The sequence below is a fragment of the Meles meles genome, chromosome 13 (assembly GCF_922984935.1).
Source record: "Meles meles chromosome 13, mMelMel3.1 paternal haplotype, whole genome shotgun sequence".
Taxonomy (NCBI): Eukaryota; Metazoa; Chordata; class Mammalia; order Carnivora; family Mustelidae; genus Meles; species Meles meles.
The window spans coordinates 2409439-2553617 of NC_060078.1; the positions used below are offsets into that span (position 1 = coordinate 2409439).

General features: G+C 41.8%; 1 protein-coding gene and 1 non-coding gene across 4 annotated transcripts; both read right to left on the reverse strand.

The window, feature by feature from the left end:
* Positions 1 to 1151: 1151 nt before the first annotated feature.
* On the reverse strand, positions 1152 to 60279 carry EGLN1 (egl-9 family hypoxia inducible factor 1). Of its 3 annotated transcripts, XM_046026748.1 has the most exons (5): positions 58923 to 60273; positions 10496 to 10615; positions 7327 to 7463; positions 4616 to 4683; positions 1152 to 3488 (listed from the first exon to the last, which is right to left on the reverse strand). In XM_046026748.1, the coding sequence occupies exons 1-5, from the start codon at positions 59817 to 59819 to the stop codon at positions 3424 to 3426; spliced, it is 1287 nt and encodes a 428-aa protein (XP_045882704.1). In that variant the 5' UTR covers positions 59820 to 60273; the 3' UTR covers positions 1152 to 3423. The 3 variants fall into 3 exon arrangements, with proteins under 3 accessions (XP_045882704.1, XP_045882706.1, XP_045882705.1); XM_046026750.1 differs by lacking the exon at positions 7327 to 7463 and having other exon boundaries at positions 58923 to 60279; XM_046026749.1 differs by lacking the exon at positions 4616 to 4683 and having other exon boundaries at positions 58923 to 60277.
* On the reverse strand, positions 24403 to 24487 carry LOC123955888. The gene has a single exon (XR_006821426.1). It is a non-coding gene; the product is annotated as a small nucleolar RNA SNORD35 (small nucleolar RNA).
* Positions 60280 to 144179: the final 83900 nt, after the last annotated feature.

Below are 144179 nucleotides of genomic sequence, written 5' to 3' on the forward strand. Positions count from 1 at the left end.
CTTCATACGGTTGTCCAGCGGTTCATCCTTGGGCGCTTGCCAAGTTCGAGTGAAACTTACTTGCTGGCGAAGAGGGAAAGAATCTGCATTCCAATCAACAGCAGCAGGGCGGGGAGTGGACTCCTGACCTTGGACGTCCCAAGACTGATCCTGAAGCAGTGGAGTCTGGGCATTTCCTCGTGAGTGTAGGTGAATTAAAACCACCTGCACACAAGGACATGGTTAAACATACGGTACATATCGACCACGGTGGCCTCTGGCCACCGCGGAGCCCTCATGCTTGGGCCACGCGCACCTTGGAAACAGTCCGTACTTCATTTAGCTGTGGCTCCAATGGTCAGCTAATTAAGTGCCTGGACCAGAGCTAGACAGATGTGTCAGTCCTGTGCTCTCTTTACACCACCACCTCATCTAATGGGTCTTCATCTCTGACTCATCTGCCCTGGCCTTTAATCCACCCCATTATATTTCAGTCCCTTTTCCCACACGCCCCACGATAGGCCAGAACACAAGAAACCAACACACCAAAAGTCCTTTAGCTAAGAGATCAATGAACAAGTACACTGATCTCACACTGTAAGAGCTCTCACGTTTTAGGCTCTGACCACGACACCACGTGAATTAGACTTCCGTGCACACACACAGGCCACCTCCGGCAACTGCAGATCTATGCGTCACGCCCCTTCCTGCTTGCTGCAGAGGGTGACACAGAGGGACCCGACAGCGCTGGTGCAGTTTTTAAAAGTCCGATTCCAGGGGCAATAATCCAGATGCTGAGAATCCAAACAAAGAGCTCATGGACCCGTGGACAGGCCGCTTACCCCCAGGATGTTTCTAAAATTGTTCAGACTCCTATGTTGACTGCTCTCTCTCTCCCCGGTTATCATTTATAAAAAGCAACGGCAAACGTTCTGGACTGCGCCAGAGATGCGGGACAGTAAGGGATCTGGTCTGATGGAAGGGCCCGGGGAGAAAGTCAGTGTATGAGAAAGGATTAAAAAAAAAGGGAAAATGGAAATAATCACCATAGTTTTTCAAGATCATTTATACGTCTTTTTAATTAGATTAGCTTTACAAGCGACTTAAGAGCTCCTTCATAATGAAACACCGCTTTTCAAATTACATGACTTCACCATCTGTCTGTGTATGAATCCTGAAGTTCCTTGCCTGCTGTTGATAAAGGTCTGTGCTTTACAGCTGGTTAATGTGTTGAAAAACAGCATTAGAAGCTTCATCTTTAACCAGGATTAAACACGCAGAGGCCACAAGTAGTTTTAAATAGAGTCCTGCTTGGTGACAAGTTAACGGTCCCACTGCCATGAAATGAACAGATTTTAAGTGGATACTAAAGAAATGGCTATACTGGATTTCTTGATCCTTTCACAATGATCTCCAAGACACTAGATACAATTTTCTGAAAGATACCGATTTCAGTACCCGCCTGGAAAGCACGTGCAGAGAGCAGAATCTGACACTTCGCCCAACTGCAGAGATACACACACGAATGACCCCGGGGCTCCCAGATGGCAAGGCTGCTGCAGGACCACCGTGACGACCACACGAACCCCCTCAACAGGACACAATCTCTACTGGACCTAAAAACGACGGCGCTTCCGACTGGCAGCCTAGCGCCGCGCCGCAGCCCGGTCCGGCCGGCAGAGGCACTTACTGCGGACATGTCATGGCATGATCCGGAACACAGAGAGGAAGGGGACAAAACCGAACATGGGCAAGGAAACCAACAATAAACTCATTTTCTCCCGCACATTCCTAAGTGGGTGCACAACACTGAAAGCTTTCTTCCCGCCCGCAGTCTAGACTGCCAGAGTCACTGAACAACTTTTCTTCACATTTTACATGAACGATAGCAATCTTTTAATAAAAGTTACTGCGCTTTCCATAGAAAAGGTCTCTAATTGAATACAAACTATACAGATGCTAAAACTGTCATGAGTTGAAATATACAGAAGTATTTCTGTGCACACATTTTGGCAAAGACCAGGGTAGACATAGAAAACTGAAGGGGGCAAGGTCTAGACCCGTAATTCATGTCAAATATGGATCCCACCCTTCGGGCTCTGCTAAAGATCGGCCCAGAACATGAAGTCTCGGATGTCCATCCCAGTTCATCCATCAAAAAACAGAAGTCTGGGAGGCCTTGTGTGTTTTTGTAACAGTCCCTTTTTTTTTCTGAAAAGTCAAGTCACAAAACGGAATAATAAAATTACCTGGTTTTCCACTTCTTTTGTATTTTTAAGCTAAACATCCAGCTACTGACAAAGAGGCGAGCATAACGTCACGCCTGGGGAATGCCTGCCTTGGTTCGGGGCGGAGGATTCGCTACCATCTGGTCTGCGCTAACACCGCTCCGCCCCGGCGCTCCGTCTCCCCTGATGCTGGCCAAAAGAAGCCAAGTTCTCCACCGCAGATCACGTGCGTCGCAGGAGTGGGAAGAAAATGTTAACAGCAAAATTGGAAGTCCGATCAACTTGACGGGAAGCAAAAGGAAAAGTCTTAGGAAGGGGACGTCACCTATTACATCTTCAGGATAGACCTGAAAGCATGAGAGAGCCCTTTGTCTTGGGAACTTGATGCTGAGGACAAACTCAAGTTCATTTAGTGCCAGTCACTTTAGTCTTTTAAAAATACTAACTTAAAAGAATAAAACCTGGGTATTTTTCCGTATAAAACATGAACTGAAAGTTATTGGTAGTAAACAGTGATGGTTTTACTGTTAACGTTTCGTTACGAACAATGTCAAAAACACAACAGCAGCAATCTTTTAAGAGCTCAAATTAGTGTAAAAGACAGGACTACAAAACAATCTGAGTTTTCAGTTGGCGATTAAAGTGCTCCTTTTCTTACGGTAAGTAAAAAGGAAAGGAAAGGAATCATCAGTCACTGGCAACAATCATGATAAGAGGTCTTTTTTAGGGCAAAATTTAATAGTACGAAGAAGTTTACAAAAATAGAGCGATGCTATTTGGGGGAGTAATACTGTACTTTTTTCTCAATTCAGTTTTGATGTATTGTACCTGATCATACAAAAATTACTTCAAATTCAAACTTGACTATATAAAAAAGGGAGAGATGAAATGAACTCATCTAGATGACAGATCTGGCAAAATATAAGAATGAAAAACTTCTACCTAGGGCACTTATTCCACGTCCAGATGTCACCCCCATTTTCAGCCGGTAGCTTGTATCCTTCCCATGAGCAATCACAGGTTTGGAAAGTCATGCAGTACAAAGTCACAGTCACAATCTTCTTTCTGAGGCAACACGACCAAGTTGTTTCTGTTTCCTCATTAAAATGCCAACTGGTTGTCTATTTTTCTTTATCCCATTTATTCATATTCACAAGTTAACAAAGAGCGTCAACAATTCTTGTAGGTGCAGTGGGGTATTGCTGGACCGGAGGCTCTATAAGACGTCTTTACTGATGGAATCGGAAGGCTTATTGAGTTCAACCCTCACACCTTTTTCACCTGCGAGGTTTAAAAAAAAAAAAAAAAAGTCATTCCTTCATTCATTCAGCACCAGACAGCTTCTGTTACTCTGTTACTGCTCCCCACTGAGCTCCTACCAGCGCGCACAACGCCACAGCTTTGCACTCATACATCATCTGAAAGCTATCCGACTCGCTACCCCGCGGCATTGTTACGATGAACGCGTTACTCTGAACTGGTAAACCCTCACAGGGGAAAGCCATTCTCTACAGAGATAGTAATTTTATCTCCTCTTTACTTAAAAAGAAATTTGAATTGCTATAAAAAAGTGTGTTCGGCGTCACTGAAAGCACACCACTAGGGTTCTGCCTCAAATAATAACTTTAAAAATACACAGAAAAAGCAATGCACACCCAATTTTATAGTTTTACAGAAAGATGACGTGGGATTACCAAGGCTCGTGAAAATACAGCGCATCAGTCATGTGAGGACGGAGCAGACTTTTGGAGACATAAGATAGGGTTAAAGAAAAGAGGGAAGTGGTCCATCTGATGGGAAACTAAGAACCCCTGCTCTCAGGAGACAGTTGGTGGTGGGAGTTGGGGGGGTGGGGCCGGCATCCTGAAGGATCTTCAGATTTGGTTCGAGCGTGTTGATCTACGGACACCGGCTGGCAGGGACGGCCTTGATGTGCTTGCCTGCCTCACTGATTTCGGCATTTGAATTCGTCTTTGTGTTCACTTTCTTCACGTCCACATTCAACGTGAAGACCCGGATATTCTCTAGAGAGCGTACGTTTAACAGGGAAAGGGTATTTACTGACTTCCTTCTAACGGGAGAGTGAGAGGAAGTCAGATGGCATGACCACGAGCTGGGCAGCCGGTGACTGGGTAGGGTAACCACAGAAAAACTCAGCTTGTACTTGAATCATTTTCTCAGGTTTCCTGCCTCAAACTTTCCTCATCTTCGGACAGTGTTGGTTAAAGAGGACAAGGAAGATGACTTGAGAGAAGTCTCCCTTTTACATCAGGGAACTAAGGAATATGACAAAAACAAGGGGCAAGCCTTTGTGGAGTTAATAAAGACCACGCGTGCGCTCCGGGACAGCACCGTGGGACTGTGGGCTGCCCGCCTTACGGTTGACCCTGGCCCCAAATAACGTTTACCTGTTAGATATTTTACTTTAGCTCGTGCTCTCTCATCTGCATCAAAATACCAAACAGTTATTGCGTACCTAAAAGAAAATTCAGAATAGGGTAAGAATGATCACACTGGGGAGAAAAAAAGAGTGGTATGCTCTTGCAATGGTCAATGACAACGTGTAACGCCAAAATAATGCCTCGACTGAAAGGTGTCAGAGGAACACGGAGCTCAGTGACGACCCACCTCTCCAGGAACCTCGCCGCTCAAGAGCGCAGCGGAGAACCGGGAGCAGCTAAAATGGATGTTGCGAAGCTGAGTTTTGGGGATCTTCTTACTACCTGCTTAAGCTACTTGATTATTATTGCGAGCCCACAGCAGATCAGAAACAGACAGGAGGAAGGGAGAAGAATGGCCCCAACAGGAAAAGCACAGGATCACTAGTGAAAGTTCTCAAAAAAGAGAAGAGAGGCAGAAGAGGAGTCAAGGCCTGGGGCCCTGCGGCAGAAGGGACGGCTCACAGTTCCAGCAGCTTTTGAGGACACCTCCGTAGGACAGCAAAGACTAACAGTGGCTGCTTATCATTTCATAAGCTGGTGTCATCAAGAAAGAAGTAAATTATGCTACGCGTTTTGGGGATTTTAAATCAAAGTAATTTCACACTGTACTTTGACATGTGAAGTTTATTTAGCTAAAATTAATTCCTCTGAAAATGTCACTTGTTTGGAACGGCTCGTTCGCCAAATAAAGGAAGACTCTCTGGTTTATTAAATACTACAACGCACACTGTGAACCTCCTGGTCCCAATAATGGGGACGGTGTTCGCACACTATAGGAAGCAGAAACGCACTACACGTGGGGACTGCTCAGCAGAACACATCAGTCACAGTATCGTAACTACGGCCGGGGTGGGGGCTCCGGGGGGCAACACGGATCGAATGAAGAGCCCGTGCGTGCACCACACCTGCACCACGTCACGTATCTGAAGGAGGAGGCAAACACAGACTGGAGGCAGAGTCTGGGAGTCCGGACCAATGGGGAGAGTCAGGCCTGCAGATCACTCAGCTGCTGAGTGACCAGGCTGAGGTCCGAGTACGGCGTCCCGACGTCCAGATTCTGCTCCCTCCAAGTAGCCTCTACTATGCTCCCAGGTGGCCTTGGGAAGGGAAAGGGGCACAGACTGATAATTTTCTCTCTTTTGCCCGTGCCCCAAACTTCCAGTTACTTAGTAATTCGAGTCTGGAACAACCTTGACCTTTGTCCCAGGGCTTCCCTAACACTGTCATACGCCTCGCTTCTGGTCATTCTGGGCCCAGCTGAGCTCCTGTCTTCAAGGTGACGCCTGGGCCATCTACTCCATCTCTTCCAATTAACACCATTTTCTCCCTCCTCCGAGTCCTGAGGTGTGTATCCTCCACAACTGTCTGACATTTACTACTTAAAAATGTTTGTCATTTCTTCATTTAGAAATGATACAGGCAGACCATACTCAAGACTCCTTAAAAGGGAAGGTTCGTGGAGCAGCTTCTAGGTCAAAAAGGGTTTTAGGAAGCAGCACAGGCAGAGATGGGCGCTGGGAAGCCAGGAGAGATGGGGGATTTAGGGCTGCACATCGGGTGATGGGACAGGACGCTCCCCTGGTTTCCACTCATGGCTTCTTAGGGTCTCCAGCCACAGATTACTCAGCTTGTTGCTCACTATGTGAATTAAGGTTAGGGCAACACAGCTCAGACGGAGGCAAGTTAAAAAGGAGCGCCTGGCTGGTTCAGCTGGTGGAGTGTGCCACTCTTCATCTTGGGGGTCATGAGTTTGAGCCCCATGTTGGGTGGAAGGAAGGGAAAGAAGGAGAAAAGAAAGAAAAGGAAAGAAAAGAGAAGGAAAGGGAAGGGAAACAGGAGGGAAAGGGAAAGGAAAGGAAGGAAAAGAAGCAGCAAGAAAAAAGAGGTGATCAAGTTTTGGAATTGGAACCTCATTAGGCTGGCCCACGCCTGACAGCGCGAGAAAAAGCCAGCTCTTCTCCCCGTGTGACTACAGCCAGGCCCCTTCTCACCCGACCTAACCACTACTGGCCAGTAACTCACAAGATTCAAAGTCCCTTCTATAATGAAAAACAGGTATTTGCAAGATAGTGCAATTTTTCTACAAATATTTGTAACAACGTCTGCAACTGCATCTTCTATTTTAAGAGTCTTAACATTTCAAAGTAGAAAGTGTCAAAAAGTATAATAAGGCTCATAGATACTTATTATTAAAGCTACTGGGTTACTTTTCTCACATGAACTCCCACACATGGCAACCTTTCTTTTCCTCTCATTTCTACTCTCCAGGTGCCTCTTATTTTTCTGCTTTATTTTTTCAACATGATCCCTCTCATTTTCCTCCCTTTGAAAAGCTGTCCTTTTCTTTCTCTATCGAGCCTTTCTGTCCCCCAAGTGAGTCCTCTCACAGAATGCGAACAGATTATAGGTAGAGATGCACAGAATAATGGGACAGGGTGGAGAGAGGGGAGGGCCTGCACTTCCATTTCTTAGCCCAAATGGAAGTTGTTACCCAAAGAAAGTCACAAACATTAAGCACTAACTGAGCAAAAACAGTAAATAAAATCATTCAACTTTAAAAAGTCACGACTGAATAAAGACCAGAAGATGCTCACTAGAGAACTCTCAAGTACGTCCTATCCATCCCCTCCTCTCCTACCACAGTCTTTGCCAGTTTCTTCTTAAAAGGAGTACTCCACCTTGTAGCATATGCTGGTCGTACTTCATGAGGGTTGCGACGGTCAGACCAGAAGAACAGCAGTCTATCAAACTTGGGTTCAATGTCAGCAAACTGGGCTTTGCCTTCTGGAAAAATTCGAAGTATACCTCCACTTACCTACGGAAAAGAGCCCAGTATGTAAATCTCAGAGCAAGAACGCTACAAAATGAAATTTAGGGAGGGGGAGAAAAAGACCATTTCAGAATCAAAACTCTTAGCTGGATTATTCGCAAAATAAAAGGTATGAAGAGAAGCTGAGATTCCAAGTGCACTCACTGATAAAATTCAATTCTTGTTATGGGGATTTCTGTAAATACCGATGAAACAGATGAGTATTATCTGAATTCAAAAGGCTTAAAATGACCCTGGAATCAAGTTTTGAAAACTAGCACATGTCTCTTATGTAGCTTTATGATGTGCTTAATTAGCCTATTCTTTTAAAATGTGTCCATTTCAAATGATCTTGAAGTGGCGATGTCAACTCAACAGTTTATTGGGTTTTAGGGTTCAACAGTACTAAGACAGCAACAAGTTTAGTGCCTCTTATTTAAAGAATTCAACCAGGCACGCGTGCACACCTGGCTGGCTCAGTCAGTTAAGCATCTGCCTTCGGCTCAGGTCACGATCCCAGGGTCCCGGGACTGAGTCCCGCATCGGGCTCCCTGCTCCGGACGGCGGGGGGGGGGGGGGGGGGGCGGCGCCTTGCTTCTCCTTTTCCCGCTGACCCTCTCTCTGACTCTCATGAATAAACAAATATTTTTAGAAGATAAGGAATCCAACTACATCAGTAGAAGGTGTCACTTATTGTCACCACATCGTCACTGTGGTCATCACCACAGATCACAGGGCTCCCTTTCTAGCCTGAGCCTGACACACTGATGGCCACCTGTGTACAGAACGGGATTCCATCCAGAAAGGATAATTACTATTTACCCGAATACGCATCCGTCTCTCTCTGGGATTAGATGGACTCACCTATCCACTCCAACACCGACTGAGTGTTCTGGGACCTGAGGCGGCCCCGGGTACAGAGTGGGGGTAATGTGCCAGATGTCACCCTCCTGGTAATTACAGTCCAGGGGCACTTAGAGCGAGGCGCGACCCACCTGCAACTGAGGAGCTCTTTACCCTTGAAGAATAAACTCCTAAGCAGGTAGATGCTCGAACTGAAAGGAACTTTCACACTTAGGACACCACGGACGCTGAGCCTAGAATGTCTCGCCAGACAAGCTGTTCATCAGGCCCATCCTTTAGTTAAATTCAAGCTACCTGTACCCTTGCCCGCCTTCCTCAGGTTCTGTTCAGACTGATTCCCACGGCACTCATGCAAACATCTAAAGAATCTCTAGACTGTGACCAAGAACACATCCTTTTCTTCCTCCTGACCGCGGACTGCAGGCACTGGGACTATCACAGGTGATCTGCTGCAAATGTTTAAAGAGATAATTAAAGCTTCCAATCTTCCTCTGACCCCTGAAGCAGATGTTCTCTTCCCCCGCCCCCCCCCCCCCCCAAATGCAGTTGGTCTCACAGCAGTCTGTCCTGCGCTGGGCAGAACCACTTATCAGTCGGTCACTGTTCAGCTACTGCTAGCTTCCCTCTGCTGGATCCCAGGCTCTGTGAAGGCTACTGTATTTCTGCTCTGTCTCCAGCACCCAGAACGGTATCTGGCGCACTGCACACATTCCTGTAATCTTGCAAAGAAGTTTTCAGTTCTACCTACAAAAATACTGAGGAGTTTTCTCAGCTCAGGCACTAATTTAAAAACTATATATTAATGACCTTGGCTAGGTCAGATCAAAACTAGAAAGAACCTAACAAAATACAGAAGTTAGGAGTTGCTCAAATATTTTTAGCTTTCAAGATACTCACAAAATTGGGGGAAAAAACAAATTTTCAAGTTTTAACCAGTTACACCAATCTGTTTTGTCTATTGGGCTCAAGGTGAATGACCAGATCTATGTTTCTATTTTAAACTTTGAAAACTAGAACGGAAAAACCATGCTTGTTGACAGAATGCCTCAAAATTTACGTAATCTACTTAGCAATAAAACTTACCTCCCTTTTCAACTGGACTGAGGAGAATCTTTAAATCTGTATGACACAGAAGGAGTACTGAGCCCTCTGAGCATATCCTACGTTTTAGGACAGGACTAGGTTTTTACATAGTTAAGACTTGGTGGTTTTCCCTCCTGTGTATATGTGTGTGTGTTGGGGGGAAGTGTTTTAAAGGTTACTTGATTTTTAGAACGTGCCCTGGCTACCCAGGTACGTTCATGCTGTGAAAATTCACTGAGCTATACATTGTGTTCACTTTTCTATTTGAATTTCTTGCTCCAATAAAAGTAAATAAGGATTTCTAAAAATCAACCAAACAGTAGTTTAGACAAACTCCAAAGTAATAAAAAAGCATGACATACTTCTGAAGTTTCAATCATTTAAACTCAAGTGAAACTCAGGCCAATATTAAGGAAATAAACATTTAAAACAAGAGAAAATTAAATGGATACTCTAATTGGTTTTAAAGGATTTGTCAGTATTGATAAACTTGAAGTCTTTTTCCACCGTCAGAAAAAGAAGGAATCCTGCCTCCAATATTCGACTCCGTAATGCAATGCCAGATAAGATCTTTGCAAGAGGAGTAAGCAGGAAATAATCCACAACAGTTGTTTATATATAATCTCTCTCAGAAGCCATTATAAAACAGTTATTCTCAGCGGAGTTTTTTGTAAAAGCTACTAAAAGGTATATATTTTAATGAAATCCACTGTGGTAACAGTTAAATTCTGGGGAGCACCTGGCTGGCTCAGTCGGTGGAACGTGTGACTCTTGATCTCGGAGTCATGAGTTCGAGCCCCACGCTGGGCGTAGAGCTTACTTAAAAACAAAACAAAACAAAACAAAATAGCAACAAACAAAAAAAGTTAAATTTTGGATGCATGTTTCAGTATCTGAAAAATAAGGGAATCTACTTTTTGAGATAACATTATGTTTCAAGTTATAAAGATCCACTCCTAGTACCCAAAAGTGAAACAAATCTAAGAAGATTCCAACTATTCCATGTGTTAAAGTAAAGACAGTCTCCCTAAGAGGAGTATGAGTCTTAATAGCTACGGGAAAAAACACAAATGGTCAATGAAGTTGCATACCTTGGCATCCCAGTCTTGATTAAGATAATATATACACGTCACACATCTTCCGTCTCCATTTGGATTATCAACATGACGCACATAACCCGTTCCATTGCCTGGGTAACAAGCAACCATGGCCTGTAATAATAATGATGGGGATTTTACAAGTCTATACATTTATGACTAAAAAGGCAAAACACCTTATAAAAGAAATCTCTGACTTTTGGCTACTCTTACACTTAAATTCTTCTAAATAAAGATCAGATTTTGTAGATAAGAAGGGGCAAAGATAGCCTATGTTGAAACTTATGAAGAACACACAGGTAGGCTGGTAAATAATCCACGGCCTGGTGAGGTCCGCTTCACAGTGACGGGAAAAACCGACAGGAGAGGGAACTGGAGGCCAGAAGGATAGCAGGACACACTTGCAGGATCTTTGTTCATACTGATGATCAGGATCAAGTGAGTTTTTGTTCTCCTCCATGGGAGACTTCTATCCTCCCTGGGCTGAGGGCAGACAGAATGCCGGCATGACTGACTGACAGCCGAACACCTCATCTAACAGTCTCTGAATTTTGAAGGTCAACTCCAAACAGTCACTCATTTAATGTCAGTGATTAAAGAAAAGGCCAAGTGACAAATTAGCATGGGACTAACTCCTCTTCAAACCAGAAAGTCATTTTTTGTTCACACTGTAACAAGATGTATTCAGAAGATTGTTGGGTATTAAGCATGATGGCAGAAAAAAGGTCCAAAACAAGCACCAGAACTCACATGTTCTAGGACTGTAGTACATAATAATTGACTGAAATTAGAAAGCATGGTTACACATTAAAAAAAAACCTCGAATTACAAAGAAAACTAAAACAAAGATGATCAAGGTTATCACTTATTCCTGAAATCTTTTATTTCTCCAGTTTCTTCATGTATTGAAGTCAACTGGTCAGTATTGTCCGTGAATTAGTACAAAGCTATCAAACAGAAATGAAATTACATTATTTAACATCAAAGGCAAATGTTAATTTGTAAAACTCATATTCAACTGATTAGTGAATAGGTAACTCGGTGTTCCATCTCTAAGCGACTAGGAAGTGTTTTAAAACTGAAAGCTTAAAAAGACTTACATGCTTTCTCTTGGGACTTAAGGTTGTTAATAATAGGCAGAAGAGCATGGGTTTGTGGATTTAATCATACTCAATAGAAGGTAAACTCAAACAATTTCCCTGTCACCAGCTGCTAATGCTGTAGCACATGCAAGAGACCCTGAACAGGGGGCGCCTGGGTGGCTCAGTGGGTTAAAGCCTCTGCCTTCCGCTCAGGTCATGATCCCAGGGTCCTGGGATGGACCCCCACATCAGTCTCTCTGCTCAGCGGGGAGCCTGCCTCCCCCTTTCTCTCTGCCAACTTGTGAATAAAATCTTTAAAAAAAAAAAAAAAAAAAAAGAGAGAGAAAGACCCTGAATGAGGAACTATAAGATACCTGCTTAACAGTGCAATTAACCCACCTGTGATTAATAAAGACAATTATCATAAATTACATGATATATTCTTATCCACAAGAAGGATGGAAAAACAAACAAACAAAACGAAAACCAAAAAACCCAACCCAAATTCTTTCCTAAAGTGGTCTCATCTCAAAAAAGTTCACTCAAGCCTCTCCAACTATCTGGTAACCTCAGCGTCTCTTGTGCAAAGAACAAGGGGGCAAAATCTTCCTTTGTCCAGCCACCCCACCCATCCCACAGCAAACCCCTCCTGAGCATCAGGTGTGTATCTGAAAGGCCCTGGTGGGAGGAGAGGGGAGCGGGGACTACAGTGATGAACAGAACAGAGTCCCTTGCTTTCATTCATTAGGGAACCTAGTGTGCTGAAGTAAGTAACCAGTCAACAAACGTGTGTAACATACTGTTATCTGTTCATAAAGTTGAAGGATATGGAGAACAGGATGATTTCTAGAACAGCAGTGAAGGAAGACCTATGTGAGGGCTCACATCTGAGCACAGACTTCACTGAAGGGAGTGGCAAGTTGTGTAAATATCCGTGGGGTCAGCATTTCCAGCTGAGGGAAAAGGAGAGCAAAGGCAGAAGTGGCTGGGCTGAGTGGAAACCCCAGCAGGCCAGCGGGCCTAGGGGAGCAAAGGCAGACTCTGGTGGGCTCAGCAAGCCATGGTCAGGACTTTGGATTCTGTTCTAAAAGTGACAGGAAGCCAACGGAAGAGATGACTGATCGATGTTTTAAGAAGGTCAGTTTCAGTTCTGTACGAATAAAAACTAACAAGTGCAATGACTTCCGTATCACCCACTACCTAGTATTTTTCGGATGCTGTTTGGCACACACTATTTTAAGTATCTACGAACTCATCTGGCGCAACCACGTGAGGTAAGTTAGTATCATCACCCCCGTCTTTATTTAACTGATAAGGAAACTGAGGTACTGGGGGGCGCCTGGGGGGCTCAGTTGGTTAAGTGTCTGCCTTTGGCTCAGGTCATGATCTCAGGGTCCTGGGATCCAGTCCCGCATCGGGCTCCCTGCTCAGCGGGGATCCTGTTTCTCTCTCTCCCTCTGCCCACCCACCCAGCCCCTTCGTGTTGTCTCTCTCTCTCAAATAAATAAAATCTTTAAAAAAAAAAAAAAAGGAAACTGAGGCCCAGAAAGACTACTTAGCGTTCTCAGTGTCTAGGACAGAGGAGCAGGTAGGAATGCAGGCAACGTAGCTTCGGAACCCACACAGCTAGCCGCTACTCCAGACTGTGGGCAGGAGGGAGAGAGAGAAGGCGGCTAGCTGGCTACTGCAGCTTCTGGGAGAGAAACCAAAAGGAGGCCAGCCCAGGGTGACAAGGTGGGGTGAATTCCAAAGGCAGAAAACCAATGGGATCCACTAATGGATCAGAAGTGGACAGGAAGAAGAGTCAAGGACGGCTTTGAGGTTCTCTCCCATGGAATGGAACGCATGGAGTTAGTGCCTTCCAGAAATGGAAATACGAGTGGAGGATGGTTTTAATAACATGCATCCTGGAGGAAGGAGTTTCTCAGCAACGCTCGTGACACCCCCGAACAGAACCAAGCGGCAGACATCAGGTTTATGCCTCAACATGGGAGCCGACTATATCGGTCACTTCCAACCTGCCTTCCCTGGAGCCCTTGAGGGTATGGGGGGTACCCGGGGGTGGCAACCGGTGGAGGGCTGCAGTGAAGTAAGAAGAGACCGAACAAGCAGATTCTGCCCCAGCCTCCAACTAGGGCAGCATTTCCCTGCACGCTGGGACACAGCTGAGAAGGCAGCAAGGCAGGAGTAGGAGTCCTAGAACACGGACAGACAAGCCCCTCCAACCGTACAGGAGAGACTACAGGAGGACAGAGCCTAAGCACACACAGAAAAACCAGGCTATCACAGAAAATCTGAGACCCAGGGGGCCGTACTCCTAGAGAGATGATCTGGGGAAGGACAAGCCCTGCAGGAAACGTCCAAAGGTGTGGAAGGGTCATGAATTTATGCAAATAACTGCAGAGCCCAGTAATGACATAGTGGCACTGCCTTTAGTAACTGATGCCTGTACCGAGACACTTCCCCAACGGGACCGCAGCAAACACAAACAGGTGTATCTCTCGGAACGGGGACTAAGGAGTGCACCTGTGATGAGCCCCGGGGGACATATGGAAGTGCTGAGTCACCACTATACAGCACACCTGAGACTGAGGGGCCCTATGTGTTAACGAACTGAAATGAAAATTAAAACTTAGGAAAAAAGAGGCATTTCTCTAAGTCTCATGAAATCTGGCAGCTACGGAGATTACAACCAGTATTCCTACTGAAACAGTTATCCTTAGCTATGACCTGCATCGTCAACATTTAAAGCTCCTTAAATGTAACACAGCTTTTCCAGTTTTCAAATATATTCATGTTCTGTTTCTTGACTGGTTTCTCAACTAGTAATTTTGTTTTCCTGGTGTCTTTTATATATATTGGCATGACGAAGACTGATGTTGCTGTTCTGGTATTGCTTGCTTTTAAAATGCAACTAACATACTCTTATTCACCATACTTTCTGTAAATTCAGTTTATTTCCTATTAATTTCTTGGTAAAGCAACTGATACCACTCATTCTCTACTCGTAAGGTGTGCTCAAACACCTTATTAGTCTAGATGTCACGGACAGCATTAAAAAATATTTATGGCATTGACAGGGACTTAAATAAAAAGTCTCAAAAATGTGGAAAAATATATTTATGGCATACCTACCGTATCACCCTACAACAAGGGCTGTTACGGTATCTATCTGCAAGAACCTAAATGGAAGAGAGAAAAGAGAGGAGAAAAAGAGAAAAGAGGAAAGTGGGAACACACAAACGAATGATGAACTGAGTAGTATAAATAATAAACAAAAAGAATTTGGAAAAATGTTGGATAAAATAAAATAAGGGGACGAGGCTTTGAGGTACATATAAGACCTAATGTTATCTTTAAAGGACAAATGTTATTTGATGCAGGTGAAGAGAAGAAAAGCAGTGTCTGATTACAAATACAGCCGTTAGTGGACAGTGGGGTCGCTTTTAAGAAGGCAGCTTCTTTATTCTAGGATTTGTATGGAAGATATTCTCGAGCGCACTGCTTGGATCTGCATGTGGATGTCCCCCAGATGCACAAGCTGAAATCCTAACCCTCAAGATGATGGCAGCAGGAGGGGCTCTCGGGAGGTGCTAAGGAAGGACAGTGGAGCCCGCAGGACTGAGATGAGTGTCTTGTAAGAGGCTCCGCAGGGATCCCTGCCCCTGCTAACCCTGGAAGACAGTGGGAAGCCGATGGCCATGAACCAGGAAGAAGGCCCTCACCAAAGGTGACCAGCGTGGGGGCCTTGATCTCGGACTTTTCAGCCTCCAGCACCGTGAACAAATAAACTTCTGTGGTTTATGAGCTACCCAATCTGCGGTTTTTGCATTGCTGTTTTAGAAGCAGCCCAAATGGACTAAGACACACCTATAAAAGATAAAACTGTTCCAACAGATTTATGTCAGATGTACTGGTTCTAAGGCTAAGGAAAGGCACTAGTGTCTATCAAGAAAAATTAAAATGAGACTTATTATTAAGGACTGAGGTGATACTCCAGGGCTGTCCTGTCCTTTCTCAGGAGAAGCAGGACGAGGAAGGCTGTACTCCTATAAGGTTTGAGGTGGAGGACAGCGAAGAATCTAGGCATTTGCCTGAGAAAGAAACAATGCAATTGCTCCTTTACAATTCTGCGGGATGTTCCTAATCTGCCATCTCTTTGAGATGCCAGCTTTAACTATTTCAATTTCCCGCTGGGAAAAAGCCCATTTCAACATAAGCAAAACAATTAAATACTATTTTTTCCTTTTTGATATGAAAATATACATGATTGAGGATGTTCTTAAGATAAGAAACACCATAAATTTGTTTTTCACTCTGAGAATAAAAGGAAGGAAGAGGTCTGTGATACCACTCTGGAATCTGAAGACATTTATTTCTGGCATTGGAAGACTTGTATTCAGTGTGAAGCTGAACCAGGAAACTTAAAAAAAAAATTTTCCTTTTTGAACAGAATTATTTTAAAACACTGATTCAAACCTAAAAGAACGAAAATTTTATGGGCTATCAAAGTAGTATTTTCCCTGAATGAGGGGAAATGGTGTACTATCTGAAAATTCATCCTATTAAAATGTACTTCCTAGGGGCGCCTGGGTGGCTCAGTCTAAGTGAAGGGTCAGACTCCTTTTTTTTTTTTTTTTTTTTTTAAAGATTTTATTCATTTATGTGACAGAGAGAGAGATCACAAGTAGGCGGAGAGGCAGGCGGGGGGGGGGGGGGGGTAGCAGGCTCCCCGTCGAGCAAAGAGCCCAATGCGGGGCTCAATCCCAGGACCCTGAGATCATGACCTGAGCTGAAGGCAGAGGCTTTAACCCACTGAGCCACCCAGGCGCCCTGCACCTGACCTTTGAAGCTTCTTCCCCAACTATCTCGAAAGCACACCCACCCACCACTATCGCTGCCTCTGGGTTACATACATCTGTCTCAAATATGAGGAAAAAGAGGTCACCAAAGGAAGTGAACTAAGAATAGGCTGGTATTTACTTTAAGAACAACCAAATTTTAAAACTGCAGACTTCAATTATACTTGTTTAGGTAACTCTCATTTCCAAAAAAATACAATTAAAAACTTTTTTATAAAAAGTCACGTATTTTGTTCATTAGGACGAGAGGGTAATGGAGGAGATCCATCTAGGTGCATCAAAAATTTTACATCTCTTGACTTAGCTGCTAAACTTTAATATTATCAATAAATATCCCACCATAAATGCCTCGGACTGTGTGTTTTGGGAGGTACATTTTTCAAACCCATGTCATGACAAAAATGTAACTCACACTGATAAACAGTGTTCGGCAGTAAGGAGAAGGACAGTTTCTCTCGGTTCGAACCTCTCGTCCACTCGAGGCAACAAAGCCTGTTCAGAGATCAGCACTGCCTGGACGAACTAATTCCAAGTAGAAAGAGAAGACTGAGGAGGCCCTGACAAAGTATCGTGAGATCAGAGCCAAGTGTACGGACGAAGCCGAAGCCGTACCTGAATGAAGTGTAAAGGAAATCTGTAAGCTGGAGAGAGGGTATTTCAAACACAATGAATTATGTAAAGCAAGTTTTAAGCGTGAGAAAATACAGAACCATTTGGTGACGAGGAATATTCAGGTTTACTAAGCAGAGTTCTCAAGAAGGGGGAAGAAAAGTGAAAAGGTGAGAGGGGTCAGCCTGGGGACACACCTGAGTGCCTTCTTCTACAGGGAGAGGAGAGCAAGCATCTGGGGGTAAGGGAGCGACATAATCAGACCTGTGGGTCAGACACAGGACAAGCCCGATGGAAGGCGGCTTTGGGAAAGGGGGCAGGAAAAAACAATACTCGGAAAAGATCAGACAGAACCCAGGTGTTACAGACAAAGGCAGCAGTCTGATGTAGGGGAGGGGCTTTGGGAAGGGTTGGGAAAGAGGGAGCAGGAGCTGAGTGGAATGGGGAGGGGTCATGGCCATGAGATAAGGGAGGGGATTCGGTAAGTACTTTCACAGTCCGGACGGGGGACGTGGCTGAACCGAAGATGGTTTCTGTGAGTCTGTGTCTGGTTGAGAGTAACGGACCATTAACGGAAGTGGGGAGCACGGGCTGGGGGAGGCCAGTTCATTTTTTGGACATTTTGGACATCTGCCATGCTGGTGGACCCTCTGGGTGGAGATGTTCGAGGGCAGTTGGAAACACGAGTCATGGTTAGAGACGCAGACTTCGGAGCCACCTTCACATGGGATAGCGGGAGCCATGTGGCTGCTAGAGACGCCAACCACCAGAGTGTAGGGAGAGAAGAGACCAGAGGATAGGTTCTTAAGGAACAAACTCACTTAGAATAAAAATGGATTAAACTTTGCTTTCTTGATCACTGCAAAAACAGTTAAATAACCAGGCAAAAGCTGACTAATCGTAAATGATAAATACGTAGTCCAAAACCACAGGACCACAAGGGCATTCAGGTTGTTTCTGTAAAATGTTTTAAGAAACTTCTTGACATTATAAATAACACTGCAATCATCAACAGTTCTGTTGATCTGTCACTGTAAACATCCTCAAGGCCTCCCTGAAACTAAATTCCTTCAAGTGGAATTAAAAGTCTTTACAATGTTTTTATTGCCACGATGTCCTCCTGAATGGCTCTATCAGCTGCTGCTCCCGCCAGCTCTGCGGGGGCGGACTGTCCATCCCGCTCACTCGCGGATCCTGGCGGGATTTTATTCTAAAAACTGTGCAGTTTGATAGGTAAAAATCTGTATCACTATTTTAGTTACATCTCAATTTGTGAAAGCAAACTTTTTTGGTATTTTTATTGGCCATTTAGTTCTTGTTAACTGCTTACTCACATCCTTTACTCGCTTTCCTCTTGGGCTGGTCATCCTTTTTCTACCGATTTTTAAGAGCTCCTCAGCTACCAGCCTTCCATCCTGTGACATGACAGCAAGTTCAACATTTTTACTGCACTCCTACAGAGTATTTTAAGACAATATAGTTATTATTTGTGCAGGAAGGCAGAGTATAGCCATATTAATTATTAACATAAACTAAAGTTTTAAAAAGTCCAAGAGACTTTCTGACTATATTCATAGGAATGTGAAAAATGCAGGGAAAAAAAAGCAAAGATAATAAATAGCATTGTTCCAAATTATTCCCCAAGTGGCTCAGGAATGATGGACTGTTTTAACACCACACACACTACCTTCCTTACCGGGCCCTCATTCTAGCCCAAGAGCAATGAACTTCCATATACATTTGAAAATCAACTTGCCTAAGGGCAAAGCTTCCAAGAGGCAGTGTGATCTAGAGATGTATAATGATGCCTTATTAACTCTCTCTTTTAGGAACTGTAGTTACATGCTTTATAAATTAGGAAGCCATCTGGTGAAGCTGTTTCTATTTGAGCTGTCTAAGCCCTGCTGTCAGAATAGAGACCTATAATTTGCTAACCTCGGTTCCAATCTCCCAGCTACACACAACCCTTCCCCCGGCTCCTAAGTGGGGCTCTGTATTTATGCCACTCACCACCCCCCGCCCCCACCCGCCCCCACTAACCACAAACTTGAGGAGGAGGACAGAGCAACCTCTCTCCCTTGAGGAGGCTGGGGATCCCAGGCAGGCCTCAGCTTGATCCCCACCCAGGGAGTGGCGTGATTACATTCGAGCCCATGCCAGGAGGTATCACTGGTAAGACACAAACTCAGACGGCTAGGGTAAACCTGTTATGTCATTAATACAGCTCCCTGGCAGAACATGCAATTTAGCATTAAAAGAGAAACAAAAAGAGAACAAACAAAATACTCAGCTGTTTCACATTACAAACACCTGCTTCAGCACTTCCCTCGGCCTCCTGAGCCGGCACTGCGCTCGGCATGGGGATACAGGGATGCGCAGTTCAACACCTGTTTCGATCCCAGAGTCCAGAAGAGAGGTGTGATTTTAAACTCTTCTTTATACATTCTTTCAGCACAGAATATAATGCATATGTACTTATTTCAAACGGACTGGAGGGCAAAGATCAGAGGTTCCTGACATGCCTCCTGGAGCAGGAGGTTAGCATCTGCAAAACCCCTCCGGAGAGAACACAATCACTGGTTAATGCTGAAGCTGCTGGTAAAAAATCTCACTCCAGGGGTGTCTGGGTGGCTCAGTCAGTTAAGGGTCTGCCTTTGGCTCAGGTCATGATCCTGGCGGCCCCCTGCTCATGCTCTTGCTTGCTCTCTCTCAAATGAAAAACAAGCAAACAAAAATCTTAAGAAACAAAACAAAAAAACAACCCTCACTCCAGTGGGATAAGCCCAGTTTTCTCTGCTCAAATCCAGACGGTATGGTAGCTTGCCTAACAGATACCAGAAATGACTACAGTAGAAAAGAGTGGTGTTCAGGATATGTGGTTTGGCTACAGGTATCACAAAGGGGACCGCTGCTCCTGTGTGAGCACACGTATATACGAGGACTCTAATGAACCCTGGGGCGTATATACTTTGGAATGTACCCCAGGCCTTGGAATTCTTGCTGGTTCTGTGATTAGTTCCCTATCAGGGAATTTTGTTGTCTGATCCCAACAAGGTTAAACTGAATCCTACAACCAGATTAGCGCTTCTGCCTGGAATAAAACTCTCAGAAAAAGTACCTGCTAGAGTTCCTTAAAGAATGGGGAGGAGGACTTTATCCAGTTTAGAAAAGTTTCTAAGACTATGTTTGCACTTACTGGCTAATACGTGTGTGTGTGTCTGTGTGTGTGTGTGGCGCCGCGCCAGCTGAGTTCTGCTTCCACGGTAACGTGCCTTTGAAGACTTTATTTATGTCACAGGGGGAGACACAGCGAGAGAGGAACGCAAGCAGGGGAGTGGGAGAGGGAGAAGCAGGCTTCCCGCTGAGCGGGGAGCCTGATGTGCGCCAGTAATATGCCTTTTTCAAGTCAGGTTTTGGGACAGTAGATCCGTCATCCTCACTTCCCGCTACCTTGCAAACATGCGCAGTATCTCTCAAAAAGAACCTACTACTCAAACAACTGCAAGCTGGGTCATAACGGGTGAAGTCATGCAAAAGCATCCCGGCCAGTGGGGTAAACACAACAGTCGCACTCACACAAGGTACCCAGACAGCCAGGAGGATGATGCTCTCATGGGAACGGGTGTGAGAAAAGACTATGCGGTCAGAGTGACAGAGGAACACGATTCTGAAGGATAAAAGTACAAATTTTCCAGAGTAGGGGAAGATTCCCAGTAAAGGGAACAGAACAGCTGCAAAAAGCAAGAAACATGGCACCCCGAGAGAAATGCCAGTAGGTAAACCGTGTTGGAAGAGGAAGTACGCAGTGCAGAGCAGCTGGAGACAGGGCAGAAAAGACAGGCAGGGCGGGGCAGAAAGGCTCTTACTGACTTGCTGGGAAGCTTTGTTTCATAAGCTCGTGTAACCAAATGTGTTCGGCAAGAATCACTTGGTGATATATGACGCCCAACCCCTCCACCTGAAATCATGTAGTGGTACAGGATGAGACCTGGGATCTCGGAATTTTATTTTATTTATTTGACAGAGAGAGATCACAAGTAGATAGAGAGGCAGGCAGAGAGAGAGAGAGGGAAGCAGGCTCCCTGCTGAGCAGAGAGCCCAATGTGGGACTCTATCCCAGGACCCTGAGATCATGACCTGAGCCGAAGGCAGCAGCTTAACCCACTGAGCCACCCAGGCGCCCCGGATCTCGGAATTTTATACAAACACTCCAAAGATTCAGAGTAGCAGAGGGCCAAACCGAGTATCGGTAGCAAAATAACCCAATTTCAATCTTATCAACGTCACTTGGGCTGCTGGTAGGGAAGAGACGGGACGGCATGGGATCGGGGTTACCCACAGATGAGAGATGAGAGCCTGAATGGAGGGGAGTGGGACTGCTGGGGACAGGGCAGCCGCAGCAAAGTTAAGAATGTGAAAGACAGATTTGGTGGTGGTGAGACAGAAGCCAGAACTCATTAAACAATAAAACAACAATAACAACAACAACCAGGGCACCTGGCTGGCTCGGTCACAAGAGCGGGCCACCCTTGATCTCAGAGTCATGAGTTTGAGCCCCACGCTGGGGGTAGAGTTTACTTAAAAAAATAAAGAAACAACTACCACAACTTAAAATATATCCACTATTGTTCATCGAGCGAATATTTTCCAAGCACGTACTATATGCCAGGCGCTATTCTAGATCTTGGGGATACAACAACGGACAGAACAAAAAAGTGACTGTCTTTAGGCAATACATATTCTAGTAGGAAAATGACAAACTAATAACATCAGCATCGAGTAAATAGTCTGTGAGAAGATCAACACTACGAGCAAAAACCGCAGGAGTGGGGAATGCAAGGCTGGGGCATAATTATCAACAGGGCTGTCAGGTCAACCTCACTGAGAAGTTGGCATCTGAGAAAATGGTAAGAGATGAGGAAGTGAATGTTCCACGTACACCTTGCACCTGACATGACTGAGGAAAAGGAAGGTCAGTGTGGCCAGAGAGGAGAGCAAAGCAGGGGAGACTGGAAGATGAGATCAGAGAGGCAAGGGTTGGGGACACAAATCACATAGGGCTTTAGGGACCACTGTAAAGGCCAAGCAGAAGGGGAAGTCACTGGCGGGTTTTGAGTAGTCAGGCTGCTACGTAGAGCAGAGACCAGCAAAATACAGCCAACTGTCCTTGGAAGTAACACGTTACTCCTTCGTTTACATTTCATACGGCTGTCGGTATGTTACAACAGCAGAACTGAGCGGCCATGATAGAGACTGTGTGGTCCTAAAATGTTTGCCACTCGGCCCTTGGCAAAAAATGTTTGCTGACCCCTGGTGCAGAAACTGGAGAGAAAGTAGCAGGAGTGGAAGACTAGTGAGAAGGCCACTGCACTACATCAGGTGAGGGACAGCGACTGCTTGGGCCATGGTGGTAAGAAGCAACTGGATGAATAAGCGGGACTTCCAGAAAGACTGGCATGGGCTGTGAGAGGTTGACTCTTAAGATTCTGGCTTAAGAAGATGGAAAACTGTAATTACTGTAAACAGATGAGGATGGGGGGATGTGGGAGATCAGAGGTTCGGTTCTGAACATGTTCAGTTAGGGTACGTGTAAAGCACTGTTGTAGGAAAGCAGTCTCTACTTTTAAAAGAACTTACATTCCAGTGGGACAGAAAGGAAAACTAATCATTTCAACACAACTAACAGTAAAAAGGACCGAGGCAAGTACAGGATACCATTCCATTGCAGGCGAAGTTGGGGTCAGAGAAAGTTTCTTAAAAAATGGGCCTTGAAAGAAGAATATGAATTAGCCAGGCAAAAGAGGTCAGGGAGACTGTTCCAAGAAAAGGAAAAGTCACAGACGAAGACAACAGACAGCACGGTGCACATGTGTGCATGTCCCGTGTGTAACTGCGAGCCAGGGGGAGCCCGAAGCACCTGGCAAGGGGTGTGACAGATGATATCCAAGGCCACCCCCCTGGAAGTTTAGTGTCCCCTGATAATCAACTTGGGCTTTATTGCAGGGGTAAGAGGGAGCCACGGAGGAGTTTTGAGCAGGGAAGTGACTTATCAAGTCTAAGTTCTCACTCCCTTGAGCGGGTGACCGTGAGCACGGTGCTGCAGCACAGCCAGAAGTCACGAGCCTGCTTTTCTTCCTGGAGCTGGAAAACCACAGCTATTTCCTTTTGTGGGGGTACTCTCCAAAGGAATGTTTGTGTTTTGTTCTTAATTTGATATTCTTGATGCAGAATCAATGCAACAATAATAAAGAGCGGATTTTTTTAAAATTTCCCAAAATGAACGAACGCAGTCAAATGAAGTGCTTCGAAGTGTCGACTTGGCCCTAGCCCTCCTGCTGGGAGAGAGGTTCAGTAATTGCTAATACGCTTCTTTCAGTTTAGGACTTAAATGGGCACGGATGGGGACTCCTTCTTAGCTGAGAAGACTGGTCATTAAAAACACACAAATCAGGGGCGCCTGGGTGGCTCAGTGGGTTAAGCCTCTGCCTTCGGCTCAGGTCATGATCCCAGGGTCCTAGGATCGAGCCCCACATGGGGCTCTCTGCTCAGCAGGGAGCCTGCTTCCCCCTCTCTCTCTGCCTGCCTCTCTGTCTACTTGTGATCTCTCTATATATACCAAATAAATAAAATCTTTAAAAAAAACACACACACAAATCAGACCCTTAAGAAATCATTAAGTCCAATAATGAACTGAGTTTTTCAATAATAACAGTAACAGTAACGACAATGATAATGATGACAATAATAAGAGCGTAACTCCCTCTGCAGGCAGATAACCAGACCCTTCTGGAACATGTCTGTGGTGTGACCGACAGAGATTCCAGCCACGGCCCTTGTAGGAGCACGTATCTATTTTATGGGACTTTAGTTTACAGAACTTGCTTCTGGGGCAGCTCACTTCAGTCCTGCCACCCCCGCCCCCCCGAGCGATGCGGCGAAGTCCCGTCTCCATTTTACCGGCAGTGCCGAAGCGCACTCTCCGCTGAGCCTTCACACTACTGCACAGACGTACAGTTCCTGCAAGCACCAGATCTGGTCCCAGAAAACAATGATGGCCCTGTTCCAAAGAACACTAACTTCTACTCTGCCTTTACCACTTCGAACGAGTTTAATGTTCACTGCTTTCTGCTGATTACTTATAAATCGTCATAACTAGACACCCTTGTAATATTTATTTTCTGGGTTTCCCCCATCAGATTTTGGACTCCTATAGAACACGAAGCAGATCTTATTAATCTATGGCCAAATACAGGTGCTCATACCTCTACTGAGTCAATCAACTAATGATTAACGGTAGAGAGAAAGGGGAGAGCAACTTCGACAACTTTAATACGATTTATTCCTCTTTCTTCCGCCATCAGCTGTACCAAGTGTCTTGCTCAGCAGTGCCCAGGGTGAGCCCCGAAGACCATCGTGAAAAGACATCACCTGCACTTTAATACAAAATGCAAATTGAGTTTTACCATCTTCTGCTAAAAGCTGACAGCATGACAAAAATAATACACATACACTATGCACATGTGTGAATGTGTACATACGCACAGAGGCATAGTTACTAAATTACACCAACAGACTGGCTTTCATTCAGTACCACATGGCTTTATTCCAGGCCAGGCACAGCTTATCTTTAAGAATGTTCAAGTAGGGGGCACCTGGGGGGCTCAGTGGGTTGGGGCCTCTGCCTTCGCCTCAGTTCATGATCTCAGGGTCCTGGGATCGAGCCCCACATCAGGTTCTCTGCTCAGCGGGGAGCCTGCTCCCCTCTCCCCCGCCTCTCTGCCTACTTGTGATCTCTGTCACATAAACAAATAAAATCTTTAAAAAAAAAAAAAAGAATGTTCAAGTAGGGGAGCGCTTGGCTGGCTCATTCAGTGGAACGCAGGGCTCCTGCTCTCGGGTCAAGAGTTGGAGCCCCATGTGGGGTGTAGGGATTACTTAAATAAATTAATTTTTTAAAATGGCAAAACCGAAAAACTTAAAAAAAAAAAAAGAATGTTCAAGTCGGGGAGCATGGCTGGCTCAGTCAGTAGAGCATGTGACTCTTGATCTCAGGGCTGTCCGTTCAAGTCCCACATGGGGTGCAGAGCCTACTTTAAAAAAGGATGTTCAAGTGTACCTAGCGAATGGTTGAGGAAGAGAATCTAAATAGAATACAAGATTTCCATAACAAGCATTAAGAAGTTGAGGTCTCTAAGCCTTCACACCTATGGACTTGTAGCTATCTTGCAGGAACCAGGAACCTCCCGTGTTTCTCCCAAGCCCCTGTCCCCACGGCCCATCAGAACGAGCGTCCGTACCAGGCTGCTGCTTTTCCCCAGCTCTTCCGAGCCACAGGCTTCTTCGGGCCCCAGTTTTCCGCTGGCCCAGGCTTAGTCTTTACGTCACAATGTTTCCTGAATCCTCTTAATAACTCATCTACCGTGCTCATCTGATCAACATTACGTGTCAGTCCGCTACAGGTCAAGTTCCACAGACTGTCATTCAATATTCTATCTAAACGGGCTGTTTCTTCTTATACTCCGTTAGGCAGCATACAGTACATTAGTAATTCCGATGGTGCTCAATGACTCAGCAGTTGCATACAACACCCAGGGCCCAGCACAGCACGTGCCCCCCTTAATACCCATCACCCAGTTACCCCATCCTCCACCCCCTCCCTTTTGTAACCCTCGGTTTGCCTCCTGAAGCCCAGACGCTCTCATGCTTGGTCTCCCTGATTTCTTCCCACTCTGTTTCCCCTCCCTTCCCGTGGGTCCTCCACGTTATTCCTTCTGTTCCACTCAGGAGTGCAACCATAAGATAACTGTCTTTTTCTGCTTGACTGATTTCACTCAGCATAATAAAATGTGCTGTTGATAGGAGAGGAAGTTGTGTTTTGGCTCTAGGTGGGGCCCAGGGACTCTCTAAGCAGAGTGACTCACCGGCAGTAAGAGAGTAACTGAGGACCGACGCTCTAAGGACAAGAATTTGAAGAGAATGTTGTGAGTCTTAAGTATTAACGGTGAGGCTCCCCTTTTGCATATAATTTGAGAGACTTTTAAGTAAACTAATTATGAAGAACCAACCAGATACATCTGAAAGAGTCTTGAAGAAAAATCCTCCCCTATGTGTGACTGGTAAGATGGTGAGGTGTGAGCTGGGCCAAGTGACCATTCACTTCTTTGAATCCCCGTCCGGCCCGTGTCAGCAGGGAGGAGAGCCTACTCTCTGCAGCCTCTGGCCAATTAAGCTACATTTCTAAAAGATTCTATTTATTTATTTGACACAGAAAGAGAGAGAGATCACAAGTAGGCAGAGCGGCAGGCTGGCGGGGGGGGGGGGGGGAGCAGGCTCCCTGCTGAGCACAGAGCCTGATGCGGGGCTCGATCCCAGGACCCTGAGATCATGACCTGAGCTAAAGGCAGAGGCTTAACCCACTGAGCCACCCAGGCGCCCCTAAGCTACATTTCTAGCAATGATTTGGAATGAATGAGCGTAACTGTTCTGAGGAGGAGAAGTTTAGGTAAGTGCACTTTACGGGAAACCCACCACCAAGGACTGAGGTATTGCTATGTGCCAGTCACCTCACGAAGAACGTTACATTTGTTCTTTCACTTAATTCTCAGAATCCCTGTGAGGCAGGTATTATGCCCACTACGTGGCATAAGCTACAAAGGGGGATAAGATGGTTTAGCAGGAAAGATACCTTAAAAAAAGAAGACAAAACAAAAAACGGAGGCATTCTGGTTGATCCTAAATTTCAACTAGCCACTGGGTTGCTGCTAAAAAGCTCCAGCCCCATCAGGCCACATTAAATAGCAGGGTGAGACTCCGTACTTCCCAGGCCCTATTCGCTTCTGGGGATACATCAGAGAGTATTTTTTTAAAAATGGCCAAAGTGCTGAGGGCAATGTCCAGTAAGGAACAGGACAGGATGTGATAGGTTTAGCCTGGAGAAGACTCATTCCCTGCAGACCATAATCTCCAGAAATCAGGGACCGAGTCACATAAAAATAGCACCACATTGTACGCAGTGCTTTCCAGCTTGCAAAATGGCTTTTACTTTCCCCAAAGGCAGCCTGAAATCAAGGCAGCACACTGAGATTCGGAAGGCTGGGAGGCGAAGCCCGACTGCCTGCACTCAAACTCCGTGCTGCCCCTTCCGGGCTGCGTCACTCGGGACAAACTACTTCACTTTTCTGAGCCCGACTTCCCTTGTCTGTAAAGGGAAAACAACAACGGTATACCCGCATGGGAGCCAACTAGTACACGAAACAGTGCTTAAAGACGCTGCCTGCGCCATAGTTACTGGTAGCTACGACCGACACCTGCGGGGCGTTGGATGAACCCCAGGCCTCCAGAGCTGTGTCCTCTTTCGAAAAATTAGGATTATCACTACCTACTCACAGGGCTATGAATTAAATAATGCAAAAAAGGAAAGTGTTCTGTAAATCTTAATGGCTTTGTTCTTTCATAAACATCTCCATCATCATCTGAGAGCCTACTCCGCACCATGCACTATGCTAAGCATAACCTGTACTATCTCATTTAATCCTTCCCACAGCTATAGGAAATGTCTGCTTCTACTAGCCTCGCTTTACAGACAAGGAAACAGGCCTTGGGGTGACTAGTTTACACGGGGCTGCAGAGCGAAGTGGTCAGCGAGACTGAGGATCCAGGTCTGCTGGACTCTGCAGCCCAGCTTAGAGCCTCTCTCTGTGCTACACGGCTTTCCAAACACATTCCTGCATTTACGCATCTCCGCAGCTGGCAAAATGCCTCACACGTGTAAGCTGTTCAATAATGTTCCTTAGTCAAATAAATGAATGTTAGCCGTCTTCCCCTGGTACCAGCATTGTAAGGAAAGAGGAGCTGTAAAAGGAGCTGGTAAAGCCTTTGTTCCTGCTCCAAGTGCCCACCGCTAAGTGTGCAGAGATCCAGCATCGCCTACCTTGGGCCACGTTTCTTCATTTCTAAGATAAGGACCCTGAACTGTACAGTCCTCCAGTCTGGTTCCAAGACTATATGGTTCCATCTGGCAACACTACCCTTTTAAAAAATATTTTATTTATTTATTTGGGAGAGATTGAGTGAGAGAACACGGGCAGGGGTAGGGACAGAGGGAGAGGGAGAGGGAGAGAGCCTAAAGTGGGGCTCGATCCTGGGACTCCAGGATCATGACCTGAGCCGAAAGCAGATGCTTAACTGACTGAGCCACCCAGGTGCCCCCCATCTGGCAACACTTCTGACATAGCATTCTAAAGACTCTAAAATTTCAAACTGAAAGAGACCATAGGGGTCTGGCCCACACTCTTCAGACATGGGAATCCCCAAAAGACAAAAATCTGGGTTTCCCAATAGATTTCCAAACCTACATTGCTTCTTTCGTAATGACACAGAGTAGACAGTTCAAACAGTTAGATTAAAGGAAATAAACTGGCATCACAAAGTCCAAAAATAATGGGTTCCAAAGTTAAACAATACTTAGTAAATTTTATATTCTAAAAACTCAAACTAGATAAATAAAAACTCGTTTTATTAGTCACTACAAAACACCAGGTTTTATTGCTTAAAATACCACCTCAAAGACACATTAAGATACTATTTTCTAATTTTGTGAATACCCAATTCTGATAAACAGGCAACCTCAGAATAAATTATTTTGATAATAAAAGCCTTGCAGTAGCACTAACTACCTTTTGAAAAAAGTTTTTAAGGATTTTATTTATTTATTTGAGAGAGACCAGAGCACGAGAAGGGGGAGGGTCAGAGGGAGAAACAGACTCCCCAAAGAACAGGGAGCCCAATATGGGGCTCAATTCCAGGACCCTGGGATCATGACCTGAGCTGAAGGCAGATGCTTAACTGACTGAGCAACCCAGGAGCCCCTAAACAGCTTTTTAAAAAAAAATTTTTGAGAGAGAGTGCAAGAGTTGGGGGGGGGGGCAGTGGGGCAGCAGGGAAGGACAGAGGGAGAGGGAGAAAGAGTATCTCAAACCAAATCCCTGCTGCGCAGGAAGCCCAAAGTGGGGTTCATCTACAATCCTGAGATCACATCCCTTTGGGGTGTATACTGTTGTTATGCCCACATAGAGATAATAAGTCCTGTTTGGATTTTAGTTGGAGCCCTTGGTAAAGAGAAGCTCCCTTCCCATGTACATCTCTAGGATATACAGCTAAAGCTATTGAGGCCAACTTGCTGTCACATGAAGAAAGCTTGCAAGAGAAGAACCAACAGAAAAGAAGAGCAGAGAGAGCACGTTTTGATAATGATTTGCGACTTTGGTTCCAACTGTGCCTGAAGGTTGAGCCTCAGAATCTATAATCATGGGTACCAATAATAAATTTCATTTTTGGTTGCTCAAGCCCATTTAAAGGATTTTTCATTTTGTTTTTGACATTTGCATCTGAGATCTAACATGTTTGGTACTAGTCACCCCCCAGAAGCTGGTGATCAAGGATGTAGTAAAAGTTCTTTTTTTTTTTTTAAGATTTTATTTATTTATTTGACAGAGAGAGATCCCAAGTAGGCAGACAGGCAGGCAGAGAGAGAGAGAGGAGGAAGCAGGCTCCCTGCCAAGCAGAGAGCCCGATGCGGGGCTCTATCCCAGGACCCTGAGATCATGACCTGAGCCAAAGGATGTAGTAAGAGTTCTACCATGAAGGGCATGGATTTGAAATCAGCAACATCTGGCTTCTAATCCTAGTTCTACCACTCACTAAACATGTGAACCATGGGCAATCTGTTTAGGCCTACCTCCTCAACTGTGAGGGGGTTTGATACCTGCCTCAAAGGGTCCATTAAGAGGGGTAATGGCTGGGTCGGAAGAGTATGCTACTCTTCATCTCCAGGTCATGGGTTCAAGCCCCATGGCAGATACAGAGATTACTTAAAAATAAAACAAATAAATAGGGGCACCTGGGTAGCTCAGTCCGCTGAGCGTCTGGCTCTTGGTTTCAGTTCAGGACATGATCCCAGGATCCTGGGATCAAGCCCTACGTGGGGTTCTGCACTCAGTGGGAAGTCTACTACTTGAGGATTCTCTCCCTCTTCCTCTGTCCTTCCCCCTACCCCGCTCTCTGAAATAAATGAATAAATCTTTAAATAAATAAATAAACATTAAAAAAGTAAAACAGGTTGATGAAAGGATAAATGTGGCAATGCTTTATAAACTGCTCGGCCTTCCACCTGAAGGGAGTAACACTCAATTAGAAGTTATTATATCACTGATCTCAGGTCAATCTTCATATCTGACATGAGTCCCATGTCTGAATTTCCAGTGTTACCTACACAGTCACCTAAGCTCAAATTTAACGTTGCCAAATCTCCTCTTAACCTATCTCCACACTGCCCCCTCACTCCCCTTGCCCCTCCAAAAAAAACCCTCATTAGAGATCAGTTCTTCACCAATTAATAAGAATGTGTTCCTGGGATCCTAGGAGTCATTCTAGAGACTGATTCTTCTTCCCTGTTAGCCAATCCATGCCTGAGTCCCGCTAAATCTCTGTAGCCTGACAGGAAAGAAAGTTCCTCTTCCTGGTGGATAAGAACAGGGCAGGCTCCCTCCCACTCCCGGATGTACTTTCCCACTGGCTTTTCCAGGAGACCTCCGGTCCTCTTACCCCTCCTAACCCTCACCTTTCTCCTTTTGGCTTCATCTCTTTCCAGATCCAGGACAGAGACCAGCCCTGTGTACATTTTCCTTCACCGCACCCTGAAAACCAGCAAGTTTTAATGAATCCGATCCTTGTAGCTCCTGCACCCAAGCTACCGAGCACCATGCAGGCTGTCTCAGCCGTTATTTCAGTGCCAACATTTTAACTCACTAGATGGAGATGTCCCCTATTTATCTCAGGCACTTAAGGCAAGCAGGTAGAAACTTCTTCAGCTTCTTCCTCCCATGTGTCTCAATGCATCTAAATGTAAAAGCCCCATCATCTCATTTCCCTTCATGCGAATGGCTGGTGTGTACCAGATACACAGTGTGGTGATGGAGTAAGTAGAAGAGGTGTCCTTTCCCCTGTGCAGGGCTGACCCGGCCTCCTACCGTGGTTCTGAAATGTTAACATGCATACACATCACCCGGGGATCTTACTGAAAATACATACTCTGATTCAGGAGGTTAGAAGCTGGGGCCTGACATTCTGCATTTCTCCCAACAAAACAAGGCTGCTGGTCTGAAGCAACATTCAGAAAAGCAGGATCTAGATTCCATCCCGCTTCATTTCCTCAGAGACCGTTTACTCCAAGTCAATACCCTTATCAGCTGCTCCTTGCCCCAGCATATAACATACCTGCCTCTTCTACTTTTTAACAAACCCTCCTCCGCTCCTCTGCTATTAACTGCCATCCAGTATTTTCAACTGCTTGGCTCCATGGTTTCTAGGAAGTACAGTTTATGTCAGTGGTTCTCAAACTATCTTGGTCCACAGAGTAATTAATGTCTCAACAATTTTTTCATGGCACTTGTAAGCCAAAAAAGTATTTATTAGTTCTCTTGATTAAGCAGTACGGGCCAAACCACTTGGCAAGGAGGGAGGTTCTAACGATTTTGCACCTCGGGGGCCCTGTGCAACTTTCCCAACCCTGGAACCAGATTGGACACCACAGCCTCATCTCCTGCCTTGCTGTTATTTTTAGGCAGCACTTACTTTTTTATCAGAATGAGCACTGAAAACCTAGGTTCCAAAGGTTATGACATCAAGCAAAGGAATAGTGATTTAATACTCTACCATCCAAGAGATGCTGCCATATTTCCCTTGAAGTTTAAAAATACTCCGAGGCACCCCTGTGAGTCTGCGGCAGTGCCCTGGGGGGCCCAATGCACAATGAGGGAACTGTGGGTCTGGGCAGTCCTCGGAATAGCAGCGTTCCCACTGCTGGCGAGGCGGCTGGAAATGCATGATCTGGAGACTTCCCCCAGACTCACTGACTCAGGCTACTTCCACAAGATCTCTGAGGGACTGAGACAGCACTCAAGCTTGAGAAGGCTGTCCTAGAGTCCCTGCCACCATCTTCTCACTTCCACCATTCCCACTCAACTCACTGCTTTCTGACCGACATCTCACAACTCCTGTGAAACTGCCACGGGCAAAGTCCCAAATTATAACCTCCCCCGCCTTTTTAATAAAACAGTCTTCCGTTTTCTTCTTTTTCTGCCAGTACTACCTGCCCCCCACCCTCTCCACCGATGATGAAGTTCTGTTTTCCCCTACGGCTTCTGTGATTAGCATTACTCTTGCCCTGTAAAACGCTCCCCTCAGGGGACTGCATTCGATCCTGTGGTTTTAGCTACCATCTATATGCCAACCGCCACAGTCCAGATGGCGCTCCGGAGTCTTAGACCTCTAAAACCAACTTCTCCTTGTATATACAGCCCACAGGCAAAGAAAGCTCAACTATGCCGAAACTCCTTACTTGCCTGTCTTCCCTGGCCTTCAGGTGGCTCTTCTTCATAAGCCCTTTCCTTTCCCTTCTCCATGTCTCTTCCCTGACACAACAGCTCAAACCGAACATCCTTGCTTTGACTCCAACCTGTCTCAATCTCTCCATCTTTGTTACCTCTATCTTAAAAGAGGTCCTTATCATTTGCCTGGGTTCATGTAACAGCCTCCTAACTCGTCTCCCTGACTCCGGGATGGCCAGCTCCTGCTCCAAATTTTTCTCTGTGCCCCACCCAAGTTAGCTTTCTAAAATTAAAATCTGGTGTCACTGCCTTCCTCTAAATCCTTCAATGGCTCCCATGCCTAGCAGCACTGTTCAAACTCTTCCAAGAAACCGCAGGAGAGTTTGCAGATACAGATCTGAGCAGCTCACCACAAGCAAGATACTTCTTGCAAGGCGCAGTTTCCTCTCCAATAGTCCTTTCAATTTTACATTCTAGTCTACAGGTTGCTTACTTATGTTATTCAAAGAATCTCTTAAAATTACTTACCAATTAAAACTACTTAACCTTTTCCATATGTTAAGGAGTAAAACTGACACTCAAGGAAGACACACTGGTTACCTGTGGTTTCAGATATCCTCTGGCACAACGCCACCAGGCCAGGGGTTGGCAAACTACAGTCTGCAAGCCAAGTCTGGCCTCAACTCTTTTTGTAAATAAAATTTTACTGGGACACGGCCAAGTTCAGTCATTTATGTATCATCTATAGCTCTTCTCGAAGTACAACAGCAGAGCTGAGAGATGCAACAGAGACTAAGTAGCCCACAAACCCTAAAATACTTACTATCCGGCCCTTTGGGAAAGTCTACAGATCCCTGTCCTTAAGCTAGGGCTGTGTTTCACTTATCTTTATGCCCCAGCACAGGTCTAGAGAAAGTACTAAAGAAATATTTAATTTGAGGCATTAGAATACTGCCAGGAAGATTTCCAAGGCCCCATAAGGGATGTGCCCACAAAGCTGGCGTAGAATACGTGCAAGCCCTAAGGAAGACACACAGGGCCAGCGGTGTTCCTGCCTCACCCAGGGAACTTGGAAAGGCTGGGATGAGGCAGGGAAAATAGCATCCTACTCTATGGAGGTCGTAACACGTTCAGAAGAAACTGACAGGCCCATAAGACCTAAAGCCGCCTTCCCAAAGAACTTCATACAGTTCCGTATCACTAACACACAAGTCTGGTTGCGTCGAAGAGTTAGGAGCTGTCACTCAGAGCAGCTGCTAGGAGAATAGTCTTTCTGGAGCCTGGGCAACCACATTCTCCAAATGGTGGAAAGCAAAACGCTTAACACCAAAATATTTTAATGAAGGGTAAGAAAGTGGGGCACTAGGAAGACTGTCTATCCTACCTTGCAATCAATATTAAAAAAGAGAATCATCTGAAGAAATACTGTATACAGTGGTCATTACAGAGGGGGGCTTAGAGGGAAAAACAGTAAGGAAGGATGCTTATTCTAGGACCTTGACCAACAAAAGAACCACGAGATGCCCTAAAAAAGCATGGCATGTCCCAGGAACAGGAAGTGGTTCCATTTGCTAAAATAAAGAATGTGGGGTGCCTGGGTGGCTCAGTTGGTTAAGCGTCTGCCTTTGGCTCAGGTCATGATCCCAGGGTCCTGGGATCAAACCCTTCATTGGGCTCTCTGCTCAGTGGGGAGTCTGCTTGTCCCTTTCCCTCTGCCCGCCCCACCCCTGCACGCATGCTCTCTCTCTCTTCAAAAATGATAAATAAAATCTTAAAAAAAAAAAAAAGAATGCATGATGAGTGTACAGAAAAATAAAGCGAAATCAAGGCCACATAACAGCAGATCTTACTCTGTGCTAAGGAATTCACGCTCCGTTTTTCAAGCTACTGAACGCCTGAAGTCATGTAAGCAAGCACAGATAACTATCTGAGCGGTCATTTAGGACAGGAGTCAGCAAACTCTGGCCTGTGGGCCAAATCTCGCCCACCAGCTGTTTTCTAAAATAAAGTTTTATTGAAATACAGCTGCTTTCCCATTAGAACAGCAGAGCTGAACAGTCACAACAAAGAACATATGGATCACAAAGCCTGAAATATCTATTTAGCCCCTCGGGGGGAAATCTGCTGATCTCCCACTCCAGGAACAGGACTCTGACAAGGGAAAAACATCAAAAATAGAGTAGGAAGGACAAAGCATAATGGAGGTGGGGAGATGACATTCGTGGCTACTGGGGGAAAAACTCACAGAAAAGGCAATGAAGGTCTAAATACAGTAGTGAGAACCGCAGGCCAAATACAACAGGCTGCACCTGGTGTAGGTGAGAACAGAACCTACGCCGACAGGAACCAAAGCCAGACTGAACGGCACCACGAACCAACTCAAGGCTTAGTCGTACCGTGACAGGAGGACGTCAAGAACGTGAATTTTAAAATGGAACATAGGGTAGTTTCAGAGGGAAGATTTATTGAGATCAGATATGCAAACTCCACAGTTTCACTACAACCGACAGAAAGCACACCTTCGTGGCGTGAGAAGGAAAGCCAACGAGAGGAACAGCATCAAGGGGCCACAGTTCTGACACCTGAAGAGAAGTCGGTGGGAGCGAGGGGGTGAGACGAGCTCGAGAGAACAGCAGGAGCAACCACAGAGCAGACCCTCTACTGGGCCCCGGGTTCGCGCTCGTCCTCCCAACACTCCTGCAGTGTAGGCAGGAATCAGCCCAGTTTTACAGATCAGACGCTCAAGTGCGGAAAGGATTCAGGTTAAGTTCTGAGGTCTCACGGCTAATACGCGGCACGGGCGTAACCGATAACCGGGTCTACTTGATACCAAAGCCAATGGCCAAGCTCCATAGTTCATGTGAAGAGAAAAATGCTGACACCAATCGGAGGGAAACACCTCCATTTCGTGAGAAGGCAGGCGGCAGAGGCCCGGTTCAAGAGATGACGGAAAGCCAGGCCAGCGCAGCATCAGGTCACGCAGGGTAGGAGAAAAGGAGGCAGGGGGGTGCACAGCAGGCCGCGGGAATGCCGACAGCTCCCTGTGCGCCAGGTGCGATGTGCACACACACCGGCTCCGTTAGTTCTCGCCAAGATCACGACGGAAGCACCACTGCTTCCCGCAGAACGAAAGCGAAAACAAAGCATGTAACTCACCGGCATCACACAACTGGCCGGTGGCAGAGAGAGACTGTGAACCCAGGCATTGTCACTCTGAATCCGACACTAATGCACCACACTACCTCGGGGGTCCAGCTCTCAGAGCCGCTAAGGAGAACAAAGATGGATGGGAGACAGAAACGGACAGGTCCTCTTGTAAGAGCAAAGAGTTGCTTTCACCAGATGGGTTTCAGAACAGCGCCTGAAGACATCCATCATTTTATCAGGGAGGTTACGGAATAAATACCTGAAGAACAAGTAAAGGCAGATGATACCACCTACTTGCAGTAGCCCTGGGGAAAGGTGAGAGAGTATCAATTTATGGGAAGAGAGTATCAATCAAGAAAATGTAGACCAGCTGTTTTCGTTAATTACAGACCTTTTTCTTTGCCAACCTTTTTGCTGTTAAGAGGTGTTTAGAATAGTTATTCAACGAATCTCCTTTGGGTGTCTGATATATCAGACATCACATTTTTAAGATCCCTTATCGATTAAGAGTACGCTCTAAACCAGTTTTCTCAGACCCAAATGGGAATTCGAAGCTCCACGTGAGTTCTAAGGAGTTGTCTGGTCTTCACTCTGGATCAAAATCTGATTCTGAAGCTCTACAGAGGCCCCGCCACTAGGGTCACCGGGAGGACCCTCTGCCCACACTGCCGGCTGGAAGACAGGAGTGTGGTTAAGTGTCTGAGGTTCATATGAACTTACTATCTGATCAATACTCTTTATGTGATTTACGTGAAAAAACCAACTCAAAGAACTGTACACTGTATTTGTATACTACCCAAGGAATGTTCCTTTAAGTGAATGGTTGGTATTCTTCTCGACTGTGAGTGTGCCCGTGTTGAAATTAAACAACATTCTGTGCCTCAGTTTCCTCAACCGAAAAATGAGGAAAACAAGTACCTATACATTAATATGGTTGTTGGGAGAATTAAATGAGATAATCCAGGTAGAAAGAATACTTTTAATTGTGGTGGTACATAAGCATTTGGTAATGTTGGCCATATATATATATATGTATTTATACATATATAAAGGTCTACTCTAACCCAGCAGGTCTACTTCTGAGACTAGCCACAGAGCTAGTTAAATAATTACTGTACAATATTTACTTAGCACAAGGTTTCTGAGATTCCCCCGTGTTGTTGCCCCAGAGAGTACAGGTCATATCATTCTGTGGCTGAACAGGATCCCGCTGCATCATGTTCCACATCTTACCGATCTAGTTACCAGATGACAGAACCTTGGGCTGCTTCCTGTTTTTGCTATAATGAATAATAATACTCAAGTCTTTGTGTGCACAGGTTTTTCTTTCTCGTGGTAGATACAGAGGAGTGAACACTGAGATACTTAGAGCCATATGATGAGTCTATATTTAACTTTTTGAGAAAAGGTCGACCTGTCTTCCAAAGTGGCTGTACCATTTTACATTCCCACAAGTAATGAATGTATCCGTATGAGGATTCCGACTGTACTACATCCTTACCAAAATCTGGTATTGTCAGTATTTAAAATCGAGCCATTTTAGTGTATGTACAGTGACATCTCATTGTACTTTTAACTTTCATATCCCTAACAACCAATAATGCCAAGAATCTTTTCATAAAGTTGGTCATCTACATATATTCTTTTGTGAAATACCCACTCAAATTTTTTCCCTCTTTTCTCTTAGGTTGTTTCACTTATTATTGAGTTGTAAGACATATTCATACCTCTCTCCCTCTCTCACTCGCGCACTCTGAGGGAAGCCAGCTGCCATATTGTGAAATTCTGTCATGTTCCCTACCCTATAAAAGGTCAAGGAAAGGAGAAAGTCCCCCAGCTAACAGTCAGTGAGGAACTCTGGCTTTCAGTCCAACAGTCTTCAAGGAACTGACTGGATCCTACCTACCACCAAGGAGGAAAAAAGAGAGACAGAAACATTTATGGGAGAACAGAAAACAGTATGATTTTCCCTACCAGCTCTTTGCTGCTATGTAAGTGAGCCATCACTGACCTATCTCCATGACTTCAACATCCAATAATCACCCTGACCATTTTCCCTTTAAAAATATTTTCTAATAAAAGATAACAGAAGCTAAGTGACAAAAACTTAAGAGTAAATTATAAAGAAAAAATCAGCCGTAACAGCACAACCCCGAGAGAGAAAAGGAATATCAAGACATTAACAGTGGTTACTTCTTTCCTTTTACCTCCATATATGCAGATTATAATATACATTAATCTAATGATTAATTAGATTAATTAATTAGATTATAATATAGGTTTATATCTAAAAAAATTGTATATTCCAGATACAAGTCCTTTGTCAGATACATGTTTTGTAAGTATTTTTCCCCAAAGAAGATAAAATAACATCTTTTTTTAAATGGTGATTTTCTATAAGCAAAAAACTTTAATGTTTAGAGTTCAATTTGTCAGACTTTTTCTTTTATGGTTCATCTTTTTGTTTTGTCCTAAAAAAATTTCTGCCCATCTCAAGGTCACAAAGATTTTCTCCTATGTTTTCTTTAAAAATTTTTATGACTTTAGGTCTTACATTTAGGTCAGTGATCCATTCTGAACTTAGATTTGTGTATGGAGTGAGGTATGGGTCATGTTTATTTTTCCAGATAGATATCCATGTATTCCAACACCATTTATTAAAATAAAACAAAACAACCCTGTACTGAATTACCTTAGTATCTTTATAAAAAAAAACACAAAAAGTATCAATTGATGTTTCAAATATGGGTCTATTTCTGGACTCTTAATCCTGCCCACTGACCTAGATGTCTACATCTATTTCTTATCTGACTCCTAGATGATTTTGGAATGTGTTGTTAAATTGCCACAGATGTGGGAATCTGCAAGATTTCTATTATTTATCTACCATATAATTCCATTATGGCCCAAGAATATATTCTGAACGATTTTAATCCTTTCAAGTTTATTGAGACGTGTTTTATGGCTAAGTGTACGGTAGATTCCTGTGATGTCCCAGGTGTGCTTGCGAAGAATATGTTTCATTCAGTCATTTCAAAGAGTGTTCAACAGATGTCAGTTGGGTCAAGTTGGCTGACAGTGTTCAAGTCTTCTATACCCTGGGTGCCTGGGTGGCTCAGGTGGCTAAGCGACTGCCTTCAGCTCAGGTCATGAACCTGGAATCCCAGGATTGAGTTCTTCATTGGGCTCCCTGCTCATTAGGGGGTCTCCTTTCCCTCTGATCTTCCCCTTTTCATGCTCTCTCTCTCATTCTCTCTCTCTCAAATAAATAAATAAATAAAATCTTTTAAAAAAAGTCTTCTCTACCCTTACTGACTTTCTTCTACTTGGTTGTAACAATGACTAGAAGGAAGTACTGAAATTGTCACCTGTAATTTTTGTCTATTGCTTTTCTACTTTTTTAAATAAAGATTTTATGTATTTATTTGACAGAGAGAGAGTGCATGAGAGGGGTTAAGGTCAGAGGGAGAAGTAGACTTCCCACTGAGCAGGGAGCCCGAGGTGGGACTCAGTCTCCAAACTCCAGGATCATGACCTGAGCCGAAGGCAGTCACCGAACCAAATGAGCCACCCAGGAACCCCTACTGCTTTTCTATTCTGTCGGTTTCTGCTTCACGTATTTTGAAGCAAAGCAGAATCTGCTTTTCCACATGTAAGATTTTTACAGTTCAGATAAATATGCAATTCCCAAATTGAAAAGATAGCAATCAGGGCACTTGGGTGGCTCAATCAGTAAGTGTCAAGACTCTTGATTTTGGCTCAGATCATGATCTCAGGGTCATGAAATGAAGCCCCACACTGGGCTCCACACTCAGGAGGGAGTCTGCATGAGGATTCTCTCTCCCTCTCCGACACCCCTCTCCATCCTGTCCCCACATGCTCGCATGCATACTAGCACGCACCCTCTCTGTCCCACAAATAAACCAGCAATCACTAAAATTACCAAGTATTTAAACTATATTAAATTATTAAACTATTATATAATTCAAAGCCATTGTTCTTCTATACACTATCTAGATAGGTAATATTTTTATAAGAAAAATTCAAGTTACGGACACATGCAGTTTAACTTCACTTGCCCTTCCATTCCTCCTTTTTTTTAACTAGGCTCCATGCCTAGTGTGGAAGCTCAAGGCATGGCTTGAACTCACAACCCTGAGATCAAGACCTGAGCTGAGATCAAGAATCAGGCACTTAACGGACTGAGCCACCCAGGCACCCTTCCATTCCTTATTTTCAAATAAACTTTATTTTCTTTGTAATGACTAAAATGATCTTATCCAGTGTCAATATAAACAAGCTACATACTGGGGCGCCTGGGTGGCTCAGTTGGTGAAGCCTCTGCCTTCAGCTCAGGTCATGATCCCAGGGTCCTGGGCTTGAGTCCCACACTGGGCAGGCTCCTTGCTCACCAGGGAGTCTGCTTCTCCCTCTGCTTGTGTTCCCCTCCTCTGACAAATGAACAAACAAAATCTTAAAAAAAAAAAAAAAAAAAAAGCTACCTACTATAGTATGTAGAATTCATTTCAATGGTTTCATCTTTCCATTGTTAACAATGTTAAGAACAATCAATTTTAGAAAAAAAGTGTGGAACCTACAAGCAATTTCCTAAATCAAGGGCTACATAGGCTTCTTAAAATACATTTTTCACTATAAGCACAATTATCATGAGTCAAATTCAACAGCACAGACACCAAAGTAATTCTATGAACTGATGATCAACTACAAGATGATGCTATATTAAAGGTAAAGTAAAATTTCAGCCACAAAGCATGGTTAAAAAATAGCCAACCCCAAACCCTACCCCTCATTTTAGGGAAGCAAAAATTAACTTTTAGGACTTTAAAAGCCTCCTATTAAGTTACTGACTATGTGGTAAATAAAAGAAATACCAAGTAATACCAACAAATTATGAAACTATCTAATCTATGTGTACATCAATAAAAACTATAAAGTCAGTATAAACTCATTTGTGTGAAATCAAATCCAATTGTTTTATAGGCACTAGCTTATTTATATGCATGACTGGCTTTCTAAATTAATGTCTAAGAGTTTCAATTTTTTAAAATGCACCTTAAGTAGTTAAATTATTAATAAAATATTCACTGCCATCTGACTTCATTATGCTAAGGGGATATGGAGATGGTGAAGGGGGTGGTGAAAGCAGAATGGGAGTGGGGAAGAGGGGGGCAAGAGAGAAATCCTTTGATCAAGGTATCCCCAGTCTGTTATTTCACGTCCTTATGTAACACAACAATGTGAAATTACGCAAGACGTCTTATCAACTGACCATTTCTTTTTTCACAGTGCCAAAGCTATGTGCCAACTGCTTAATCAGCAACAGATTTGTTTTGATTAAAAATAAGGTTCTGCAAATGCTGTTCGGAAAACCGGACTGCTACCTGCGAAAGAATGAAACTGGACAACTTTCTTACATCATACACAAAAATAAACTCAAATGGATTAAGGATCTAAATGTGAGACCTGAAACCATAAAAATCCCAGAAGAGAGGACAGGGAGTAATTTCTCTGACACTGGCCATAGCAACATTTTTCTACATATGTCCCCTAAAGCAAGGGGAACAAAAGCAAAAATAAACTACTGGGAATACATCAAAATAAAAAGCTTCTGCAAAGCAAAGGAAACAATCAACAAAACTAAAAGACAGCCTGTTGAATGGGAGACAGTATTTGCAAATGACACATCTTATAAAGGGTTAGTATCTAAAATATACAAAGAACTTATGCCACCCAACACCAGAAAGACCCCAAGTAATCCAATTAAAAACTGGCAGAAGATGTGAACAGACACTTCTCCGAAGAAGGCATACAAATGGCCAACAGACGTGTGTGAGAAGATGCCCCACATCACTCACCATAAGGGAAATGCAAATCAAAAACCACAATGAGATATCCCCTCACGCCTGTCAGAACGGCTAAAGCTGAAAACACAAGGAACAACAAGTGTTGGTGAGGATGCACAGAAAAAGGAACCCTCATGCATTGTTGATGGATATGCAAACTGGTGTAGTCAAAACTAAAAACAGAATTACCTTATGATCCAGTAAATTCCACTACTGGGTATTTACCCAAAGAATAAAATAAATACATTAATTAATAAATAAATAATTCAAAAAGATATATGCAACCCTGGGGCATCTGGGTGGCTCAGTCAGTTAAGTGTCTGCCTTAGGCTCAGATCATGACCCCAGGGTCCTGGGATCGAGCACCAAACTGGGCTCCCTGCTCAGCAGGGAGTCTGCTTCTCCCTCTCCCTCTGCAATCTCTCTCACTCTTGCTATCTCTTAAATAAATACATACAATTAAAAAAAAAACAGATATATGCACCCCTCAGGTCACTGGAGCATTACTTACAATAGCCAACTTACGGAAGCAGCCCAAGTGTCCATCGAGAGATAATGGGTAAAAAAGAGGTGGTGTATACATACACACAATGGAATATTACTCAGCCATAAAAAGAATGAAATCTTGTCATTTGCAGGACACGGGTGGAACTAGAGAATGATGCTAAGTGATATAAGTCAGAGAAGACAAATACCATATAATTTCACTCAGGCATGGAATTTAAGAAACAAAACAAATGGGGAAAAAAAAAAAAAGACAAATCCAAAAACTGTAGCTGTAGAGAACAAACTGGTATCACCTGAAAGGGATGAGAAGGGGGATGGGTGAAACAGGTGAAGGGAATTCAAGAGTGTATTTATTAGCCATTTAGAGAATTACTGAATCACTATATTATACATCTGAAACTAAGAGAACATTGTATGTTCACTACACTGGAATTAAAATTAAAATGAAACAAAAATAAATAAATAAAAATAAGGTTCTGATATCCCATTAAAAACAACTCAAGAATTCTGACTCTGAAACTGAACTTTAACTTGTGATGCTAATGTTAACCAACACAACTCCGGGAGAACAAAGCTCTCCTTTTAGGGGCAGCGAACCAAATCCCAACGATTTGATAAGGCACAGCCGAAAGCTCAAAGTATAATCACTTTTAAAAAAGCTTCTTACAGGGGTGCTTGGCTGGCTTAGTCAGCGTAGCATGCAACTCTTGATCTCAGACTTGTGGGTCTGAGCCCCACACTGGGTACAGAGATTACTTAAAATCTTAAGGGGCGCCTGGGTGGCTCAGTCAGTTAAGCATCTGCTTTTGGCTCAGGTCATGATCCCTGGGTCCTGAGATGGAGCCCCGTACCAGGTTCCCTGCTTAGTGGGGAGTCAACCTCTCCCTCTCCCTCTGCTCCTTCTATCACTCATCCTCTCTCTCTCTCTTGCTCACTCTCTCTCAAATAAACTAAAATCTTAAAAAAAAAAAAAGCCTTAAAAATTTTTTTAAATAAATAAAAAGCTTCTTACAATCATCAACTGTTCAATATTTCTCCTGTTAATTAGATCAACATGATTCCCATTTCATAGATGAAGAGACTGGGAGAGATGCTGAGTGACTGGCTCAGTGCTCAGAGAGCCAGAGGACCAGAATCCAGAGCAGAGCAGGGCTATCCCCATTTCTGGCTCCTGTCAAGAATCACCTCCTTTTCCCATTCCTGAGACAACTCTAAGACAAAGAAAAACCTGCAAGAATCTTTAGAGTGCATTAGAGAAATACCTTACTGTTATTTGCCACATCAAAACACAGTTCCTGAAAACTAGCAATGTGAACAAATTATTCTTACATATTTAAAGATATTTCCTACCAAAACTATCAAGAAGTCTTTCAGATCTAACAATTACAGGAACTATTTTTAATATAAATAAAACCAACCAATATGAATTCCAGTTTCATTTTTATAAGAGTACCCCTACTCCTGGGCTCCTGGGGAACTGTTACTAAGGTGTGGTTTTTTTGCTTTTGTTTTTGTTTTTGAGTTTTTGAGAGAGAGCATGAGCTCACAGCGGGAGGAGCAAAGGGAGATGGAGAGAGAGAATCACAGAGACTCCCTACTGAGCAAGGAGCTGGACCTGGGCCTTGATTTCACAACCCTGTGATCAGGACCTGAGCTGAAATCAACAGCTGGGATGCTTAGCCAACTGAGCCACCCAGGTGACCCAAGGTTTTTATTTTTTAAAAAATTTAAATTAATCTTACTGATGCCACACATAAAAAAACAAAACAGAAGCAAAACAAACGAACATATGCAATGGGAGCAGGGAATGAGATAGCATAAAGGGAAGAGAAAAAAAGAGAAAGAATCACAATCCAGTGTTAACCATGAGTGATAAAAGGTTCTCAGTCTTCTGTGGTAGAACTGCATACCTACAATTCTAAAGCAAGGTTTAGCCTAGCAAGATGTGCTTGGAGAGGTACTAAGGTCATGGTTTCGACCTTGGTACATACCAGTTAACTTTGTTTTGTTTTATAACCAGACTGTACAGGCAAACATCTTTCAAAAGTCTGTACACACATACCACCAGTTTTAAATTAAAATGTATATCCCTTAATCTGGATCTCCGTAACATAAAATGACTACTACCAGAGGGGGAAAAAAATCTAAAACATAGTTTTATAGACATGGGGGGAAAAGAGCAACTGAATAAATAAAGAAACCTCACTCTACCATAACCAGATATTAAATGCTTAAAAAATGTTTTCTTTTATTCTTTAGAACTCTTGTAACGTGTTCTTAATGTAGGGTCTATGGATAGCCCTTATTATAAGCAAAACATTATGTGTATGTTCTTTATTAGGGTGAGAAGGTACACAGCAAAACAAAGTTATGAACCACTAATTTACATCATTACCTTGAAAAAAAACTACTAAGTTCTTGGTGAGGGATGCTATTTTATTATCATACATGATTTTTAGCCCAAATTTTCTTTATTCAAAAAATCTGATACAAAACAATCTGAGTTGCATGCACCTAAAACTACAACCATTCTTTTTTTTTTTTAATGTTTTATTTATTTATTTGACAGACAGAGATCACAAGTAGGCAGAGAGGCAGGCAGAGAGAGAGAGGAGGAAGCAGGCTCCCCGCAGAGCAGAAAGCCCGATGTGGGGATCCCAGGATCCAGGACCCTGAGATCATGACCTGAGTCAAAGGCAGAGGCTTAACCCACTGAGCCACCCAGGTGCCCCAAACTACAACCATTCTTTTGCAGATAAATTATCTTTAGTAAATATGAAATCTGAGGCCACTTTCCTTACCAACCCAAAAATCGTACTCAGAGAATGAAAACATTTTAAGTTCCAAACTTCAGCAAAATTAGGAAGTGCAATTCCTTTAAAGCATACAAATGTTTGAGTGCATTTCAAGATCAAATTCGAATGACCATTACACTGTCCAGGTACTATCATCTGCATTACCATGCCTCTCTGAACAGTTAAATCAACGGTTTCTCCCAAGCTGATTAAATGCTAGAATGCAGTTAAAGCCAAAGGTCTTCTGATGATAAAGAAATACTATTCACCTTGTTTAATCCATGCCCTCTCTTGTTAAATATCACTCTTAAACCTCCTTTAATGTTACTTGAAAATCTGAACAAATTATAGTTCTAAAATCAAATCAAAACCATGGTAATTTCAGTTTAAAATTTTGTTCTTGAAAATTTTTACTTTGTACATGAATCATGCGGTATCAGTGTTGAACTCTGTGTCAGCTTGCTAGCCACAAGTTTCTCTCTTCTAGGTCATGCACAAGAAGGTACAAGAGGTCACTTTCAACATCATGCCTATTATGTTGCTTTGTTTTGAAGTGACGCGTGTTCTCCGGGGAGTCTCATGCCGCTGGTGGGGGCGAGGCAGGGAAGACATGCTGGCCCTTCCCTGGAGGTTCATGGACGTGCAGGTCCCACCACAGTCTGTAACCTGATCCACTGACTTTGGGTCTAGGCAATGGCATGAAACTTCACTCCACCTTCACAGCAGAACTTTCTCGCCCTACTTGCAGTTAAAAATAGTTTAGGCCTTATTGGCCTGGGTTATTTTTATCTGGAAAATAGGGACTAGAAACAGCATAGTAAGCACAAAAAGGAGAGTCGACCGCAATAGGACAAAAACCCTCACAGACATTCAAAAAGTGTAATTTGCGAAATCAGATGGAAATAACGGGAAGCAGGGTAAGGTGCCTGGTGGAGCAGCTGAGTACCATTCACTGAGTGTTAACACATGAATAATAAAAGCCATGACAGAACGGAAGGAGCTCTGTGTAAGACAGAGTACTGTAAAACAGCCCCCTGCCCTTTTCATTTTTGGGAACAAAAAGTATACACATGAAGTTTTAGAGGAAAAAAAGAGACTGGTGGAGGTCCAGAATTCAAGGCAATATTTGGGAATGGGATTTAAGCTCTATTTTAAAGACTGAAATTGCCGGAGCACGGGTGTGGGAGTCATAAACCAGTCAAAGAACTCGCAGATGTGCTGGGAGGAGGAGGACAGCGACAGAAGAGAACAATCTGGCAGAAATGGTGGTTGTTTTTCCAAGAGGAGGAGCAATTAAGAATGGACGGACGGTGTGGGCGCAAGCAGTTGCTGGGCATTAGGTGCGCAAGAGTCAAACCGTGCCCTTGTAAGTACAACTCAGGAAGGTTTTTGAGTACGATTTTTATAAAGGTCGGTAAATTCATGTAAGATGGATAGAAGTGCTACATAGGAAAGAGTGAATTAAGGAAAAAATAGTAACACTGGGAAACAACCCAGGTATAAAGTGATCAAAATCCCAACCGGAGTATCGCAGTGGAAATGCGAGTGCCATTCGGGATGCCTGATGCAAGGAGCAGCACGCGACAGAGGAAAGACAGGTCCTATCCTTGGGTGGCTCACAGTCTGCAGAGGAAACCTGCCATTGGAGAAAGGTTCTATCAGTGATAGTAAGTGTCACAGCAACAGGCAGGTTAGAAGTACAATTCTGCTTAGAGGCACTAGGGCAAGAATCAACTTAGAGAAACCTCCTTACCACCTTTCCACAGAGCGAGCACCAGGGAAATGTGCTGAGGCAGAAAGCGAACACAGGTTCAAGGAACCTGCAAGAAAGTTCCAGTGCCTGGAGGAGAAAGTATGAGTAATGATTTTTTTTTTTTAAAGATTTTATTTATTTGACAGACAGATCACAAGCAGGCAGAGAGGCAGGCAGAGAAGAGAGGAGGAAGCAGGCTCCCCGCTGAGCAGAGAGCCCCACATGGGGCTCAATCCTAGGACCCTGAGATCATGACCTGAGCCAAAGGCAGAGGCTTAAGCCACTGAGCCACCCAGGTGCCCTGAATTTTTTTTTTTTAAGTCTGTATAGCATACAAAGACTTTGGAGGAAACAATGATACGGACTATGATATGATCTGTGTTTTGGAAATATAACACCAGGACAAAAAGGACTAGAAAAGAAAGACACCAAAAAAAAAAAAAAAAAGAAGGCTTTTGTAATAATCTAGACAGAGAAGAAGATACGTCTCAACCGGAGAGAGTAAATGTAAACAAGAACAAGAGAGATAGGGAATAATTTTTAAAGGAGTACAATTCCCATATTGATAAAAGAAGGTATGTTCTTCTAGAACATCATGCTCTTCAGACTTGGGAGACTTTGAAAGGACTTCCTCCACTGGGAACGGACTGAAAGTCTCAGTCTAAATAACCCCTCCAGGAGACCCTTCCTGGCTTGCAGACCAACTTAGGCCCCCTGCTGGGCTCTCGTGGGATCCTGTCCATCTCAGCAACACCCACACACATGCAGGCTCAAGGCTGTCTTCCGCTCCAGAATGGCAGAGAGAATTACCTTGGCTTGGGCGCTCTGGAACTACCAGTGCCTGGCATTATACTGGGCACTCTGTAAATGGCTGTTAAAAAAAAATCAACGCAGTCCACAGACAGGATCAATTTTGAACCTGCTCCCTCCTCTCCCCAACAGACAGCCCCACCAACTCTCGTCCCCTCCAGCAGGAAACATGGGAGGATTTTAGTCTCGATCATGCTGAGTTTGCAGTACTTTGAGGACATTCAGGTGGAGATGCCCCTTAGTCCTCTACAGACGCCAGGGCAAGGCACAGATCAAGGAGCTCCGACAAACCCCAACAGCTGAAGCCATGGCTGTTCCTCTCTCATCCTCCTCCTGTTACTAGCACAGTTTCAGCGAACGTTAAATGAGCACTAACTGATCTGCTGAGCATTTCTCATGCATTATCCCCTCTATCTTCAAACAAACCTTATGGAATTGCGTGCTATTAACTCCTGTTAAACCAGTGAGGAAGCTGATGCTTTGTTAGAAAATTTGCCTCAAATCAGAGTGCAACTAAGCAGCTAGACAAGGGTCTGAACAACGGCAAACTAACTTAAGAACCTGTGCTTCCCAGGCACGTCATGGTATCAGCCAGGGAGGAAAAGTGTTGACTAGAGCAAAGACAGAAGACAAAGCACAGACCATTAAGAACAATAACATTTAAGGGCAGACACTGCAAAGGGAGAAACAACTCAAGAAATGGCATTCCCAGCCTGGTGTAATTCCTTCCCCTTGAATGTGGAATCGATCCAGGGACTTGCTGCTAACAACAGAACACAGTCCAGGATGGCTGTCTCTCCCGCGGCGAGGCTGCAGAAGCCTGGGACCTCAGTCTTGCTAGGGCGTTTCTGGCTTGCATACTTTGAAGAAGCGAGCTGCTATGCTGGGAGAGGCCCACATGGCATGGAACGGAGGTCCTCATTCCAACAACCCACGGGAAAACGAATGCTGCCAACAGCCACAGAGAGAGCCTGGAGGCAGACAGACCCCACTGAAGCCTTGGAGACCATAGAGCCTGGCCGACATGTGAAGGATGAAGCTCGGCTGTGCCGAGATTTTGTATGAAGTCACTACAGTTTGGGGTAGTTTGTTATGTAGCAAAAGGTAAGTAATACAAGTGGAGAAGAAACTCTAGAAATATAGATGTTTCAAGTTCTTCCTACCTGTGGCTTCTGACAGTGATGAGGAGAAAGTTAAGAACTGAGCTATAAGAAAAAACTACCATTAGAAGTTGCAAAAAGAGGGGCTCCTAGGGGGCTCAGTCCATTAAGCGTCTGCCTTTGGCTTAGGTCATGATCCTAGAGTCCTGGGAAATTCGGGCTCAGCGGGGAGGCTGCTTCTCCGTCTGCCTGTGCTCCCCCTGCTTGTGCTCCCTCTCTGTCAAATAAATAAATAAAATCTTAAAAAAGAAAAAAAAAGCTGTGAAAAGAAGGAAAGCTCTGGGCGATGGGCATAAAGGAGGGCAGGTGATGTGATGAGCACTGGGTGTTATACGCAACTGAAGAATCAAAGAACACTACACCAAAAACTCATGATGTACCACAGCTGGCTAACTGAATTCGAATTAGAAAAATAAAAAAGGAAAACTGAAAAATATAATGAGGAAAAATAACTGAAAGGCTAAGACCCAGACTAGTGAGCACGTTGTTGAGGATTCTAGAGGCAGTATGGTTAATTGTGCTAGTGAAGCAACAAGAAGACCTGGTCTAAGGGGGGCAAAGATCACTGAATTTTCTAATTAAAAAATTCTGGGGGCACCTGGGGTGGCTTAGTCCGTTAAGCATCTGACTCCTGTTTTTGGCTCAGGTCGTGACCTGAGGGTTATGAGATGAGCTGTGCGGGCTCCTGCTCAGCAGAAGTCCAGTTCCGATTCTTTCCCCCTCCCGCTTTGCTCCTCTCTCCACAACCTGCATGCTCTCTCTCTCAAATAAATAAATTTTTTTTTTACATTGTATTTATTTGAGAGAGAGAGCCTAAGTGGGCGGGGGCAGGGGGAGGATAGGGCAGAGGGAGAAGAGGAGCAGACTCCCTGCTGAGCAGAGACCCCCCCCCCACCCAACATGGGGTTTGATCCCAGGGCTCTGGGATCATGACCTAAGCCAAAGAGAGATGCTTAACCGACTGAGGCACCCCTCAAACAAATAAGATCTTAAAATAAATATAAAGTAATTTTTAAGGGGTGCCTTCAGTGGCTCAATTAAGCATCTGACTGTTGTTCAGGTCTTGATCTCAGGGTCTTGAGTTAAGCTCCATGGTGGGCATGGAGCCTAATTATAAAGAAAGAAAGATAGAAAGAAAGAGGTAATTTTTAAAACATCTATTTCAGAGAAATAGTGCTAAGAAGTCAGTAGAAGACACAATAGAAAGTAACAAATGCCTAGAGCTAGAATGAAGGACACTTATATGACAAAACTACAGACTCAGAACTTCTACTTAAGACCAGAGCGGAGTACCGATACTGAGAAAAAAATTCAGATGCATGGTCAATCTCTGAAGACTCCAAAATCCTGATCAAACCTTTTCAATTAATTGGCTAGATTTGATATTTTCTATCTAAGTTTTATTATACAAAATTCAGTCTTAGGGGTACCTGGGTGGCTCAGTGAGTTAAGCTTCTGTCTTTGGCTCAGGTCATGACCTCAGGGAACTGGGATCGAGCCCCACATCGGCTCTCTGCTCAGCAGGGAATCTGCTTCCCTCTCTCTCTGCCTACCTCTCTGCCTACTTATAATCTCTATCAAATAAATAAATAAATAAAATTTTTTAAAAAAATTAAAGGTTCAAAATTCAGACTTAAATTGAAGTTGTCTGAATTAAGTCGAGAATACAGATTCCTGGATTCTATAGCTCATGTTTAACTTTTCAGGTTTAAATTTTTTAATTTTTATTTTTAGTCTTTTTAAAGATTTATTTATATGACAAAGAGAAAGAGCATGTGCACAAGCAGGGGAGCAGCAGAGGGAGAGGGAGAAGCAGGCTCCCCACTGAGCAGGGAGCCCAATGCAGAGCTCAATCCCAAGACCCTGGGACCATGACCCGAGCTGAAGGCAGATGCTCAAACGACTGGGCTACCCAGGCCCCCCCAGGTTTAAATTTTTTTTTTTAATATTTTATTTTATTTATTTGTCAGAGAGAAGGAGAGAGAGAGAGAGCACACAGGCAGGCAGAGAGGCAGGCAGAGGTGGAGAGAGAAGCAGACTCCCTGCCGAGCAAGAAGGCCATGCGGGACCCGAGCTGAAGGCAGTGGCTTAACCCACTGAGCCACCCAGGCGTGCCCAGGTTTAAATTTTTAAAAACCATTTCATACACGATCACCTAATGTTTATCTATACTTCTATCTGGAGTCAAAAGTGAAGCCTCCTATCCTTCAAAGTCCTGGATATGATATTCTAATTTTAACACCATTAGCTTCCAACTGATAGTTGGTACTTTTAGTTCTAATTCCAGTATCAGGATCCAGAGCAAGGGGATGAGAACTCCTATTTCTCTGGCATTTTTTAAGATCACTGAATATGGAGCCTAAAGCTATCCTCAACTTACCCCCTTTCCTTACTACTATACGAAGCTACCACATCCTCCTAGGTACATGTCAACAGGATTATTTTTTTAATTTTTAAACTTTATTATTTTTATTATTTTTTAAAATAGCTCCAGGCTCAACATGGAGCCCAGTGCGGGGCTTCAACTCATGACCCTGAGATCAAAACCTGAGCTAAGATCAAGAGTCAGAGACTTAACTGACTGAACCACCCAGGTGCCTCTCGATGGCATTATTTTTGGTATTTTATATTCATTCTTCTATTTCTCAATTTTCTACAGTAGTTTTATTTTCAACAGCATTTTTAAACCAAGGTGTTTTATTTCTGGCTTTATTTTGACATTTAATCTAAATATATGTTTGTCTCTCACATGCAACCCATTTTCTCCAATGTTTCCGTAAAATTTCAGAATTTGTGTAATTCTTATTTTTTTTTAAGGTTTTATTTATTTATTTGACAGACAGAGATCACAGGTAGGCAGAGAGGCAGGCTGAGAGAGGGAGGGGGAAGCAGGTTCCCTACTGAGCACAGAGCCCGACACGGGGCTCGATCCCAGGACCCTGAGACCCCAGGACCTGAGCCGAAGGCAGAGGCTTAACCTACTGAGCCACCCAGGCGCCCCCTTGTGTAATTCTTTTTACAGGATTTGTATCTATAAGCCATCTTAACTGAGCAATTCATACAAGACACACAGCCTCACTTGCTGACAGCACCAGAAATGCTGTGTAATTCCCAGACTGCATCCACGGCAGGGCCGATGAGAGCACAGCATGTAAAGAAGCCATGCAGCCTCTGCAGAAGAGGACGGGCTGTGAGGTCCACAACAACAGCAAGCACAGGCAGTCAGAAGGAATGTGCGAAGGAAGAGCAGAGAACTTTTCTCTGTAGCTTTGGCTGCAAAATAAGTGTCAACCACCCTACAAATGGAAACTGAAAAAGTGGTGCAAGAGAAGAAAGGCAGAAGAGTTAGGGCAAGACAAAATAATCATTATTTCCTTCCCATCGCCTGAGCCAAAAACCCAGGAGCCATTCTCGACTCCTTCCTTCCTGTCTTTCAGACCTCACATCAAATCCATCAGCAAATCTCACCAACTCTACTTTTAAAATATATCCAGAATCCAACTCATTTCCACCATGTCTGCAGATACTCCCCATGGCCTACAGGATAAACCCCAGTTCTTGCCATGGCTTACAAGGCAAAATCTTACACCACGTGACCTGACTTCCTAGGCCACCACTTCCGGGATCCCATCTCTCACTCTACTCCCTCCTTCACCCTCCTATAACCAGAGCAGCCTCCTTCTTGCCGTTTTCCAAACCCATCTAGCACATTCCATGTCAGGGCCATACTATTTGCTATGTAATATCTCCCTCTGGAATGTTCTCCTTGCACGTATCCACATAACCCAGGTGTCTACTTCATTCAGTGTCTACTGAAAATACCATCTTAGTACTTTATCGATCCTAAGAAACTACCCTCTGGTCACTGTCTTTGTTTATTTTTTGCCTTAATATTTGCCACCCTACACGTTATGTATTTACTTATGCATTTGTTAGTGACTGTCTTTCCCCACCTCTCGCCCACCTCAAGCAGAATTTAAGCCCCATGAGAACAAGGGCTTTTCGGTGTTGTCGTTGCTCAGACATTCCTAGCTCCTGGAACAGGCAAGTCCTCGCTTCGTACTTGGTGAATGAACAAACGAAAGAAAAGACTATCAAAACAGGACTCAGAGAATACAACAAGGCCGAACAAGAGCACATACATTTTGCTTTGGCCAAGAAACGGGATATGGGACGTTGAATAAGGAAAATGAGGATTCCAAACTCATGAAAATTTCATAGTGGCCTCAATGAGCGAACGCAGACCACAGATACTATCCGAGCTCTTTGGAAACAGAACTGTGAGTCGGTTCTGGGAAAATGTGATCATGAAGTACAAAACATTCCAATAAAGGTGGGAGAACAGTTCCCCATTTGGACTAGGAAATACAAGTGTGATAACGATTTTAAGGGAAGGCTTTGGTTAACCATCCGTCAGTTTTCTGTTTGTTTGTTTTATTTATTTATTTATTTATTTATTTAGTTTTAGAACAGGAAGGTCTTAGCTGGAATAACAGTCAAAGACCATCTACGAACACAGTTCATAACTGATATGAATGCCAACCTATAGTTACAGATGGTATTTCAAGTGCAGAAACAAAGGCATAGTGGGAAAGGAGGTAAATGCAAGCATAGTAAAAACAAGGCAGGCCACAGCAGTAAACTGCATCTATGAAAACCATCAAAGCATCTGGTCCAGCAAGACTGGAACATTTGGTGTCACTTTAAAGGCCTAAAGCAAAAAATTAAATAACGAAGCTGATAACATCTCTCCAAAGGCATACCAGAAAGGCACAAGCTTCAGAAAACGCTGGAGAAGACGAACAAAGATAGATATGCAGCCTGACAGTAGGGGGGGAAAGTAAAGGAAAAGAGAGAATAAATGTGTAAATCAGAGAGGCAGAGCGGCAAGATAGTTCCTACTCAGGAAACAACAGAGGGAAGGCCTGATTCAGGAAAATGGCTTTAATGCTGGAGGAAAGAAAAGAAGGTGAATAAAGAACATCTAGGGAAATTAGGGAGGAATTAACTAAAGAAGGAAAATTTAAAGAGAACTTTTTTTTTTTTAAGATTTTATTTATTTATTTGACAGAGAGAGATCACAAGGAGGCAAAGAGGCAGGCGGGGGGGGGGGGGGGGGGGGGGGAGCAGAGAGCCCGATGTGGGACTCGATCCCAGGACCCTGAGACCATGACCTGAGCCGAAGGCAGAGGCTTAACCCCCCTGAGCCACTCAGGCGCCCTAAAGAGAACTTTTAAAGATTTTATTTACTTATTTGTCAGAGAGAGAGAGCGCACATGTGCCAGCACACAGGCAGGGGGAGGCAGAGGGAGAAGCAGGCTGAGCAAGGAGCCTGTCCCTAAGGAGGCAAATTTAAACTACAAAGTCAGGTAAGCCATACTGTATAATGACAGGAGTAAAAGGGAGAAGAAAAAGGAAGCTATAAATGGTCAAGCAATTCTCAAAAAATGGCCCCCCAAAACCCCCAAAATTAGCTAAGTAGGAATTTGTCATTTTTACACAAGATGCAGCATAAAGCTGCAGAGAACTGATAAGAATCAACTGAATCAAACATCGGTCAGTTTTATCAGTAAGGAACTCTATGACCTGGAACAAGCTGTTTAACCTCTCCAGGGCTTATTTTCTCTGTTTAAAAAGAAATGGATGTGGGGCGCCTGGGTGGCTCAGTGGATTAAGCCGCTGCCTTCGGCTCAGGTCATGATCTCAGGGTCCTGGGATCAAGCCCCGCATCGGGCTCTCTGCTCAGCAGGGAGCCTGCTTCCTCCTCTCTCTCTGCCTGCCTCTCTGCCTACTTGTGATCTCTCTCTCTCTGTCAAATAAATAAATAAAATCTTAAAAAAAAAAAAAAAAAAAAAGAAATGGATGTGTTTTGGGAGGAGTGGTCAGATAAAAAATGGGTGATCATTCTCAGTCTTTTTCCCTCTAGCTTATAACAGGGAAAGACAGGAAAAGTACATTCTTACAGAAAGACTCAGAAAATAGGAGAACTTTCAGATATGTGGAGTAATAGTTAACAACAGTTTAACACTGGGCTTTACAATTTAGAAAGCGCTTTTACACGCATAATTATACATACTGCTCACAGTAAGCCTGCGAGGCAGGAAAGGCAACCATGATTTAACACCAGTGGACAAGCGGAGTCACTGAGATGCAGCAATATGAAGCAATCGGCTCAGGGACACAGCAGCAGCAGCCGACCCAGGATCCCTGCCAGATGGACCAGCAGCACCCAGTCCAACAGCCTTCTCCGTTCAGATGCCGTCCTCCCAGGACTAAGGTCTTGCAGGGTATTCCTGGGGCTTACTAGGTAACAGGTGGGTGAAGAGTTAAAAACATCCAAAAAACACAAACCCTTTTAATTTAAAATAGAATTCTTTAATAGTTCAAGAAGTGACCTTATATGTGAACTACATATATACTAATTCGCTATACAAAATGCTTTCCTACAATGTTGAACTTGGTTCAGTCACAACCTATGAAGACGGCTTTTTCAGTCCACACATCTCTTAAACTCTAAAGCGCTCTGGGAAACTTATTACCGCACTTGCAATGTTTTCGACCTTTTCACATACGGAATAATGGACTTTGATCTTTAAGACTGACAGAACTATTAAAACATTAAACCAGCTGCTCCCCTTTGTGCACGGTGGATGCCAAGATTACAGAGAAAGTGGCAGAAGTGGACCGAGAAGGAAGTTATGTTTGGTTTTGTTTGTAACATCTAAAAGGGCTGTCGCCACATCTCTACTACAGTAGTGAGAATAAAGCCAACAGGATTTTCCTTATTCTATTCTTTGCTCTGAAAACCATCACCAGCCAGAGCCGACTAAGGGCGACACTAATGAAAAATCTTAGGAATATAATCTGCTGCTTCTTAGTCTCAACCCATCGTATCATTCCTTTTCTTTATGTACATTTGAACTGAACAGAGTAAGTTTGGGATGAATTCCAAAAATACGTATATGATTCCGGCACTTCTACTCTGACAGGCACGTCTTCCTTCAGAGTCGCTGAGAAACTCCAACTAGATGGTTCAGCATTTTCCCATGATCCCGCTCATCTGCATTCCTTCTCCCCCTCTCCCCAAGTAGAGCCACCTATGATTTCTTAGAGCCCACACGACACGGCTCTTCAAAGATCAGCAGACCATGATTTCTTCCAACTGCCGGCTGAAGGAAGGGTGTGAAAGGAAAAAGGATCTAAGGTCAGTTTAAGGGCAAAAGACGGGAAAATCCCGAAAAAAGGACCAGAGAAAGTGGAAGCTGCAGCTCAGTTACATGTGTCCTCAGGCATTACTTCATCCTTCCCCACAGTTCCTCTTTTAAAGGAGCAGGACAAACAGTGGGCCAGATAAGCATGTCTGAAGTAGAAACTTGGGGGAAATCAAAGTCTAACACTGCATGAGCCACAGCGAAGTATAAATCACTGATTATCAGGCCCTCTCACACACAAAGACCACTCAGAATAGACAATATAAATAAAAAAGGATATTTGATCTTGGTCAGAAAACTTCAATTTAAGTCTTGGTATGCGGCATGATTTCCCACAAGCACATGATTTCCTGAGACTCACCTTTCTAAACTATGAACAGGAAAACTGGATCAACAATCTACCTATTTTACAGTGCTGCTGTGAAAATCTAAGTGAGAAAAACAGTACACGTTTGGGACAAGTAACTTTTTAAATTACTACAGTGGTGTGAAGAATAACAAAATCCTTAACTGAAGATCCTCTCTTCAATCCCATTAGCGCCCATATTCTGCCTCTCTTAAAAGTTACCCAGAAATGAGCATGACTCAAATGGGTAACTATAAAGTGGCTTTTCAGATATTGAAATATACATCGGAAATAAACACTGTGTAATCACCTACTAAAAAGTTTATAGAGGCCAACCGTAAAGTAGTTATTCACACACAAGGCCAATGCTATCACCATCGATAAAATACAGCAAATTTTAGTCCGAGTCGCATGCTAAGTAATCTACAGTTCATCTACTATCCTACCTATATGCAGTATAGTAGAAAAAGCCTGGGGCTTGATATCTGAATCCCATCGAGGTTAGTACAAGTGGCAGTCCTTAGCCACGTCTGACCTGAAATATCCTCAAATGTAAATTAGCAAAACTACCACTTACACTTCAGAGGATTAAGATTATGGCGATCACGGCTGTATCGGGCCTACCCCAGTGCCTAGCCCACAGTGGTTGCTCAATGTACGGGAGCCAACAACCTGACAGCCCTCCCATTCCGCCAAAGCAACATCTTCGGGTTTTTTTTAGGAATACTAAAATTACAAGATTGAACACAATTAACAAAAGCTCTCTCAAATACAATGAAAGAGGTTCCCTAAAAACATTCATGGATTCTCAAGTTGTGTGCTGAAAATTAATGTAAGCATAAGATCAATCTAAAGAGTTTAAAATCTGCCCTTCTGGGACGCCTGGGTGGCTCAGTCGGTTAAGCATCTGACTCTGGGTTTCAGCTCAGGTGATGATCTCTGGGTCATGGTGAGATTCTCTCCCCCTCTCCCAATGCCTGGCTCTGCCCCCCTCCCCCCACCCAAACTCTCTTTCTCTCAAATAAATAAATAAATAAATAAATCTCTTTGAAAAATAAAATACACACGCTAGAGTGATTTGGGACCTCAACTACTGTTCCCTTCAGGCACTGGGATGACTGAGGCAGAGGTGGCTATTTTCTAACAACCTCCCTGTGAGAAGCAACTGCTCTAAGAGCTGGGCTAACTACTCTCCCTTCCCTGAGGCCACACGAAAACAGGGGGTACAGGAGAGGACGTAACTCGGAAAGCTAAATTAACCAAGGAACATAGATCAAGGAAGATTTAGGACATTAACTTCTTCGTAAACTAACCTTAAGTGACACCTCAACTAATGACCGGTTGGTCTGCACACGGCTATGCTGATCCTCCCGCAGGCCGGTTCCCTTCCTGCTCTAGAGTTCATGACTATATTGAGATTTGATCCATGACAAAAGTTTTGTTTTTAAATGAAATTCTTATTGCAGACTGAGACTGAGGTCCAATCAGGCTCCCTTTTCCTCTTCTAGCTTAATATTAAGCAACTGTTCACTTTTTTGAAACTACACAGGAAGACATCCAGTAATGAGGCGGCAATATATAAATTAGAGTTTACACTGTATTCTTCCTCACAAGATTTTCATGTTTAGAACTTTCCTCCCTGCCTTATGCTCGGCCTTCAGGCAGCCCGAGAGTCACCCACGATGACTGCCAAAATAGATGCCCTGACAACACACAAAAGAACCAGTGGGCAGAGTCCGTGTGTGTGTGCACAAAACACACACATGACGGTCTGCTAAGACAAGCTCTTAAAACTCAAACTATCAGACAGAGATTGATGGTGGAGGAGGGTGGAGCAGGGCGGCCTGGGGAGGAGCTGGATACAAAGAAAAGATTAAGACCTGGGAAGCAAAATGAAAAAGAACTGCGAGAGAGAGCATTAAGGAGGGAAGTCTGGGGTTTACCATAGAGAGGAGGGAAAGAGGGATTAGACTAGGTACCAGCGGAAGAATGGGGGGGGAGAACTACAAGAGTAAAGAGAAAACAAAGAGATTCCACCAAATTGAAATTTTAGAACGAGCCCTCCCTCCTGCTCCAGTTCCGTGGGTTTTGTTTTGTTTTTGTTTTTTCCTAGCAGGAAGCTACAACACACTTCTGTTTCAACAGAAGGATTATATTAACAAAGCAAATAAAGGAAACCTATGCTAAAAATGTAACCCACCTACACTGCAAAGTCTAAAAACGGAAATACTTCTTTCCCCGTTTTGTGGGGGTTTCAAAACAGTAGGGACAGGGAAGGGGGAGGAGACAGGAGAAGGGAGGGGAGCAGCCAAGCTCTTCCTGAACACAGGAGTCTTTTGACCTAATACTGATTTTAAATTTACCTTTCCACGGTCAGGCCGGCCCCTCCTTAAACCAAACTCAGCATTCCACTCTGTGAGCCAGAACCTGATGAGCGGCTCCGGCACCACAGGGAGAATTTAGGGGTGTAGGCAAACGCCGGGCAGATGCAGAACCAGCGCTGGCTTTGGGAACACTCTACTACCCCCAATGGGAGGCTAGAACTCCAGTAAGGTTTGAACTGACAGTGCACTGGAAAAGCAAAAGCAGCAAAAAACAGCAAAGTGAAAGGGAGGGCCTAAGGTCAGCCACAAAACCATGCCACCAGACAGAGACGTTTGTAAAGTGGCAGTAAGTGGAAAACAGCGGGCAAGAGAGAAAGGATATAAGCACCCATCTCCGGATTGGAACCCTTTTCCGGATGGGGTCTACACACACAAGAAGGAAATTACTTTCTACAGAGAAACCGCGCTCCTCGCCCGAAACGGCTCCCGTCGCGGGGCCGGGGGCGGCCCGCGCAGTTACGGGACGCCCAGCGCGCACACACCCCCCGCTCCAGCGCTCACTTACTTTGGTCCGGCCATTGATTTTGTAGTTGCCCAGCTTCCCGTTACAGTGGCGGATCAGGTCGTCCATGCTGCTCATGAGCAGCCCGATGGTCTCGCAGCCCGGCTCCTTGCCCTCGATCCAGGTGATCTTATCGCCTCGGATGTCCTTGGACGAGTCGCTCTTCTGGCTGACCAGCTGGCCGTCCGTGAACTTGCCGGTGTCGTGCAGGGCGCGCACCTCGTCGCCGATCTGCTGCCCGGTCTCCTTGCCCAGGAAGTCGTCCACCACACAGATGCCGTGCTTGTTCATGCACGGCACGATGTACTCCAGCGCCAGCTTCAGCGCCGGTAGCGGCTTCGTCTGCCCGTTGGGCCGCAGACCGCCGCCGTGGCTCAGCCCCTCGCCCTGCGTGTGGCTGGGCGGGTACAGGTTCGTCTTCTCCGGGTCCTCCTCCTTCGCGGGCTCCGCCTCGACCGCCGCCGCCCGGCTCTGGCCGCCGGCAGCCGCGCGAGGCGGGGACGCGGCCGCCGCGGGGTCGGCCGCGGGCTTGGCCTTTGCCATGGCCGCGTCCCCGGCGGCCCGCGGGCCCGCCTTCTCGGCGGCGCTGTCCCGGCGCGGCGCTGCCTTCCTGGCCTCCCTGGCCACGGCCCCGCCGGCCCTGGGCGGCGGCGCGGAGGCGGCGGGCGCGGGGCCGGGGTGCCGGTGCTGGCCCGCTCCGTGGCCGGGGACGACCTCGCCGCCCTGGCACACGAGCTTGTGCTTTTTCCAGTCCTGGCGCTGGTGCTCCTTGCTGCAGTAGAAGGAGCTGCGGCAGCGGCTGCAGCGCAGCAGGTTCTCCATCTTCCCGCACAGCTCGCAGTACTGCCGGTCTCGCTCGCTCGGGCTCGGCCCGCCGGGCCCGCCGCTGTCATTAGCCATGGCGGCGTCGGAGGCGGCAGCCGAGCAGGAGAGGTGGCGGCCGGAGGGCCTCGCCCGGGGACGGGGAGCGGGCGGAGAGACAGAGACCGTCACTACGCCATGCACCCGCCACTCCCCGCCTGAGGGAGGCCGGCGCCCCGCGCCCTCGGCCCGGCTGCTTCCTCGTCCTCGGGTCCGGCCGCGCAGCGCCGGCGGCCGCCTCAGCGCCTCATCGCTGCCGCGAGCTGGGACACCGCGGCCTGCGCGGCGGACAGCGACCTCCGCTCGGGCACGCGGGGCCCGGCGCGCGAGACCGGCCGCCCTGGCCGCCGCCGCCGCCTTAACGTCCGCGGTCGCCCGGCCGGGCCTGTGGAGGAGCGCAGGGCGTGCGGGCGCCACTCGCTCTGCGCGCTCTGCACGTACACCACGGCCCCGCCACGACCCGGGCGGGCGGCGCGCGAGGGCGGAGGGGGCCGAGGGGAGGGCCGAGGGGAGGGCCGAGGGGACGGCGGCCGCGCACACGCGCTCGGGCGCGGGCGGCGCCGGGGCCGCCTCCGCTCGCCCGCACTCGGCGGGGCCGGGCCTGGGAGTGGGTCCCGGCAGCCTGCGTCCCCCCCCACCCCGCCCCTCTGTGCGCTCCGCCCCGGGCGGGCCCGGGACGCGGAGGCCGGCGCGCTGCCACCGCCCGCCGCTGCCTGCGCGGGGACGCCGAGGGGCAGGCCCGCGAGAGCGGAAGGGCGGGGCCGCCGGGCCACAGCCCGGCCCTGCGCGGCGGACGGTGCCTACACCTGCTGGGGAGAGCGCGGCGGCGGGAGCTGCGCGGAGCGGGGCGCGGAATATGGCCGCAGTCGGTTTAGGACCCGCTCGGTGGGTTCTAGGCGCGCCCCAGCCTGCGCTGCAAGGTGGCTCTCGCAGTCCAGGTCTTGCATAGGAGGAAACGGAAATTCAGAGAAGTAAAGTAACTTGCCCAAGGTCACGCAGGACTGGGACTGGATCCAGGAATTAGGCTCTGGCAGATTCCAGGGCTACTTTTTCCATGACACCAAACGGCCTCTATTTCGAGGCCTGAAGTGGTTAAAAACAAAAAATAAGTCTCGCTGCAGCGTTCATCCTAGCCCCTATGCCCCGTGTGAGCCACATTTACAGGTACTGAAATTTTACTTTATTTTTTTAAAAAGCCATTTCTAAGCCTTATGAGATGTTGCCGAGCGTCAAATCCTCTGAAGAAATTTTTGGCTGCCAAGTTCAAGTTAATCAGTCATCCTTCCAATATCCACATTCAGGCACTTAAATTCAAACTGATGGAATTTCTCCTGAGAATTGGATTTTGGCGGTCAACGAGCATTAACGACTTCTTAAATTTACAAAATCTCGTGTTAGAATCTGTGCTACGCCCGATGAACCTATTTTTGTCTTGTAAGACATAAAAATCCTATCAGAAATAAAGCCAAAGATTTCTTTCCACTTTGCCATTTAAGAATAAAAAGCTGCAATTTAGATTTTCACAATTTTTATTGAACGCCTGCTACTGTGAAAATGCTGTGTGAGGCTTGGGTATCATCTGAACAGATTGACAGTAACATCCGTCCTCGAGATGACAGCCTTTCAGACTGAAAACAGAGCAGTTGAAAGGTGTAGGTCAAGGCAGGAGAATACAAGGAATGATTATAAACCACTTTGTAGAATTCTGTTTTTTAACTGGCCTGAATCAAAAACATCACAGCTCTCCCATCAACTATACAGAACTTAGAAGTGTCACTAAATTCTTCTATATAAATCAACAGTCTCTTGGCGATCCAGTCATCTGTCCTGGTGACAGAGGACAGTAATTCCAATTAGCTTGGACTTTGGGAGACTGAGGTAAATGTTATACTCACAGCTTCAAATTCCAAACCAAACTAAAAGTCCAACTGTCTGGAAAGAATCAACACCTGGATCCATCTCAGTTGTGTATCCAACTTTCCCAGAGCTTAATTAAATGCAGTAAAATATTGTTTCAGACACTGCTAATTAGGCTTTTTCAACAAATGCCTTAGAAGTATGCTACATGTCGCACTGTACTTGGCACACAGTGAACTAGTTCTACTATGTACACTCGGCAGGTATATAGTCCAGTGCACGGGGCAGACGTGTAAACAAATAATGACAACCTAGAATTTGGACTGTTTCGTAAGAGAGGGGTGGATAGAAGGGGATCGGAACAAAGAAAAAGGAATTGCTAGGTCTGCCTTTTGCACTAAGCAAGATTCCAAGCAAATTAGTTAAGAAGTTCTTAAAAATGTAAAGAAGCTGTTCAATGACTTAAAAGAGCAAACTTTTAAAACATTTTTGATATAAATTATATGAATTATAATTCCAATACATGTAAAAGCGAATACTTCAAAGGCCTCCTTTTGCTAGAGTAATTATAAATGATTCTTAACTATCCTCAAGGGCAGGAACTTTACTGAAGAACACTCATTCCACAAACATTTGATTCTTCTAAATTTAGTTATTTGTAGGTACTAAAAGTAGCCCAACAATTTTGTTTAAAATTACTGTTTAGGCCTATGGTGTGCAAACAAGTGTATTTACATGTCTGTCTGTTCTTTCCCTTGATGTCTAGTTAAAAGAACAGATACTCATATCAAAACCTTCAGTAGTGGGGCACGTGGGTGGCTCATTTGGTTAAGACACTGCCTTGGGCTCTGGTCATAATCCCAGGGTCTGGGGTCAAGCCCCATGTGGGGCTCTCTGCGCAGTGGGGCAATTGCTTCTCTCTCTACCTATCTCTCCGCCTGCTTGTGTGTGCTGTCTCTGACAAATAAATACAATCTTAAAAAAAAAAAACAAAAAACCACCTTCATTAGCTTCCCTTTTGTTCTAAGTACACAAAATCACAAAATTTTCATGAACAGAGCAAATACAAAATATTTCAAATATTTCCGAAGATCCACAATTTCTGAATTTTCACTTATTCAGGCTCAAAAATCTGTGAACTAATTCCAAGTTAGTGAGAATTTCACCAAACCATCTGCTGGCAATGCAACAACCAGCCAATGAGAAGTTCACCAACAAGATTCTGGAACTCTACCAGCATTGTAGCCGTGGCCACTTACTCAGATGTTAGGAGATTTACATTGTCATGTAGGAACTTATAAACACTTCTATGGTGCTTATGTCAGTCTCTGGTCTAAGCATTTTACAAATACTCATTTAATCCTCATGAAAACACTATGAGGTGCGTACTATTACGATGCTCATTTACAAAGGGTGAAACCAGAGTAAGGCAATGAATGAGTGTCCCTCTCAATTCTCGGGATTATATGATTAGTAGCATTAGGAGTGTTACCTCATGCTCTGGGGAGAACAAAGGCTTGTGTCTCCCAAAGCCAGGAATTATTACGAGTTTTTTCCTGCCCCCCACCTAATCCAGATCAACTGTTCTAGAAACGGAAGGATGGATTGAAGTAAAAGTACTGTCATCCCCACACCTTACTGGCTTGGGCCACGGCTACCCCACCACGGACCTGGCTTCCCTTGGCTCTTTCTGGCAACGTTAATGTAAAGTATTAAGCAATCACCACTGCAAACTGACAAGAGACTTACAAAGACTGCGGCAAAGCTGAGAGGCAATGCGCAGGACAGGCTTAAGTGAGGACAGGAATGCACAAATGGTTGCGTTGACTCTTGAGGAAAGCCCGGGGAACAATTTACCTTCCAGGGACTAGCCCCATTTCTCCTTTAAATGTATGTTAAAAATTCACAAGAGAGCGTATCTTGGCTGCTCAGGAAATAAAAATCAAACATCTGATTGTTAACTAATGACCTCTTGTTTCCCCATCTGTGACGATCTTGTTTTATATGTTACAGAGAACAGAAAAATCGCAAGTGTAACATAGGCATCCCCCCAAGATAAACAGGAAGACGATCTTTGAGTTCTGGGAAAGCAACTAAAAATCTGAGCCATTTTCTAACTATAGTATTGGGACACGCTCAAGAAGGTGTTGTTAGGAAATAGCACCTGGTCTCCTCTGTACTGGGGGTTCTGCCAGGTGCACACAAAAGCTGTGTGCTTCCCCACGTATGTGGAGCCGGCTCTGCTCTCTACTAAGGTTTCTTTAGAAAATCAGATATTTCAAAAGACTTTTTATGTGTTCCGGAAAATGTATCTATCGCCCAACTTTATCAACTTAGGATTTAAAATTTACCAATCCAGTTAAAAATCGATCATTTCATCTCAAGAAATAGAACCTAAAACTTTAAACCATCTCTCACTCTAGTGATTTTTATTACTCACAAACACTGATACTATGTTATATGTTACTGTAATTACACAATGAAGGCTCCCCACCACCCCCCTGCCCAACAAACATTACCTAACCTTGAACTGACTTTTAGTATATTCCCAGTAAGTAACTTAAACCAGTCCAGGTCAGAGACAGCTAAATAATTTTTCCGTAACATTGTTTTATGTGAAAAAACTGTAAACATACATAAAAATAGAAACAATCGTGTAATCAAACTCAACCCTGATTAGTTCAACAGTTACCAACAGCCTAATCCTGCCCCCATTTTGCCTTTTTAAAAAATTACTTCTTTACTGAGATATAATTGACATAGAACCTTGTATTAGTTTTAGGTATACAACGTAAGGATTTAACACATGTATATATTGTGAAATGATCACCACAATAAGTCTAGTTAATATCAATCACTGCACATGGTTACAATCTTTTTTCTTGTGATAAGAACTTCTGAGATCTACTCTCTTAGCAACTTTGCAATACAACTCAGTATTATTAACTAGAATCACCACACAGTCCATTAAATCCACAAGATTTATTTATCTTTTAACTGGAAGCTTGTACTTTTTGACCACCTTACCCATTTTGCCCACCCCCCGAACCCCCACCTCTGGAACCACCAATCTGTTCTCTCCATCTATATGTTTCCTGGGTTTTTAAAAGTTCAGATTCCACATATAAGTGATACCATACAGTATTTGTCTTTCTCTGTGTTATTTCACTTAGCATAATGCAGTCAAGATCCATCCATATTGACACACATGGCACAACTTCATTTTTTAAGGCCGAATTTTATATACACACACACACACAGAGACACACACACACATACATATATACATACATATCTCACAACTATATGGATATGTGTATCTCGCAACTTCTTTATCCATTCATCCATCAGTAGACACTTAGATTGTTTCTGCAGCTTGGCCTTTGTAAATAATGCTGCAGTGAATGTGGAATGAATACATCTTTTTGAGTTAGTATTTTTGTTTTCTTTGGATAAATACCCAGAAGTTGAACTGCTGGATCATATAATAGTTCTATTTTTAATTATTTGAGGAAACTCCACACTGCATTCTTTAGCGGCTGGACCAATTTACCTTTCTACTAATAGTGTAGAAGGGTTCGCTTTTCTCCACAACCCTGCCAACACTTATGATTTCTTGTCTTTTCCTAGTTAGCCATTCTAACATGTGTGAGGTGGTATCTCATTGAAGTTTTGATTTGCATTTCTCTGATGATTAGTGATGTTGAACACCTTCTCATATACCTGTTGGCTATCTGTGTGTCTTTTTTGAGAAAATACCTATTTAGATCTGCCAATTTCTAAATCAGATTCTTTTGTACTCTTACATTATATACGTTCTTTATAACCTTGTATATGAATCCCTTATCAGCTATACGATTTTAAAATATTTTCTGCCATTTAGTAGGTTATCTGTTCATTTTGTTGATGATTTCCTTTGCTGTGCAAAAGCTTTTTGTTTTGATATATTTCCACTTGTTTATTTTTGTTTTTGTTGGCTTTGCTTTTGGTGTCAAATTTTTAAAAGTCATCACCAAGACCAATGTCAAGGAGCTGACTGCCTTTATTTTCTTCAGAGTATTTTTTTTTTAAAGATTTTATTTCTTTATTTGACAGAGAGAGAGATCACAAGTAGGCAGAGAGGCAGGCAGAGAGAGAGGAGGAAGCAGTCTCCCTGCAGAGCAGAGAGCCCGATGCGGGGCTCGATCCCAGGACCCTGAGATCATGACCTGAGCCTAAGGCAGCGGCTTAATCCACTGAGCCACCCAGGCGCCCCTTCTTCAGAGTATTTTATGGTTTCAGGTCTTATACTCAAGTCTTTAATCCATTTTAAGTTAATTTTTGTATATACTATAAGATAGTGGTACAGTTTTATTCTTTTGCATGTGGCTGTCCTATTTTCCCAAGACCATTTATTGAAGAGCTTGTCCTTTCCCCATATTCTTGGCTCTTATGTTGTAAATTAATTGACCATATATACGTGGGTTATCTTTGTGCTCTCAATTCTGTTCTAGTGATCTTTTTCTGATGCTAATATCATACTATTTTGATTACTGTAGCTTTGTGATATACTTTGAAATCAGGGAGCAGAAATTTCTATTTCTTCATGACTCAGTCCTGGTAAGTGTTTTGTCACTAGAAATTTATTCATTTCTTCTAGATTGTCCAATTTCTGGGCATATAATTCATAGTGGCCTCCAAATTTGTCTCTTTTTTTGACTGAAGTATCATAAAGCATATCCCAACTAGAATGTGCGTGTCTAATAAGGAATTTTTAAAGATTTTACTTACTTATCTGACTGGGAGAGAGAGAGAGAGCAAGAGAGAGAGAAAGCACAGGCAGGGGAAGCCAGAGAGGGAGAAGCATGTTCCCCACTGAGCAGGAAGCCTGATGCAGGACTCAACCCCAGGACCCTGGGATCATGACCTGAGCCAAAGGCACACATTTAACCGACTGAGCCACTCAGGGGTCCTGGTTCCTGTGTGTTTTAGATGTGTTCACACTAATCCTTGATAATTTTCTTGTCTTCTGGTATAAAATGGCCCAGACTTATCCTGTACATTTCCTGCTCCTGATCTGAAATCAGTCATTTCTTCAAAAACCCTGGGTTCCTTCTAGAAGGAAATGGTAGTTAGAAACCACCATCAGTAGTACTCATTGCCACTGGGTTGTTATTGCTCCTAGATCTTTTCAATGATTAGAGTTAGGAAATAGGTAATTTTTTTCAAGAGAAAAAAATCTTGAATTCATACTAATATTACATATTACAATTACATATTACAATAGTACATATTACATCCTTGAACAAAGTACATGTTCAAGAAAAAATCTTGAATTCATACTAATACTCCAGTTCAAATATAACATTATAGGGTTGTATCTTAATTTATTTGATTTTATATTTGATTATATATTTGTTTCATAGTTTCATATTGTGTTTCAAAGTTTCTCAGAGGAAACTTTTTTTTCCCTGATGACATTTACAAAACTACTTATCTGCTTTATTCCACCTAAGAGTTTATTGTATTCTTTTTGTTTATGTAATATGTCCCATTAGGGACAGATAGTAAAAACAGTGTGTTTTAAAGTCAACTGATCTAATTATTTTCTCTATATGACTGCGCCATCAACTTGAGATGTGGTTAGTTTACTTTCAGTTCTGTTTTCAATTTTTAGGGGATTGATTTTTTTTTCCATTTTGGAATAATTCCTTTAATTATGCAGTACATAGCATATAGCTAGACATTCTTCTAAATTCTTCCCACGCATCATCTGATTTAACCCTCACAGTAAACCTGTGAGTAGGTGTTACCACCTCTGCTTTATGCTTAGGGAAAGTGAAGTACTACAAGCTCGATCGTTCCCTAGATCACAAGGGGCAGGATAAGGATTTAAACTGAAGGATCTGATTTATAATCCCCTGGCAAAACATGATAAGTTCCATAAGAGAGATAAAGGTAAATTACTATGGGGGAGTCAAAGAACGGAAATTGCATTTTGAAAACTTTATGACCGTCATCCTCACAGGTGTGAAGTGATCGCTCACGATGGCTTTGATTTGCATTTCCCTGATGAATAGAGATATTGAGTGCCTTTTCGTGTTGGCCTGTTGGCCATTTATATACCTTCTTTGGAGAAATATTTATTCAAGTCACTTGTCCATTTTAAAATTGGATTATTTGAAAAAAAATAAAAATAAAAAAATAAAATTGGATTTTGTTTTCCTATTGAGTTGTAGGAGTTCCTAATATATTGTGGATATTAACACACTATCAGATATATTGTTTGCAGATATTTTCTTCCACTCCATAGGTTGCCTTTTCACTCTGCTGTTTGTTTCTTCTGCTGTGCAGGAGGCTTGAGATTAATGTAGTTCCATGTAGTCTCCTATTTTTGCATCTGATGGTTGTGCTTTACATGTGATATCCAGGACATTACTTTTTCCCTACTTTTTTTCTAGGAGCTTGGTGATTTCAGGTCTTACATTTTTGTGAGTAGTGTAAGTTAGGGGTCTGATTTCATTCTTCTGTTTTTGGCTGTCCGGTTTTCCCAATATCATTTATTTAAGAGACCGTCCTTTCCCCATTGTGTGGTGTTGGCCCTCTTGTCCAAAATCAGCTGACCATATATGTAGGGGTTTATTTCTGGACTCTGTATTCTGTTCCACTGATCAATGTGCCTCTTTTATGCCAGTGCTATACTGTTTTGATTGCTACAGCTTTATACTATAGCGTGAAATTAGGTACTGTAATGCCTCTAGGTCTGTTTATTTGGGGTCTTTTGTGATTACATATACATTTTAGAGTTGTTTGTTCTATTTCTGTGAAAATAACCACCCCTGGAATTTTGATTGGGATTCCGTAAATCTGTAGATTGCTTTGGTAGTATGGACATTTTCGCCATATGAATTCTTCCAATGCAAGAATATGGGATATCTTTCCCTTTATTTGTGTCTTCTTTGATCTGTTTCATCAATGTCTTATAGTTTTCACTATACAGGCCTTTCATTTCCTTGGTTCAATTTATTCCTAAGTATTGTTTTTCATGCTGTTTTAAATGGAATTGTTTTCTTAATTTCTCTTTCATATAGTTCATAGTGTATAGAAGTGCAGCTGATTTCTATATGTTGATTTTGTATTTGTATTCTTATTGTACAATTTCACTGAATTTATTTGTTAAATTCTAACACTTTTTAGTACGGCCTTTAGGGTTTTTATATATAAGACCACATCATCTGTGAACAGAGATAACTAACTCTTCCTTTCTGATGTGGATGACTTTTATTTCTTTTCCTTGCCTACTTGCTCTAGCTAAGACTTCCAATAGTATCTTGAATAAAAGCGGTGAAAGTGGGCATCCTTCTCTTGTTCTTCATCGTGGAGGAAAAGATTTTAACTTTCACCACTGAATATCACTGAGGGCCTGTTATATATATGGCCTTTGAGGAACATTTATTTCTTCGAAACCCAATTTGTTGAGTGTTTTTATCATGAAAAAAAAAGTATTTTGTCAATTGTTTTTTTTTCTTCATTTATTGAGATGATCATATGATTTTTGTCACTGATTTTGTTAATGGTGTATCACATTGGTTGATTTGCAGATGTCGAAACATCCGTGCATCACGGGAATAAATCCCATATGTTCAAGGTGAAATGATCCCCGTGATGTGCTGTTGAATTCGGTTTGCTAATATTTTGTTGAGAATTTTTACATTTACATTCATCAGGCCTGTAATTTTCTTTTCTCGCAGAATCTTTATTTGGCTTTGGCATCAAGGTAAGGCCATCCTCATAAAATGAATCTGGGAGTGTTCCTCTTCTTCAGTTTTTTGGAAGAGTTTGAGAAGCATTGGCATTAATTCTTTGTTTGACAGAATTCACCAGTGGAACCATTGGGTCCTAGGCCTTTCTGTGCTGGGAAGTTTTTTGATTGCTGATTCAACCCTCTTACCCCTATTGGTCAGTTTAGATTTTCTATGTCTTCATGATTCATTCTTGGTATACACTATGTTTCTATGACTTTATCCATTTCTTCTAGTTTATCCAGCCTGTTGGCACATAATTATTTATTGTAGTCTCTCATAATTCTTTGTATTTTTTGTGGTATTAGTTGTAATTTCTCCTGTAATTTTTATAAAGAAACCTATAAATATAATAGTAAATTTACAAATGTATAAGTCTCTTTATAAGCAGATTTATGTATATTTTTTAACTTCCTCTTCTCTTATGTAAAAGGTAGCATATTACATGTCCTGATTTGCATTTTACTTATTTTACTTAATATATTCTGGGAACCACTGCACATTTCTTCCCCAGAGACCTTCCTCATTTTGTGCCATAAGTGCACGGGTCTCTGCCATGTGAATACACTGTAGTGCATTCAACCAGTCTCCTGTGTTCAGATATTTAGGTAGTTTCCTTATATCGATAATTTTATTTTCTTTCCTTTTTTCCTGATTCATCTAGCTAATGTATTGTCAGATTTGTTGGTCTTAAGAAAACAATTTTGGTTTCATTGATTTTCTTTATCATTTATTCTCTCTTCACTGACTTCTGCTACTTTCTGAGTAATTTCCTTTTTCAATTCATTCTAGATTTAACTGTCTTTTTCTGGTTTGTTAAGGTGGAAACCTGGGAACATGTTTAGACTTTCTTCTTTTCTAAGTGAACACTTAAGGCTATAAATTCCTCTATAAACGTTACATTAGCTGCAATCCATGTATATTGACATGTTGTATTTTCATTTTCATTCAGTAAAATGTGTTTTGAGATAATATCCCTTGTGATTTCTTCTTTGACCCATGGCTATTTAGAAATGGGTTATTTAATTTCTAAAGTTCTGTGTGTGTGGTGTGTTCATTTTTAAATGTTTGGAATTTCCAGGTATCTTTCTGCTGTTGATTTCTAATTTAATCCCGTTTGGGATGGAGAACATATTCTTTATTATTTCAACCCTTCTTCAATTTATTAAGACTTGTTTTATGACCCAGTTCTGGTGAATGGTCCATGTGTGCTTGAAAAAAAAACTATTTTCCACTGTTGCTGAGTAGAATGTTCTGTAGAATTTAGTTGGGTCAAGTTGGTTGACAGGACTCAAATTTTCTATATTCTTACTTATTTTCTGTGTATTATCAGTTGTTGAGAAAGGAGTGTTGAAATCGCCAGCTATAGTTATGTGGGGTTTTTGTGTTCCCTCTTGTCTGAGAGCTTTTGCTTTTACATTTTGATGCTCTGTTATTAGATACACAATTGAAATTGTTATTTCATAGTGAATTGATCCTTTTTTTTTTTTTTTTTTTTTGGCCAGAGAGAGAGAGCGAGAGAGAGAAAGCACAAGCAGGGGGAGTAGAAGGCAGAGGGATAAGCAGGCTCCCCAGTGAGCAAGGAGCCTGATGTGGGACTTGATCCCAGGACCCTGAGATCATGACCTGAACCGAAGGCAGACACTTCACCAACTGAGCCACGCAGGTGCCCCTGAATTGATCCTTTTATCTTTAGGAAATACCCTCTTTATTCTTTATGCAAAATACTCTTTATTCATGTTAATTTTACCTATCCCAATGTTTACTTTGATACTAATATAGCCACTTTATCTTACAATTAATGTTTGCATGGTATAGAATCTTCATCCTTTTACTTACATTTTTTGTGTTTGAAGCATGTTTCTTGGAGATGATATATGTAGTTGGATCTTGCTTCTATATCCAGTGTGATAATCTCTATATGAGATGTATAAACTAGACTTTAGCAAACATTTCCTGTAGAGCCAGATGGTAAACTAGTCTCTGTCACAACTACTCAGCTCTGCTCTTGTGGTGTTAAACTATCTAGAAACTAAACTAGAAAATACATAAAAATATGCAAGTGGCCTCTTCATTTACAAAGAGAGGAGGCTCTCTCTGCTTCTGCTTGTTTTGCTTCTCTACCTGCTTGTTCTGTTCTTGCTTCAACTTTTCCTCCTCTTCCTTCTCTTTCTCCTCTATCTCCACTTTTCTTCTCTTTCTTTCCTTTCCCTTGCCCCTTCACTTCCTCTGACTGTTTTTCTTCTGTTGGTAGAGTGATATTTTCTTGGTATAATTTTCCCTAATCATAATAAGCATCCATAAATATCTCCTTAGTACAAGTCTAGCTGTCAAAAAAAAGAGAGGGAGAGAGATTTTCTCAGTGTTTTGTCTGAAAGTCCTTATTTTACCTTTATTTTGAAAAATATTTTTGCTGGATATAGAATTCTAGGTTGAGAGTTTTTCTTCTGGCAAAATAAAGATGTCATTTCATTGTGTTCTGGCTTCATTATTTCTGAAAATAGTTTTTTGGTATTTCTTGCCTTTGGCCCACTACTGTTGAGTTTTGTTTTCAAATGCTTTTTAGGGCATCAGGCTGACTCAGTTAAGCCACCAACACTTGATTCCGGTTCAGGTCATGATCTCAGGGTCCTGAGATCAAGCCTAATGCTGGGTATGGACCCTGTCTAAGACACTTTCGCTCCCTCTGTCCCTCCCCTTCCTGATGCATGCCTGCATGCACATGTGCTCACGTGCTCATGTGTGCACTTGCTCTCACTCGCTCTCAAAAAAACAAACAAAAACCCCAAAAGCTTTTTAAAGTTTCTCCTTTTCACTAGTTTTTACCAATTTGATGAAAATGTGACTTGATGCTGTTTTATTTGTTTTAATTCTAATTAAGGTTCATTGAGTTTCTTGGATATATACATTTATAGTTATCATATTAGGAAACATTTTGGCTCTGACTTCTTTAAATACTTTTCTGCCTCCACTTTTTTTGAGATTCAAATTATACGTATATTAGATAACTTAGTGTTTCACAGATTAGTGGAGTTCTTTTCTTCCCCCAAACCTCATCCTCCCCTCTCAGCTTCCATTTGAAAGCATTTCTATCACTTTATCTTCAGGCACATGATCTTTTCTTTTGCAGTGTCTAAACTTCCGATAATTCCATCCAGTGAATTTCTTCACTTCGGATATATCATCTCAGCTCTAAAATTTCCACGTGGCTTTTTCTTCCAGTATCTTCCATTTCTCACTTCATGATGATGTTTTCCTTTACATCCTTGAGCATATTTATAAAGGTGTCTGCTACTTTACATGTGATTTTTGGGTCTCTTGCAATTGGACTAATTTTTCTTTGCTTATGGATTACATTTCCTTGGTTCTTTGCATGTTTAGTAATTTTTAATTGTATTTTAAACATTGTGAGTATTTCACCGTTGAATGCTATTTTGTTGTCTTTCCTTAAAGAAGGTTAGATTTATTCTGGCATGAACTTATATATTTTTTGAAGCTTTAAAGTTCTGTATGTTGCTCTTGAGAAGTCTGATGTCAGCCTAATTTTCTTACCTTTAGAAGTAATTTTATCATTATGTTTTAAGACTCTAAGCCCTTTTCCTTTGCTTTAAAGTTTGTTGATTTTTTTTTCTAAGATATGTCTCTGAGGTCACTATAACAGGTCATTTTTCTCAAGCATGTGATGAGCCCTTAAGTGACAAATTCAAAATATTGAAATATATTTAAATTTACTTCTGAAAAGCTTAAAAAATTTTTGTAAACATGAGTTTTACTCTGTTGTTTCATTTCTCTTCTTCATAAATTCCAATTAGGTGTACATTGATTTTTTTATGTGTTTGTCTGTTTTTCATTCCCATCACATTCTCTTGATTTCTTTTAATATGTCTTTATCTCAGTTTCATTCACTTGTTTTTTTACTCTCTTTTTTATTATTATTATGTTCAGTTAGTGTAGTACATCATTAGTTTTTGATGTAGTGTTCAATGATTCAGTAGTTGTGTTTTACTCACTTTCCTCAATGTTGCTTTCTTTTTCTTTGTGATAAGAACTCTTAGGATTTACTCTTCACAAATTTCCTTTGTATCATATAGCAGAGCTAGATGTAGTCATCCTGTTGTACATTACAGCCCTAGTACTGATTTCTTTTATAACTAGAAGTTTGTACCTTTTGACCACCTTCCTGAAATTCCTCTTCCTCTACCCTTCACTTTTGGTAACCATAAATCTGATCTCTTTTGTATGAGTTTGGTTGTTGGTGGTGTGTGTGTGTGTGTGTGTGTGTATGTGTGTTTTAGATTGCACATGTAAGTGAGATTATAGAATATGTATCTTTTTCTGTCTGACTAATTCATTTAGCATAATGCCTTCAAGGTCCATCCATGGTGAATTTTTTTTGATTTTTTATCACTGAATAATATTCCATTCATACATAAATGGATTCAATGTTTCTTTTAAATTTTTATTTGAATTCCTTCTTCCTTGGGTACCTTATAGTTTATACTTCATTTTTTAAGGCACACCTTTATCTTCAACTACTTTCCTGAATTGATCAATTCTTGTTGCATTTCATCCTGAATTTGTTTGTTTTTATCTCTTCTTAATGTTGAAATTAATCATTCTAAGTGGTTTTATTTATTTATTTTATTTATTTATTTTCAGCGTAACAGTATTCATTGTTTTTGCACCACACCCAGTGCTCCCTGCAATACGTGCCCTCTCTATTACCCATCACCTGGTTCCCCAACCTTCCACCCCCCCGCCCCTTCAAAACCCTCACAATGTTTTTCAGAGTCCATAGTCTCTCATGGTTCATCTCCCCTTCCAATTTCCCTCAACTCCCTTCTCCTCTCCATCTCCCCATGTCCTCCATGTTATTTGTTATGCTCCACAAATAAGTGAAACCATATGATACTAGACTCTCTCTGCTGGACTATTTCGCTCAGCATAATCTCTTCCAGTCCCATCCATGTTGCTACAAAAGTTGGGTATTCATCCTTTCTTTTTTTTTCTTTATTTGTTTATTTACGGCATAACAGTGTTCATTGTTTTGGCATCACACCCAGTGCTCCATGGAGTACGTGCCCTCCCTATTATCCACCACCTGTTCCCCCAACCTCCCACCCCCCCACCCCTTCAAAACCCTCTGGTTGTTTTTCAGAGTTCATAGTCTCTCATGGTTCATCTCCCCTTCCAGTTTCCCTCAACTCCCTCTCCTCTCCATCTCCCCATGTCCTCCATGTTGTTTGTTATGCTCCACAAATAAGTGAGACCATATGATACATGACTCTCTCTGCTTGACTTATTTCGCTCAGCATAATTTCTTCCAGTCCCGTCCATGTTGCTACAAAAGTTGGGTATTCATCCTTTCTGATGGGGGCATAATACTCCATTGTGTATATGGACCACATCTTCCTTATCCATTCATCCGTTGAAGGGCATCTTGGTTCTTTCCACAGTTTGGCGACCATAGCCATTGCTGCTATAAACATTGGGGTACAGATGGCCCTTCTTTTCACTACATCTGTATCTTTGGGGTAAATACCCAGCAGTGCAATTGCAGGGTCATAGGGTAGCTCTATTCTTAATTTCTTCAGGAATCTCCACACTGTTCTCCAAAGTGGCTGCACCAACTTGCATTCCCACCAACAGTGTAAGAGGGTTCCCCTTTCTCCACAACCTCTCCAACACATGTTGTTTCCTGTCTTGCTAATTTTGGCCATTCTAACTGGTGTGAGGTGGTATCTCAATGTGGTTTTAATTTGAATCTCCCTGATGGCTAGTCATGATGAACATTTTTTCATGTGACTGATAGCCATTTGTATGTCTTCATTGGAGAAGTGTCTGTTCATATCTTCTGCCCATTTTTTGATATGATTATCTGTTTTGTGTGTGTTGAGTTTGAGGAGTTCGTTATAGATCCTGGATATCAATCTTTTGTCTGTACTGTCATTTGCAAATATCTTCTCCCATTCCGTGGGTTGCCTTTTTGTTTTGTTGACTGTTTCCTTTGCTGTGCAGAAGCTTTTGATCTTGATGAAGTCCCAAAAGTTCATTTTTGCTTTTGTTTCCTTGGCCTTTGGAGACATATCTTGAAAGAAGTTGCTGTGGCTGATATCGAAGAGGTTACTGCCTATGTTCTCCTCTAGGATTCTGATAGATTCCTGTCTCACATTGAGATCTTTTATCCATTTCGAGTTTATCTTTGTGTATGGTGTAAGAGAATGGTCGAGTTTCATTCTTCTACATATAGCTGTCCAATTTTCCCAGCACCATTTATTGAAGAGACTGTCTTTTTTCCATTGTATATTTTTCCTGTTTTGTCGAAGATTAGTTGACCATAGAGTTGAGGGTCCATATCTAGGCTCTCCACTCTGTTCCACTGGTCTATGTGTCTGTTTTTATGCCAGTACCACGCTGTCTTGGTGATCACAGCTTTGTAGTAAAGCTTGAAATGAGGTAACATGATGCCACCAGTTTTGTTTTTGTTTTTCAACATTTCCTTAGAAATTAGGGGTCTCTTCTGATTCCATACAAATTTTAGGATTATTTGCTCCAGCTCTTTGAAAAATACCAGTGGAATTTTGATTGGAATGGCATTAAAAGTATAGATTGCTCTAGGCAGCATAGACATTTTAACAATGTTTATTCTTCCGATCCAAGAGCATGGAATGGTCTTCCATCTTTTTGTTCTTCTTCAATTTCTTTCATGAGTGTTCTGTAGTTCCTCGAGTACAGATCCTTTACCTCTTTGGTTAGGTTTATTTCCAGGTATGTGGTTTTATTTTTTTTTTAAGGTTTTATTTATTTATTTGACAGAGTGAGAGAAATTGAGAGAGGGAACACAAGCAGGGGGAGTGGGAGAGGGAGAAGCAGGCTTCTCACTGGGCAGGGATCCCGATGCTGGGCTTGATCCCAGGACCCTAGGATCCACCCTGCCCCTCTAAGTGGTTTTAAAAAATTGTCTTTAGGGGTGCCTGGGTGCTCAGTTGGTTAGGCATCTTCCCTCGGCTCGGGTCATGATCCCAGGGTCCTGGGATCAAGCCCCACATTGTGCTCCCTGCACAATGGGGAGCCTGTTTCTCCCTCTCCCTCTGCCTGCTGCTCCCCCTGATTGGTGCCCTCTCACTCTCTCTCTCTCTCTCTGTCAAATAAATAAATAAATAAATCCTTTAAAAATTGTCTTTAAAAAAAATTTGTCTTTATATGCTTATTTGAGAATGTATAATTCAGTACAGAGTTTTGTGTTACAGTGTACTACTTTGTAGTTCATTTTGGGGGGAGAATTTTCATCACCTGAAAGTTTGTTTGTTTGTTTGTTTTTGTATTTGTGTTTTTGTTTGTTTGTTTGTTTTAAAGATTTTATTTATTTATTTGACAGAGAGAAATCACAAGAGAGGCAGGCAGAGAGAGAGGTAGGGAAGCAGGCTCTCCGCTAAGCAGAGAGCCTGATGTGGGACTCGATCCCAGGATCCTGAGATCATGACCTGAGCTGAAGGCAGCGGCTTAACCCACTGAGCCACCCAGGCGCCCCTGTATTTGTGTTTTTATAGTTGCTTTGTATAGATTTGGTTTAATATTTTGTTATTCTTGGGAGATGGAATTCAGCCAAGATATGGAAGTACTGTTTTTTTTTTCCTATTTTTTTTTAAGATTTCTATTTATTTTGGATAGAGAGTATGTGAGCAGGGGGAAGGGCAGAGGGAGAGGGAGAGAATCTCAAGGAGACCCCATGCTAAGCACAGAACCCCACACAAGGCTCAACCTTATGGTCCTGAGATCATGACCTGAGCCAAACCAAGAATTGGAAGCTCAAGTGACTGAGCCACCAAAGTGCCCCAAAAGTACAGTTTTTTGGTTTTTCTTAAATAACTTTGTGGTAGTCTTGGAGGGTAGAAGTGTTGGTGTAACCAATTTTTCAAGACCCTCAATTTAACTTTCTTCTTTACTTTCATTATGGTGTCTCTAAGGCTTTTATAATCTTCTGGACAAGATGTGGCCATGACCTGAACATGGACGGGACTGGAAGAAATTATGCTGAGCGAAATAAGTCAAGCAGAGAGAGTCATGTATCATATGGTCTCACTTATTTGTGGAACATAACAAATAACATGGAGGACATGGGGAGATGGAGAGGAGAGGGAGTTGAGGGAAACTGGAAGGGGAGATGAAGCATGAGAGACTATGAACTCTGAAAAACAACCAGAGGGTTTTGAAGGGGTGGGGAGGTGGGAGGTTGGGGGAACAGGTGGTGGGTAATAGGGAGGGCACGTACTGCATGGAGCACTGGGTGTGGTGCAAAAACAATGAACACTGTTATGCTGTAAATAAACAAATAAACGAAGAAAAAAAAAAGATATGGCCATGACCTGGACGATGGTGACAATAATAGAGGTGGTGAGAAGTGGCCCCATTATTTTAAAGGTAGAACAGACAACATTTACTAACAGATCAGCTATGGGATGAGAAAGAGAGAGGGAAATGAGTCCAAGTCAAATGACACCAACATTTTAAATTTTTTTACTGAGCAACCATAGAATGGACTTGCCATTCACTGAGATGGAGAGAACTGATGGAGATGGCCTTGAGAAGGGCGGCTATCAAGAAATCAGTTTTAGGGGCACCTGGCTGACTCAGTAGAGCATGTGACTTTTGATCTCTCAGGGTCATGAGTTTGAGCCCCTCATCAGGAGTAGAGATTATTTAAAAAAGGAAAGAAAGAAAGAAAAATCAGTTTTAGACTTGCAAAATCTGAAATGTACGTTCCTGGTCTGAATGGTGATTCAAACAGACAGTTGGATACACAGGTCTGGAATGTGGGGGCAAGGTCCAGGCTGGAGATGTAGACTTGGGAGTCACCTGCATATAGACGATACATAAAACCATGACACTCAGAAAGGGTCACCAAGTGAATGGGTATAGATAGGAAAGAGATGACCAAGGACTGTGGTAGGGGAACTAAGATTTCCAGATTAGAGAGATGAGGAACAATATGGGGGAAAAAGACCAAGGATGAGCAGACAGGAACATGGGAAAGGGCCCAGGAGAGGAAAGCATCCTGGAAACTAAGAAATACAAGTGATGTGAGGAGGAGGAAACAGCCAGCTATGACAAATGCTGCTGATACGGTGACTGAGATGAGCCCTGGGAAGTGACCGGTGGCTCTGGAAAAGTGGAGATGATGGGTGACTCGAGGCGAGCAGCATAGGAGTGGAGTGCGTGCACACCCGCCTGTAACCAGTTCAGGAGAGACTGGAAGGAGAGAACTGCTGATAATGACTATAGAACCTTTATTCTAGAAAGGACAGAAATAGGGCAGTCATTGAAAGGGATAGTGGAGGGACGCCTGGATGGCTCAGTTGGTGAAGCATCTGCCTTCGGGTCATGACCTCCCAGGGTCCTGGGATCGAGTCCCACACCAGGCTCCCTGCTCAGCGGGGAGTCTGCTTCTCCCTCTGTTGCATGTGTATGCGCTCTCTCTTTCTCTCAAATAAATAAATAAAATCTTAAAAAAAAAAAGAAAAAAAGGAAGGAGTCGTGGAATGGAGCAAGGGATATTTTTGACAGATGGTAGAAAAAAGTATTTTCTGATAGGAATGGCCGAAGGGATCCTTATAAAAAGAGTGTCTCAGAGTGACCTATGAATTTCCTTGAAATGTGAGGATGACAAAAGAGGCGGGGGAGAGAGTTAAAGTGCAAGTCATTCTTCTGAGGGTAGCCACAATGTGTACTGCAAAGAAGCTGTGGTTGTGGTTGTGGCTGGTGATTAAGATTTCCCTCACAATCAATCATGGTCCATTTGTTAAAGAGCCTCATACACTATGTAATGCTTAACCTTTTGTTATTACCTCTCTGGCTGTCTGTAAGACGAAGTGGAGTTGCTTCATTCCATCTACGTTGGAGGTCATTAAACCGTGCGGTAGTGAACGATAAACGCATATGGTGTATACATATAGCTACATGCTGTACATATACCAGTATGTAATGACTCTACAGCTATCTGTATACATATACTATCTCTCTGTATGTATATACAGACATATACATACATACACATCTATGCACAAATATGTAAAATTGAGATTCTCATAGCCATACACACATATGCGTGCGAGCACACACACACACACACACACACACAGAGTGGGTGCTGCTCTATATTGCTGTGTTGGATCTGTGCTATATGTCTGATACAAATAGTTGAAAACCCCAAATTCCTTTCCAGTTCTTTTTTCCCCCCCCTTTCGAGTTCTAATAGTCTTTGAGCTTATCACAGCACATAAAACATACAGATCGTTTATTAAAGTGACAAGTGGAAAGTATACAATATGTGGGGAAGGGATGGAAAATAGATCAAAGGCGTAGACAAGAGCCAAGCACATGTGGCCACAAATGGTCACAGCATGGGTGAGGAGTGCTGAAATGTGTGTACAGTGTTAGGACTTTGCAGAAGAGCCACAGCCAATCCACCTTGCCATGGCCCGGGAAGGTTTTCTGGAAGAGGAGACACCAGAAGTTTGGTATGGCGCTGCCTGTCTGCTGGGAATGGAGCTCTCCTCACTAAGTTTCAGTTGTGTCCTTCCCATCAGGGCCAACAATAATCTCTCCTCTACACATCTAGAGAAGAGCATAAACTCTCAGCATAAACTTTAAAGGACGCATGTTGATCTTGGCACCATGAATTCACAGGTTCATCATGGAGCCAGATTTGAATTATTGAGGCGGAGTATAAATAAATCTAACTAAAATCTGTGGTCACACCACTTTACTTATAAAGCATTGCACACACGAACACAGTAGTTCAATATTATGCTGAAGGCATTGTGACTTAAGACAGACTTCAAGGGACACCTGGGTGGCTCAGTTGGTTAAGCGGCTGCCTTCAGCTCAGGTCATGATCCCAGTGTCCTGGGATCAAGTCCCACATCAGGCTCCTTGCTCGGCAGGGAGTCTGCTTCTCCCTCTGCCTCTGTCTACCACTCTGTCTGCCTGTGCTCTCTCTCTCTAACAAACAAACAAAAAAAAAAGACAGACTTCAAAAGGATCATCATCAGCCTTTATTTAAAAACTCACGAAGTTATTTATGATGCAAAGCAAAACAGTTAAAGCGGTTTTAACTACGTGGGTCTGCTTCTCACAACAACTGCTTTGAGCCAAGCAGGGCAGAATTATTAATTTATCACCACTTTTAGGGACAGACGATAAATTGGGCAACTAAACAAGGTAGTCTGTAAATTAGCAAAGGGGTACAAACTGGTTAGCCAGGAAGTGCCCAAAAGAGATACCAAGGGTGTAGTGTGAGTGTAAAAGGTTGAAATTCTGGGAAGCCCATAACAGAAAGATAGAGGCTGGGACACATTCTGTCAGTCTTGCAGACAGGAAGCCTCCAGATAGGCTTTTTACATAACTGTCTGACATGACATGTGGTCATGGGTCAGTCTACTGAGAATTCAGTCTCCATCCAGTTGTTTCTGTGATTTCCCCCTCCTCCTCATGGCCGCTCTAGGCTGGGCCTCTCAGATGTGCATCAATGGAGCTTTCCCCTTCAATGTTTCAAAGATGCTGCTTGAGCTGGAACACAACTGACCTTCCCCCAGGTCTCTCTAAATTACTGTAGCTATCTCCTGACCGGTCTCCCTCCTTCCAATATCTGTCTCCCACTATCAATCCACCTTCTGAACCTAGTTCAGAAGTATCTTCCTCAACACAGAAATCACCTAGTGCCCCTGTGTAAAAACAAACAGACTTAGATGGTTGTCCATTCAGCAGGATAAGCTAGACTCCATATGGTTGGACCACATTGGACCCTCCCCCAATGGCTCCACTCTGGTTTTCCACTCAGGCTCCTGCCACAGCTCCCATGATGCTCCCATGGGTTCTTCCACAAATACGTGCAGTTTCCTCATGCCTGTGTCTGGTTACATTCTTCTGCCTGGGACTCCCTTCATTTTTTTTTTCCCTGCCTGGAAGATTGCGGGGGGGTGGGTAGTGGAGAGAGGGAAGAGAAATAGATTTATTAACTAAATAGGAATTTTGCTAGAGTGAAAAATAACTCCATTGAAATAGAAATTTTCAACCTTACTAAGAAGCCTAACATAGAATTCTTTTAAGTATGTCATGAGAACTTGAAGAAATTCATAGATAGAGAAAAATCAATCAACTCAAAGGAACTTAAATATAACCTGATTATCTGCTTCTATAGGGTAAAGAAAAAATAATCCCATGAAACCATTGCTTATAATAAAGACATCTCATGTTGACAAGTGGACGATATGATCGTTCAAGAAGTCTGTGGGTTCTCAACGTTCCTCCTAATTAAAGTCATGCTGCACACCATTAAGCCAAAGTTAAATTTAGTCCAGGAAGAATGTCTAGCCAATAATATGGGAAATGACCTGGGCAGGAAGTTCAGTTCTTTAAAGAAATACATTCTGATGTAATGAAGAAAATTTGAAACTTCCAGATATTTGAAAATCAAGGTCTGAGGTTTTGATTAAAATTGTGGAGGGCAAACATTTTTTAGAAAAGATGGCATATTAGGAGTAAATATTTGAAGAAACCAATAAACAGAAATACAGATATCTCTACTAGAGGGACTGATACTAAAGATAAAATCCTTGGGGGACACCTGGGTGGTTTAGTCAGTTAAGCGTCTGACTGTTGGTTTTGGCTCAGGTCACGATCTTGTGAGGTCAAGCTGGGTGTCGGGCTTGTGCTCAGGACAGAATCTGCTTGATATTCTTCACCCCTCCCTCCCTTCTCCCTCTGTTCCCCTCACTTGTGCTCTCTTTCTCTCCAAAATAAATTAAATAAATAAAATCTTAAAAATCTTAAAAAACAAAACAAAACAAAAAGATGTGGAGCGCCTGGGTGGCATGGTCGGTTAAGCATCTGACTGTTGGTTTGAGCTCAAGTCATGATCTCAGGGTCCTGGGATTGAAGCCCACATCGGGCTCAAGCTCAGTGCGCAGTGCACAGTGGGCTTGAGACTCTCTCTCTCCCTCACCTTTTGCCCCTCCCCCACCACACACTCTCTTTCAAATAAATAAATCTTTAAAAAAAAATACAGTCCGGGGGCTTGATGAAGATGGCCAAAACATGTTTGAAATATATGCTTGTCATCTTGAAACCAAGAAAGAATACAGTGTAAAGAACTGGGATAAAATATTGAAAAGATAGAAATCCATACAGATTACGAGGAATTAAAGGAATTCCACAAAATTTTCAAAATATAAAAATACCCCTAATGAAGTAAAGGCAATAAAGACAATGTAAAGTTGAAAGTCCTCCTTCCTACTGGAGAAGAAAATACAAGACTGAGGAGCTGCATGTAGGAGGGAGTAGCAGCCTGGAATTCAGAACTTACTGAGAGGACAAACTTAATTAATTCAGAAGTCTCAGAAAGACACAGAAGAACTCTTGTTTACAAGGAAAATGAAACTGAACATTTTAATCATTGCATTGTGCGACTGAAATAGCCAGATCTTCCTTCTGAAGCAGGCGGCAAATACCATATAATAAAAGAGAAAACGAAAGGTGTAAATTAGTTGACAACGGGTAGATCACCGGAATGAGGTACTGAAAGATCAGAAAAAGAGGATTTATGTCCCATGTGCAGAAACTATATGAATATTAGTTGAAAATGATAGATGCAAATTACAATTCAAATCCCAATCCAAAGTGAGTGATAGTCTGTGAGCTGTACACATGAATGGAGAGAACAACAACAGAGAGTTGTTACCTTGAATTCTGACCTCTCCAATTAACCAAAGCCCAACTGGAAAAGAAACACAAAACCCTCTAGCCAAAAATAGAAGCTCTTAAAGAACTCCCTGAGCAGACAGACATTCTTTAAAAGAAACTAATTTAGGAAGAGTATGAGGAATGAACTGAAATGGTCCATGTAGGGGAAACAAAAATTTACAGGCAGAAGAATTCAAGACGCAGAGGATAATTTCAGAAAACAAAGTTTCCATGAATAGCAATTATTAAGAGAGAGCCCATGACATCTGACTCCCTGTTTATGCTATGGAAAAAGCCCTTTCTGGAGAAAAGAAAAAAGTAATCAGCATAAGATAGAAAGAACCCCCCCTTCCCCCTCCATCATGAAGCTTCTAAAAGCAATGATCAGGAAAACCTGACCCTATGGTCCCTCCAAAGAGAAGTCTTCTGAGTCGATTCTTTTGAGATCATTCCTGTGTCAGCCTATACCATCCTCATTAAAAACAGTTTCAGGGACTCTGCCATCTACCCCCCCTTTTTTTAAGTAGGCTCCATGGGTGTGGAGCCCAACACAGGGATTGAACTCATGACCCTGAGATCAATACCGGACATCAAGAGTTGGGTGCTGGGGCGCCTGGGTGGCTCAGTGGGTTAAAGCCTCTGCTTTCGGCTCAGGTCATGATCCCAGGGTTCTGGGATCGAGCCCCGCATCAGGCTCTCTGCTCCACGGAGAGCCTGCTTCCTCCTCTCTCTCTCTGACTGTCTCCCTGCCTACTTGTGATCTCTGTCAAATAAATAAACAAAATCTTAAAAAAAAAATAAAAAAGAGTTGGGTGCTTAACCACCTGAGCCACCTAGGCGCCCCTGTCATCTCTTCACAGTTAAACAAATGTGACAAGAACACTGTGACTCAGACTCCATCTACTCTGAGGTCTTAAGAAAGGTCTACTATATAAACATCTACCTCTGGTTCATGGTCTGTTAGCTTCATCAATGAAGTTGGTGGCCAAGGTGTCCACCATCCTGCCACCTCTTCGTGGTAGAGCATCCCATAAGCCCCTCCCCTCCATGCACCTTAATCAAAGAGATCTGACCGAAAGAGACTGGGCAAATCTTTCTGATCCTGAGATCCTGAGGTCGGGAAAATACATCTACCATCTACTCTTATGATGTGCTATGAGTAATCCCTCTCAACGGTCAGCAAGCTTTTTCTGTAAGGGCCGTGTAGAAAACACCGTGGGCTCTGAGGGCCCTGGAGGCTCTGAGGAGATGCAACTCCTCAACTCTACCACTGCAGGCAACAGTGAGAATGGGTGTGGCCGTGCTCCATAAACCTGTATTTACAAACACATGTGGTGGGCTCATTTGGCCCTCAAGGAATAAAAATTTTGCCTCATATCAATTTTGTGCTACTTCATTTAGGAAGAGTGATCACAACATCCCCTTTTCCTACCCACTATGAGCATTAGAGAATCCTGGCCTCTACTGATTGCAGAGATAACTGTGACCAAACTGACCAAGTCACCACCTCATCAAATGAGACCTGGAGGCAGTTTATGTCTTTTCCAAAAACAACAATAACAGCAAAACTGCAAAAATATTTCCTGTCTTACATACTCTTGCAGATACTTGCCTGTCACGCAGTTAATTGGTGGAAGGTCTTTTACCCTTCAGCGGTGGTTCTCTGTGATGACCTCAGAAATAAGACCTTCAAAGTTAAGTCACAAAAGACAATACAGCTCCCATCTGGCTCTTTCTGTTTAGGAAGTTTGCCCTTAAATTTCAGTGCCATGAGGAAGGAACCCCAAGCCACACAGAGAGGCCACATGGAAGTCTTCCAGCTAGTAGTCCAAGTGCGGTCAAGAGGACAGCCAGCAGCAACCACCAGAAATGTGAATGAGGAAGGTTTTGAGATGATGCTGGCCCCCTTCTGACTATATAACTGTGAGATCGAGAGTCATAAGTATCCCTGAGCTCATTCAACATGCCCCCAACTATGGGAAATAATACAATAATTACTGTTTTAAGCCATTAAGAATGGGGTGATCAGGGGTGCCTGGGTGGCTCAGCCATTAAGCGTCTGCCTTCGGCTCAGGTCATGATCCCAGGGTCCTGGGATCGAGCCCCACATTGAGCTCCCTGCTCAGTGGGAAGCCTGCCTCTCCCTCTCATACTCCCCCTTGCTTGTGTTCCCTCTCTTGCTATGTCTCTCTATCCAAAAAATAAAATCTTAAAAAAAAAAAAAAGAATTGGGTGATCATTATGCAGGGTATGTAAGTGGGACAGATCTTGCTAACTGTAAGCGGGTGCTGCTATAATAAAACATGGAGTGGCTTTGGGAGGAGGCCGCAAGACGAAGGAGTAGGGCCTTAAAGATTCCGTTAGCTGAATCCTAGCGGCCCTCAAGGAGGCTGCTGATGAAGACTTAAAGGAAGTGAGGAAAATATTGGCAGCTGGATGAAAGGAGACCTTTGTTATGTAGTGGTGGAAAGGTTAGCAGTGTTGCTACCTGTAGCAACATGGACAAGAGACGAAGTTCCTAATGAACCGATGGATCCAGCGAAGGAGATTTCCAGTCAGATGTCAGAAGTATTATCTAGTTTCTTTAAGCTGCTTGTCATAAGGTACAGATAGAGATAAGCCAAGGAAAGAATTGTTAACTAGTAAGGACTGAGCAAAATTAAACATAGAACTACCATGTGACCCAGAAACCCCACTTCTGGGTATATATTCTGAAGAACTGAAAATAGGATCTCGAAGGTCTGCACACCTATGCCCCCTGTAAAATGATTCACCGTGGCCAAAAGGTAGAAGCAATCTACATGGCCATTGATGGATGAATGGATACAGAAAATGTGGCCAGGGGCGCCTGGGTGGCTCAGTGGGTTAAGCCTCTGCCTTTGGCTCAGGTCATGATCTCAGGGTCATGGGATCGAGTCCCGCATCGGGCTCTCTGCTCGGCAGGGAGCCTGCTTCCTCCTCTCTCTCTCTCTCTCTGCTTGCCTCTCTGCCTACTTGTGATCTCTCTCTGTCATATGAATAAATAAAATCTTAAAAAAAAAAAAAGAAAATGTGGCCATTGATGGATGAATGGATATAGAAAATGTGGTATTTATATACAATGGAATATTCCTGCCCTAAGAAGAAAGGAAATTTTGCCATGTGCTACAAAATGGGTAAACCTTGAGAATGTTTTGCTAAGTAAAAAAACCCAGTCACAAAAGGATAAATACTGCATGATTCCATTTATATGAGCCTAAGTAGTCCAACTCATTGAAACAGAAAGGAGGGTGGTGGTTGCCAGGAGCTTGGGGCGGAGGGAGGGAGGGAGTTGTTGTTTAGTGAGTGTATAGAGTGAGGGTTAGTCAAGCCATATGGGCAGGGAGCCCTTGAGAGAAAATACTAAGGATCTCGGACTTAATGGGTTAAAACAATACACTGTTTCTTATTTTCAGACTCTCCGAGTGAAAAACGTGTTGAAATTAGGAAATTACTTTCAGGCAGAGATCAAGTCAAGTGCACTGTCAAGAAAACAAGGTCTAGAGATGACACCAAGAGTGTGACTATAAAACAAGAGTGTGTTTTGTGAAGATCTCAGAAAGGTTTGGGGCACCTGGCTGGCTCTGTCAGTAGAGCATGTGAGTCTTGATCTCTGGGTTGTGAGTTCGAGCCTTATGTTGGGCAAGGAGCCTACTTTTAAAAACAGATAAAAATAGAAACATAAAAAGATCTCAGAAAGATTTAAGTGCTGCATCACAGACCCTCTCAAACAGACAAAAGTCTCTCTGAAATCTTAAAAACTTGCCTTAGGGATCCTCTGTATTAAACAATAGGGCTTCTAAGAATCTGAAATTTGTAGTTCCACAGCGATCTTACCAGAGCACAAGGTAGAAAGAGCTTATCTTTGTGATATTTGTGTGTGGTGTTTGCTGAGTATAATAAACCCCGATAAAATTCTTAGGAAGTCAACTAAGTTTGTAAGAGAATTGCATTAGTGGAAATATACTAGCTTTGTTTAAGAGGGACAGAGATATTACAAAATGTTTAAGAGAGACAGAGACATTACAAATAAAAGGTGGCCTTTTGATCTCTGAACTACCACGATCAGGAAACAATTGAAAAGCCAAAAACTCCAAACCAGAAAAAACCCATTCTGCTTCAAGTGCCAGTCCCTCTGTTCCTTCCTTCCTTCTTCCTTCCTCCCGTCCTTCCTTCCAAGTTAGCTCAATGTCCAATGTGGGGCTTGAACTCATGACAGTGAGATCAAGAGTTGCATGCTTTACTGACTGAGCCTGTTGGTAAAGCATGAGACTCTTCTCTGTATTTCTTACAGAGAAGAGAAGAGGACTTACCTAGAACTTGCAAAATTAGTACAGAGAGTTCCTATGTACACTTCAACAGACTCTCCCCAATGGTAACATGTTACATAAAAAGAAGGACAATTATGAAAACCCAGGAAACTGACATTAGTACAATACTATTAACTAAATGACAGACTTTATTTATATTTCAGCAGTTATTACATTTTGTATGGCGCATCTTTTTGATATTTCTCCAACTTTATATTTGAAGTGTATTTCTTGTAAAAAACAAAGTCTTGCTTTTTGCCATTGAATAAAGCATTTTTTCCATTTACATGTAATATGATTATTGATATGGTTGGGTTTAAGTATCCTATCTTGTTATTTGGTTTTTATTTTCCATTTGTTCTTTGTTTCTCCATTCTTGTATTTTCTTCTTTTGTATAAGTCACGTATTATTTTTAGTATTTTACCTTATCTATACACCTTTTAGTATTATATCCCATTTTGTATTATTTTTAGAGGTTGCTCTAGAAATTTTAATAAATATTTTTTAGTTTCCATAGTCTATCTTTAAATAATATTAACTTTATGTATAAGAACCTTATGCTTGTATAATTCACTTACCCACTTCCGTCCTATGTATTCTTATGCTCTTATATTTTCCTTCTACATACATCATAAACCCTACACTGTTTTATTAATGTTTTAAAACATCAATAATTTTTAAAGGGTAAATCAAAATATATTTAAGAGATGAAGACTGAAACAAGACATTTTTTTAAACCACACTTTTACCTTTTCTGCTCACTATTCTCTCCTGCATATATTGAGTTTCATCTGGCATCATTCTACTGCATCCTGAAAAACTCGTGATACGGGTCTGCTGGAGATGAATTCTCTTCACCGTGGTCTGTTTGAAAATGTCTTTCTTTTCCCCTGGGTTTGAAGGATATTTTCACTGAATATAGAATTCTAATTAAGTTTCTTTCTTTTGGCATTTTATCTTTTATTGTCATCTATTTGCCGTTGTTTCTATGAAAAATTAGCTATTGTTTCCTGTATTGAAAGATTATTTTAAAATATTTTATTTATTTTAAAGAGAGAAAGAGAGCACGCAAGAGGGGCAAGAGCAGAGGGAGACGATCTGTAGCAGACTCTGCAGTGAGCGCAGAGCCCCACGAAGGGCTTGATCCCGTTACCCTGAGATCACGACTTGAGCCAAAACCAAGTCAGGCACTTAGGCCAACTGAGTCATCCAGGTGCCCCTGATTCTTGTATTTAATGTGCCATTTTTTTCTTTAGCTGCTTTTTATATTTGCTCTTTTTTTTATATTTGCTCCTTGTTTTTCAAATTTTTGATTATGATGCGCCTAGCTTTTTTCCTCTGGGGTTTATTCAACTTCTTAGATTTATTAGTTGATACCTTTTACCATCAAATTTTTAAAATTGTCTTATCTCATTATATATTGCTTCTGCATTCTTTCTCTCTCCTCTCCTTCTGAAGCCTAATTACACATCTATTTAAGCATCTGATATTGTTCCACAAATAGTGGGCATTCTGAGTATTTTTATTTTTCCTTATTTTTTTGCTACTTGGACACTTTCTGTTATCCTGTATTCTAGTTCATTGATCCTTTTTTCTGTTCTGCCTGGTTTGCTGTTAATCCTATCTAATGAAATTTTCTTTTCTGATATCAGACTCTCTACTTCTAACTCTTCCGTGAGGCTCTTTCTATAATAGATTGATGTTTCTGCTAAATTTTTCTACATTTGCATGCAGATGACCACCTCTTCTACTAGATCCTTAAACATAGTAACACAGTTATTTTAAAGTTCTTGTCTGGTCATTCCAACTTCCATCTCTGGTTTGTTGCTATTGACTTCTTTCTTTTCAATGGGTCACATTTTCTTGCTTCTTCATGCATCTTGTAATTTCTGATTGCATATTGGATGATGAGTATAAAAAAATCCTAAAGGGGCACCTGGCTGGCTCAGTCAGGAGAACATGAGACTCTTGGAGTTGTGAGTTCAAGCCCCATGTTGGGTGTGGAGATTACTTAAAAAAAATCTTTTTAAAAAATGAAATAAACAATATTTTCTTCTAGAAAAGTGCATGCCCCTTTTATGTCAGACCACTGGAGTTGGGGGTTGAGTCAATTTGTTCTGTAGTGGACCTGGGTCTCAGCTTTGTTGCATCTGGTTGGAATTTAGTTCACTGTTGTCTCTAAATGTTTTGATGGTGGAATGAGGACTTTCTATTTTGCAGGGCACGAGGTCTGAGTAATGGCAAGTTTTGAGAGATTGCTTTGTACTTTATAGTTGGACTGTTGGTTCTTTAAACCATGGGTGATCTCTTTCTGCTTTACGGCTTGGTTGCCAACTCTTGGGATTATTGAAGATATCTTTGTTCTCTAGAACTGACTCCAACTTTCTATACATCACGAAATCTCTGTCCTGTACTGCTACCAGTCTTTGGATGACAGTTGCTTTCCACTCTGTGCAAAGCTAGATTGCTTGAGCAGAGCAGTTCTTTTCTCCTCCCCTCAGCATTTAGAACTGAAAGTCAGAGGTGTCTACTACTGCACGTATTTATAAATTTTTTTCTTAAAATGGGAACTTCCAAGATCCACACTCTTAGCAACTTTCAAACATACCATATGGTTTTGTTAACTATAGTCACCAGGCTGTATCTTACATTCCCGGGATTTACTTATTTTATAACTGGATATGTGTATCTTTTTACGATCTTCACCAATTTTCTGTATTGACTTGTAGGAGTTCTTCATATATATTTTAGATAGTAACCCCTAATCAGATACATGATCTGCAAATATTTTCTCCCATTCCATTGACTGCCTTTTCATTTTGACAGGTTCCTTTGTCATGCAGCTTTTTAATTTGATGTTACCCCACTTGTTATTTTTGCTTTTGTTGCCCTTATTTTTGGTGTTAAATTCAAAACATCATTGCTAAGACTAATGTCAGGGAGCTTATTGCCTATGGTTTCTTCTAGGAATTTTATGGTTTCAGGTCTTTACTCCATTTTCAGTTGATTTTTTCTGTAGGGTGTAAGATAATGATCTATTTCTTTTTTTTTTTTAAGGTTTATTTATTTTAGAGAGTAACAGGAAATGCAAGTAGGGGGAGGGGCAGCGAGAGAGGGAGAGTTTCTTACCGTACTCTTTGTTTCTGTGGTGTTAGTTGCAATGTCTCCTGGTTCATTCCTATTTTATTTATTTGATCCTCTTTTTTTTCTTGCTGTATCTAGCTAAAGGCTTGTTGGTTTTGCTATATTTTCAAAACTCCAGCTCTTAATTTCACTATTTTCTTTTGTCTTTTTAGTCTCTATTTCATCTATTTCCATTCTGATCTTTGTTATTTCCTGCCTTCAACTAACTTTGGGCTTATTATTTTTTTTTTTTTATAGTTCCTTGATGTATCAATTTAGGTCATTTACTTAAGATCTTCTTGTTTCTTAATGTGGGTATTTGTTGCTGTGAACTTCCCTTTTAGGACTGCTTTTGTTGTATCCCATAAATTTTGTATATTCCCATTTTCATTTGTCTTAAGATTTTTTTAAAGATATTTTTAAAGTAATCTCTACACCCAGTGTGGGGCTTGAGCTTACAACTGTGAGATCAAGTGTTGTATGGTCTACCAAGTGAGCCAGGCACCCTTAAGATAGTTTTTGATTTCTCCGTTGATCAGTTGGTTGTTCGGTAGCAAGTCGTTTCGTCTCCACATAGTCGTAGTTTTCTCGTTTTCTTTTTGTAATTTATTTCTAGTTTTATAACACCGTATTCAGAAAAGATGCTTGATATTTCAGTCTTCTTAAATGTATTAAGACGTGTTGTGTGAGCTAACGTATGACCTGTTCTGGAAGTTGTTCCATGTGCACTTGGGAAGAAGGTGTTTACTGTTGCTTTTGTTAATGTTGATCTAGAATTTCTGATTGTTATCGCGACTGCCAAATTCATGTGATCATCAGGTTAGCGGTGTTGGAAATAGCAGCCTACTCCATAGTCATACTGTACGTTGGGCACGTAGCTATTCCAGTGGTGGTAAATAGTGCTAGGCTTATGCTGGCAGAGGCAAGAAATCATTCAAAGTTTTTCTCTGAGGAATTATTTACTTTGATAAGAGAATATTCATTTATGTTTTGTCAATTATGCACAGAACAGTTTGTAGAAATCTAGAGGACGTGACAAACAGTCTGATTTTTAAAATGGTGTTTTAGGGGCGCCTGGGTGGCTCAGTGGGTTAAGCTGCTGCCTTCAGCTCAGGTCATGATCTGAGGGTCCTGGGATCGTGTCCTGCATTGGGCTCTCTGCTCAGCAGGGAGCCTGCTTCCCTCTCTCTCTCTCTCTGCCTGTCTCTCTGTCTATTTGTGATCTCTCTCTGTCAAATAAATAAATAAAAATCTAAAAAATAAATAAATAAATAAAATGGTGTTTTAGCGACTCTGTAGATGGGGGACCTCGGCAGCTTCCCTGCTGGTCTGTAGCTTAACCCAGTTCTGGTTCTACTTTGGGAAGTTCCCTCAAATGAATTCTTAACTCCCTTGTTAGTCCCAGTAATCTCATTTCAGTCCACATTACTCTAATTTGGATTATGATAATACTCCCCTCTTTAGCCCCTGTCTCTTCCTGTCCATCATGCAGTCACCAGAATAATCCTTCTAAAAGTATTAATTTATAAATCAGTCTTTCCCACCAGAGAGTTGTTTTATATTCGTGAATGTTTACCTAGGACCTAGCACTGTGCCGACTATGGAACAGATGTTTAAATGTGTTTGGATGAAGCATGGACAAATTAATGAACTAATATTAAACAGTTGATATTTAATTTTGAAATGTTGGGACATCTGCCCAGTCCCCTTCCTCCACCATGCAAACTAAATTTTCTGTGTGTAGGATTAAAACCATAGTCTTAGCTTTGTCTAACTTGCAATAGTCCAAAATTGGAAACTATAATCTAGACATGAGGGCATGGCCAATGACCAGTCTGGATGGGGAGAAAGTCAAAAAAAGAAAAGTGTCTCTGTGTTTTTATTCAGACCATCCATCAACTGAAAATCCACTTATAAGAAAGTGAGAATTAATTGCACATTGTCAGTATTTTTTACAGAACTCTGTAGTTTCTTATTTTGCATTTTTTTATCCTTAGTTTTGTTTTTTTTTTTAATAACTGATAGCCCATATTTTGGACAATTAAAAAGAACTGATCTAGGGATGCCTGGTTGGGTCAGTTGGAAGAGCAAACAGAGCAAACTAGCTCTTGACCTTGGAGTCATGAGTTTGAGCCCCGTGTTGGGTGTAGAGATTACTTAAAGACAAAACAAAACAAAAAAAGCCCTGATCTACAATAACACCACTGAGACCGTCAGAATTCATAGTTTTATCTCTTAACTCTCTAGAATTGTATTTATCCCAGGTTGCATTCTTCATGTGGAACTCCTCAGTACACACTGGTTAGCAGGCAGAGTGTTCTCTGACTTAGAACTCGATCTTACTTTACAGTAAACTACTTATGTTTTCGATATTGTTTATAGTATTTATACTATCTTAATCTCAAAGTTAATATGATCATTAATAGGAATAACAGCATGTAATTTTTTTTTCTCTTATGCTTCTGCATTTAAGTCCCTCTCCTTACCTGAAAATAGTAATCTGTAGCAAATCAGGGAATGTCAATTAGGACAGCATCAGAAAAATGTAAAAGGAAAGTTGAGTTCATATTCAGCTTGTGCCATTTTCAGATGAAATTTCACACAAAGGCAGTAATGTTGCAAGAGAGGCTTTGTTGAGATAGAGGATTTTTCAAATTCCTTCATTTCCCCCTTAGCGTATCTATGTTTTTTTTTAAGTAAACTCTACACCCAACATAGTTTGAACCCACGACCCCAAGATCAAGAGTCACATGCTCTACCAACTGACCAACCAGGTGACCCTTCCCCCGCCATCCCAGCGTATCTTGATCCAGGCGTGAGGGAAAGACAGGAAGGGGAAGATGGAAGTGGGGGAAAGCTTGCTATAGGCCTTGAAGTGCTGTGGAGAAGAGGAGACGGCTTGAGCCAGGAGGAGGAGCATGGGTCCTGATAGCTGTCCCTCTTTGCCAACAAACCAGATCAAGACCATATCACACTAACACGGGTGGAGGAGCGTGGCAAGGCAGATGAAAGGCAGCTCTTTAACTTTCCTTAGCTATCCTCAGTTCCTGGCTAGTATGAGAAGGATCTAGGTGTTCCTATAAGCCCCTAATAGAGAGGTAGGTAGCTGCACGGGGGCACAAAGGGGAGAAACAGTCATGTATGAAAAACAGTCTTAACTAAGCAGTGGTTACCTGGCCCAAAACATAAAGGAAGGCAAAGTAAAAATTCAGAAGGAGCTTCATTAACATGAAGCCCAGTTGTACAGGGAGTTCCAGCAGCATCCCAAAGCCAGGAGCCCCAGCTGTAAATTACAGTGACTGCAGACCTCACCCCAGGGCGCTGGGAAGACACAATAAGACCAGAAGGGTGCTGTCGTCACTGCAGAGGCCAGAGAAAAGAGCACAGTTCCAGTAAGCCACACATTTTCCTTTCTTGTAGAGAAGTAAGGGAAGGGCAGAGAGGAAATCTGAGACGGGTGATTTTTATCTTAAACAGAAGAAGATTTATGAAAAAGCCCTCTTTAAAGTACTGCCTCAGGCAAAAATTACCGTATTAGGGTAAAAATTAAATGTTATTTCATACTCCTCAAACAATAAGGGCTTGTCGGGAAGACGAAGTCAGTTATAAAGATAAACATTTTTTTTTCTGTTCATGCAAGCTGCAGTGTGAATGAAATTTATGGACCGCCCCCCCCATAAAACATATATAGAAATATTTTCAAAGTTTTACAACATATTCATCTTCTAAGCAGCTAAGTGAACTCTGAAAAATAAATCAAACTCATTTTTTAAAAGGTTTTATTTATTTATTTGAAAGAGAGAGAGAGAATGAGAGGGGAGAGGTCAGAGGGAGAAGCAGACTCCCGCAAAGCAGGGAGCCTGACATGGGACTCGATCCCAGGACCCCAGGATCACGACTTGAGCCAAAGGCAGTTGCCCAACCAACTGAGCCACCCAGGCGCCCCCAAACTCATTTTTAACATGACTTACAGAATGCAGGGCTCATGAAACACGAGGCAGTCTGTGATATTGGATCAAGTTAGGGTAGGCATGAAAATCCTGAGCTACAATGACTTCAAACTGGTCACTGTAAGAACAAGGATAGACTTTTCACCCTGCCGGAAGTATTGCTGTTCACTTTGAGAAAGAAAAATGTATCAGGTATTTCCACAGACATTACAAATCATTTTCCTTGAAATGTCAAAACAAGACAGAATGATCTAATAGTCTATCATTTGGGAAGTTTAAATCATTTCATTACACTTTTAATGGGTTTGTAGACATTCATTGGGTAAGGACAAGGTTAAACAAGACCAGAATTTCTATTTCACATCAAGTCAATAATTATTTAAGAATTTATGACATATAAGGCATCTTTCCAGGTGTTGTAGAGGATCCAATAAGAAGAACTCAATTTCTATTTTAAAATACGACAATAAAATAGATGTCATAAGGCAGTAGGTAATTATTGTTAAGAGAATGTGCTGGAGGGGCACCTGGGTGGCCGAGTGGGCTGTGTCTGACTCTTCCAGGGTCGTGAGGTTGAGCCCCGTGTCTGACTCTGTGGGCTCAGTGCTCAGCAGGGAGTCTACCTGAGATTCTCTCTCTCTCCCTCTGCTCCTCCCCCTGCTCACATTCCCTCTAAAATAGTTATAAGCTTGGCTATGTAACACTGTCTCCCCTCATTCCCCATAACTCTGAGCATGGTCCCTGAGCACACTAGTGTGCTCCAGCATACCCTTGCCTAGCATTTAGTGTGAGTTTATAATTTCCTTTTTCCTGGGGCGCCTGGGTGGCTCAGTGAGTTAAAGCCTCTGCCTTCAGCTCAGGTCATGATCTCAGGGTCCTGGAATAGAGCCCCACGTCGCGGCTCTCTGCTCAGTGGGGAGCCTTCCTCTGCCTGCCTTTCTGCCTACTTGTGATCTCTGTCTATCAAATAAATAAACAAAAAAAAAATCTAAAAAAAAGAAAAAATTTTCCTTTTTCCTCCTGAGCATCTGCTGTGACAAATAACCAGTCACAAAGGTGTTTCTTGTAGTGTATCTGCTTTTGGGAGTCTTGCTTTTGACGCTAAAAAGCCCATGTGGGGGATGCATGAACATTGCTCGTTGCTGGTTAATTCTCTTCTGGAGATAAAAAATTATTCATTTAGGTACAGGCAGTACGCCTTTGCCCAGTTTTTCAAATATCTAGCAAGACGGTAGGTGGGAGAATTCAAGCAGGAGAGGGGATGGTATTATTATCGGGTGGCCCCAGGGTGAGCCTATGTGATAGCCCGTTCTCTGGATTAGGAGTTCAGAGGTTTGGGTTCTAGTCTGAATTCTGCCATCAACTCTCTGTGAGACCTTATTCACTAAAGTCTGCTGGGTGTTAGTTTCTTCATCTGAAAAAATGAGACAGTTGGGCCAGATCTGTAAAGTCCCTTATAACTCTGCAATTCAAACTGTACAAAATAATAATGAGATGAGGTTAAAAATTAGAAACATAAAAATTACATCAAAATTATAAAGTGTATACCCCAAATAATGGAAAACAGGCACACAAAGAACTATTTGCCCACCTGTGTTCGCAGCAGCATTATTCATAATAGCCAAAAGGTGGAGGGAACCCAAGTGTCCATGGACAGAGGAATGGATAAGCAAAATGTGGTCTACACATACAAGGAATATTATTCCGCTTTAATAAGGAAGGAAGGAAGTTCTGATTTATGCTACACACAGAGGAACCTTAAGGACATCATGTTAAAGGAAGTAAACCAGTCACAAAAGGACAAATACTGTATGATCTCACTTATCTGGGGCGCCTAGAGGAGTCAAATTCAAAGAGACAGAAAGTAGAACGTACTGGTCGCCAGGGGCTGGAAGGAGGGAAAATGGGGAGTGGTCATTTAGTGGGTCTGAAAAAATCCTGGAGATTGGTTGCCTAACAGTGAGCCGTGCACTTAAAAAAGGCTAACATGGTAAACTTTATGTTATGTACATTTTGCCACAATTTAAACATTGTAACAACAACAACAACAACAACAACACATCACGAGGAAATTTTGTAGAAGTTTGGCAGTGATCCTGGGGCTTTGCCAAATCTGGTTCCAGAAATAGCTCTTAGTAGGTAATGGTAGGGCTTCATAATAAAGTCATGAGTATAAATTAACATCCTGGGGATTTCCAGTGAAGTTGTTAGGAGACACTGTTTATATGTGATGACTAAACGTAATATTCTGAATGTTAAACATTGTCGACCTACTGAGGTGAGGATCAACTAAAATTTGAAGTATCCATTTTCTCTGATGAGACTGTACTGAAGAACGACTCGAAGACGAGCCAAAGTAGAAGACAGACATCCAACTGTAAATGTGTGTGTCCGTCTCTTGCCAAATGCTCATGTTTAGGCAATTTAACCCTCCCCGCTGCTCACAAATCCCTGATGGCAGCTCAGGCACAGGACAGTGCCAGGCAGCCTGGCAACTGAGAGAAAGTTCTGAACATCTGGCTTTATCCCTCCCGTGGTACATTCCTGAGTCACCTCTGCTGTAACAAAATGCTGACTTTCTGGAGCAGCATAACATTTCCTGCATTTTGTTCTTCACTATCTTGCAAATGAGGCATGTAAGGAAGGGGGAATGTCGGTGACAGTTCCCAATAGTTGGCTTTTAGCTGTCTCTTCCACCCAGGAAGGCAGCGGCTATGCTCCCATCTAAGGTGATGTAAGGTCAAGGCCCTTCCTTTGACTATAGACCCACTGATGGGAGTTCCATGTCACCTTTCTTGCACAAACTGCATACTTTTTATTTCCCGTTTTAGTTCTTGAAACTACAACAAGAGGCAAAAAACATTGTGAAGAGAGGCATTTTGAATACAGAATTTATCCAGATTTTCATTTTTTCCTAGTCTCTTAAAGTTGTCCTACCCATACTTAATCCTACAGAATGAAATTTTTTTATTAATAATTTTTTTAGCCATTTGCCATTGTTGAATATATCTGAAACTTACAAGGAAAATGGGTTTTTTTTTCTTTTCTTTTTTCAAAGTTTTATTTAAATTCTAGTTAGTTATCATACAGTGCAATATTGACTTTGGGAGTAGAATTCAGTGAGTCCTCACTTATATCCAACACCCAGTGCTCATCACAACACATGCTCTCCTTAATGCCCATCCCCCATCTAACCCATCCCCCATCCACCTCCCTCCATCAACCCTCAGTCATTCCCTGTTCTCTCATTAAGAGTCCCTGTCATTAAGAGTCTCTCCTATGGTCAAAGAAACAGGTCTTACTTCAGATGAGTATTAATTAGTTCTTCTAATGTTCACTTGAATGTTGTAACGATGGAAACAGATCAACTGACACAAGAGGTTTGGGAACAGATCCGGCTAAGTGATTTACAAGTCTTGATATATTTACAAAATCCACAATATTTATAAGAATTCAATATTCACAATATTTACAAAATTCAGTTTTCTGTTGGTGGCTCTGACAGAAAGTTGCAGACTAGCCCAGCAGCAAGCAGCCAGCTGCCTGTCTCTCCTCTATCTGCACTCACTGCCCAGACGAACTCTCCCTGTCCCACAGCTTTAAATGCCGTCTATACAAGGATGTCTTCCGGAAATATATCTCTAGCCTGGATCTCCCCCCTTGAACTTCAGTCTCACATGTCCAGTTCCCCACTCTACACTTCCATTTAGATACCCATGTAGGAGGAACTTCAAGTTGACCGTGTTTGAAGTAAACTCTTCATTCCATGTCCCTCAAACTTGTGCCCCTCCCTTCTTTCCCATCTTAAAATAAATATACGATAAAACAAGACGCAACTCCATTCTTCCAGTTGCTTAGGCTGGTAAACCTGCCTGTCATGCTGCACACTCAACCTGCAAGTATATTCTGTCAACTTTAATTTGGAGTTATGTCTTAACCCTAACACTTCTCTCTACTGCCAAGAGAATGGCGCATTGACCTCTTGCTGAGACCATTACAATAGGATCCTCATTGGTCTTCCTGCTTCTGCCCTCGCCCCCTATCGTGTATGCTCTCTAGAGCAGCCAAAAAGATCCATTCTAACATGTTGTTAGATCTTATTCCTCCTTTGCTTGAAACCCTTCCGTGAACTCTCTTGTCATCCAAAAAAACAAAATCTAAATAATTTATTGTGATCTCTGAGGCTCACTGTGATTTACCTCTCAACCCCCTCCTCCGGATCGCATTTCCTAAGCTCCTACCTAGTGTCACCGGGCCACACAGTCTCCTTGAGATCCTTGAATGCACTAAGCATGTCCTCCCAACTCCAACGCCCCACCTACCACCCTCTGTTCCCAGGGCCTTTTCACTTTAGGATCTGCCTGGAATGGTCTTCCCTAGATAGCCACATGGCTCCCTCCTTCACCTCCTTTAGGTCTTTGCTCAAATATCACACTCTCACCAGCCTGTGGATTTAACTGAGATGATAATGACATTAAGATCCACATTTGCTGAGTCATTAGCCGCCTACCTCTATGTGACTCTAAAGGCTGAGTCCCCAGGCATTTCTGAGTCTGTTCAGAGGCAAGCCTAGGAGTTCCTCTCTACTCCATCTGCCTCTTGGGGGTTAATTTCAGCACTGCACTTGAGAATATGGGTCAACCCTGGTACATGTCTGCTCTGTCCTCTCAAAATACCAGAACCACCCTCTCCCATACCTTGTCTTGGCTTTGTGTTTCCACCCAGGTGCCTAAGCACAAAAAATGCTTCCTACCTCCATCAGTCCGAAAGGAAAAGCCCATCTGGGGAGCACCTTTCAAAAGTATCAGGCTCAGAGGCTGGGGAGTGTGAACGAACACTCCACAAATAGTCACAAATTATGTCAACGTAAGGGAACCACAGAATTACTGAATTTGGAGCTAGAAAAAACCTAAAGAGCATCTAAAAATAAATGAAAACCATCATTGTGAATATTTTTAATGAAGTTGTGTCAGAATGTCAATGAACTTACGCTAAAATATCAAGTCACTTGTATGCACAATAAATGCAATGTGTCTTTGCTATTTCTGGGACAGATTGAAAGACCTCAGCTAATAAGTAAAGCCATCCATCAAGTGGCTCCCTTTATGTACATCTGTACTACCCCTATCTCCTTCTCTCATCTTCTCTTCCTTTGTTTCATCTTTCAAGTGTTTCTTCTGCATTCCACAGTCTTGCGTGAAAACTTTAAGCTACTTCATTTTTGAATACCTTATGGATTGTCTTATTTTACTTAGCTAGAATTTTTTTTAATAATTTTTTTTAAGATTTTTATTTATTTATTTGACAGACAGAGATCACAAGTAGGCAGAGAGGCAGGCAGAGAGAGAGATTGGAGAAAGCAGTGCGGGACTCAATCCCAGAACCCTGGGATCATGACCTGAGCCGAAGGCAGAGGCTTTAACCCACTGACTTATCTAGAATGTTTTTAAGGGTGTGTACCATGCTTATTTCTTCTGTTTGCTCTCCTCCCAGTTCTATGTTCATGGTAGATGGTTAAAATAAATTTTTTACATGAACAAACTATCAAACATTTCACCATCAAGCCCACCTATGAAATGTGTTCTTTTGCTATAAATCATTCATTAGTTCCTTTCATTTGTTCAGCCAAATGTTTGCTGTTATGGGAGATTGAATAAGGTAGTGAAAAGAAAACTTGTGCAATGTCCATAATAGACAAACTATGGAAAAAGCCCAGATGTCCATATGTCCATGGGTATTGAATAGATAAGGATAATGTGGTGTGTATATATACAAAGGAATATTACACAGCCATCAAAAATGGAATCTTGCCATTTGCAACAATGTGGATGGAACTAGGGGATATTATGCTAAGTGAAATAATCAGTGAAAGACACTTATCATATGATCTCACTCACGTGGAATTTAGGAAACAAAACAGAGGATCCTAGGGGAAGAGAAGAAAAAATAAAAGATGAAACCAGAGAGGGAGACAAACCATAAGAGATTCTTAACCATAGGAAACAAACTGAGGGTTGCTGGAGGGTGGGGTGGGGATGGGGTGATGGACATTAAGGACATTAAGGAGGATATGTGATGTAATGAGTACTGGTTATTATATAAGACTGATAAATCACTGACCTCTACCTCTGAAACTAATAGTACATTAGTTAATTAATTGAATTTAAATAAAAATGAAAGGAAGGAAACTTAGGGTACTCCCTTGGCTTCTGTTTGACCAACTGTTTGTACCATTTATTGAGAGGGGATGACTAAGAGAGGGAGAAGCTCGAGGGCATTCGGGAATTCAGATTCCTTAGAGATAATTCAAGCATCCCGCGACATCAAGTTACCAGATCTTCCTTTGGACCGCCACATAGGTACGGAGCTCAGAAGAAAGGTTCAATCCAGACAGTTTTGAGAAATAGCAGGGGATAGATGGCTTCCTAAGAAACTTCAAGTGAGGGACACAGCCTTTAGACTATTGGTGTTAAGGAATAAAGATAAAAACAGGATTGATTACAGAGAGGGGAGGAAGGGAAAATGATTTTTAAAAAAACGGACTGTAGACAGTCTAAATACAGTGAATCTTGTTTGCCTTTTTTTTTTTTTTAATGATTACATGGCAGCTAGAAAACAGTTGGTCTGAGCATTTTGTTGTAGAGAATCCTACAGGGTATCAGAGATTTTCCAGCACCCGCTGAGAGCCTAGCTGTGGAGGGGAACCAACTTGCTGTCCCAGTAACATCCACAGATATTCTTCCATTTGCACATCACATCCATACCATTCCCTCTCAGGATTCCTCAGTGGAACTGAAAGTTGTGGAATGGATGCAATCACCTAAAGAGGGAGTACATACAGAGCGGGACAGAGGCCCACAGTGGAGTCTAAATTTACTAGAAATGTTAGAGATCAAGTCGAGGAGGAAGAACAGCAAAGATAAAAAATAGTTGTCAGTAAGTAGAAGGAAAACCAAAACACTCTCATACCTTGGAAATTGAGAGTGGAGAGTCTTACCAGAAGGGAGTGATCATCTGTGTCTAACGTTGCTGAGATGTCTGGGATTTAATTAATTTGTGCAGTGTATTAAGCAACATTGATTCTTTCAACCCAAGGCCACAATACAGAGAAGGAAGAAATCGATAGGTTTGTTTTCAAAAGGGTTTGGATTAATTAGATATGGAGATCATTGCAATGAGCATAAAGAAGCTGCTATAATAAGTCATATATTCCCTTATTTTAAAAATTCTGGTAAAATACACTCGTGACACAAAATTTATCATCTTAACCATGTTCAGTGTACAGTTCAGTGGTATTAAGTTCATTCCCATCGTTGTGCACCTATTACCACCACTAGCTCCAGAATGCTTTATATTTTGCAAAACTGGAACTCTGTGCCAATGGAAGACTTCTCCCATTCCCTACCCCCACTTCCAGCCCCACTCTAGGAACCTTTTTACAAATGGAGCCATATAATATTTGCCCTTTTGTGACTGGCATATTTCATTGAGCATGATGCCTTCAAGGTTCACCCATGTTGCAGCATATGTCTGAATTTCGTTCATTTTCAAGACTGAATAGTTACCCATTTTGTGTATAAAACATATTTTCTTTATCCATTCAACAGTCAACAGACATTTGGGTTACTTCCACCTTTTGTGAATAATGGTGCCATGGATATGGGTGTACAAATATTGCTTTGAGAACTTGCTTTTCATTCTTTTGGGTATATACCCAGGAGGGGATTGCTGGATCATATATTATATTTTTTTATTTTTTTGAGCAACTGACATACTGTTTTCTATAATGGCTGCACAATTTTACATTTCTATCAACAGCAGACAAATGTTTCAATTTCCCCACATCCTTGCCAATACTTGTTTTCCATTATTTTGATAATAGCCATACTAATGGGTATGAAGTAGTATCTCACCGTGGGTTTTTTTTTTTTTTTAAGATTTATTTATTTATTTTTGCATGCACATGAGAGGGAAAGAGAGAATGAGCATGGGAAGGGACAGAGGGTGAAGCAGACTCCCCACTGAGCAGGGAGCCTGATGTGGGACTCTATTCCAGGACCCTGGAATCTCGACACAAGCTGAAGGCAGATGCTTAACCGGCTGAGCCACCCAGGTGCCCCATCTCACTGTGGTTTTGATTTGCATATCCCCAATGATTAGTGATATTAAGCATCTTTTCATGTGTTTATTGACCCTTTTTATATCTTCCTTGAAGAAATGTCTATTTAAGTTTTTGTCTACTTTTTAGTTGGTTGGTTGGTTTTTTATTGGTGAGTTATAGAAGATTTTTATATATCCTGGATGTTAACTCCTTATTAGATATATGACTTGCAAATATATTCCCCTATGCCACAGGATGCCTTTTCACTCTGTTGATTATGTCCTTTGATGCACAGAAGTTTTTTGGTTTTTTTTTTACCATGTATAAGATGGAACTCTCCATTCCCCCCATGATTATTGAGAAATCATTTAGACGTTTTTAAATTTTGATATAGAAAAGTCATATATCCTTGAAATTGATTTATTCCATCTCAGTTCAGCATGGCTTATGGATTATGAATCAAACAACCAGTAAAAGAATACTGGGTTCTTTCCACGTTATACTTAGAATGAATTTGACAATAGCTCTGAACATATTGTTGACCACCTGTGATTCTTTTCCCACCAATAAAATTTGTGGTGTTTCTATGGAAAATAAATATACAGTCCTTTCTGTATATTTTAAGAGAAATGAATACTTCAGAATAAGATTTACCTTATTTTTCCTATGTTTTCCAAGCAGGTTGATTTTACACTTATAAAAGCTGTCATTTAACAATAATCTAATATTCTGAATCTATTTTCAAAACTTGCTGAAGGTGGTGATAAGGACTTCGGATATAATAAGTTGGACTGACAATACTGTCAATGTTGTCAACATTGCTTTGGTAAGGAAAGCTGTTAACAGCATCTATTCCCCTACCCACAAGCCCCATCAGACCTAGTGGCTTAAAAATAAATAAATAAATAAATAAATAAATAAATAAATAAAGAACCTAGTGGCTTGCTGATGACTAACAATGTCAGGTTTTCCATTAAAGGTAGTCCTACACAGGATTTCTGGGGAAGATGGCAGAGTAGGAGGATTGTAAATTCACCTCATCCCACAGACACAGTTAGATAACACCCACATAAGTGTAAATAACCCAGAAAATAACTCCAAAACAGGAAGAACAGACTCTCCACAGATAAACATAGAGAAGAAGCCACATCAAAAACAGAAGGAAGAGGAAGCCTGGTGGCTCAGTTGGTTAAGCATCTGCCTTCGGCTCAAGTCCTGGGATCGAGCCTCACAACGGGCTCTCTGCTCAGCAGGAGCCTGCTTTCCCTCTGCCTTTGCTCCCCCAGCTTGTACTGTCTTTCTCTGTGTCAAATAAATAAATAAAATCTTAACAAACAAAACAAAACAAAAAACAGAAGGAAGGATGGAGACACGGATGGGAACAAAGTTGACCTAAAAGAATGGCTGTGGGAGGGACACTGCAAACAGGGAGAAGAGAGAGGAGTGGACCCCACACAGGGCACCCCAGGCACAGGATCTGCACTGGGAAGATAAATCCCCATAACATTTGGTTTTGAAAGCCAGAGGGGCTTAACATTGTAAGTTTTTACAATCAGTGGGACTTAACATCTGGAACTTTAAAAATCAGTGGCCTGGTTCTAGGAAAGGTGGAGAGTGGTAGGATACAGAGTCCCTACTCTTAAAGAGACAGCACAACAAGCAGCCCTGCCGAGATATTGCATAGAAACAGCTGTTGGGAAAATGCCTGGGGTATACTGGAAGATTTATCTGCTAATCTCGGAACATGTGCTGGAGGGTTAGAGATCTTTAGGAGATTTCTTCAAGAACAAAAGAGCTGGGGAGCACCATTTCCTTCCCCTGGCCTCCAGGATAGATATAGACCAGCACCAACTCTCTCCACACAGCTTGCTACCACCAGGCACCCCACCCTTTCTAACCTGTCCTTAGCAGGAATCCATCCAAGGCTGACATTGTGCAAGCAGCCCTGACAAGGGCCAGCACCATCCCAAAATGACTCCTACCCTGTAGAGAAGGGAAGATAACCACATACATCACTTCCACTGTGCCCCAAGCAGTAGATTGGGGGCAGACATATGGTCTGATTGCAAACCCTGCCCACCAACAAAGCTTCTCAGGGGATGACACAGGAAGAGTGCATTTTGATGCTACAGCAGCTCTGGTAAATGCCTAGTCTGACTCAACTCAAGCCCAAGGCAAACCCAGACTGGCCTAACAACACAGGGACGAAACCCTGTCCACAACAGGCAAAGAGAGCCATTGCAGATAACTGGATTGAAGTCAAATGAGGCTCAGCCACAACAGTAGGGTGCATGTGATGGACATAGGAGATACCTGCAAAGTGCCAGGTTCTATTGAACAGGCAACACTGCATTACAGGGCACCACAGGACCTCTCTTCATAAGGCCCTTCCTTCCTTCTTTCCTTCCTTCCTCTCTCAGCCATTACTCTCAAGATCAAGAGACATAGCTACTTTCCTAACACATAGAAATAGACACAGAGAGTTAGACAAAATGAGGACATAGAGGAATATGTCACAAATGAAAGAAAAGGATAAAATCACAGCAAGAGAGCTACATGAAATGGAGCTAAGTAATATGTCTGATAGAGAGTTTAAAGTAATGATCATAAGTTACTTACTGGACTTGAGAATAGAGTGGAGGATCTCAGTAAGGCCCCCAACAAAGAAACAGAAAGCCTAAAAAAGAACCAACCAGAGATGAAGAACTCAATAACTGATATTAAATATATACTAGAGGGGGTGCCTGGATAGCTCAGTTGGTTAAGCATCTGTCTTTGGCTCAGGTCATGATCCCAGGGTCCTGGGATCAAGCCCCTCATTGGGCTCCCTGCTCAGCAGAGAGTCTTCTTCTACCTCTCCCTCTGCTGATCCCCCTGCTTGTTCCTTCTCTCTCTCTCTCTCTGTCAAATAAATAAATAAATAAAATCTTTAAACACACACACACGGGGCGCCTGGGTGGCTCAGGGGTTAAAGCCTCTGCCTTCGGCTCAGGTCATGATCCCAGGGTCCTGGGATCGAGCCCCGAATCGGGCTCTCTGCTCAGCAGGGAGCCTGCTTCCTCCTCTCTCTCTGCCTGCCTCTCTGCCTACTTGTGATCTCTGTCTGTCAAATAAATAAATAAAATCTTAAAAAAAAATAAACACACACATGCATGCACGCACACACACACACACACACACACACACACACTAGAGGGAATAAATAGGAAAGACTAAATGAAGCAGAAGAATGGATCAACGACATGAAGGACAGAATAATAAAAAGCAATCAAGTGAAAAGGAGAAGAAGAAGAAGCAGCAGCAGCAGCAATCAAGTAGAACAGAGGAAAGAAAAAACAATGAGAATAGACTAAAGGAACTCAGTGACACCAATAAGCATAACAACATTTGCACTATAGGGATCCCAGGAAAAGGGAAAGAAAAGGGGGCAGAAAAATTTATTTAAAGAAATAATAGCTTCCCTAGTCTGGGGAAAGAAACAGAAATTGAGATCCACACTAAGGAGTTCCACACCAAGACACACAGTAATTAAAATGACAAAAAGTAGTGATAAAGAGAGAATTTTAAAAACATCAAGATATAAGAAAACAGTTACATACAAAGGAAACCCCATAAGGCTATCAGCTAATCTTTCAGCAGAATCATTGCTGGCCAGAGGGAGTGGCATGATGTATTCAAATTGCCTAAGAAAGAAGCCTGCAGCCAAGAATAGTCCATCTAGTAAGGCATCATTTTGAACAGAAGGAGAGATAAGACTTTCCCACACAAACAAAAGTTAAAGGAATTCATCACCACTAAACCAGCCTTATAAGAAATATTAAAGGAGATTCTTTGAGTGGAAAGGAAAGACCATAAGCAGGAGTAAGAAAAGTATGGAGCACAAAAGCCATCAAATTAAGTAAATCTATAAAAATCAGTCAAGGGATTCACAAATTAAAGGATATAAAGTATGACACTATACACCTAAAACATGGCGTGTAGGAGAAAAGTCAAAATCTAGTGCTTTTAGGATGGGTTTGAACTTAAGCAACCATCAACTTAATATAGACTGTTACATGCATAAGATGTTATATATAAACCTAATGGCAACCACAAATCAAAACACCGGTAACGGATATGCAAAAAGTGAAGAAAAGAAATCCAAGTATATCTTTAAAGAAGACCAGCAAACCACAAGAGAAGAAAGGAATAGAGAGAACTACAAAAACAACCATAAAAAAGTAACAAAATGGTAATATGTATGTATTTATCTGTAATTACTTTGAGCATAAACAAATATAGCCCTAATCGAAAGACATAGGGTGACAGAATGGATAAAAATGCAAGACCCATCTACATGCTCTCTACAAGAAATTTATTTCAAACTAAAGACAAATGCAGATTGAGAGTGAAGAGATAGCAAAACATTTATTATTCAAATGGAAGTGAAAAGAAACCTGGGGTAGCAATACTCATATTAAACAAAATAGATTTAAAACAAAGGAGACAAAGAAGAACACTACATGATCATAAAACAATTCAACAAGAAGATATAACAATTTAAAATATTTATGTACCCAACACAGGAGTACCCAAAGACACAGAGCAGTTGATAACAAGATAAAGGAAATAATCTATAGTAAACACATTAATAGTAGAGGATTTTAACACACCGGTTACAACAATGGATAGATCATCCAAACAGAAAATCAACAAGGTAACAATGGCTTTGAATGTCACATTGAACCAGATGGATCTAACAGATGTATTCAGGACCTTCCAGCCTAAAACAGCAGAGTACATTCTTTTGAAGTGCACATGGAACAAAACAAGTCTCAACCAACTCAAAAGGACTGAAGTCATAGCGTGCATCTCTTCTGACCACAATGTTATGAAAATAAAATCAACCAAAAGAAAAAAATTTGGAAAGAGCACAAATACATGGAAGTTAAATAACATTCTACTAAACAATAATGAGTCAACCAAGAAATCAAAGAGAACATTAAAAAAAAAAATACATGGAGACAAATGAAAATGAAAAAAAAAATGGTCAAAAATTTTTGGGATACAGCAAAAGCAGTTGTATAAGGGAAGTTGATAGCAATACAGGCCTACCTTAAGGAGCAGGAAAAAAATTCTCCAAGTAATATTCTAACCTTACACATAAAGGAACTGGAAAAAAAAAATCAAGATCACAACTCAAAGCCAGTAGAAGGAAGGAAATAAAGGGAAGATTCGAAATAAGTGAAATAGAAACTAAAAAACAATACAACAGATTAATGAAACCAGGAGCTGCTTCTTTGAAAAGATTAACAAAATTGATGAACCTTAGGCCAGACTCATCAAAAAAATAAAAACAAAGAGAGAGAGAAAGAGGATACAAATAAAATTAGAAATGAAAGAGGAGATACACCACCACAGAAATACACCACAGAAAGAAAAAGGATAAGAGAATATACGAAAAATTATATGCCAAAAAATTGGACAACCTGGAAAAAAATGGATAAATTCCCAGAAACATATAACCTATCAAAACTAAATCAGGAAGAAACAGAAAATTTGAACAGACCAATTACCAGCAATTACATTGAATCAGTAATCAAAAAACTTCCAACAAACAACAGTCTAGGACCAGCTGGCTTCATAGATGAATTCTACCAAACATTTAAAGAAGAGTTAATATCTATTCTGCTAAAACTATTCCAAAAAATAGCAATGAAAGGGAAACGTCCAAATTCATTCAATGAGGCTAGCTATTACCCTGATACCAAAAGCAGATAAAGACACTACCAAAAAAAAAGACTTGGGCCAATATCTCTGATGAACATAGACGCAAAAATCCTCAACAAAATATTAGCAAATCAAATCCAACAATACATTAAAAGTGTTGTTTACCACGAGCAAGTGGGATTTATTCCCAGGATGCAAGGGTGGTTCAATATTTGCAAATCAATCAACATGATACATCATGTAAATAAAAGAAAGGATGAGGTGCCTGGATGTCTCAATCAGTTAGAGCGTCTACCTTTAGCTCAGGTCATGATCCCAGCGTCCTGGGATGAGCCCCACATCAGTCTCCCTGCTCAGTGGGGAGACTGCTTCTCCCTCTCCTGCTCCCCCTGCTTGTGCTCTCTCTTTCTCTCTGTCAAATAAAAAAATAAAATCTTTTTAAAAATGAGAGAAAGAATAAAAACTTTTCATTTCAATAGAGGCAGAAAAACCATCTGACAAAATAAAACATCCATTCATGATAAAAATCCTCAACAGAGTAGGTTTAGAGAGAACATGCCTCAACATAATGAAGGCTTTATATGAAAAACCCACAGCTAATACCATACTGGTGAAAAAACCCACAGCTGATATCATACTGGTGAAAAGTGAGAGCTTTTCCACTAAGGTCAGAAGGAAGACAAGAATGTCCTGTCTCACCACTTTTATTCAACATAGTACTGGAAGTCCTAGTCACAGCAATCAGACATCAAAAAGAAATAAAAAGCATCCAAATTGGTAAGGAAGAAGTAAAACTTTCACTATTTTCAGATCACATGGTATTATATATGGAAAACCCTAAAGACTCCACAAAAAACTATTAGAACTCATAAAATGAATTCAGTAAGGTCACAGGATTCAAAATCAATGTATAGAAGTCTCTTGCATTTCTTTTTTTTTTTTTAAAGATCTTTTTTATTTATCTGTCAGAGAGAGTGAGCACAGGCAGAGGCAGAGGGAGAAGCAGGCTCCCTGCTGAGCAAGGAGCCCAGGACGCTGGGATCATGACCTGAGCCGAAGGCAGCTGCTTAACCAACTGAGCCACCCAGGCGTCCCATCTCTTGCATTTCTAAACACCAATAATGAAGTACCAGAAGGAGAAATTAAGAAAACAATCTAATTTGCAATTGTACTAAAAAGAATAAAATACCTAGGAATAAACTTAACCAAGGAGATGAAGGGACCTGTACTCTGAAAACTATTAAAACACTGACAAAAGAAATTGAAGATGACAAAACCAAATGAGAGATATTCTATGCTCACAAATTGGGAAAACAAAGGTTGTCAAAATGTCCACATTATGCAAAGAAATCTAGAGATTTAGTTCTATCCCAATCAAAATAGCAACAGCATTTGTCACAGAACTAGAACAAATAATCCTAAAATTTGTATGGAACCACAAAAGACCCCATGTAGCCAAAGGAATCTTGAAAAAGAAGAATAAAACTGTGATATTTCTATCACAACTCTGGACTTCAGTTTATATTACAAGGCTGTAGTAATCAAAACAGTATAGTATGGGCACAAAAATTGACACACACATCAATGGAACTGAATAGAAAGCCCAGAAATATATATACAATTATATGGCCAATTAGTATTTGACAAAGGAGACAAGAATATGCAATGGGAAAAACCTCTTCAACAAATGCTGGGAAAGTGGACAGCTACATGAAAAAGAATGAAACTGGACCACTTTCTTACACCATACACAAAAAGAAATTCATTACTTTATTTCATTATTATTATTTCTTAAGTAAGCTCTGTGCCCAACATGGGGCTTGAACTCAAGACCCTGAGATCAAGAGTCACATGTTCTAGTAACTGAGACAGCCAGGTGTCCCACAAAAATAAATTCAGAGTGGATTAAAGACGGAATGTGAGACCCGAAACCATAAAAATCCTGGAAAGCAGAGGTAGTAATTTTTCTGACAAAGACTGTAGCAACTTTTTTCTAGATATGTCTCCTGAGACAAGGGAAACAAAAGCAAAAATAAATGCTTGAGACCGTATCAAAATAAAAGGCTTCTGGGGCGCCTGGGTGGCTCAGTGGGTTAAAGCCTCTGCCTTTGGCTCAGGTCATGATCCCAGAGTCCTGGGATCAAGCCCCGTATCCGGCTCTCTGCTCTGCAGGGAACCTGCTTCCTCCTCTTTCTCTGCCTGCCTCTCTGCCTACTTGTGATCTCTGTCTGTCAAATAAATAAATAAAATCTTTAAAAAAATAAATAAAATAAAATAAAAGGGGGCGCCTGGGTGGCTCAGTGGGTTAAGCCTCTGCCTTCGGCTCAGGTCATGATCCCAGAGTCCTGGGATCGAGCCCTACATCGGGCTCTCTGCTCAGCAGGGAGCTTGCTTCCTTCTCTCTCTCTGCCTGCCTCTTTGCCTGTGATCTCTGTCTGTCAAATAAATAAATAAAATCTTTAAAAATAAAATAAAATAAAATAAAAGGCTTCTGTGCAGCAAAAGAAATAATCAAGAAAACAAAATGACAACCTATTAAACGAGAGAAGATATTTGCAAATGATATATCTAACAAGGAGTTAGTATCTAAAAAAAGAACTCATACAACTTAACACTAAAAAACACAAATAATCTAATTAAAAATGGGTAGGAGACATGAACACATATTTCTCCAGAGAAGACAAACAGATGGCCAATAGAAACATGCAAAGATACTCAACATCATTCATCAGCAGGGAAATGCAAATCAAAACCACAATGAGATACCACCTCACACCTGTCAGAATGGCTGAAATTAAAAAACACACGAAACAACAAGTGTTGGCAAGGATGTGCAAAAGAACCAAATCCTTGTGCACTGTTGGTGGGAATGCAAACTGGTGTAGCCACTGTGGAAAGCAGTATGGAGGTTCCTCAAAAAATTAAATAGAATTACCATATGATCCAGTAATTCCACTACTGGGTATTTACGCAAGGAATATGAAACATTAATTAAAAAAGCTGTGTGCACCCCTATGTTTACTGCAGCATTATTTACAATAGCCCAATTATGGAAATAGCCCACGTGTCCATCAATACACGAATGGATAAACAAGTGGTATATAGACACACAATGGAATATGACCCAGCCGTAAAGAAAGAACAAAGTCTTGCCATTTGCAACAACATGGATTGATCTAGAGAGTACGCTAAGTGGACTAAGTCAGAGAAAGACAAACACAGTATGCTTTCAGTCATATGTGGAATTTAAGAAACAAAACGAACAATTAAAAAAAGAGACCAAAAAAAGAAAACTCAGACTCTTAACTATAGAGAGTTATAAATATATATATATTATAAACTGGTGGTCACCGGAGGCAAGGTGGGAGGGGGGTGGCTGAAACAGGTGAGAAGGATTAAGAGTTCACGTCTCGTGATGAGCACTGAGTAATGGATAGAACTGTTGAATCCTTGAATCACTACACTCTCCACATGAGACCGATATAACACTATGTTAACTTTACTGGAATTCAGAAAATAAGTAAAATTTTTAAAAAGTAGCCCAACACAGGCATAGTTTTATAGATTAATATAATAAAAAATAATGATATAAATGAATTAATTTAATAATTTAGGACAACTTCTATAATCCTGTCAAATTTTTTCACACTGGTAAAACCAAGAAATTAGACATCTTGATATTCTCTCTACTTATAAAACTAGTGAGGGGCGCCTGGGTGGCTCAGTTGGTTAAGCAACTGCCTTCGGCTCAGGTCATGATTCTGGAGTCCGGGTATCGAGTCCTGCATCGGGCTCCCTGTTCAGCAGGGAGTCTGCTTCTCCTTCTGACCTTCCCCCCGCCTCATGCACTCTCTCTCATTGTCTCTCTCCCTTAAATTAATTAATTAATTAATTAAATCTTAAAAAAAAACCTAGTAAGAAGTGTCACAGCAGAAATCAAACTCTATAAATGTCACGTAGCTATTATGCTACATTGGTAACTTTATGGACAAAGCTATGGGAGCTGCCATCTCTGTTACAGGGCCTGAGATGTTTCCAGAACATGCACTCTATAAATAAAATGGAAACGGATCTTTTGCAGTGGAAAATCCCACTGGGATCGTGACTTACATTATGCTGCTCCTTTCCGAAACTATGATTTGATTCTTCATCGAGCTGGCTAGTTTAAAATGGTTAAATATTTGTATCAAGGAGTTAGATTCAATGACTCCAACGATTGAGCTGTTCAAACAAGAGCAAGCAGTAAGCGTTCTTAATTTTTTTAACCACATTCCAAAATTAGGATGAACGTTTCACATCTGCAAATAGTCAGATGGAGCTTTAACGTGGTGGAGGTGGGAAAGAGTCAGGCTAGAAACTGGACTTCTGTCTATGTCCTGAACTCTGCTTTTTCTACAGTTCAACAAGCCCCAGCCTGGAGAAGCAACAGAGGGGAGACAAGGGGTCTGGGAGGCTCTATAACAGAGTAGAAAGATCATGATCAACCCTGAGACATCCAAGTTCAAATCCTGACTTGACCAAGTAGTTGGTATGTGAACTTAGGCAAGTTATTGAGCCCTTCTAAACTTAGTTTCTTCGTAAGTCAAGTGAGGATTCAATGTTTACTTAACCAACATGGGCAAGGGTTGACTGTGAGCAGGACGATCTTGGGTGAAGTCACTTTTTCTCAGGCAAATTGGTGTCTAGAGTCCCACTCCCAGGATGGATACCGGCCAATCTGTACTTAAAAATCTTCCAGGGACAGTCTATTTAAGTTAAATGTGAAACCTGGTGCTATATAATCTTCATGTTTAGGTGATTCACATACATTTTCCCCAAAACCTTTTACTGTTTGTTTTTTTTTTAAAGATTTTATTTGTTTGTCAGAGAAAGAAAGCACAGCAGCAGAGAAGCAGGAGGCACAGGGAGAAGCAGACTCCACGCTGAGCAGTGCCTGATGATCCTAGGACTCTGGGATCATGACCTAAGTCAGAGGCAGACGCTTAATGGACTGAGCCACCCAGGCGTCCTGTGTTTTTAATGTTGGGAAGAGTATAGCATATTAGCTTAGAGAATGGACTTTTGAGTCGGTCTCATGCAGCTTCAAGTACCGAAACCAGTGTATTAAAGTAAAGTGAGCTGCCTTTACCTTATCTGAGATCAACCTTCGTTTTCAATGGCTTCATGCAGTAAAAGCACCAGCATCTTTGCTAAACCCTGGGTACACGTTAGTGCAAGAGATACATATGGTCCTTAGTCCCCAGTGGAATAATAACACCAATCTCCAGGGGCTCAGTACAAAAATAAAAATAATAGTAATAATTGTTATGATAATTGAGTGCTCTCAATGTGCCAACTTTAATCATTTTATGTAAATAATTCATTTAACCTGACAATATCCTTATGGGTTGGACATTCTAATTACCTTCTTTTAGCAGATGGGGAAACTTAGGCAGAGAGTGGTTAAAGTCACTTGTACAAGTGCATCTAAAAAACAGGAGAGCTGGGATGTGAACACAAGAAACCTAGCTCCAGAGTCTGTTCTCTTAATTATGTTCAGAGTCACCTCTAGGGGCTTGGGATCTTTTCAGTCACCCCAACCCCACACTTAGAAGCATCTTCACGGGGCACCTGGGTGGCTCAGTGGGTTAAGCCTCTGCCTTCGGCTCAGGTCATGATCCTAGGGTCCTGGGATCGAGCCCTGCATCAGGCTCTCTGCTCAGCAGGGAGCTTGCTTCCCCCTCTCTCTCTGCCTGCCTCTCTGCCTACTTGTCATCTCTGTCTGTCAAATAAATAAATACAATCTTTAGAAGCATCTTCACTTAGTTACATGTGCTGCTGTTGCCATCTTAAAATTTTTAAGAATTTTGAACAAGGGACCCTGCCTGCATTTCCATTTTGCACCGGGCTTTAAGAATCATGTAGCTGGCTCCTTACTAAGACTCTCAAAGTCAGAGAAGCCAGGCATTAAAAAAGTTAGAACATACCCGTCAACTCTAAAAACACAATGTAAATTGATTTTTTAAAAAAAGATTTTATTTTTTGATTGAGAGAGAGCACAAATAGGGGGAGCAGCAGAGGGAGAGAGAGAAGCAGGCCTCCCACCATGCAGGGAGCCCGATGCGGGGCTAGATCCCAGGACCCTAGGATCATGACCCAAGCCGAAGGCAATTGCTTAGCCGACTGAGCCACCCAGGCGCCCCGTAAATTGATATTTTTATTTATTCAAACATTTTCTAATCTACCCTGTGCCATGGATAGTTATGGGCATGGCCAGCAAAAGAGATTTACCCTTGTGTAGACCCCAGGTCAAAATGAGACTTAGCAGAGTCTCTATTTTTTTTTTTTAATTAATTAATTTATTTTTTTATTTTTTTTTTTTTTTAAAGATTTTATTTATTTATTTGACAGACAGAGATCGCAACCAGTCAGAGAGGCAGGCAGGGAGAGAGAGGAGGAAGCAGGCTCGCTGCTGAGCAGAGAGCCTGATGTGGGGCTTGATCCCAGGACCCTGGGATCATGACCTGAGCTGAAGGCAGAGGCTTTAACCCACTGAGCCACCCAGGCGCCCCAATTAATTTATTTTTTTCAGCATAACAGTATTCATTGTTTTTGCTTCCATACAACATCAGAGAGAACTCATTTAGTCTACTTTCACAGATGATGAATTTGCAGCTCAAATGATTTTCGCAAGGTCACATCACTGTTGAGAGCAAAATCAAGATTAGATTGCTGATACCTTCCCCACCGCCGTGTATGGCTTCCACTTCTTGGAATGTCAGAGTTCATGCAAATTTCTGAATAAGAAAACTATGGGGAACAGGGATTTGCTGGAAGGGATATGTTCCAGTAATTCTCATGATCAAGATCTAGTTTCCACTTTTAACTCAATACCTGGGTCAAAGCCAGAGAGGTTTTTAATGATATAAGACATCTGCAACAGGAAAACATCTCCACTATAGTTTATCGAGTAAAATGCACAGACCAGGCCTATCTTCTTAACAAACGGTCCCTGTTATGGCATCTGAACAAGCAGATTTGTAGAGATCGGTTCATAAACGTGTCTCAGGAAATGTCATTATACTGGAATTGCCAAACTGTTACTACCTGGGGGGTTGCTTTTAGGGGTTGGGTGACAAGAAACCAGGAGCTGAGTGTCTCAAAGCAACTTCTCCGTGGGTTCTTGTCCAGAATGTTCCAAAGATAGTGTGAAACAAGAGTCTAGGGGTTAAGCTTGAGCCGGTGACCCAGGACCAAATGTAAGTGGGAGGGTCTTGGGTGAAGTCACTGTTTAGGCAAACTACGGGGGCCTCCAGTTCCCACTCCCAGGATATACAGAATGGTGGAGAATGTATACATGTGCAGAATACAGGTAAGTAAGTATAGAGGTAAATGTTGCTCCATAATCTTATCGCCTAAGTGAATCAGATTTCTCACACACTTTTCCTGGGTTTTTTTGTTGGAAACAGCACAGGATTGTAGCTCAAGGCATGGGCCTTGCTGTCAGTCTGACACAGCCTCAAGGACCCATACCAGTGACTTAGTTAAAGTGATGTTAGTGGTCATTGCAGATAGATCTCAGTTTTGAGGCTTTGTAGTAATGACTCGTTTGTCATTCACTCCAGGGTCTGACATTCCTGGTTAAGCAGCTTTCCATGCACATGGTCATCAGGGCCCCATACTCCTCTTGCGACATGGCTCTCACCCCGTTCTATGTCCTTGGACTTCTCTCCATTCAGCCAGCAGATTACAAGAGAGTCTGTGGAAGATCACGAAGGAGTTTTTCATGGGCCAGTTCCAGCAGAAGTCTGCATTGCTGGTCCACATTGTTAGGCAGAATGGTCACAGGGCTCCACTGACATGCAGAGGAACCCGGCGGAGGCAGTTTCCAGAGAGGCAGCCGCTTCCCAGCAGCTGCTCCTCACCGTGGACAGGAAGCGTGGGTCTTTGGTGAATACCTTGGCATCTCAGCCACAATGACCTTGGCTGCTTATCAGCAATGTGGCCTAAGCTATGTGTTTCATCTTCCCTAAGCCTCAGTTTTCAATCTGTGAAATGGGAATAAAATTCCAAACTATTGTGCTATGTGTCCGTTTCTCTAAGGCAGATTAGCCGATATGCAACTGGTAAACCAAGTAATTCTATCTCTGAGAGCAGAAGTAGCATCAGCCCACACTGTGTACCTTCACACGATAGCAGCTGATTGCAAATCCACCAATGCGGCTGGGTCAACCAGGTACCTTCAGCCCACGTGCTTTCTCCGGGCTCCGTCCCACCGCATGCTCTGTCTTGGAATTGCTTACTGCATAGCTTTCCCTGATTCCTGTATATTTTTCCCTTGTCTTCATAAATCATCAAACTCAACTTTTCTTTCCATCCCCTTCCATAAAGCTGCCTTCACTCTTTCACATTCTTTGTTTGAAATAATTTCAGACTCACAGAAAAGTATCAGTAATAATACAAAAGTTCCCATATATCCTTTACCCAAATTCCCTAAATTTTAACATTTTACCACATTTGTCCCATCCATCCATCCATATTGTTTTTTTCTGAGTTGTACAGAAAATCCCTAAATCCTAATTGTATATTTCCCCAAAACAAGGACATTCTCTTCCACAACCAACAGTAGGGTGATCAAAATCAGTACATTGAGACAAGGATACTTTTTTCTTTTCACGTTTTTATTTAAATTCCAGTAAGTTAACATACACTGAGGATTTAGTTTCAGGTGTAGAATTTAGTGATTCAACACACACGATGCCTGGTGCTCACCAAAACTGCCCTCCTCAATCCCTATCACCTATTTAACCCATCCCCGACCCACCCGTGGTAACCATCAGAAACAGACTCTTTAGTTAAAAGTCTGTTTCTTGGTTTTCCTCTCTTTTGTCCCCCTCCCACCAATCGCCATGTTTGTTTGTTTTGTTTCTTAAATTCCACATGTGAGTGAAATCATATGGTATTTGTTTTTCTCAGACTGACTTATTTTGCTCAGCATAATGCTTCCTAGATCCATCTACATCACTGCAAATGGCAAGATTTCATTCTTTTTTATGGCTGAGTAATATTCCAACACACACACGTGCATGCACGCACACACACACACACACACACCTTTTTTTCCCAAAGAGAGAGAAAGCTCATGAAGAGGGGAAGTGGGAGAGGGAGAGAGAGAATTCGAAGCAGGCTGCATACTCCGTGTGGAGCCTGATGCAGGGCTTGAACTCAAGACCCCAAGATCATAACCTGAGCTGAAATCAGGAGTCAGATGCTCAGCCGACTGAGCCACCCAGCCACTCCAGTATACCATATCTTCTTTATCCAATCATCAGTCAACGGACATTTGGGCTCTTTCCATAATTTGGCTATTGTTGATAATGCTGCTACTGGGATGCTAGACATTGGGGTGCATGTATCCCTTTGAATCAGCATTTTTGTATCTTGTGGGTAAATACCTGGTAGTGAAATTGTTGAAGGGTAGTTCTATTTTTAACTTTCTGAAGAACCGCCATACTGTTTTCTACAAACCTGCACCAGTTTGCATTCCCACCAACAGTGGGTTAGGGTTAGGGTTTCCCTTGCTCCACATCCTGGTCAACACTTGTTGTTTCCTGGGTTGTTAAACAATTTTACGCATTCTGACAGGTGTGACGTGATAACTCATTGCAGTTCTGATTCACATTTCCCTGATGATGAGAAAAGATGTTGAGCATCTTTTCATGTGTTTGCTGGCCATCTGAATGTTTTCTTTGTAAAAATATCTTTTCATGTCTTTTGCCCATTTTTAAACTGGATTATTTGTTTTCTGGGTGTTGAATTTTATAAATTCTTTGTATCTTTTGGATACTAACCCTTTAACAGATATGTCATTTATAAATATCTTCCCCCCCTTCTGTAGGCTGCCTTTTAGTTTTGTCAATTGTTTCCATTACTGGGCAGAAGCTTTTTATTTTTATAAAGTCCCAAGTTTATTTTTGCTTTTGTTTCCCTTGCCTCAGGAGACAGACATATCTAGTAAGAAGTTTCTCTGGCTGGTGTCAGAGGATATTGCAAGTGTTCTCCTCTAGGACTTTGATGGCTTCCTGTCTCACACTTAAGTCTTTCATTCGTTTTGAAAATATTTTTGTGCGTGGTGTGAGAAAGTGGTCCAGTTTCATTCTTTGCACGTTTCTGTCTATTTCCCCAACCCCATTTGTTGAAGAGACTGCCTTTTTTCCATTGAATATTCTTTCCCGCTTTGTCAGAGATTAATTGGACATATAGTTGTGGGTTCATTTCTGCATTTTTCTAGTCTGTTTCATTGGTCTTTGTGCCTATTTTTGTGCCAGCACCAGGCTGTCTTCATCACTAGAACTTTGTAATATAATATGAAGTCTAGATTGTGATGCCTCCAGCTCTGTTTTTCTTTTTCAACATTCCTTTGGCTACTTGGGGTCTTTTGTGGTTCCATACAAATTTTAGGATTGTTTGTTCTAGCTCTGTGAAAAATGCTGTTAGTATTTTGATAGGGGTTACATTAAATGTGTAGATCGCTTTGGGTAATATAGACATTTTAGCAATATTTGTTCTTCCAACCCATCAGCATGGAATGTTTTTCTATTCATGTCATCTTCAATTTCTTTCATCAGTGTTTTATAGTTTTCAGAATACAGATCTTTGACCTCTTTGGTTAAGTTTATCCCTAGGTATCTTCTGGTTTTTGGTGCAATTGTAAATGGGAGCAATCCTTTATTTCCCTTTCTGCTGCTTCATGACTGGCATATAGAAATGTAACAGATTTCTACAGGTTAATTTTGTATCCTGTGACTTTATTGAATTCATGTATCAGTTCTAGCAATTTTTGGTGGAATCTTTTGGGTTATCTATACAGAATATATATGATCTGCAAACAGTGGAAGTTTGAGTTCTTCCTTGTTGATTGGTATGCATTTTGTTTCTTTGTGTTGTTGATCACTGTGGCTAGGACTTCTAGTACTATGTTACATAACAGTGGTGAGAGTAGCCATCCCTGCGTTGTTCCTGAATATAGAATAAAAGCTCTCAGTTTTTCCTCATTGAACATGGTATTAGCTGTGGTTTTTTGGTATATGGCCCTTATTCTGTTGAGGTATGTTTCCTCTAATCCTATTTTCTTGAGGGTTTTTATCATGAATGGATGTTGTACTTTGTCAGATGCTTTTCCTGCAGGTATTGAAAGGATTATATGGTTCTTATCCATTCTTTTATTACTGTGGTATATCGCATGGATTGATTTGAAAATATTGAACGACTCCTGCAGCCCGGGAACAAATCCTACTTGATCACGGTGAATAACTTTTAATAAGCTATAGGTTTCATTTTGTTAGTATTTTATTGAGAATTGTTGCATCCATGTTCATCAGGAATGTTGGCTTGTAGTTCTCTTTTTCAGCATATTCTTTGTCTGATTTTGGTATCAAGGTAATGCTGGTATCATAGAATGAATTTCTTTTTTAAAGATTTTATTTATTTATTTGTCAGAGAAAGAGAGCACACATGCGAGAGAGAGAACACAAGCAGGGGAAGCAGCAGGCAGAGGGAGAAGCTGGCTCCCCTCCAAGCAAGGAGCTTAATGCAGGACTTGATCCCAGGACCCTCGGATCATGACCTGAGCCAAAGGTAGACACTTAACCGACTGAGCCACCCAGGTGTCCCCACATAATGAACTTGGAAGTTTTCCTTCCATTTCTATTTTTTGGAATAGTTTGAAAAGAATAGTATTAATTCTTCTTTAAATGTTTAGTAGGATTCACCTACAAAGCCATCTGGCCCTGCTCTTTTGTTTGTTGGGAGATTTTTGGAAACTGATTTAATTTCTTTGCTGGTTGTAGTCTGTTTGGCTTTTCTATTTCTTCCTGTTTCAGTTTTGGTAGTTTTTATGTTTTTAGGAATTTACTCATTTCTTTCAGGTTGTCAAATTTGTTGGCATGTAATTTTTCATAACACTCTCTTATAATTGTTTGCATTTCTGTGGCATTGGTTGTTATTTCTCCACTTCATTTGTGATTTTATTAATTTGGGTCCTTTCTCTTTTCTTTTTTCATAAGTTTGGGTAGGGGGTTATGAATTTCATTATTTTTCAAAGAACCAGCTCCTCATTTTATCTATCTCTTCTAATGTTTTTTAAAGTTTTTATACCATTTATTTCTGCATGCTCTAATCTTTATTATTTCCCTTTTTCTGCTGGGTTTGGGCTTCATTCGATGTTCTTTTTTTTTTTAAGATTTTATTTTTAAGTAATTTCTACACTCAATGTGGGGCTTGAAACCACAAACTTGAGATCAAGAGTCTCATGCTATAGTCATGCCACCGAGAGACTGGGGGTGCCTGAGTGTGGCAGAGCTCCCAAGTATTGGAACAAAGAAGCCAGGTGCAAAGAGAGAGCTGAGGAAGGGGCTCGAAGCTTGGGGTTGCAATAAACTGTGATCTACAGCACAGCTGGGTCACTGCTCTTCAAGCAGGGATCCCACAAGTGGCTGATCCAGGGACACTCCCTTCCTCCCTGGGGAGAAGTGGCACGGGAGCCCACCATAGGAATCCATGGGGTTTGGAGACTCCAAACTGGGCCATGTGCCAGAGATAGAAACACTGGGTCACAAGCCAGGTGAGCATGGAGTGCAGAGGGAGACCAGAGAGACAGGAGGGATTGAGTGCTTTCCTCTGAGGGCACACTGTAGAGTGGGGCACCAAGTGCTTGGTTCCTTCAGGGCCAGGGCCGGAGATTGGGAGGCTGAAAAAAGCTACTAAGAGCAAAACCTGAGCATATTACTTAGCCTGGCCCCTGGAAAGGGTGGTGCAATTCTGCCTCAGGCAAAGACATTTGAGAATCACTGCAACAGGCCCCTCCCCCAGAAGATGAGGGAGAACATCCAGCCAAGACCAAGTTACCAATCAATGAGAACAGCAAAACTCCAACACCAGGGAAATGTGGTCTATAAAACTCATGGTTTCCCCTCCATGATTCATTAGTCTTTCAAAGTTAATTTTTTATATTTTCTTTTTTTATATCTTTTAAAATTTGTCCTCTTTTTCAACCAACTTCTTATCAATTACTTTTTAAACATCTTTTTAAATTTTCAGATTTAGAGTCATATTCGATCCCTTCATTGTACTGAACTTTATTTTTTGTATATATGTAAGTTTTTTTTTCTGCAAAGTTTTGGGATACAGATTTTTCTAACAGACCAAAATATACCCTAAATCTAGTATATGACTCTGTTCTATTCAAGGGCCTGATCATATTTTTCTCCTTCTTCTTTCTTCTTCTTTTTTCTTTCCTCCCCATTTTTGGGTCTCTTCTGATTTGTTTAGGGTATTTTTTTCATTGTTACACTTTTAGCATTTTTTCTCTTGTTCATCTGTTCTTCTCTGGGCAACATGACAAAACAGAAAAACTCACCTCAAAAAAAAAAGAACAAGAGGCATTAATGACTGCCAGGGACCTAATCAACATGGACATTAATAAGATGTCAGAACTAGAGTTCAGAATAATGATTATAAAGATACTAGGTGGGCTTGAAAAAAGCATAAAAGATACTAGAGAATCCCTTTCTGGAGAAATAAAATCTAACCAAGTCAAAATAAAAAAGACTATTAATGAGGTGCAATAAAAAATGGAGGTTCTAACTGCTAGGATAAATGAGGCAGAAGACAGAATTAGTGATATAGAAGACCAAAAGATGGAGAATAAAGAAGCTGAGAGAAAGAGAGATAAACAACTATTGGATCATGAGGGGAGATTTCAAGAGATAAGTGATACTATAAATTGAAGCAATGTTAGAATAATTGGGATCCCAGAAGAAGAAAAAGAGGGGCAGAAGGTGTACTGGAGTATATTATAACAGAGAACTTCCCTAATTTAGGGAGAGAAACAGGCATTAAAATCCAGGAAGCAAAGAGAACCCCCAAAATAAAAAAATATGTCAACATGCCAGCATCTAATAGTAAAATTTACAAATCTCAGAGAGAAAGAGAAAATCCTGAAAGCAGCTTGGGAAAAGAGGTCTGTAACCCACAATGGTAGAAACATTAGACTGGCAGCAGACCTATCCACAGAGACCTTGAAGGCCAGAAAGGACTCATATGATACATTCAGGGCACTAAATGAGAAAAATATGCAGCTAGGAATACTATATCCAGCTAGGCTGTCACTGAAAATAGAAGGAGAGATAAAAATCTTCCAGGACAAACAGAAACTGAAATTATTTGCAATCAGCAAACCAGCCCTACAAGAAATTTTAAAAGCTCCTCTAAGCAAAGAGTAACATAGACCAGAAAGGAACAGAGACAACATACAGTAACAGTCACCTTATAGGCAATACAATGGCACTAAATTCATATCTTTCAATAGTTACCCTGAATGTAAATGGACTAAATGCCCCAATCAGAAGACACAGGGTATCAGATTGGATGAAAAAATAAGCCCCACTGATATGCTTTCTCCAAGAGACTCATTTTAGACCCAAAGACACCTCCAGATTTAAAGTAAGGTGGTGGAAAACCATTTACTCTGCTAATGGACATCAGAAGAAAGCTGGGGTGGCAATCCTTTTATCAGACAAATTAGATTTTAAACCAAAGACTATAATAAGAGATGAGGAAGGACACTATATCACACTTAAAGTATACTTTAAGTATACTTTATATTTATACTTTATACTTACCCAACTTCTACTTATACTTTATACTTATCCAACAAGAAGATCTAACAATTGTAAATATTTATGCCCCTAACATGGGAGCAGCCATTAATAAGCCAATTAATAACAAAATCAAAGAAACACATAGACAATAATACAATAATATAGGGGACTTTAACATCCCCCTCACTGAAATGGACAGATCATTTAAGCAAAAGATCAACAAGGAAATAAGGGCTTTAAGTGACACCCTGGACCAGATGAACGTCACAGATATATTCAAAACATTCCATCCCAAAGCAATAGAATACACATTCTTCTCTAGTGCACATGGAACATTCTCCAGAATATATCACATCCTGGGTCACAAATCAGGTCTAAACCAGTACCAAAAGATTGGGATCATTCCCTGCATATTTTCAGACCACAGTGCTTTGAAATCAAACTCAATCACAAGAGGAAAGTTGGAAAGAACTCAAATACCTGGAGGCTAAAGAGCATCCTACTAAAGAATGAATGGGTCAACCAGAAAATTAAAGAAGAATTTTAAAAAATTCATGGAAACAAATGAAAATGAAAACACAACTGTTGAAAGTCCTTGGGATACAGCAAAGGCAATCTGAGGTGGAAAATATGAAAACTTAAAAAAACATTAGAACAGACAGATGAAACCAGGAGCTTGTTCTTTGAAAGAATTAATAAGATTTATGAACCCCTCCCCAGACTGATCATAAATAAAAGAGAAAGAACCCAAATTTTAAAAAAATCACAGATGAAAGTGGAGTGATCACAACCAACATCAAAGAAATACAAACAATTATAAGAACATATTATGAGCAACTACATGCCAACAAACTAGACAATCTAAAAGAAATGGATGCATTCCTAGAGACGTATAAACTACCAAAACTGAACTAGGAAGAAATAGAAAACCTGAACAGACCCATAACCTGTAAGGAGATTGAAGCAGTCATCAGAAATCTCCCAACAAACAAGAGCCCAGGGCCAGATGGCTTCCTAGGGGAATTCTACCAAACATTTAAAGAAGAATTAATATCTATTCTTCTAAAACTGTCCCACAAAATAGAAATGAAAGGAAAACTTCCAACTCATTTTAAGAGGCCAGCATTACCTTGATCTCCAAACCAGACAAAGACCTCATCAAAATGGAGAATTACAGACCAATATCCCTGATGAACATGGATGCAAAAATTCTCACCAAAATACTAGCCAATAGGATCCAAAAGAACATTAAAAGGATTATTCACCACAACCAAGTAGGATTCATTCTTGGGCTGCAATGTTGGTTCCACATTCACAAATCAATCAATGTGATACAATACAACAGTAAAAGAAGAACAAGAGCCATATGATATTCTCAAAGATGTAGAAAAACCATTTGACAAAGTATAGAATTCTTTCTTGATTAAAACTTTTCACATTGTAGGGAAAAAGGGAAGACACCTCAATATCATAAAAGCCATCTATGAAAAACTCACAGCAAATATCATTCTCAATGGGGAAAATCCGAGAGCTTTGCCCCTAAGGTCAGGAACATGGCAGGACTGTCCACTATCACCAATATTATTCAACATAGTAATGGAAGTCCTAGCCTCAGCAATCAGACAACAAAAAGCAATAAAAGGCATCCAAATCAGCAAAGAAGAAGTCAAACTCTCGCTCTTTGCAGATGATATGACACTGGCGTTAAAAGACTCCACCCAAAACTGCTAGAACTCGTACAGGAATTCAGTAAAGCGTCAGGATATAAAATCAAGGCACAGAAATCAGTTGCATTTCTATACACCAACAACAAGACAGAAGAAAGAGAAATTAAGGAGTCGAGCCCATTTACAATTGCACCCAAAACCATAAGATACCTAGGAATAAATCTAACCAAAGAGGCAAAGAATATGTACTCAGAAAACTATAAAGTACTCATGAAATAAATTGAGAAAGACACAAAGAAATGGGAAAACGTTCCATGCTCATGGATTGGAAGAAAAAATATTGTGAAAATGTCTATGCTACCTAGAGCAATCTACACATTTAATGCAATCCCTACCAAAATACCACCAATTTTTTCACAGAAATGGAAAAAATAATCCTAAAATTTGTATGGAACAAGAAAAGACCCCAAAGAGCCAGAAGAATGTTGAAAAAGAAAAGCAAAGCTTGTGGCATCACAATTCCGGACTTCAAGCTCTATTACAAAGCTGTCGTCATCAAGACAGTGTGGTATTGGCATAAAGACAGACACATAGATCAGTGGAACAGAAGAGAGAGCCCAGAAATGGGCCCTCAACTCTATGGTCAACTAATCTTTCCAAAGCAGGAAAGAATGTCCAATGGAAAGAAAAATACAGTCTCTTCAACAAATGGTATTGGGAAAATTGGACATCCACAAGCAGAAGAATGAAACTGGACTATTTCCTTATATCACACACAAAAATAGACTCAGAATGGATGAAAGACCTCAATGTGAGACAGGAATCCATCAAAATCCCTGAGGAGAACATAGGCAGCAACCTCTTTGACCTCAGCCACAGCAACTTCTTCCTAGAAACATTGCCAAAGGCAAGGGAAGCAAGGGCAAAAAATGAACTATTGGGACTTCATCAAGATAAAAAGCTTTTGCACAGAAAAGGAAACAGTCAACAAAACCAAAAGACAACCGACAGATGGGAGAAGATATTTGCAAATGACCTATCAGATCAAGGGCTAGTATCCAAAGTCTATAAAGAACATGTCTAACTTAACACCCAAAGATCAAATAATCCAATCAAGAAATGGGCAGAGGACATGAACAGACATTTAGGCAAAAAAGGCATCCAAATGGCCAACAGACACATGAAAAAGTGCTCCACATCACTCAGTATCAGGGAAATGCAAATCAAAACCACAGTGAGATACTACCTCACACCCGACAGAATGACTAAAATGAACAAGTCAAGAAATGACAAGTGTTGGTGAGGATGCAGAAAAAGGGGAACCCTTCTACACTGTTGGTGGGAATGCAAACTAGTGCAGCCCACTCTGGAAAACAGTATGGAGATTCCTCAAAAAGTTGAAAATAGAGCTACCCTACCACCAACCAATTGCACTACTGGGTATCTACCCCAATGATAGAAATGAATGAAGAGGCATATGGACCTCAATGTCAAATAGCCAAACTATGGAAAGATGTCAAATGCCCACAATAGCCAAACTATGGAAAAAGCCTAGATGTCGATTGACAGATGAATGGATAAAGAATATGTGGTATAAAGAAGATATGGTACACACACACACAGACACACACACACAGAGGAATATTATGCAGCCATCAAAAAATATGAAATCTTGCTATTTGCAATGTGGATGGAACTAGAGGGTACTATGCTAAGCTAAATAAGTCCATCAGGGCAAGATAATTATCATATGATCTCTCTGATATGTGGAATTTGAGAAACAAGGCAGAGGATCATGGGGGAACAGAGGGAAAAATGAAATGGGATGAAACCAGATAGGGAGAAAAACCATAAGAGACTCTTAATCTCAGGAAACAAACTGACGGTTGATGGATGGGAGGGGGGTAGGGGGTGGGAGGACAGGGTGGCTGGGTGATGGACATTGGGGAGGACCATGTGCTATGGTGAGCACTGTGAATTGTGTAAGAGTGATGAATCACAGACCTGTACCCCTGAAACAAATAATACATTCTATGTTAATAAAAATTTTTTTTAAATGAAAGGAAAATATCAACATTTTTCATATACATGTTGAAATGACAACATTTTTAGAAATATTAGGCTAAATAAAATATAACATTAAAAAAAAAGTTGCATGCTCCAGCAAATGAGCCAGCCAGGTGCCTATTATTCTTTTACTAGCTCCTTTAGGTGTAAGGTTAGATTGTTTGAGATTTTTCTTGCTTCTTGAGGTAGGCCCGTATTGCTTTATTTCCCTCTTACCACCCCTTTTGTTGTATCCCAAAGGTGTTGGACCACTGTGTTTTCATTTTCACTGTTTCTATGTATTTTTTTTAAATTTTTTCTTTGATTTCTGGGTTGACCCATTTCCTTTTTAGTAGCATATTGTTTAACTTCTGTGTATTTGTGGTTTTTCCAAATTTTTTCTTGTTCTTGACTTCAAGTTTCATAGTGCTGTGGTCAGAAAATATGCATGGTATGATCTCAATCTTTTTGTCCTTGTTGAGAGCTGATTTGTGACCTAGTATGTGATCTATTCTGGAGAATGTCCATGTGCACATAAAAAGAATGTGTATATGGCTGGTTTAGGATGAATGCTCTGAAAATATCTGTTATGTCCATTTGGTCTAGTGTGTCATTTAAAGCCATTGTTTCCTTGTGGTTTTCTGCTTAGATGATCTGTCCATTGCTGTGAGTGGGGTGTTATTATTATATTATTTCCTATTAGTTCTTTTATGTTTGTTACTGTTTTATATATTTGGGTGCTCCCATGTTGGGGGCATGAATATTTACAATTGTTAGATCTTCTTGTTGGATAGTCTCCTTTATTATAGTATAGTACCCTTCTTCATCTCTTATTACAGTGTTTGGTTTAAAATCTGGTTTGTCTGATGGTGTTGCTTTAGGACCTAAATTTTCTTAGATGTGGATGTGTTAGTTATAGACTGCCTGGAGGAGGCAAAGGGATTATGTACCCATTCTGCAGATAGAAAAACTTATAATCTTCTCTAAATTCCTCAGAGCCCAAGAACTCATTTCTGTTGTTAAGAATGTACTCAGAAGAAGGGTGTCTGTGTGGCTCAGTCAGTTAAGCATCTGCCTTCAGGGGCACCTGGATGGCTCAGTGGATTAAGCCGCTGCCTTCGGCTCAGGTCATGATCTCAGGGTCCTGGGATCGAGCCCCGCATCGGGCTCTCTGCTCCGCGGGGAGCCTGCTTCCTCCTCTCTCTCTGCCTGCCTCTCTGCCTACTTGTGATCTCTCTCTCTGTCAAATAAATAAATAAAAAATATTAAAAAAAAAAAAAAGCATCTGCCTTCAGCTCAGGTCATGAGCCTGGGATTCTCGGATCGAGTCCCACGTTGGGCTCCTCAGTCAGGAGTCTGCGTCTCCTCTGCCTTACCCCTATCCCTACCCCTACCTCTTCTTGTGCTCTCTCTTTCTCTCTCTCAAATAAAATCTTAAAAATAAAATCCAGTTTGTCTAAGTATTGCTACTCCAGCTTTCTTTTGACATCAATTTGCAAGATAAATGTTTCTCTATTCCCACATTTTCTTTTTTTTTTTTCACAAAATTTTATTTATTTACTTGACAGAGAGAGTGAGAGAGCATGAGTAGGGGAAGCAGTAGAAGGAGAAGAATCAGGCTCCCTGGGAGCCTGATGTGGGGCTTGATTCCAGGACCCTGGACCCTGGGATCATGACCTGAGCCAAAGACAGACACCTAACTGACTGAGCCACGCAGCACCCCCATTCCCTCACTTTCAATCTGTAGGGTGTCCTTAGGTCTAAAAGGAATCTCTTATAGGCAGCATATAGATGGGTTTTGTTTTTCTATCCATTCTGACTCTCTATATGCCTTTTGATTGGAGCATTTAGTCCATTTACATTCAGAGTAATTCTTGATAGATATGTATTTAGCGATATTTTATTATTTGTTTTGTTGTAGTTTCTGGAGATTTTTCTCTGTTCCTTTCTTCTCTTTATCACTTTTGGTCTTTCCTTTCCACTCAAAGAGTCCCCTTCAATATTTTTTTTAAAAGATTTTATTTATTTATTTGACAGAGATCACAAGTAGGCAGAGAGGCAGACAGAGAGAAGAAGGGAAGCAGGCTCCCTGCTGAGCAGAGAGACGGACACAGGTCTCGATTCCAGGACCCTGGGATCATGACCTGAGCCGAAGGCAGAGGCTTTAACCCACTGAGCCACCCAGGCACCCCAAGTCCCCTTCAATATTTCTTGCAGGGCAAGTTTAATGGTTATAAACTCCTTTAGTTTTCATTTGTCTGGGAAACTCTTCATCTCTTCTATTCTGAAGGATAGCTTCACTGGATAGAGTATTCTTGGTGGCAGATTTTTCCCACTCAACATGTTGACTATATCATGCCACTGCCTTCTGGCTTGCTAAGTTTCTGTGGAGAGATCTGTAGCTAGCTTTATGGTTCTTCCCTTGTATGTTAGGCCCTTCTTTTGTCTAGATGCTTTTAGGATTTTTTCAAAAAGACTTTTTAAAAGAATTATTTGTCAGAGGGGGAGAGAGAAAGAGTGAGACCACAAGCAGGGGGAGTGTCAGGCAGAGGGAGAAGCAGACTCCCTCATGAGCCAGGATCCTGATGCAGGACTCAATCCCAGGACTCTGGGATCATGACCTGAGCTGAAGGCAGACGCTTAATCAACTGAGCCACCCAGGCATCCCCAAGATTTTTTTTCTTTATTGCTATTGCACAAACTTAATTATAATATGTTTTGGTGTTGGCCTGCTTTTGTTGATTTTGTTGGGAGTTCTCTGTGCCTCCTCAATCTGGATGTCTGTTTATTCCCCAGAAAAAAACTTTTCAGTTATTATTTCCTTAAATAAATTTTTTGCCTCCTTTTCTCTGTCTTCTTTTTCTCGGTCTTGTATAATACAAATGTCACTATATTTGAGGGAGTTACTGAATTCCCTAAGTATACTCTTGTGTTGGAAAACTCTTTATCTCTTTTGCTCAGCTTCATTATTTTCCATTATTTTATCTTCTTTTTTTTAAAGACTTTATTTAGAGAGAGAGAGCATATGCACATGCAAGAGGGTAGAGGGGTAGAGGGAGAGGGAGATAGAGAATCTCAAGCAGACTCTGCACTGAGTGTAGAGCCCAACATGGGTCTTGATCTCAGGACCCTGAACTCAGGACCTGAGCTGAAACCAAGAGTCAGATGCTTAACTGACTGAGCCACCCAGGAGCCTCCCATTGTTTTAGCTTCTATAGCACTTATTTGTTCCTCTGCTTCTTCTATACTTGTGATCATTGCGTCCAGTCTGTTTCAAATCTCAACAGTTTTTTCTCATTTCTGACTGATTGTTTTTTAAACTCTTTTATCTCTATACTAAGGGCCTCCCTAAAGTCTCTTTTTAAAAGATTGATTTATTTTATTTGTCAGAGAGAGAGGGAGAGAGAGCACAAGCAGGGGGAGCAGCAGGCAGAGGAGGCAGAGAGAGAAGCAGGCTTCCTGCTGAGCAAGGAGGGTAACATGGGACTCGATCCCTGGACCCTGGGATCATGACCTCAGCTGAAGGCTGAGGCTTAACTGACTGAGCCACCCAGGCACCTCTGAATCAAAGATTTAATATTCAGTTGAGCTGTCCAAATACTAAAGCTATAGAAAAAATAGTTTCAACACACAAAATGTAGGAATTCTGCATCAGTAAGCCCCCTGCCTTTTTAAAAAGATTTGTTTATTTATTTGAGAGAGAGTGTGTGTATGAATGGAGGGAGGGACAGAGGAGAGAGAGAATCTTCAGTCTCCCAGCTGAGTGCAGAGCCTGACATGGGGCTCCATCCCATGGTCTATGCGATCATGACCTGAGCTGAAACTAAGAGTCCAGCACTCAATTGACCAAGCCACCCAGGCACCCCATTAAAAGCCCTTCTTGAGGAATTTACTGGACAGTGAACTTCATCCAACCAAGTGATGACTGGATGGTAAAGGGCTGAGGGTAAGCATTCAGTAATCTATAAATACATGTGTAAGATAAAAACAAAATGGGGTATGAGGGTGGACCACTGACATACAAATGTTATATATCATGAAACAGTAGAAATGATGCATTTTAAAAATGGGAAAGATAAGGAAGAGGGAAAAAGTAAAATAGAAAACTCTCATTGTTAGATAGGTATTAGGTGGGTATTAAAAGATACTGAAAAAATTGTGGTGCCTGGGTGTCTCACTTGGTGGAGTGTGCAACTCTTGATCTCAGGGTTGTGAGTTCAAGCCCCATGTTGGGTGTAGAGATTACTTAAAATCTTTTAAAAAATACATAAGAGATAGTGAACAAATTAAAAACCCTGGTAAGCCAGATAATAAAATGTTAATTAACAAAGTGGGACCAAGAGCATTAAAAAAGGTACAATTACAAAAATAACCACTAAAACAAAAATATTAACCTTCTTAAAAATTAAAAATAAGGTGCGATCAGTTGGCTGGGTGACTGCCTTCAGCTCAGGTCATGATCCCCGAGTCCCAGGATCAAGTCCTGCATTGGGCTCCCAGCTCCATGGGGAGTCTGTTTCTCCCCCTGACCTTCTCCTCTTTCATGCTCTTTCTCTCTCTCTCAAATAAATAAATAAAATCTTTTAAAAAATTGGTTTAAAAAATTAAAAATTAGGGATGCTGGTGGCTCAGTCTATTAAGCATCTGACTTCAGCTCAGGTCATGATCCCAGGGTCCTGGGATCGAGCCCTGCACTGGGTTCCTCGGTTAGCGGAGAGCCTGCTTCTCCCTCTGCCTGCTGCTCCCCCTCCTCGTGTGCTCTCTCTAACAAATAAATAAATAAATAAAATCTTTTAAAAAAAATGATAAACAAGGGGTGCCTAGGTGGCTCAGTGGGTTAAAGCCTCTGCCTTCGGCTGGGGTCATGGTCCCAGGGTCCTGGGATTGGTCCTGCATCGGGCTCTCTGCTCAGCAGGGAGCCTGCTTCCTCCTCTCTCTCTGCCTGCCTCTCTGACTACTTGTGATCTCTGTCTGTCAAATAAATAAATTAAAAATAAATAAATAAATAAAATATTTTAAAAATTATAAATAAGAGAGCAAAGAATGCACATCTCATAGAGAAAGCAGGACATATAACAAAATACAGTAAAATGTTTTGATAGAAAATGTCAAATATGTTAGTCATAATAAATGTGAATGGGCTTAATTTATTTATTAAAATGAAGAGATTTTTCAATTTGGCTCACAAAACTAAACTCAACTATATGCTATATACAAGAGATAATGCCTAAAACAAAGTGACTTAGAAAGGCTAAATGTAAAGGGATAAACAAAAGTACACCAGGCAAAAGGAGACAAAAGAACCTGGAACTATAAAAACAAAACTTCATATTAACCCTTGGCTAAAAGGAAAAATACAAGCTGAAAGCATATTACTTTAAACAAGTAATAGGCAATGAAAGCACTACATATCAGAATCTATGAAACGCATTTAAAGCAACAATTAAAGGAAGTTAATAGCACTAAATACTTTTTCAATAACAATGGATGACCAAAAATGATGAGTTAGATTAGTAGTTTAAACACCTAGAAAAAGAACAGTGTAAAACAAAAGAAAGCACAAGGAAGAAAATAAGAAAGATAAAAGCAGAAATTAATGAGGTAGAGAATAGAAAAACAGTAACTCTAATTAATATATCAAAATCCTGTTGGTTTTTTTCATGGAAAAATTAATGAAACAGGGAAATCCCTAACTGGATGATCAAGAAAAAAGAAAGTATAAATACATAGAATAAGAACTGATGAGGGAAAAACTTTTTAAATAGTAGAAAATATAAAATTGTTAAGATACTACTTTCCTAACCTCTGGGTAAATGGACTGGAAAATCTAGATGAAATGCATAATTTCTTGGGGAAATATGTATTTCCCAAATTGATCCCCTTAGAGTTCAAAAACTTAATCAAAATCCACAGAAGAAACAGAGACAACTAGTAAGAAACCATCCCCCCTAAATGCACAAAGCCCAGATGGTTCCACAGGTGAATTCTACCAATTCCACTATTTTCCCATTATACAGCTTATCATGCTGTATTGTGATCAACTATTTGCCTGAATCCTCACATAAAATGTAAGCTCCGGAGGGTCCAAACTGTGTCCATTTTGCTCACCATATGATTCTAATAGCCGCTTTGGATATATAAACTTTGTGAAATGGTCCTTGCTATCTTTGTAACAAATACTTCCCTACAATCAAGAGGTCATTTATTCATGCATTTATTCATTACGCTACAAGCAGTCCTCAGTTTGCGTAGTTGTATTATTATGCATGAATTTCAGTTACTGGAGTTTATATAACTCCAGGGTATATCTATAAATAACACCAGTTTATATATACTCCAGTTTATATATATAAATAACATGAGTCCTCCAACAATCTGGGAATAGTTTCATTTACTACAGTGCATTAACCGTGAGTCGTCACACAAAATACAAACTTCGCCGCTAGATCTTCTGTCCTCTGAGCACTAGGTAAGTAACAGGTGCACATCATGATCAGTGACCATTCGCATCACTTAAAGTCTGTCGAAGACTCTTGAAGACGCTGGTTACTGTGCATCTGTCATTCAGTTCAGCACAGACCGCAAAGCCTGTAGTTTGCATTGCCTCTTTCTCCCAGGGACAAACCCGCATGATATTTTACACAAATGGATAACTGAAAGATGAACTGGCCAACAAAGATAAAAATGAAACAAAGGAAGGAAGGGGATAACCAGAAAATGAAATTTGAATCACACATAAACAGTTATCAGAAATAGCTCATCATGGGAATGTTGAAATACCACCACTTGAAAAAAATCCAAATATGCAGACGTAGCTGGTTATGAAGGCAATCTTATCAACATAAAAGAGGAAAGTGATTGTGGCTGAAAAAGATGAAGATCCAGAGGAATTGAGGCTGGCAAAAATTTTATGTTAAAGGAGCTCTCAGAGGAATCTCAGCAGGTTGAAAGTTCAATGGTATAGAAAATTGATCCAGACTTTTTTTTTTTAAGATTTTATTTATTTATTTGTCAGAGAGAGAGAGAGAGAGCACGCGAGCGTGAGCACAGGCAGACAGTGGCAAGCAGAGACAGAGAGAGAAGCAGGCTCCCCGCCGAGCACGGAGCCCCATGTGGGACTCAATCCCAGGACGCTGGGATCATGACCTGAGCCGAAAGCAGCCGCTTAACCAGCTGAGCCACCCAGGCGTCCCTGATCCAGACTTTGAAAGGAGTATGACAATGAGCCAAGGCTTAGGGAAGGTACTCACTCCAGCTGAAAAGTTACACAATGAGAAGGTAAACACTATTTAAACCACTCTTGATAAACACTTCCTTCAGAGAAATAAAACATTTTATTTTTCCATGTTTCTCATTTTTAAAATACAGTGAACTAATACTAGTTTTACCATTTTTTTTAGTTTGCTCTGCCCTGATAACTGACATTAGAGTGTTTTAATGTTTAGGTAAAAAATTTGGGTGGGAATGGAACAATTGTAACTTTTCCTATAGATTATTAAGAATCTTTTGTCTGGGGGCACCTGGGTGACTCAGTTGGTTAAGCTACCGACTCTGGGTTTGGCTCAGGTCATGATCTCAGGGCAGTGAGACTGAGTGGGCTCCACACTCAGCACAGCATCTGCTGTCCCTCTCCCTCCGCTCCTTCCCCTGTTTGCACATGCATGCTGTCTTTCTCTCAAATAAATAAAGAAAATCTTTCAAAAAAGGAAGAGGGTGCCTGGGGGGGTCAGTGGGATAAGCCTCTGCCTTCAGCTCCCGTCATGATCTCAGGGTCCTGGAATCGAGCCCCAATCGGGCTCTCTGCTCAGTGGGGAGCCTGCTACCCCCTCCCTCTCTGCCTGCCTCTCTGCCTAGTTGTGATTTCTGTCAAATAAATAAATAAAATCTTAAAAAAAAAAAAAGGAAGAATGCTTTACCTGTTTATAATAGCCAAGATATGGAAGCAACCCAAGTGTCCACTGATAGATGAACACACATATATTCACACAGACACACACATATATATATGTATATTATGGCTGAGTAATATTCCATTATATACAATTATATATAGATAATTATAAATTATAATTGATGTAAGTCAGAGAAAGACAAATACCATATGATTTCACTAATATGTGGAATTTTTTTTTAAAGATTTTATTTATTTACTTGACAGACAGAGATCACAAGCAGGCAGAGAGGCAGAGAGAGAGAGAGGAGGAAACAGGATCCCCACTGAGCAGAGAGCCTGATGCGGGGCGTGATCCCAGAACCCTGAAACCATGACCTCAGTTGAAGGCAGAAGCTTAGCCTGCAGAGCCACCCAGGCGCCCCTAATAGGTGGAATTTGAGAAACAAAGCCAATGAATACCAACAACAACAACAAGAGACAAACTTTGTCTGAGACTGAGAGAATAGACGCTGTTTACTGACGGGCGGTGGGTGGGGGAGGGGTGAAACTGGTGACGAGATTTAAGAGGACACTTATCTTGATGAGCACTGAGTAATGCACATAATTGTTGATTACTATATTGTATCCCTGAAACCAGTATAACACTGTCAATTAATTAATTATAGTGGACTTTTTTTTTTATTTCTAAAAGTTAAAAAAAAAAATAGTTCAGTCCTGTGGAGATCTTGAAAGATAGAAGTATAAACCCAGATACATACATACATATATATTTAATCTTTTTAAAAAAAGATTTTATTTGCTTGAAAGAGCAAGAGAGTGAGAGATAGAGAGAGCATGATGGGGGAGGGGGAGGGAAGGGAGAAGCAGACTCCCCACTGAGCAGGGAGCCTGATGCAGGACTCTATCCCAGGACCCTGGGATCATGACTTGAGCTGAAGGCAGATGCTTACCCAACTGAGCCACCCAGGGGCCCCAGAGACCAATATATTAACTTATGAAAATCATTTATAAATTATGAAAATCATAATTGGCAAAGTGATCTGACCTTATGCCCTATGGACAGTGAATTTTTAAATTTTGATTTCCAGTCAGGAGGCTGCTTAAGGAGTACAAGCAGCATAAAATCTGCTCTCTGTGCCCCTGGCATCCACTCTCCATCCAGCTCCCATCATATCCTTCCCAACAGAGCACCAGTTTTGTTCATACGCAGCTTGTGTGATTACAGAGAATCTGACTTCATCCTCAAATTGGGAGAAAGGCTCTATCTGGTCTAAGCCTGTAACATTAATTCTATCCTCTTGTCAAATCATCGACTAAGGGATGACGTAAGCCAACCAGCAGACACCATGTCCATGTTAATAACAACCAATGCAATATTGGGTACCTGAGCTCTATCAGCTTGATCAGACTGATGGGAAAGTTCTCTCTCCACTCCTCCTCTCCTCTGCCCTCTCTTCCTCCCCTCCATTCCCCTCCTCTTGTAATAATAGTGGAAGACAGTGAGGACAAAGCTTATTCACAAAGGGCAGAACGATGAAACTGAACAGAGCCAGAGCCTTCACTATGCTGTATCTGGCGCCTGTCCTGCACTTACACTTCCTGTTTGGTGAAATCTTTCCTTTCCTTTCCTTCGCATCTGGGACAGTCGGAGAGTTGTGTTACTTGCAGCCGAGAGCATCTTCTAGGTGCATCTTTAAGATACAACACACGATCAGTACAGAAGACGTTAGTTGACGGCCCTTCCACGTCCTCTGGACGGTGGTGGATGTGCTCCCCACCCCAACGTGTCCCTCTCCGAAGCTCGCCATCTCCTTCTGACTCCCACTTTCTCCATTCAGACATATTAATACCCACTTTCCCAGAGCAGTTTTTGTGTTATTAACTCAGCAATAATTTACTTTCTCTTTCTGCCTGAGGCCCATCAGTTGAGATTCCATAGAACTGACACAATACCTGTGTCTTTGGTCCCACTCACCCCTGTAACAGGACAGACCCACATATCAGTGCACAGGGACACATTCCAAGGTAAACATCACTTCATGGCTGATTGAAGTTAAGGTCTTTATACAGTCCACTGAAATCTCTCCCCTTTATACCTGGCTCTGGTATGTCAGATTCTCTTATTTCAAAGCAAGACACTAGATAGTTGAATAAATAAAAACTTCACTGTAGTTGATTCTGACCTGGAGGATTTTCAGTGCCAAAAAATTAGTAAGTGGCTTTTCCTCAGATAATCTCCCAAACACAAACATAATGTCACCCATGGGGCTGTTATGAATAGATGCTACTAGAGTTCCAACTACAGATTCCAACACCAGCAAATTGTAACATTCTTTGGGATTAGCTGTCCCTTCTGTCAACTTGGCTCCTACGAAGCAGTTGAACCCTCATGAAATGCAGGATATGTTCTGCATATGGCTGTCCTGACCTAAAGACATTTTCAGATAAGAGAGGCCTGGGACAGTACTGAGTGTTGACTAAAGATACGAGGTGAGAACTTTATGGCAAGAATTAAAATAAAAACAAACAGCATGTGGATGTCTACAACAAGAAGGGCAACAGATGAATTACTGAATTCAAATGCCTTCATTTTATCCAGAACCCTATTCAATTTAGCAAAAGAAAAGCATTTCTAAATTAGTCAACAGCCAAGATTGTAAACTGATTATAAAGTAATAGTATTTATTGTGTATATACTACGCTATCAGGTGACATCATAGAAGGCTTAGCTCTGTTAGGTCATTCTGTCCTCACCACAATTCTGTGGCAAAGATACTGTTTTCCAAATCTTAATGAAAATGTCTTACCCAAGTCCCTTAACAAGGAAGTGCTAAAAATGACAGGTGTTCACAGGTGTGCCTGGCTCCAAGCTCTGTGGTGTCTCCCCATTTCCAAGCAGCATTTATAGGCACTGTTTTCCATGACTCGCAGAACAACGTATGTAAGTACGTATAAGAAGCTATGAATGGGCCTAAAAAAACCCTGAAGTATATAGATTCACGGCTATCTGAGCCCCAGGTTTTTAACTTCCCTACAACAAATCCCAGGCCTAGACTTCATTCAGATTAATTTCATTACAAACACACACGACTGACAAATTTGAATTCAAATGCTCTATTTTAGCGGACCTTACAAAATACACATCAATTAATTTCTATAAAGCTGGGAACACATTTTATTTTTATTTAAATTCAATTAATTTGAGAACACGTTTTAAAATTTGACCTATCATAACAATTTGTCCCCAAAAGGATGTGCTATTTATACTTCCACCAATAATATTATATGAATATGTTTGTTTCCCCCTTACTCTTGGCTATGGTGGGTTTATCACACTTTAACATTTTTGTCAATCCGGTCAGTGTAAAGAGTATTTTCTTTTAATTTGCATTTCTATAGTTAAGGGTGAAGTTGAGTGCATTAACACTGATTTATTGTCCATTTATATCTGTTTTGCGCAGATCTCTCTGGTTATGCCTGTTGGTCGTTTCTCTTAAGTATTGATCATTTTCTTTTTTTTCTTTTTTTTTTTTTAAAGATTTTTTTTGACAGACAGGGATTACAAATAGGCAGAGAGGCAGGCAGAGAGAGAGGAGGAAGCAGGCTCCCTGCTGAGCAGAGAGCCGGATGCGGGACCAATCCCAGGATCCTGGGATCGTGACCTGAGCCAAAGGCAGAGGCTTTAACCCACTGAGCCACCCAGGCGCCCCCCCCTTTTTTTTTTAAGATTTTAAGTATTGATCATTTTCTTGTTAATTATTAGAATCCTCTTTATGGTAAGATGATGAACCCTTTGTAATGTTTTCCCCCTTGTTATGTTTTAAAAATAACTGTTCTATGAAATCCTTTTTCTAACTTGTCATTTATTAAATGCATATCTTTTTGATCTTTTGAGACCTCTGAAATCAGAATATGTCTTAAAATTGGTAACCTTTTATTACGGCTGTTACTCAGGTGAAGGAATTGTCCTTGCTTGTGTATGCACAAATTGTTCGTGGTTGTTAATATTTCCATCACCTCAGCTCACTTATTTTATAATGAAAGGACCGGGATTCAGTGGAACTTGAGTCAGTCTAGCCACGATGACACATTACAAAGCCATCACAAGATCAGACACTTTTTAAATACTAAGAGAATGAACTGTGTTCATAGAATTCTTGATATTGAACTGTTTTATGTTTCTAAAATACATTCACCTGATATTCATGTATCATTTGGCAAATATATTACTGAGTTTCATTGAACAGGATGTTATTTATAATTTTTGCAGTGACATTTATTAGTGAGATTCGGCCTATTTATTTTCCTTTTGGTACCAACTTTATGAAATTTTGGTGTAATAAGATTGCGTTAATTTTATTAAAATACTGAAAGTGTTCTTTCTTATGTAAGAACTTAAACAGGTCTAAAATAATTTATTTCATGTATCTCTAAAACTTGTAATAAAAAGTGCTGAAACCAAGGTCATGAATAAAAGTGATGAAATAAGATGTTATAACATTTATTGTGCTCCTGAACATGGGAATGGGATAAATCAGAGGCTATATCATACTTCAGTTTATACTCAGTTGATGTTATATGGCCATTTCAAGGATCCGGGACAATTTAAATTCTGATAAAAAGAAGTGGCAATTTTCATTGATTCTACAATTTTTGTTAAGATTTAATTTATTTATTTGACAGAGATCACAAGTAGGCAGAGAAGCAGGCAGAGAGAGGGGTGGAACAGGCTCCCTGCTGAGCAGAGAGCCCAATGTGGGGCTCGATCCCAGGACCCTGAGATCGTGACCTGAGCTGAAGGCAGAGGCTTAACCCACTGAGCCACCCAGGCGCCCCTGATTCTACAGTTTCTAATTTTCAGTTTTATGGGAGATATGTGACATTTTTTTATATGTATGAATCCAATATGCACATATGTAACATAAACTTCTATATATTGAGAAATGCGAGTTTGAAAACAGAGAACATTTGTATTTTTTTAAGGATACTTCTACTCTTTTGTGTTTATCATCATGGGAGAACATTTATATTTTATCCTTTCCTGTCAATCGCACAGGATCGCACACAGTATTAACAAATAAGTCAATGTTATAACCGTAACGGCTCTTAAATGCTCGTTCATTTCTTAGGTGTCTCATTGTGTACATCGTCTCACTTATTTGCCATCATATACGGATGAGGAGACCGAGGCCCAGAGAGATGAAGTAACATCCCTGAAAACACGAAGCTTTAGCCCAGAGAGAGAGCCAGGGTTCAAATCCATGTTCATCTAATACTCAAAATTCTGTTACTTGGCTGCACTGGGCTGCTTCTCAGTATGAGTCCTTCCGCCATCCAAGAACATACTTTGGCTGCCAGTAATTACCTCAGCTCTCTATAAATGAGCAGGAAATTTCTGAGGCTGTGTGTGAACTGTCAAGAGCCACAGATTTTTTTTTTTTTTTTAATACAGGTACCTACTCATCACTGAAAGCCAAAGATAATTCATTAGGAAATACCAAGTGTGAGAAACTGTATTCTTAGCAGACTTGAAAGCAACATGCGTTCGCCAGAAACTCCTTCTTTCATGGGCTCATGTATGCGCTTTCAAAGAGTGCTGTTGAAAATTAAATGTACACAGTTCATTTATCTCTCGCATGCCAGATAAGAGAGCATTTTTCTGTTTTCTTTCTCAGAATTCTTAACAGTCTCACCAAAACCAGAGGCAGATTTGAGATTAAGACTGGATATTCTCCAGGTAACATTAATCTGTCCATCACTTAGCTCTGAGTCAAAGCAACAGCATGACACGCGCTCGTAAACTTGTGTAAACTTCGACGTGCTCTGAGGCAGGTACGACTCGGCTCCCTGCAGGAGTGGGCGAGAACTTGAGACACTGAGCATGCGTCATATTCATAGGAAAGTTGCCGGGGAAGTTTCTGCTTGGCTCATGTCATCATAGATTTGCTTATTTTGCCCAAACAGGCTGATTTCTTTGGGGATTTACTAATTTACCCTTGCTAAACATGTTGCTCAAACTTGATCTGAGCCAAGGAGAATTAGGCCAAGTGGTTTACCAGTAATACAGATAAAAATAAAACTTGTTTAAAGTCAGGTAGCTTGACTAATCACAGAAGGGATTTGTTTTATACTTGTACACACCCTTCAACAGAATTTTCAGCTACTCAGACGTAAAATTAGGAAAGGCAGATACTTTCTACCATAGACGGTTTAATTCATTTACTTCATCTATCACAGATGGTTTAATTCATTAATTCATTGTCATCGCATGACAGAGTTAAAGATCCAAATCAAATCAACATGTATTTATCAGGTGGCCATTATAGGCAAGGTACTGTGCTTGAAGAGGAGGAGGAGGAGGAGGTGAATGAAAGAGAAGGAGGAGAAGAAGAAAAAAGCAAAGAAAGGGAAAAATTATCTCCTTTGGGGCAGGGGGCAGGGACTGTTTGATCTTCCCCCGAAGCTCGTTTTAAAGAGCCCAAGTCGGTGGTGTCCTTGTGTGAGAGAGTAAAGTCAGACTGAACTTGCAGATGACCGTATCTTTCAAAGCACCTTTCATCCAAGAAACTCACAAGGTTTGACAATCAAGTTTATCTTTGAAACTGAAGAGAAACTAGACAATTTCTGCAAAGAGGAGACTCCAGGCTCCTGGTAAGGATTCTCTAATGGTGGTTCCGTCTCCCCAGTGCAGAAGTGAGAGTGAAGCGAGGCTCTGAGGCTCCGACCTAAAGATTGTGAGAAACCCCAGTAGGGGTGGGAGGATTCATATACTGGTGTGAGTGGGCAGAGGGCGAGCAGGGGCCTCGGCCTGGGGAAGAGAACGGACCGGGCCCACAGAGTCAGACCAGAGCCTTTGAATTCTCACTTGCTTCTCCCCTACACTGCCTTGGACCACGGGGAAGAGCAACCCTGGCCAGCTGGTGTCTCAGGGTAGCACCAGGGCGGCCCAGAAGCCTGCTGGGGTGCGGTGAGGTGCTGAGGAAGAGAGGTGCTCACTGACCACGGTTCCCTAAACTCTCACGCCTACACCCATTCCCACCCTGAACACTGGGACTGGTATATGTCACACGCCACAAAGATTGTTTCTTTCCAGCACAGGAGCGTGTTACTGTCACTGAAGGACAAAGTCTGACCCACCCAGGAATTTCCGGGTGTGGTGGCAGAAAACAGGGCGATCGACTGTCCCCTCGTACCTGGGGTTCTCTGCCCTGAGGCTCATCTTCTCTATTATCTTAAAGTCCCCGAGAGGAAGATAGACTAGGCCTGGGCGTTGGCTCTTCTCTAATATGTATATGGTTACATAGAAAAACAACAAAACTGCTAGCATATGCCAAAGGAGCTCGGAAAGCAGAATTATTGGTACAGATGGATCCTGAACTTCGAATAAGTAACAGATATTCTCGCAGAAAGTATCAGTCATATGAAGCCGTACGAGAGGTAAAGAAACCAAGTAGAAATGATAGTTACAAAAAATATAATAGAGCACACAGTAATGATGATAATAATAGTAACAGCCACTGGAATGCACGTATTATTTACTTTGTACCAAGCAGTGCTTTACGTTTACAGATTAAGTTCTCACAACCCTATGAGGTAGGGGCCACTGTGATTCCTACTTTACAGACGAAGAAACAGGCAACAAAGAGGTTACGAAAATTGCTCAGGTTGGGGCTAGGATCTGAACACAGACATTCTGGGGTGCCTGGCTGGCTCAGTCAGTAGAGCATGTGACTCCTGATCTTGGGGTTGTACTTTTTTTTTTTTTAAAGATTTTATTTATTTATTTGACAGGCGGAGATCACAAGTAGGCAGAGAGGCAGGCAGAGAGAGAGGAGGAAGCAGGCTCCCTGCTGAGCAGAGAGCCCGATGCGGGGCTCCATCCCAGGACCCTGGGATCATGACCTGAGCCGAAGGCAGAGGCTTTAACCCACGGAGCCACCCAGGCGCCCCCGGGGTTTGTACGTTTGAGCCCCACACTGAGTGAAGAGATTGCTTACACATAAAATCTTAAAAAAAAATAAAGATAAGGACACCTGGGTGGCTCAGTGGGTTAAGCCTCTGCCTTCGGCTCAGGTCATGATCTCAGGGTCCTGGGATCCAGCCCTGCATCGGGCTCCCTGCTTAGCAGGGAGCCTGCCTCCCCCTCTCTCTCTGCCTGCCTCTCTGCCTACTTGTGATCTCTCTCTCTGTCAAATAAATAAATAAAATCTTAAAAAAAAATAAAGATAAGCAGACATTCTGGCTCCATAAAACAAATGGCAGATGGATACAGCCAAAGCAAGAATTAGGGAACAAGATCAATGGAAGAGGTAGAGACAAAGTTTCAGTCTTGCATGGACGAGATTTAAGAATGGAGAATGAGGGGTGCCTGGGTGGCTCAGTGGGTTAAAGCCTCTGCCTTCAGCTCAGGTCATGATCTCAGGGTCCTGGGATCGAGCCCCGCATCGGGCTCTCTGCTCAGCAGGGAGCCTGCTTCCCCCTCTCTCCCTCTGCCTGCCTCTCTGCCTACTTGTGATCTCTCTCTGTCTGTCAAATAAATAAATAAAAATCTTAAAAAAAAAAAAAGAATGGAGAATGAAAGTGATTCATAGCAAGTGTGGCAGCCTGCTGTGCTTGGTGGTACTTGACCTCTGCTCTGTTTTCCTCTGTCCAGTCATTCCTCCATGGAGGAACGCACTCCACCAGCCACTGCCGGGATCCTAAATGAAAGTTCTGTGAGACACATGAAACAAGGAAGGAAATTAAAGCTGAAGTTAATCAAATGCTAGTGGAAAATTGTTGGAGAATTAAGAAAGGAGAGAATATTAGGAGATGGCAATTCAAGACACAGTTGGGACAATTTGAGAACCAAGATAACTGAACGATATTGAAACATGCTAGATATATTTAAATCCACAAGCTCATAAGTAATTATTCTCCCCTCCCCCAGATAATCTCCTTACAGATCACTATTAGAGGATGTGGTAAGGCAATTCATCATTTAGAAAACTGGTAAATAAAGGGAGAGAATCACGCATTTTTTCTGCTTTTCCTATACACACACTGAACTCATAGATGAGAGGAAGTCGTTTCTTAGAGAAGTAGCCCAGCTAAGAAATGAACAGAGGAAACAACTGAATTGAATATTATTCATCTGCAATAAATTAATGCATCCTACTGTGGCTCATCGACAGCTGCTAACATCACACAAAAGGAAACGCACATTATGTACTTCTTCGTGGAAGAAGATAGCACCATCTTTGAAGTATCTTTGCCAAAATATCCAACCTGAATCTCAGAAACTACCAAAACACAGAACACTGCATATGATGGGAGAGGAATATATTAAACCATACCGTGGAAGTGCAATCAGCAAAATCCAGACTACAGGAAACTCTATTGCATATGTAATACAGTTTTTCAACAAATAAACAATCCTACAGTGTATTTTGTAGATAAAAAATAAAGATGTACACATAAAGAAACCTTCTTATAGCTCTTCAAATATGACCAGTAGAGATGTTTTTGCTTGACGAGTTTTGCTAATTTTATATAATTTGAGGATGATTTCAAATAACAAGAAA

Bases quoted from the DNA above. Each gene is read 5' to 3' on its own strand.
- EGLN1 (XM_046026748.1), bottom strand. From the start codon at position 59,819: ATGGCTAATGACAGCGGCGGGCCCGGCGGGCCGAGCCCGAGCGAGCGA. The intron at 7,464-10,495 runs GTATGCAACTTC...TCTTTTCCGTAG, and splicing joins ATCAAGACTGGGATGCCAAG to GTAAGTGGAGGTATACTTCG. The intron at 3,489-4,615 runs GTAAACGTTATT...TAAACCTCGCAG, and splicing joins TAAAGTAAAATATCTAACAG to GTGAAAAAGGTGTGAGGGTT.